At 42.2% G+C, this 144,179-nt stretch overlaps 6 protein-coding genes across 13 annotated transcripts; 2 read left to right on the plus strand and 4 right to left on the minus strand.

The window, feature by feature from the left end:
- Positions 1 to 18,514: 18,514 nt before the first annotated feature.
- On the minus strand, positions 18,515 to 27,347 carry LOC306941421 (poly(A) polymerase alpha-B-like). 2 transcript variants are annotated; one of them, XM_079526879.1, is made up of 9 exons: positions 27,019 to 27,347; positions 26,249 to 26,361; positions 25,500 to 25,612; positions 25,039 to 25,190; positions 22,948 to 23,170; positions 22,670 to 22,795; positions 21,735 to 21,788; positions 21,522 to 21,578; positions 18,515 to 20,866 (listed from the first exon to the last, which is right to left on the minus strand). In XM_079526879.1, the coding sequence occupies exons 2-9, from the start codon at positions 26,340 to 26,342 to the stop codon at positions 20,777 to 20,779; spliced, it is 909 nt and encodes a 302-aa protein (XP_079383005.1). In that variant the 5' UTR covers positions 26,343 to 26,361; positions 27,019 to 27,347; the 3' UTR covers positions 18,515 to 20,776. The 2 variants fall into 2 exon arrangements, with proteins under 2 accessions (XP_079383005.1, XP_079383006.1); XM_079526880.1 differs by having other exon boundaries at positions 26,249 to 26,354; positions 27,015 to 27,347.
- Positions 27,348 to 28,855: 1,508 nt separating this feature from the next.
- Positions 28,856 to 38,322, minus strand: LOC306941419 (poly(A) polymerase type 3-like; the record flags this gene model as incomplete). Of its 2 annotated transcripts, XM_079526876.1 has the most annotated exons (12): positions 38,048 to 38,320; positions 36,156 to 36,326; positions 34,872 to 34,938; positions 34,598 to 34,679; positions 33,925 to 34,034; positions 33,784 to 33,837; positions 33,574 to 33,685; positions 33,321 to 33,410; positions 32,235 to 32,373; positions 32,053 to 32,125; positions 31,623 to 31,743; positions 28,856 to 29,899 (listed from the first exon to the last, which is right to left on the minus strand). In XM_079526876.1, exons 1-12 carry the CDS (start codon positions 38,053 to 38,055, stop codon positions 29,700 to 29,702), a joined length of 1,227 nt encoding a protein of 408 aa, XP_079383002.1. In that variant the 5' UTR covers positions 38,056 to 38,320. The 2 variants fall into 2 exon arrangements, with proteins under 2 accessions (XP_079383002.1, XP_079383003.1); XM_079526877.1 differs by lacking the exons at positions 28,856 to 29,899; positions 31,623 to 31,743; positions 32,053 to 32,125 and having other exon boundaries at positions 32,231 to 32,373; positions 38,048 to 38,322.
- On the plus strand, positions 37,491 to 63,147 carry agbl5 (AGBL carboxypeptidase 5). Of its 4 annotated transcripts, none has more exons than XM_079526873.1 (17): positions 37,491 to 37,523; positions 42,215 to 42,479; positions 43,367 to 43,538; positions 44,312 to 44,478; positions 45,258 to 45,438; positions 45,709 to 45,887; positions 47,055 to 47,583; positions 48,142 to 48,311; positions 51,296 to 51,431; positions 51,896 to 52,113; positions 52,485 to 52,714; positions 55,010 to 55,189; positions 59,133 to 59,275; positions 61,025 to 61,077; positions 61,218 to 61,399; positions 61,817 to 61,944; positions 62,030 to 63,147. In XM_079526873.1, the coding sequence occupies exons 2-17, from the start codon at positions 42,286 to 42,288 to the stop codon at positions 62,105 to 62,107; spliced, it is 2,940 nt and encodes a 979-aa protein (XP_079382999.1). In that variant the 5' UTR covers positions 37,491 to 37,523; positions 42,215 to 42,285; the 3' UTR covers positions 62,108 to 63,147. The 4 variants fall into 4 exon arrangements, with proteins under 4 accessions (XP_079382999.1, XP_079382998.1, XP_079383000.1 ...); XM_079526872.1 differs by lacking the exon at positions 37,491 to 37,523 and adding an exon at positions 38,901 to 39,034; XM_079526874.1 differs by lacking the exon at positions 37,491 to 37,523 and adding an exon at positions 38,901 to 39,034 and having other exon boundaries at positions 45,261 to 45,438.
- Positions 63,148 to 63,690: 543 nt separating this feature from the next.
- ost4 (oligosaccharyltransferase complex subunit 4 (non-catalytic)) lies at positions 63,691 to 66,080 on the minus strand (the record flags this gene model as incomplete). 2 transcript variants are annotated; one of them, XR_013792110.1, is made up of 3 exons in its annotated part: positions 63,691 to 63,812; positions 64,992 to 65,147; positions 65,872 to 66,080. XR_013792110.1 is itself a non-coding variant. In XM_079526559.1 (2 exons), the coding sequence occupies one exon, from the start codon at positions 65,144 to 65,146 to the stop codon at positions 65,033 to 65,035; it is 114 nt and encodes a 37-aa protein (XP_079382685.1). In that variant the 3' UTR covers positions 63,691 to 63,812; positions 64,992 to 65,032. The 2 variants fall into 2 exon arrangements, 1 of the variants encoding a protein (XP_079382685.1); XM_079526559.1 differs by lacking the exon at positions 65,872 to 66,080 and having other exon boundaries at positions 64,992 to 65,146.
- Positions 66,081 to 67,323: 1,243 nt separating this feature from the next.
- On the minus strand, positions 67,324 to 69,842 carry LOC306940813 (DDB1- and CUL4-associated factor 15-like). The gene is made up of 2 exons (XM_079526025.1): positions 68,848 to 69,842; positions 67,324 to 68,506 (listed from the first exon to the last, which is right to left on the minus strand). The coding sequence occupies exons 1-2, from the start codon at positions 69,798 to 69,800 to the stop codon at positions 67,777 to 67,779; spliced, it is 1,683 nt and encodes a 560-aa protein (XP_079382151.1). The 5' UTR covers positions 69,801 to 69,842; the 3' UTR covers positions 67,324 to 67,776.
- Positions 69,843 to 70,021: 179 nt separating this feature from the next.
- Positions 70,022 to 94,159, plus strand: selenoi (selenoprotein I). 2 transcript variants are annotated; one of them, XR_013792085.1, is made up of 11 exons: positions 70,022 to 70,334; positions 72,626 to 72,694; positions 76,120 to 76,228; positions 77,690 to 77,764; positions 80,139 to 80,401; positions 85,328 to 85,436; positions 86,764 to 86,812; positions 87,072 to 87,252; positions 88,215 to 88,394; positions 90,673 to 91,814; positions 91,848 to 94,159. XR_013792085.1 is itself a non-coding variant. In XM_079526231.1 (10 exons), exons 1-10 carry the CDS (start codon positions 70,260 to 70,262, stop codon positions 90,778 to 90,780), a joined length of 1,218 nt encoding a protein of 405 aa, XP_079382357.1. In that variant the 5' UTR covers positions 70,022 to 70,259; the 3' UTR covers positions 90,781 to 94,159. The 2 variants fall into 2 exon arrangements, 1 of the variants encoding a protein (XP_079382357.1); XM_079526231.1 differs by having other exon boundaries at positions 90,673 to 94,159.
- Positions 94,160 to 144,179: the final 50,020 nt, after the last annotated feature.

Consider the following 144,179-nt stretch of genomic DNA (forward strand, 5'->3'; position numbering starts at 1 on the left):
GACCAAAATAAAAACATAATTTCAAAAAAAAAGAAAAGCTAAAAGGAGCTGATAGCCGAGTTAGTTAAGACGTACAGTATACCTCAGGCTCTGATGCCTGGTTCAATTCCCGGACCTGGCAGACCTTTGCTGAAGGTTACTCCCTGACCCCCACACTCTACACACTAAATAAAGAATAAAACGTACAAAATAAATGTTTAAAGGATTGCTGTACAAAGTCAAACTTTTCTGTGTTGTTTTGATAGTGAAAGCAGCATTAGTGAAAGTCAGTGTCTAAAAACTATTTAATTTGAAAATCCTCATGCAACAGCTTCCTTAAGTCTGGACTTACTTCTGTACGACTGAAACTATCAACTGTGATCTATTTGTATGGTAGTTTCGCTTTACATAGGCGGGACATTATAGAGACAGGAATGAGAAAGTGCAAAAGAGATGTGACACATCTAGAACTAGAACCAGTTTCAAAACCAAAATCCAAAACATTGCAGTAGTGCATTTACTGACAAAGCCTTCAGCAGGCCTGAAATATGTTCTTTCTTTCTTTATTTCTTTCTTTGTTACCATTATTGAAGGATGCTAGCATCTGGGGAAACTCTAGAGTAGAGCAGGTGTAAAGGCAAGGTGTCTCCACAGTAATTAGACTAACAGTAATGGTCCTGGAGGACTGGGTCTTGCAGCACTTCAACCCCACCACCACCAGCAGCCCGAGGGCTGTCTTACAGCTTTGATGATGTGATCGCCAGGGTTCTGCCTCACATTTTGTTTCAAAACCAAGAGTGGAGGTGTGGGGGTCTTGGGGGGGATGGGAGGGGGGTTGTGGCTGGGTGACAGGGGTTGTTGAATGATGCCATGCCACACTACTTGTGGTTTGATTGAGCGGCTGTAACGAACATGCAAGTGACGTAAGTGGTTTTAAGAAAGGCGAGAGGGGAAGTGCACGAATGAGTCAACCCTAAAAAGGAAATTAGAATAGCCTTTAGTGATGAGGACCAAGAGAGGAGAGGTGTCAAAGAGGAAAATGACTTGGAGAGAGAATGAGAGAGGGATAGAGAGAGAAGGGGGTGGATGTTGTTACTGTGTTTGATGTAGTGCTTGATGGGAGAGAGAGAGTGAGAGTTTCGAAGTCCTCGTGCAGCATATGAAGGCAGTGAGAGTGAGAGAGCAGGTTCATTTAAATGCACGCTCACTCAGGGCCCCTACCGAGTGTCTGTCTGCTGAGAATTCATCATGGCCTCACAGATAAAGCCCTGGCACTCTTAACCAGAGGGAAGAGGCAAGAACGATCGCTCTCTTGAGGAGAGATTGCCTCGTTGGTCAGACACTTGTTATGTAGAAATACACACCGATGACGGATATTGCCAAGGCTCTCCTGGGCCATGTAGAAATCCATCTATCCATCCATCCATCTTCATTCCATCAATTCCGCCATTTTCCCAAATTAAAGTACAATTCTAGAGGATATCAATTGTGGACTGCAACAGTGAAATAATCTTTGGACCAATTAGCAACTGTGATTGGAGTGATTTGCCTAATTCTTCATAGTGTAACATGGTACACACTTGAAGAGATAGTGAAACAACCATTGTAAAGACACCTAGAGATGCTGATCCACTCAAGTTACCCATGAGGGACTCAATAACTTTGTTAATCTCTCCGTAATGTCTAGGTCTTATTCACAGCATTCGGTTGAAAACATGGGAGGTCCGTTAACTTGGCCTCTCAGAGACAGTTATATTATCTGAAAGTGAGCTGACCTGGTTCTCTGGACTTGGTGTGCACTCCAGTTTGGCTCTGGCTCCCAGTATTGTGACGGACGGTGTCCCACTCACTTGACTCCCTGTCGGCCTGGACTACTCTGGTCTCTGCCACTGTATCTCAGGTGCAGGCTTGCATCAGTCTTTAACAGCTCTCCTGACAGTCCATCTCATGTCGTCATACAGGCCCATCCAACCTGCCCGAGACACCAAATCAATCAGAAGGCATTCCAATGATTATAAGTCACACTCTTTTAATCCAAAGGCATTTGCACTCATGATTATAACTTTGACAACAGGTGCATTGGTGAAACAATCACGTACTGTAAAAGATAGGAACACCTGCCACCTGTCTTAACTTGCTTTTTAGAGACTATTTTATTAGTTTATTATGAACAAATACAATAGTGTCTTTATTGAGCAGTTCTTAATTGTAGCTAGTAACTAACTCTGTATTCTGAGTTTCCAACACAGCTGTATGCGTTTAGACAGCCACAACACAACCTGTATTGCAACAACAGGTATTTTTTTTAAGTTGAGTTTAAAGTCTTGCATATTTAAGTACATATTTAGCATAAATCGTCAACCTCTCTAAAAATATTTGCTGAGCACCTGTAATTGACCCCTGAGACAGACAGACGTTGATTCTGCTCAGGGCTCGTTTAAATAAAACTCTTTCATTTCACAACATGTCATTCATCTTTGAGGAGCAATTAACACAGTACCCCAAAACACAAATACATCACACAACACAATTGGATGTGAGTGCCGATTATGTGTGTGCGTGTGTGTGTGTGTGCGTGCGTGCGTGCGTGCGTGCGTGTGCATGTGTGCGTGTGCATGTAAGCCTACTGTAAAGTTAGACACAATTTGGAACACTATATATTTTTTATAATGGGATGAATCTAGAGTTGCAATACCCTCCATTGACATTGTATTTCATTAGTAAACAATATCCTGAAATAGCATTGGATTTGGTAGTATCATTGGTATTCACATACTATACTCTTTTTATCATTATCTAGCGATTCTAGCTGACCATTTAATTGCACAAAATAATTTGACCACTTTGGAAATGAACTGTAACAGCTGTGGGTTTGACATACTACACTGATGAAGACAGCAAGTTAGCATAACGATGAAGACATTGATGAAGACTTTTCGATTTCAAGTTCTCCGGTAGGCCTATCCATTGACTGTACTTGGCATATACAGTACTGTAGGGCTCGTCTCATCACATGATATGTTAAGCATGGTAAATAATAACAACAACACCAAAACAACAATTTATGTATCTTTTAGGCTGCAAAGTTCCAGTTGATCTGTATGATTGAATTAATGTAGGCTAGTCTATATTGTTCAAATATGTTGTTTACTGTGCTATGTATTGAACTGTACACAGCTGAGATGTTCATGTTTTACCTTTCATAATACAAGGAATAAGATGTGTCCTTCTCTGACCACCTGACCTGAATGGGGTTTCAAAATATTCTGTTTTAATGTCCTGTGTAAAGTAACTGTTATACATATTATACAACTGAACTACTCACTGTTTTATCACTTCATGAGGAAAACAAAACAACACCACGCATGCAAACACACGCGCGCACACGCGCACACACACACACACTCACTCACTCACTCACACACACACACACACACACCCCCTCCGTTATTTCTAACTTCTTATGACGGAGATAAGTCATCGTTTCATCATGCTAATAATTAGCTTGCATGCTTGCAAGTTGCAAGTAGCTGCAGAGGATAATTACAAATTACAGCGTCCAGCGTCCTTCTATTTTAAACGGACACAATGTTGCCTACCTACCTACAGTAAGTAAGTGTTGTTTTGGTTCCATAATTAAATGTAAAACACTGCCTACTGCCTACCTGACGTAATAATGTAATTAACCAGAACAAACTGGGGCTCGAGGAACGCAGCTGCTTATTGATAGATGACGCATTTTGGAAGGCGGAAGTTGGAGTAGTAGGCCTTCATTCTTCTTAAATGTAAGTTGGTGTTTAATTCGAGAAGTTTGCGCTACTACAGATTTCCGTCTTAGTATGTGGTAGATTTTTCTTTTCCTTTTTTTTAACCCACCTAGGCTACAGTACAGAACACTAGCCCAAATGGCCAAAAATGACACTTTTGACTTTGACTCTGAGGACCTAATTATTAGGTAAATTAAGCCCTGCGCCCTACATGCGCACGTGCCTGTACTTTACTACTACTTACCTTAATTAGCGTTCCTTGATTGACTGGATATAGGTGTGTAATGTATACTGTAACTACACAGAGGGTAGGCCCATAGATATATATAAACACTAGATGGCTCAAGGCGGAGTTTCTGACGTCGTTCACCCGGCAGCCATCTTACTTCGGGGCTACAGTACAGTGTGTTCAATGGCAGCTCAAACAGAAACAGTCATAACTCGCTCAAATCTTGACGGATTTACAAACGGGTTGGTTTATTACAAACGTTGTCAACGTGGCTATGATTCAGGACGCTTATCTGCTTAATTTATGTTTTTTATATGAACGTCGTATAAAATCATATACGTATGCGGACGTCTCTGACGTTTATAACAAACCAAACCGTTTGAAAATCGGTTGAAAATTGAGCAAGTTATGGTCATTTAAGAGTACATGCCCCATAGACACAATGTTATGTGTCCCGAGGTAAGATGGCCGCCACGTAACGACGTCGCTCTCCATTGGCCAACAGCGCGGGTGAGCTATCTAGAGTTTATATATATCTATGGGTAGGCCTACATGAACCAGCCCAGAGCTCAGGTACCTGCCTGGCTTGGACAGACCATAGACCCCGCCCACTCCACTCACTCAGCTTCACTGCTTGTCTGAAAATCAGGCAAGTTGTGCTGTTATTGAATAGAAAGGAATATTTTTTTTGTGTGTCATTATTATTGTATTTTATTTTGTGAACACATTGACATCCAAACTGGAATTAAGTGTTATGGCCACTGTTTAAAATAAATCTTTAGTCTTCTTCTTCTTCTTCTTCTTCTTCTTTTTTCATAAATTAATGCCCTACTTCATCATATACGTCAACAAGTGTCACACAAAAGTAGCCTAGTATAAACAACAAGTCAAGTGCACAACATGCACAACAAGTGAGTTTATATATCAGGCTTTTGTGTTTGCGGTGCCTCCGATGCATTACGGAGCTATGTGTGTCCGTATGTTCGTCTCTGTCTCTGTGTCCGTAGGGTGGGTGACGTGACATGCTGTCCTTTGCTGTCCTCAGTGTCAAACGCGTATAAATAAAAAATATATTTGTCAAAAACCTTCTGAATATTGTGCAGGACATTATGCTTCATGTGAACAGACTCAAGATTAAAACATTTCATTCCTCATTTCTTCAGAATTTTCAACCAAACATAGCAAAACTCATATGGTGCGACTGTCCTGGCCCTGTTTCTCAAAGTAGGAACTTGAATAAAACTAAGGGGGAAAAAATGCTAAAATTCTTTTAAAAATTCCATAAATATAATATAGATGTCTATTTGTGAGCCTAATCTTTTCAACGTCCAAGCATAATCTTTTCAGTCATTTCTGATCAAAAAGATTTTGTCCCCCAAACCAAAATCATATTGTGTGACACCATTTTGGGAAATTTCAACAGGCAATTGTTTGGACACCCATTGGGATAGAGAGGTCCTTCTTCAGTAAGGCTGCTCAGCACTTGCATTACAATAGCATGACAGGTGTCTGTGGTGAATTATCATTTTAACATTTCCTTGAAATACGATCTTGTTGGAACGCTGACCAATGCGACTCATCCGAGTGTCTGTGGGTGTGACACCTTTTTCATTAAAAAAGCTAAAGTTATTAGATTTTTTGGTCATAATTACATGTAAATCTATGTTGCTTTGTTATAGCTAGCATGTTGTTAGCATGCTAATGTGTAGCTAGTAGCCTCAAGGTTATGTTAAGTGCAGAAAACATAATATGGTGTGACACTATATCATAATGGTGTGACTGTCTGCCTGTCACGCCATATGACTTTTTTGTCACACCATATGATGCAAACTGTATTTTCCTACAGATATAACAATAAATAACAAAGACCCATGTTTCTTTTGTCCATTTAAACATTTGTTTTAAACAGCTTCACCTAAAATCTGCAACTATCCACAATAAAATGTGTTCAATTTTGTTTTATTCAGTCATTGCATGTTATTCAATGTTAAAGCAATTTTCCTGTTGCTGTTTTTCCTGAGTAATTGTTTAATCAATCTGTAAAGTTCAGTACTCACTAATAGGTAGGTTAAAACACAGTTTGCTTTGAAAAATGAAGATATGATCATACGGTGTGACACTAAATCATTTGGTGTGACGTTCCAAATAGTGAAAAAATCATACCTTTTATTAATGATGAAACCATTAATGTTCATGGATTACATAGCAAATAGTATCAGGAAGAGTCACAAATATTTGTGTAATTTTAGAGAAAGTTTTGTCACAATAAATACAAAATATGTTTAAAGACCGACAACATGGGCCTCACATTGAGTGTTGATTACGAAAATAATATACAGATTTAATAAATGTTCACAAAACTATAGTGGATTACAGGTTAGTTATGATAAAGGACTTTGATAAAGTGAGTAACTTAAGAAAGGTGTACTCCATTTTCATTTTATAAACAATTATTGTCATGTCACACCATATGATGATTTTAGGCACGAGTACAACAAAATGCTGAATAAATTCTGATTCCAATAAAATATCTAAAAACAAAATATGTTTCCATAAAGATGAGAGTGAGTAGAACAAAAGTAAATATTTTTTATTCCTGTTATTTAAAGTTTTTTAAAAAACACTTTTTTAGGGGTGTCACGTCACTGACCCCGTCCGAGCACGGAAAGCTGCAACAGCTAAAGTGGCCAGTACAGTACAGCACAGAGTAAAATGTCACAGAGTACACTACAGTACGAGCCCTGGGCCGTTCCTGGGGCTCTGTATGTTCCGGGGACCCCCACACGGACCCCCCCATTGTAACTCTGTCATCTTTCGACCGTTTATGACGCGCGGCAGCTCGCTGGAACTGGCCCGTCACCCTGGGCGTGTTCCTGGGGGTCTGGATGTTCCGGGGACCCCCGCACAGTACACTACATACAATACAGTAGAGTACAGTAACTATAACAACAAGTAAGACGCGTAAATGCGGGAAGCGAACGAAGATGTTGTGGCAGTCTGACACACACACACACACACACACACAATTCAATTCAAAGGGCTTTATTGGCATGAGAAAACATACGTTTACACACACACACACACAGACCTGTATCATTCCAATTTCAGTTGCCCTCTGGTGGAGGGCGGGTGGTGTTACAGCGTGACACACAGACACACAGACAGACAGTTTTGGCCAGCTTCTATAGTTAGTGCTCACTTCGTTCGCAATAAATGTATAGTTGCACGGCTCAGTTCACACAGGTGTGATTTTTTAAAGAATAATAAAAACAGGAAAGGTTTTGGACATACAGTACAACCACCCGGCAGCAACGATATGCTAGTTATATTTTTCTCTCACAGTTTTCTAAGCAAAATACTGTCTGGTAGAACTTGGTACTCAGATGGTACTTCATTCTGAAGCCCCAAATAGTCTAAGAACCACTGCTTTGCTGTATGTTTATGCTCCTCTCTGTCTCTCTCTCACTTCTGTCCCGTGGTGAGATCAGTCACCAAAACACCGTCCGTACCCCATCTGCTTCCACACCAAACTCTTTAAAAGTTAGCCTAGCTGTTTTGGGATTTTGTGTTTTCATCTCTGATGTGATGAATATTGTCAACTTTTTTGGAGTGTTAGGGGTGGGGTGGGGTGACAGGGTGGGGGGGGGGGGGGGGGGGATGGAGGGCAGGGGCATCGTCGGTGTGGTGATTTTGGAATATGCCGCAATTAGTGTGCCGCTAATGAACTCCCTCTCATTACCAGGGAATCAACAGGCCTGTGCTAATTACGGTTAGCAGGACAGACTCCTCTCTCTCCCACAGCGGCAGGCTTCAAGGTCCCTTTGGAGCCTGGATACACTGGAATGATGGTCTGCCAGCAGCCACAGGTGCACACTCACTGCCAATGTTAAAGTGGAATAACGCACACACACACACACACACACACACACACACATACACACATATACAGACACGCACGCACGCACGCATGCACATGTACGCATACATATGCGACTCGCTGTGTACGGGGAATCAGTACAAAACTGGTAAATTACACACTTTGTAGGATGCTCACATTTCATTGAACACATACATTTCTGATACAGATCAGATCAGCTTCATTTGTCATTCACAGGTTTACTGGTGTAAAGAAGTGGGTGATTTTTTGTTCTCATACTTTTCTAATATTCTCACTATTTTGTGGGTGGAGTGAGAGCAGAAGGAAAAGAGATAGAAACAGGTGAATAAAACAAAGACTGTACATAATGTACAGATAACGTATGTGATACATGATGTTTAGAACATTAGCATACATTACATTATACATGCAGTATAGGCATCAGCATGCACGTGTACATACGCACTCACAGACACACGTTCTTTGTTGTATTACTGGCCTCTCTTTCACAGTCTTGTTTCACCACTGAGATCAAAATCAATACTTGTTAGTGTCTTACTAAACATCACATCTATCAGAGAGGTGTTGATGCAGTTTGATTGTTTGTCCTGCCAAACCGACCACACTGTATTCTGTCAGTTGCAGACAGTAAACAAAGAGTTGCTGTAAAGCATCCATTGCTCTTTACAGTCACGCTAATTATTCGGGCCTGTTCTGAGCTTTCAAAGAGTGAAGGTTTTTTTCTTTTCTTTCTTTCTTACGTTATATGCCAATTCCCAAATCCCCCATGTAGTCTTGTCACTGTCTCCTCCGAGAGAGGAGTCACCAGCCACTTCTTTTCACCCGATACTAAAGAGTTTTCTCGGGATGGCGTAAAACACATGCTGAGAAGAGGAACATGCTCATCCTTACCAGTTCATGCTCCCTAGCAGGCACCCCGACCAACCTCTCAGAGTCACTAGTGCCCTCCCCAATCAGCTTTCCAACCGTGAACACAGCCAACTGTGTTTGTTGGAGCGCCCGGCCAAGCTGGAGGAATCAAATCCATCTCCATGGTGGTGGGCAGCAACTTGATGCCTTATAAGCGTTTTATCTTTTCTAACTCCAGCGCATTTACCAGCAGTCCTATCGACTGCCTTAGAACTGCTTCGTGCTTCCACACATCCGTTTCATGAACAATTGTTTTTACAACAGGCACAGCAAGATATGTTAATCAAAACACCACTATATAAGCCAGCAGTGGGCATTGCTTATCAAATGCAGTAAATACTTAATGAAAAGTGTTGCTTCCAACGCCAGCGATAAAGGGGCTGGGATAAAACAAAGGGCCCTTTTTTAGTGATTCATTGAGGCAGGCGAACAAACACCAAAAAGATTCTTAGTGTTAGCCCACAAAGAAATCTCAGTGTTGGCCCACAGCAGGAGCCATAAGATGGAGACCTGGGCATGTAGCATAGAAGCCCCCCTCCTTCACTCTGCATCCATAACTTAAGCGGAGATCAGTGGCTAACTCTCTTAATCCCAAGGGGGTGCTTTCTGAGCTGTAATTTAAAAATAGCGTTTTAATAACACACCACGGCTACAGTACATTAATCTCAGAATTAATTATCTACCCCACCCCCCCAGCCCATTTGCTTGAAAGAGTCTCGTCTTTGCTGCATTTCTCTCTGTTTTAGGGTCTATTTATTCCACGAGTGAGCGGATAAAGAGATGCATATGGAGTGTCTTGTGTGGAGTACAGTAATTATGTGGTAGCTAGCTAGTAGGCTATATTACTAGCATGTGTGTGTGTGTGTGTGTGTGTGTGTGTGTGTGTGTGTGTGTGTGTGTGTGTGTGTGTGTGTGTGTGTGTGTGTGTGTGTGTGTGCGTGCATGTGCATGCGTGCGTGCGTGCGTGCGTGCGTGCGTGCGTGTGTGTGTGTGCGCGCGCGCGTGCGTGTGCACGTGTGCGTGTACAAGAAACCAGCGAAGGAATTAGAACTGCATGTTGTCATCGACACAATCGGTCAGTGAGGTGAGTTGTTCGCAAATGGGTTGCAATTCAGCTCCCATTATGCAAGTTAAACGAGTAACAATTCAATTAAGCTCTGAATTAAATAAAGAAAATGTGAGGCTAGGCCTAATCTAAACAATATTGTAGCAAACTGCTGCGGCGTTGAACAATAACTGTATGTTAGTTTGCATTTTACGCAAGAAATTTATTTTAATCAAACGTCACGACCAGCGATAGAAATTCAATTCCGGAGAGAAATGAAAGAGTATAACGCCACTGCAAGCCAGGCCTAAAGGCACCACAAATATTCAAAAACAATATTAAGCTGCGATAAATAAAATATGAACCTTCTTTGGCAATATAACATTGCTGCGTCTGGGGACGGCACGCACTTTAAATGCAAGTTAATGAAACACAAGAATCACGTTTAGAGGTGTGGGAATCACCCCGGTGTGTTGTGGGGGGATGATGATGGCTGTGTATCAGACCCTCTGGCAGCAGGACCTGTGCACTGACAAGAGATCAAGTTGAACAAGATCTACAAGCCCACAATGCCCTGCATCGCAATGCAATGTGAGCTTGTAGAGTGGCTATTTTACCTATTTTTGAGGGGCACTAGCTCCTCCTATGCCCAGCTTTGTCTGTTTGTGTGTACCCCATAGTGATGATTTGATTAGTTGAGCACCCCATACCATAGCGATGATTTGATTGGCTGAGCAGAGTACATATTGAGGTACAGAAAAGAGACAGAAAATTGAGGATGCCACAAGTGATTAGCCTTGAGGACTTGAGGATAAAAGGACTTGAGGATAAAAAGTGAGGACAGACAAGTGAGGATGCCAATTGTGATTGGCCGGATTTGATGATGCATGATGCCCCTCACTTCACAAAGTTCACATGGGTGTGATTTTGAAATTGGGATTATAGTGATTAAGAAGAAATAAATAGATTTTCCCTTGTAGTTCACTTTCTCTTCCATGCTGATCGACTGACTGACCTCCATTGTCATATAAGCGCTATGGCTGACAGTGATCTCTGTGCGTATGTACGTACATACATACATCACCCTCTACCTACTCGCTGGTGAATAGCAGCGACGCGCCTGAACTCTGCGTGAGCCAGGTGCCAAGCCTGAGGGCCCCCAGGTCTGTGTATCACAGATAACCTTTACAAAGGCAGTGTAGTTCACATCTCCTTCCACCCACCCCCCGGTGCCTACCCCCCGCTATCAGATGAAAGGATCGGGATGTGGTTCAATTCACAAGCGAGGGGGAAGACGGGCAGGGTTTGGCATGTATGATTGATGCCGAGTTTTAACATTAAGCTTCATAAGGTGTTGAGGCGGAGATAGTGTGTGGTGGCAGAATGCGTGTGAGCCTTCTTGACTATACAGACACGGTGGAATGAGGGATTTGAGTCTTCATTTCGACACCTCTCGAGCTGTAGGGGTTGCCTACTGGTCTTCTTCAGCAATTAATATCACAATGGGGGCGAGCTGTTAATTTAGGTTATGTAATGTTATGTTATGTGTCTGCCTTGTCTGCTCATCTGTCTCGTTGCTTTGTATGCCTGTCTGTCGGGCCTCTTCATCTGTACCTTGCGTTCTATTTTGACTGTTGCATGGCTCTCAGAGAACGGAAGCAATTCCTCGCAGACTCTTGTGTTTCAATTAACGTTTGATTGAGTTATGAAATATACAACTCTTGGAGCCAAACCATGACAAAATTACACACATTTCCCTTGTTTGTGACATGACTCTCCTCAGATTCCTATATCTCCTACATGACATCCTATTAATTTTGTTTATATCGAGGCAGGTGGTTGTCAGTAAAAGTATTTTCGTCAATCACATTTTCTTTCTTTATTCGGACCGACTATTTTTCAAACGCAAAATAAGTTGCTAATTTTGTCACTGCTCTTTCCAGACACTGCAGGTTTAATTGCTAATTGTTAACTGGGAATGAATACATTTGCATATTAATTAGTTGGTCCATTTGCATTTTTAATTTGCTGCCTTCAAAGGGGGTGAGATAAAAGGTCGCACAATTCTGAATAATTTAAATAATTTATGCTCCATTGGTGAAAAGAAGCCGAACAGAAGTGTTCTGCGGATATTAACCCCTGAGAGCTTTTACCGAATAAAGCACTCCAAAAATTGTTTTAACAAATCTAATTAAACGGAAAAAGGTCTGAACACACAACCACCCTGAGCTCTAGGAGCTAGAGTGTGTCCTCGGGATTGAAAAAAAAAATGGAGCGAAAGAAAGAAAGATAGAAAGAAAGAAAGAAAGAAAGAAAGAAGGAAAGAAAGAACGGACCAGGAGAGAGTGATAGAGGGAGTATGCATGTGGAGGACAACAAGTCTTCCAGCCCTCCATCCGGATATGAAGGCCTCTCTTGGTCCTTTCATCATTCAGATTGATCAAATACCCTTGCAGGAATGCTGATGGAGTCACTACTTGCTGGTAATAGTAATTCTCTCTGAAGTGAAGTTGCTCTTTGCAATGTGTCGTACTCCACGCGCAATTAAGGGGACATGTGCTCTGCGGTGGAAATCCTTGAAAGTTAATCATCATGACTACCTGAATTTCAGCCAAACATCCACTTCTTAATTCTAATGAGTGCACACACAATCACCAGAAAATAAATTAATCAGATAGAACAAACCTGATAGAAATGTGACTCAGTCATTTATAGGTAAATGATTCTTTCTTAACTTTCTTCTGCTCAACTGAAGTCCACTAAAATAAATAAAATCTTCTCTGATTTTGGTGTGGGGAACTGATATTTTGTCTCCCCCATCTTCAACCAGGCTGCATTGTGTGACTGTCTCTCCTCCTTTGTGATCTTAATTACAGGCCCTGGGACCTGAGCAGAGCGGCCCATTTAAATCAGAACCCATCCAGCTTCCATTATGGGCTTGGCATTTGGTCTTTGTGCCCATGCTCTTAAATTACATGCTGCCAATCCTAGTGGGCACAGGCAAGATGAGGCGTGTAGGATGGGTGAGAGATGAGGTGAAAGGGGGATGAGAGAGGGGGTGTGAGGGGAACGAGGGGAGGACAGTGGCGCAGGGCGGGGGGCAGTCTGCTCTCTGCTCTCGTAGACAGATATCGCCCACCCCCCAACACCACCACCACTTCTTTATCACCAGATAACTTATGTAAAGTACCAGATGAAACCCATTCCCATTCACGTCGGCCTGATTGTCAGAATAAGCTTGCATTCCTTTGAAAAAGTGATTGACCGTCTGAAAGGATACAAATTAGGGGCCTGTTCGCCTTTTCTTCTCCGGTCGCAGGGCTTATTTGCGGCAGATTCACCCAGGCCCAAAATGAAGTGAACTCAGCAAGGGATGAATGGGAGAGCTCTGATTGAATAATTGATTTCCTTTGTGCGGCCTGTGTTTAAGAGGGATAACTAGACATCCTTTGGAGTGTAATGATTGTAATTACTGCGATGACTGGTCATGTCAAATATGACACAGGAAAGCACTGTTATTAACCTTTATTATGCACGTGGAGAGGCGAGAAGAAGAAGAAGAAAAAGATCTCCTCTTGTCTCTCCCGTCTGTGTACGGGTTTCACCTCCAGAGGAGGCATGGCTGCTGTAGGTTGAATGCATGGATGAACTCACTCGCTGTCTTCTTCTCCTGCCCAGCGAAAGGTAGATGTGTAATTGACTGTGCAATCGGAGCCACTGGTGTGTCAATGACTCATGCAGCTAGCGAGCCTTGGGGTAACTCTCAAAGTGCAAATACATTACATCTCTGGAATTTAAGTGCAGCAAGTAGGAGTTATAGCCTCATCCATGATATCTGTCAGAGTCCCACATGCCTTGACCTCTGAAGCGATAGGGCCTGAATTGCACTTTAATGCACGTGGCTCATTTGAAGGTCTCTGTGAGACAGAAACCCGCCAGAGAGTGATCAGATACAGTCTGATGAAGTTGCTCAGAATTCTCTGGTGGAAGTACTCAGACAAAGAGGGCCTACCCTAAACAGTACGGCAGACCGCAGTGAATGTTCCGTTAAACTTCCAGACCCAACCCCAGAGCACTTTAGGGAGAAAAATGCAATTTTCAATGGAAGCCAGCAACATGAAGATACAAAGATACATCCAACGTTTGTAGCTGCTGCAAAAGCTACAACAGCTACAAAGCTACAGGAAAGTTGAGCTGGTTTCAACTTCAGCTACGAAGATACAAAGCTACAAATACGCTGTGTAGCTTTGTATCTTTTGCATCTGCCAGTGTGAACGCAGCAATACTGCAAAGTTTGGTGAGGTCATCATAAGAACAAAATGCCATAATTGCAGAGAAAACAAACTTTCCCTAATTTAAGTTCATTTTGGCAGTTCTTCACTTTCAATCATATTTAACTAGTCAAACAGCACTGCAGAGACACCAAACATTGGCAATATATGTGTGTGATATGTATATTGCTTTCTATTCAATAACAGTTGTGCTCGTCAAGATTTATGATTTTCTCTCACGTACCCCCTTTACCACCACCGCACTCCTAGAGGTATATATACTCCCATTTGAGAAACACTCCATTACTCAATCTCTATTCTCATTTTCCCAACCCCTAACCCCTATCCTAAACCCCAATCCACATAACCATCACCCAACACTCCTGGACCCTTTCACTCCAGCCAAACCTTCTCCACCCCCCCTGCTTCACTGCCAGCATTACAAGTCTACCTCCATAACTGCCCGACAACACCCCAGGCCTCATTGCCCTTCCGATGAACCTCTAGAGTCTGAGCTGCCAGTGTTGCCAGCTGTGAGTGCGACCGCCGACCTCATTTGCATATGAAGGCCTTAATTAGGTACCACAAGCATTTGCACGGCGGGGCTGACTGTGACCGGCGAGCGTGAGGTGGCAAGATGGGAGCACTGGGCTGGGATTGGAGCCCACTGGAGGTACCGTGGCACAACATGAAGCCGAGAGCCATGGCACGAGACAATGATACGGCATACAGGGCTGAAGAGTGGCAGCACTTCTCTGCACTACAACATAGTCAGACATGCCAGAGCCATTGCTAGCTCAAACTGTTTAAAACACCCAATTCAAAGCAGGGCTGGCATGGCTAAGAATAACGTTCTTGTTGGCAATAAGATGCCTTTAACTGATTGGCTGTATGTTGGACCAATCAATTAACACCTTCCATTTGCCTTTTTAGAGCGATGACAATAAATCCCTATGGCCAGTGAGTGACATGTTCCTTCATTCAATTTATTTACACAAAGGCCCAGCCCATAATTATGTCATCGACAAAACAATGTCTTTTCAGAACTATCTAGATTGAGACATAAATCCAAGTCCGCGGTTGGTTTTGACTCTGCCATCTTGCTATTTGTGTTCCTTAATGACTTTCTAATTCCTCATCAGCGGGTAGCGGCAGACATGCAGACTAGTAGCCCTGGCATGGTGCCATCCTGGGCACCAGCTCCTGGCACAGGTGCACATCCGTGCCATGCTTATGGTGTCTGTAGTAGACCTCAATTAAACCCTTTAGGCTGCTTTTAAATTAGGTGCTTTTCACTGGTCAAAAGTCACTTCCCTGTTTTATCCTCTCTCCCTGCTTATTCTGCTCCCAGAAGAAATAAGACTGGTCAGAGCTGTGAGAGAAAATTAAGCCAAGTGAATTCATGGCACATTTTAAATAAAAGAGACAACTAAAAACAGCTTTCCACTGCTGCCTGCCGATACAAATTTTGCGTATTAAACTTAAATCACTACCTAAATGACTTTTATTGAACTTTGACCACCGGTTTTTGGTCGGATAAATATGTATGTTTTCAATTCTCTTTTATTTTATATATATATATATATATATATATATATAGATATATAAAAATGAAGGAGTTTGAAAGGAGTTTGAAATCCCCATCATTATTCAGACAGTTCTGAAACCACTACCAGATTATAAATATAATCTATCTATCTATAAATGCACCAAGTCTGTCTGTGTGTACTGTTGTAATCCACGTAACTCAAGAACCGTTCGCCCCACCGACTTCAAATTCGACACACAGAACCGCCCCAAAAAGGCCTCTGTCCGGGCTCTGGACAGGGCCCCTGCCCAGGGTCCATATATGGCTATTCCTGGCTTGTTCTGACATCATTCTGACTGCATAGACTTCATATTTGGGCATGCCTGACAAAGAACTCCATATATGGGCATAAAAGGGACAGACATAATATCATGCATTTCCAACTTGCATCGTTCCAAGTAGGCCAGTGCCCAACGGCCACCACTCTAGTTATATAAATTATAAATAACCCAGATAACCCATAAATAACACACACACACACACACACACACACACACACACACACACACAGACACGTAACATTGTTGTTACTTGTTGACAGCCTTTGCCGGCCACTGTATAACCAAGTGGTTGCAACAAAGCACTTCCGAACACACACCCCAGCAAGCAAGTCTGTCTGTCCGTCATGATAATTAATAATAATAATAATCATAATCATATCTGGGATTTAAATAGCGCTTTTCATGAGTACTCAATGTGTAGGGGCCAGGGGAGGGAACATCTAAAAGGACAACTTTATTAGGAAACAAAGAAAAACAAAACACTTAGCCGCCCGTTACACTGGTCAGATCAATCAAAGCAACATTACAGCGCATGCCTCCCCACCTCCTCTGATCTCGCCCTGAAGAACGGAGAACCCTTTCATATCCACTCCCCCGCCATCTCACAATGTGGCATCTTCTTCCTTTGAAGGTACAGCAGCATTGTTTCAGTCCCTCAAATGTGAGCGGTCTTACTTTTATCACCTGTTTTGGGCAGGGAAGGAAGGAGAATGGGGGGGGTTTAACTTGTACCCATCGAAGAAGCACAAGGCAAAGATGTTGACAGGTGCATGAAACAGGTACTGCTGAGTTGAACCATGGAACTTCAGAGGAGGGAGGAGCAGGTGATTTAGAAGCGTCTCAGAAGAGGAGCAAAACAAAGGCAGTCCTTGCCTGCGCCTGCGTTCACCTTGGGCTCTGACAGAATTGTTATTGTTTTGATCAGAAATTACATGTTCAAGGCCACCTGACCATGTGGGGTGATTGTATATGACTAAACATCAGTTTCACACATGAACAGTTGTCTTATAATAGTTGATGCTATAGCTGTTATGGCCATATGTGGCAGTGCAAGTTACAATACTAACTTGCACTGCTACCACACACACCCCTACCAGAAGGTCTTCGGACAGAAGCCAAAAAAGATTTCCTTTTAGTCCCGGGTAGCTCGCCAGTTGTAGACTACAATCCCCAGAACGCAGCAGGACAACCAGTCCCCCCATTAGTCTTGGCATGCTGCCCACTACAACTGCGAGGCGCGTGGAAGTGAGGAGGCCCAGTTGGGACAAGACCCTCCGTCACTCATGGGGGACACATGTCATAAACTCATTGTCTTGCCATCAATCGGGGGGATCTAACCACCTCGCAGCAGATGGAGGCTCAGCAGGCGAACAGGGGGGCATGCCCTGGGCCTCCACCCCACACAGAGTGCACTCTGCTGGGGTAAGAGGAGCCACAACTCTTGGGGAGCCTCATGCCCTGGACTGGACCTCCCATGGATGCACCTCTGGATGAGGGCCTAATGTTGTCTATGATTAATGACAGAGATATTTAGTGGCACTGTCGCTGCCATTTAAAGGAGAACTTCACCCCTTGTATTCACCCCAATAATTATAATGGTCAGTATTGTCAATTGAACCAATAAAATTAACACACTAACTATATTGATGGGAACATCTGAAATATCCTTCTCACTATAATGGTGCCTATATTTACCAGTATGCATTGCACATAAGGAAGTTGAACATACAAATATGGTTAGTGACTGAGTTGCTATCTTCAGTGTGCAGGTGATAAAATAACTATTTTACGGACAGAGGTGCTTGCCAAAAGAGAAATCAACATTGTAAGGATTCCATCCCACTGCATTCGAAGACAATTCCCAAGAACACACTGCAACGTACCGTTTAATAAATGGAAATAACGTTGGAAATATTCCTTTGTCACGTCCATAAGCACTAGCATCTTGGACATAAATTGGGCTATTTACAATCCAAACGCAGAATCTGATCCTCCTTACAGTAGCTTGTCCTCTTGCTCTGGAGCTCCAGAGTCACAACTGCATTTTACAGTAAACATAGCCTATATGGGAAGCAGCGAGTCTGAGTTAGCATAGATATGAAGATAAACATCATCCTTACCATAAAGAGTGAAAATAGTGCCAAACGTGCACTGAAAGGGATAAACTAAAGGTGTCTTCCTGAATAGGGGATCTGTAATGATATTCATAAGAGGACCACCTACTGGGGGCACAGGAAAGACTGTTTCTTAGCAACAACATACACGTTCTTACAAGCTACGTCTTGGGAAATTTTGACCGGATTGGGATGCAAACAACAGAACATTTTTAACTAGGCCATGTTATCAGTCTGCTCCCTGGGATGAATATCTGGGTGTCTCGTCTGACAGAAATCCCCTAAGCTGATGATACATTATTTCAGAGATTTCATCTGGCTTTTATTTCAAATGATTTCTGAACAACTCCACTGTTTGCGTGTATGGAAATATGCAAGTTTAATATGTGGTGGAATGGCCTTGTTTGACGAATGAGGACACTCGGCACATCTCTGCAATATCGTAGACCTTTATTTGTGAAAAAGTACAATACCCCATCCTTACAAATAAGCCTAAGAAAAAACTTTAACTGAGAAGGAGCATTGTAAGAACAAGAATGCTTTGTTGAAAAAGTGATCTATACAGTTAGAATTTTTACGCACCATATCAGTGGTCTTCATCTGGTTTCATATTAACATATTCCATGTGATCTAACACCAACGATTCAGACAAAGCCAAAATGTTGAGATACATCAACAAAATAATGAGGTGAAAACTTTGTGTACACCTTTTAAGCTTTCAATACAGTCAACTACTAAGAACTTGCGCTGCTAAATCAAAGTTAACAACCAGTTTTAACATTCCTTCAGTTCCATTTCTGTAATGTAACCAAGCAATCAAACAAATGTAAAAAATATAAAAATTAAATTAAAACAAAATAAAACAAACTGGCTTTATTCACCAACGCTATGTGATATTATGTTATGTAAGACATAATTAATGCCACATTCAAAACCATCACGGCTAAAGCTCAAGTCGTATTTTCCCCACACACTTTTTTTTTGTTTTCTATTATTGTACGAGACAAGACACTGAAGGTTACTGTATAATAACAACACCATGTACATTTTAAAGTTTATAAACTGGTCGACTCTTTTATATTTCCACATCCTTCAGCCAACACTCAGCTACCTTTATGACAGAGTTAAATTTTATTATATTTATCCATTCATTTTTTTTTATAAGTAGGCCCTCCTTTTTGTTCCTGATGACCCTGTAACAGGCTGGCTGCATCAAAGGTGTGTGATGCTGGATTGATGCCATTAATCCATGCTGCCCTAGCCTTTCACTATCTTGCACGGTAGGATTAGCCCACCTGTCACAAAGCCAATGACTGGTGCAGGAACAGACTCAAAGCCATTTTAAACTGCGAAACGAAGCTTCACGATTCTTGATGTTAGCAAACTACCTCAGAACTACCCTACTATAAGGTGACCTAGCTTGCTGGAGAACCGCTCATCTTCCTAGCCGAGGATGCGGCACAATCCACTGTTTGAGCTGTGGAGGACTGTATGAAGTCAAAGTAGATGGTACATAATTGAATGCACATGGTCCATCATCTGGCGCTAGGGGTCTGTGCTATGTTTATCACCACAAATGTGAGCAGCATTTTGGTCAGTTGTGTACCCAAACCTGAGCTAGTTCCATTAATGAAAGTAAGTCTTAACATAATACGAAACTCGCTACAACTACCCTCCCTGATTCACTAAAACAAAAGGCAAAACAACAGTTGACACAGAATAATTAGTTATGTTTCATGTCATGTTTTGTATCATTATCAAAAGAGGAAACTAAAGCATTCCAGTAAAATCTCCTTTGTTCGCGCCCTCTGCAAATGAACACAATTGTTACAATGCAGGTCACTGTTGATCAATCCGACAAAGAAAGCACAACATTTATAAGTGGAACCTTGCCAAACATCCGAATGAAATGCAGCGAGAGGGTAGAAAGAAAAAGCATCATCCAAAAAAATAAGAAATTAAATAAAACTCACACAGACTTATAATGCTCATATCATGTGGCTATGTATCATCACCTATCATGAAGAGCCAGCAGTTTGTGTAACATGGGGTAATCTGAACTCGGATTTTAGTTTAAATTCTTCATAATATTCATCTGGTTTGGCCCCATCAGACTGTATTTGACAACTGAAGCAGCAATTCAAGTATGTGAAACTCAACAGTGAAAGTAGTGATGCAATTTTTATCCAATCAGCATAATGGAAAATGACTAGGAAAGTAAGGCTCGGAGGGAAAATAATAAACAAAAAACCACTGGATCCTTCAACTTGGCTCTAGCACCTGTTTGGCCTTTTCACACCAGAAGCCAGGTCTGGGTTCAGACTGGGGATGGAGTGAAGTGGTCTCTGAACAGTATATGAATTGGGTTAACTTCTACCCATTGCGCCAACTGTAGTTGAGGAAGGAACTTGAGGGGGGGAAGAGGCCAGCAGAAGAGCTTCATCGCCCCCTTGTGGCGACTGGCGTGTTCCACACTAATGTGTAATATCCACAAGGTGACACTTCCATCCAGCCCTCTGTCTGTGTTGTCAGGCTGCATTACCGAGTTCTATTCATCTAGAACTCTGGATGAATGAATACAAGGATTTCCATCGTAGATTATGGGGGGGGGGCTAGGAAATAGGAGAGGAGAGGTAGATGATGGGGTTGGGTGGGTGGGGTGGGGGCAGGCATCCATTCACCTGTTTGTCTGCTTCTACCTACTGAGTCGAAGCTTGATGGAGTTTTTGACCACGGGAATGGGGTTGCTGGGGAGCAGGGGCACGTCGGACAGGTCAGACAGTCTCTGAGGGGACAAGGAGGGACAAAGGACAGCTTTAAGAAACGGAGAATAACAGATAGTTTAGATCATTTTATTCCTTGAATCGATTTATGAGAGGTTTGGAGAAAGAGAAGAAAAAGGGCTGCACACTCATAGCCACGATGCTGGAAATCAATCAATGGACAATCTGTGTGTGGGGCATCTGGGAGGTGCAGGTGTTAAGTTCCTGCCCACAACTGTGGAGACTGGGATTCGATTCATATTTACTTGGTTCAACAGTGAAAACAATTGGGATTTCGATCTCTGTCACTGCACTAGTGACTAGTTTCCATTGCTGTTTGTACATAAAAGCACGCATTTTTTCAGCTGCATGTGTGCTTACACTCATGCGGTCTCTCTTTTCTTTTTTTTACAAAATATTGTGCATAGGAATTTGTCCTGGATGTGTCCACTGTCCACACTAGTCCAGGCTAAACCAAGGATTAAATGAGCTCAATGGGAGCCTGGGTTAAAAAGGTAAAGAGAACACCTCCATAACACTGGTTGTTCATTCCAAATGGCACCAATGGAATCACTTTCAATTTCACCATATATTTGCTTTTCATGCTGTGTAATACATTCTAAATAATTATTATCATTCATTGCTGTTGTGTTATTAGTAATAATCAAAATTCAATACCTTAATTTGTGTGCCATTCTCTACTTCACCTTCAGCTGCAGGTATTTCCTCGGTCACCTGAGGGAAAATAGGAAAAATTAGAGATTGCATATAGAAGTACACAAATAGCACAAATATATAATGTCAAACACAATCGGGGTACCACTCCAAACATTAACGATCTTAAAAAGTATTAAAATAAAAAGTATAGCAAATCAGCTCATGTTACAGTACCTCGGCCTCCATTGCAACACTCTCTTCTTCCTCTTTTAGCTCACTGACTGGATCCTAAATAGAAGAGAGGAAAACACAGAACATGGTTGAGTGAGTCCAATAGGTTCAAAGTTGAACAAGGGGATAAAGAATTTATTTGTCATTGTAACCTCATGTTTGTCATAACACCAGGGCTCCACCGGGCGCGTCAGCGTCGCGTCTCCGTCACCGTCACCGTCAGGGAATGTTCCCTTTTTAATCAATGAAGGGTGGCTCCACTGCCCGCGTTGCGTTGCGTTGACGGAGACGCGACGCGTGCATTAAAATTGAACCGGTGCGTTTTTTGACGCACGCAACGGAGACGCAACACGTCCGGTGGAGCCCTGGCGTTAGGAGACCACACTGAGACATGAGGAGAGCAATCAGAAAAAACACTTTACACCGTCATTTATAATTATTCAAAGATTTGTATTGTTTTTTGGTTAGTTAGTGCTCAGTGCTCAGATCCAGTCATTTGTACAAACACATGACGTTTCTGTATTATCTCTAAGGCGCGATTCATACTCATATTTTAGAGCCGAATAAAAGTCGGTTCGGCTCTGTAGAGCCTACAATGTGACGTCATTTGAGGTTCGGGGGGGGGGCGGGTACCGTCCTAAAGTCGGCTCTTCGGTGCTACTGAAAATTTCTGACGAGCCAAAATCATTTCGGCACTACAGCAGTAAAATAAGAGTATGAATCGGCCCTTAACCAGAACTCTAGCAGTGCAGAGTGAGTAGCCTTGTGAGCCTGTTTGTAAAAAGAAAACACTGAACGTCCAGACCATGGAATTAAACCCAATTCTCAATATAACATGTCCGGAGGTTCGTGGCCAGCCCTAGTTGAAGCCCTAGTTCTTTTTTCTTCCAAACAGCCTCGTAAAGCAACCAGCACTTGTGTGATAAAAGTAAGCCAACCTCAGCCATGGTCTCTTCTAGCTGGGGTGAGGGGGTTCTCTTCACCACAGGGGGGGACGGGGTCTCACTGGGTAGCAGACCAGTACATCCCTGACTGCCTGCAGTGCTCATCTCTGAGCCCGTCTCCTAAAATCAGAAGGAAATCAAGAGATTACACACCAACACTCTTGCAGGAATTTCAGCTGGTTTCAATTGACGTACAACTTATCTTGTAGTCTGTTACGACTACAAGGCTGAGCATGACAAATATGAAATAACAAAAGCAAATATAACTGGACCTCGTCGCCTTTGAGCTTCTTTGCTGGCACCTCTGCCTGGGGGGAGCCTGGTCTTTTGGCAGTGGGAGGGCCCATGGAAGGAGGCGGAGTCCTGCTGGGTGGCACCGTGGCCGAGAGGGATCGCTGGCGCATCAGGGTGGGCTTGGTTCCTTCCGCTTCCCCTGCGGGTTTGGACTTCGTCCCGGCCTCTGCATGGGGTACTGTGACCGATCCAGAGCTGGCCCTGTTGGTATGTAAACACAACATGATAAACACATTGAGAGATTTTTGAGGATTTTTGTCCTGGACTTATTCAATTCAGAATAACGTTAAACAAAAGGAAAAGCCGTAATGGCAGTAATATTAAAATCTCATAATTTACAACGTTTTGTTATTGTATATTGTCAAATACATTTATTCATACCCGAAACGGTCCTCTGGATTTAACCCTGCAGGGACCAGCTGCAGCTCTTTTGTGGCAGGAGTATGGCCGTAATTTATCAATTCTGCCTTGAATTCGAACATGGGTTTTGACGTCCAAACAACCAAACAACGTATGGAAAGCTAATAAGAAAATAGTTTCCTAACACCTCTCGCCTCGCTGCCTGTCATGTCCGTGCACACTGCCAGTAGGATTATTCTGTGTGGGTACAACCTTTGTCAAGTAGTAGGCTACATGAATCACACATCAGTTACATTGTCATGAATGGAATAGGTTTGTAGGATATTAATTCAACGGTGGTTTCTATCCTAAACGCATGTTATGTAACTTCAGAGGACGTACTGTATATACAGTACGTATGGAGTCGTCACCTCACTGTCCATGAAAAGATTTAAACAGCGGCACCCGCATGTCCCAGACCTGACTCGGGCAGCGGTGGCCTAAGGGTTAGAGGAGTGCCCTTGTTGCCGAAAGGTTGCCGGTTCGATTCCCCGGACGGGCAGGAAAAATCTGAGTGGGGAAGTGTCATCACTCACCAAACACCGCTGAAGTGCCCTTGAGCAAGGCACTGAACCCCCAACTGCTCCCCCTGGAGCTGCTTAGTGGCCAACAGTATAAGACTGTGGTTGTACTGGTCAGCTCCCAGGTTTTAATGTGTGTGTGTGTCTGTGTGTTTCTATGTGCAGGGCGTTGCTGAAAATGAGCACCTGTGCTCAGCTACTTCCCTGGGTAAAAAAAAGAAAAGAAAAAAAAAACTCCCGAAAATGCTCTCGCATAAGCACTCAGCCTATATAGGTCTGATCCAGATCTGTTTGATTAAGCATCTAACTTGTAACATTGTAAACATGTTATATTGTTTTTAATTGCACGATTTTAATTGCTTGTACAGTTGGGAATATCCTACGAATTTTCATGACACATCGTCGATGTACATGCCTTTACAAAATATATTGTTTGTATAGTTTTTGGAGTGATGTTTAGATGCCTGTCAACTGGTCAAACAATGCTGCTCCGCTTTATACGACAGAAAAACGGGTGCAGACAAAGCCTATGACAGCTCCCGACCAGACGTGAGATTTGGCGTGGTGTACGTCAAAGTTCAAAGTCACACTGGAATGATAAATGCCGAAAATGGCATTTCGTCATTTCGCTGTATGCCCATTTTTGGGTGTAAATCGCATTGATAAATGAGGGCCTGTGTCTCTAACATGCATGTCTTTTAGCTTGAGAACAAAACTCATGTGAAAACATGGATAACATTGTTTAGAGGCTTCCAGTGCTCGAGCACAGGGAGCAAGGACAGATTCCATCCAAGCCCTACTTACAGCGGCACCGAAGGTTAAATCAGGACTCCGTTAGGTTGAATACTTGTACTCCTGTAAACAAAGTCTGATCCATCCATGTTTGTCTGTTTCAACATCATTGCCACGTTTTGTTTTGGTTTCCATCTTATTTGTTTTGTTAGAAAAATAAATGTATTATGTTATACGTATGCATCATTGTTGTTTCCCTCTCCTGTAATGTCTGAACTAAAAAGTTGGTCACAAAAAAAAAAAACATGCAAACTCCCTGACAGGGTGTATGAACAATTCTCGAACAGCGGCATAAAATCCAGCAGTACATCTACAGTATGCGTTAAGCTAAACGACTGGGACTTAGTTGAGACTCACCCAAAAGGGTTTGGAGGCAGGCCCAGTGTGGACCCTCTGATGGGGGTAGAACAGTGAACAGTGGTAGGCGAAGGAACTGACATGCTGTTGTCGCTGTCCATCGATAGGTCGAGACTGCTGTCATTCATTTGTCGAAGACCCTCAGTGGAATGCTGAAGCACAAAGAGTCAAACAGAACAGGAGATAAGTCACCGTACCGTACACAAAACACAATTTAGTTACATTAAAAAAAGACACGGTATGTGAAATGGGATTGATGCGTTTCCCCTAGTCTCTGAAACATCCTATTTAAGGTCATATGACATGAATGAGAAGAACATTTCACTTTTAGATCATCACTCAAAATACTACATATTGTCTTCCTTATAAGAGTATTTCAAAATATGTTTGACAATTTTTGTATAATATGAAATGTGTCAAATATACTTTTTTCTGAATCTGTATGTGATGAAGTGACAGACCTTTCTGCGTTTGAGGTTTGGCAGAAACTGGTGGAGCTGTCTCCTCTTCACGTGCATGGCTGAGATCTTCATTTCCTGCTCAAACATCTTGCTGCTTATCGCCTGTCTGTACACTGAAGCCAAACAACACAACACTTACAGTAATTGGTTTATTTTATAAATTTACATTGCAGTATGTAAACATATACATCATTATTAGGGGTCACTCCTAATGTTCAAGTACAATTTAAAAAATCACACCCGTGTGAACTGAGTGGTGTAAGGTCTTATATAGACTGATCAGCTGTGGTCTGACGTAATATATGACGTAATTAAATCACACCCAGGTGAACTGGGTGACCGTAGCAACCATGCTCATTTTTTGAGCACAGACAGACAGACAGACAGACTAACAAAGCCAGTTGTAGGAGTGGTTTACACCACTCAAAAAGGTGGATGTTTGTTCACTTCTCCCAGCACACCAGTTGTCCAATTGGCTCCAAACTTGGCACAAATATTGGTCATGGGGTCTGCCCTTTGACAAGCTACTTTACATTTCCCAGAGGAGCGCTAAATGTATATACATTCCTGAGAAATTCTGTAGATTTCCCACGGGGAGGGTAAATGTAAATCTGGCATAATCTATAGACACCTGGGTAAATTTGGATCAAAACACATCACACAGCAACACATCTCCCAATGAATTTATCCAAAGTAGAAAGAACTTACTCGAAGCTAAAGTAACATCACACAACTCTCAAAGTCCTCACCAGTGTCAGTGAAAGACTGGATGTCAAAGGTCAGGTCGACGTTCAGATTCTCAGACCCTTCCATCTTCTTGAAGACGATCCCAATCACCCACATGGTGCTCTGCAGCTCCTCTCTGGAACAAATGGAAAGGATAGAAAGTCTTAGGTATTGGCCAAAGGTTGAGTATGATTTATATGGACGCAGTGTGATTTCGTCTTTTGAATAACACACCATTTAATTTCAGTCCTATTTTAGTCAGCTGAAATTGTTTAGCCTTGGTCTAGTCTCGCCTAAATATAAAAAATATTATCTTAGTCAACAAAATAAGAAATGATGAGCAGTAAGTTGAATACTTCAAGGTACTATTATACGCTGGTAATAATGAGTAAGAGTTTGTAATAAAGAATAATCACGTGGTGTAAGGTCTTATATAGCCTGTCTGACGTAATGAAATCATGTCTGACGTAATGAAATCACACCCGGGTGAACAGGGTGAACATAGCAACCATGCTCATTTTTTCTGCACAAACAAAGCCAGTTGTAGGAGTGGTTTACACCACTCAAAAAATCACACCCGGGTGAACAGGGTGAACATAGCAACCATGCTCATTTTTTCTGCACAAACAAAGCCAGTTGTAGGAGTGGTTTACACCACTCAAAAATAGCAGGAAACAACAGAACAGAAGAGATTGAAAAGCTCACTTTGGGCATTAATGTCAGATGCTCCAAAAGTATTCACAAAAGCCTAAAAGAAAATAAACTTATGCTCTCTGTTAAACAGGGTACTCACTTGTCATTGCCTTCTTTGGGGCCAGGGAAAGACTGTGGATTGACATGGGCCAGAGTAATGAACTCGTTCTTCTCCAGGTTTCCAACAAGGATTCTGATTTTCGACTCTACCAAACCCACCCTGATGGATCAGATAAAAACAAGCCTTTTACCCAGAGGAATGTCCGATAGAACAGTCGGACATAAAATATTTAAAACACATTTCTGTGCTCTACGAAACAGCATTGGCCACAAATAAGAAGCAGTCTCACCCAAAGAAATCTACATAGACGTCTTCATTCGTTCCAGTTTCACTCACACTCGGTTACTGCTGCTTTCTTATGCTCATTATTTTTTCCAGAGCTCTGGGTACTCACCATTCCAGGTGCTGCTTCTCTGTCGGCGCACTTGCTAGCAACACAATATAATGCCTTGGAACATAAGAGACAGAACAATGCCATTACACCATAAAAGTGCAGACAACCAACACGCCAGGACGGCCAGGGGACACACACCCCTAGAGCAACCCATACAATACAGGAGAATTCACACAACTTAAGTGGTTCAATGCCACAGAAGTCTTCTACACATACTCACAAACTGTTAAGTTAAGTCTTGTTGGACCATTATGGGCACATTTATATAAATAAAAAAGACAAGCTACAAAACAATTTGTAAGTTGTGGGAGTCTCGAGAGTTATGCTTTATATTCAAGTAGTTTATTTTCATTCGATCCAAGTGGGAATTTCGAGTCATATATGTTTGATACTCAACTTGTTTGTAAGCTCTAAACTTTCTAAAATATATTATTATTCCACTATGGAGGCACTGCTTTTCTGTGGTGAATATCAAGAAAATACAGCTTAAAACCACACAACTCAGTCTAACTTACTTTTGCATAATTATGATTGGCTAACAAATCACTAATATCAACATAAAGAATGATGTCAACTTAGAAATTAAAGAATGTACAATTTTCAGGCCATCTCAGGACAATAAAATGATCAGTGCTGAGCCTGGCAAACATAAAATATTTATTCAAATATCACAAAACAATTTCCAGACTAAGACTATTCCAAGCCTATTCCAGAGAAAGATATTGAAGATCGATTTGTTAAAGGCTCGGAGCTTGTAGCAAAATTCTAAAAGCAACATCAAGAGGAAAAGAAAATCAATGACCCAACTTCCAAGCTTAACGCTGGAACAGACCACTCCGTGTGTCATTTCCCCTCTGGCCAGGCTGCTTCAAGGAAGGGAGGGAGCTACAGTTGGCGCCCGCAAGCCACAGTATTTGAGAATGTTCTGCCTGGGTTTGCTTAAGGCAGTAAGATCTATGTTATCTGCACATGCCATTTAATGTCATTGTTCACTTTGGACAGGCATCAAAACTTAGGGAAAAAACATGGGTGACAAAAGGCAAGTGCAGTACAGACCTTATACTTTGGTCCATTGAACAGGGCTCATCTATAACCTTAGTTACCAGTGGTTAAATGTGTAAAAACCAGAGCCACAGGGGAGCCCCAATTAGTGGTTAAGCTGACATGGTAATGTTGTACATCCAAATTAGATTTGGTTTTTTAGAGAATGCTATTTCCTAGTTAGCCAGAGCCAGATGGTTGCCTTTTTCGGTCTCCAAGTGCAGTTTGAAGGTACAGTAGCCTATAATGAACACTGATCTTAGCCTAGTTTAACTAATTTCTTGGATGAAACACTTCATCCAAAGAAGGACAGCTGGTCTAACACTATTAAGTTAAATACATAGACATATTGTTAAACAAAATGTCTTGAGAAAGCCCAGAGGGGCGAAACGTTGTAGGTTGAAATGAAAAGGACAGGGAGTAGAATTATATCGTGTGCGGACATTCCACTTTTTCTTCATTTGATCATTTATTGGGTCCAGCACCGCATTTAAAAACTGGGATGTGCATATCGTTTTCCTCCTTTACATATAAACAAAATGTTGCAAGATGCTTCCATAGAAGATATGCTGGTTTCAGAACTTTAATCCATGAAATCATTGTTCAAAATACCTTCAAGTGCACATGCAGACATAAAAAGGCACCCATGGGTTTGTCTAACACTGGCTAAGGTAGGGAAAATACACCCCCCCACCCCTAAACAAATCCCTTTAAGTTAGGGAGAACATGTGCTCAATATGCAAAATAAAAGCAGCTGTAAGGCATTAGCTTCAGACAATAAACAACTCATGTGTACACATGAGAGCAGGTGTGCAAAATACACACCTGCTCGACTGACATGGCTCGCTGTGATATATTTATCCCATAGTTGGAAATTGCTAAATACCATTATCAAAAATAAAACTCTATAAAACCAAGACTACCAAGAAATACATTGTGCAATTTGTGATCTAAATCATTTTATTTTGAATTGAGTACAAGATAATAAAGGAACATGTTTAATATTAAATAGGAATCCTTACAAGCGAGTACCTACCTTTTCATTAAGAAAAATACAAAAAAAATAAGACACAAAAAATAGAAGTTGTGCTTACATTGAAGGGACAGTTTAAGTATTTGAGTGATAAAGGGCTTCAGGTAGTGTTTTGAGTTGTAGTAGGAGCTTTAATGATACTTTGAGAATCAAAGAAGGTGCTTAGGCAAGATTACTTTGGAGTCTTGTCAGAAAGACTTTTATTGAAAACTTTAAATTGAATAAGTGGAAACCATAAAAACTTCACATATTCTAAAAAACGTATTGTGCAATGTGCATGTGTGAGGAGTTGTGCAAATGGTAATCTTTATTGAAATATTTGAATCTCACCACGTGTGTCCAACAGGATAGGCAGTTTAATACATACTTGTATTTCTGAAAGAAGTTTGGAGCTTCAAATAGTTTGGCCCACTCTGCTTTATTCTGCAATATTTCATCTGTGATGGCAAGACCTGTAAAGGAACAAGATAAATGTTATTAAAGGTCAGTTCATGTGGGTTGTGCTTGCATAACAAGGTTCCCAATCTCCGCAAGAAATACTTGTCAAGGACATTTCATGTGACTCAACAACATTAAGTCACCATTATCAAGAATATGTTCATATTTGATAATAGTGCATTGTAAGTAAACACAGGGACAAAATCAAAATATTTAAGTCTTTCACGGCCAACAGCCCCATCTAGTGGTTTGGCGCAGAATGCCAGGCTTTTCAGCCATAAGCCCCTTATTTTGAAAAGCTCCCAGCTGATTTGGTGAACTTCCTGTAACACGGAATCATTTCCGTGGCACTCGTTAGATACTTTCATTTTCATCACAGGTGCTGAAACGGTCCCGCGAGGTCCTGATGATGATTTGCCCAAATGGGCTGACCTCATCACATTTGTGATGACGGCTATGGCCGTTTTTAGCCAAAGGAGTGTTTTTTTCATGCAAAACTAATGCTTCCAATGGATTCAGAATCATGAAAACCCCCTAGTTTGACATGTCACATGCTACTTAAAGCATAATGGCATTTTGCCTTATATAGGTTTTTAATGGTACCCCAACTTTCAGCAGCCGTCACAAAGTTTCCCAAGTAAAGGGAAACAAATTGATGTGAGATAATAGACACCTTTATGAACACATCTGTGAAAAAAAGCTAGTGGTAAGGATTGTTTCCCCAGATTTTCCACAAGCTTTGCTATACTTAACTAAATACATAGTAAAGAATATATGATATTAACTAAACGTATTAAGACATTTCAATATGCCTTCAAATCATTTGTGATTAACATTTACAAAACAATTGCACTTTGTACTAACACAATAATGCATAATAAACACTCAGAATTCATTAGGAAAATAACCATTAGTTGTAGTCAGACCTATTATGTTTAGGATGGTTTATAAAGCACTAAAAGTTGAAAGGAAGTAGCAAACTGAAGATGCATTGAGAAAAATGGCTACTTATGAATTGAAACCAGTTAGTTCTTCAGTTACCATGACAAACAAATCCGACCGTGTAGTCAGCATGGTCACACATTAAACTTTAAGGGATTTGCCATTTGTGTTCTTATAAAACACACAGCTAATGGCTAAACCCATTATAATATATAGTCAGCGGACTAAATAATACAATGATGATGGAAAGAACGGGAGGCATACATTGGTTAAAACGACCGGATTAAGGTTGGTGAGGGGTGCGTTAAAGACGACCGGATTAAGGTTGGTGAGGGGAACAATATACTTTCCAGATACACATTACATACATATAACATATTTTGGAAATTTGGCTATTTTTCCATTATTTTTCCAGGGCATTTAAGAACACTGACAATTCATTCAAGACTACAGCTCAATGAAATGAGATTTAATCACCAATGAACTATTAATTCATTATTAATAAAATACCGGTAATGAATACATCACTTCCCAAAGTAAACTTTTGGAGCAGCAATACTATTTGTATACCGTTTAATGTTAGTTTGGATGCAACACCCAACCTAGTAGGTTTGGGATGTGCGTTTTCGGGAGCCGTTTATCAGCTTCTCTCTCTCTCTCAACATTATATCCCATCACAACAAACCAGAAGTAGTGATATATATATAAAAAAATAAAAAAAAGGCAAACATTTTCATAGTAATTGTAAATTGAACTGGCTCTAATGCATCCTTGATCAGATGAATGATAACAAACCCTGTTTGAACTCGTCCACCATGACGGCTCGGGTGGAGGCAGACACGTTGTAGGTGGAGTTCTGCTGGGGGTACGCTGGGGTGATGATGGGCATCAGGTGATAACGATCACTTGGAGTAACCTGAGACAACATAGGCAATGACAAGCTTTACAAGCTTTTCTAAGATTGCAAATCTAAATTCACTTGCTACTTATGAATGGGCTTATACCACTGGTAATCAATTACAAAATCCACCCCAATGTAGTTTGAAATAATGTCAGAAGAGCAAGAGCTTCTTTGCACATTCAGCAATCGCACAGGTGGAAATCGAGCATATAAGAAGCACATTCTACAGTGCAATGAAGCCACAACACATGTCAGTGTGACCACGATCAAAATCATTTTTGAATGCCATTCTAGAGTATCAAGTACAATTCGGTTTCTTATTACCCTGGGGTCCCAAACTGGAAGGTTGAGGTTGCAGTCCTCTGGTTGCTTTAACAGAACAGGGTTTGGCCATTCCCTGCAACACAAAAAGCAGGTCAACTTTCTGAGTGTTCATCAACAGACATTTCTCTTAATTTCATCCTTACCGAAACTAAATTGACACCAATGTTATCAGAGCAACTCACCACTTTGAAAAGACCAGGAAGAATTTGTGCACCAGGGTAGAGGCTACAGCATTGGGGTAGAGCTGGCAAGTCCTGGCTACCAGCATGGCCCATGACACGCCACCCAGGAAGCCCAAGATGTTGGAGTAAATGTTATGGCCTGGACAGGAGTAAAAGGCAACACAAGATTCAATCTAATGGCACTTAGAAAAGGTATGGAATCCATTCCAAGCCTCTGCATATTATAAACAGAATTTTAGACTAACTTTTTAGAATTGTACTACTATATTTTTCACAATGTTATGCTTGAAAATAGCATAGCAATAAGCACAACAATAGAAATTGGAGATTCCCTACGGTGTGGCAATGCATGCCAAACAAAAAAACAGCCATGCCATCAACAAAACCGGCAAGGCTTTTGTTTACCTGCTGGAAAACAAATTTGACTGGGCTCTGGTTGCGAACTAGGCTATGTAGGCAAACCAAACAAAGTCACCATGGCAACATGAACCACTCTTTCCTTGGTTAAAAAAATGCAATGACATGCCAGTTTCTTTTTGCTCCAACTAATCCTGTTGTGAGTGAAGACCAACACAGGTCATCCTTCCAAAGAAAGGAAAGAATGCTCTCTATGTAACCATGTACACAAGGGGTGCCCAAAAGGTAGATTGTGATCTACCAGTAGATCACAAAGGCTGTTCAGACAGGTAGATCACATGACATGGCCCTAATAAAAAGGAAAAAAGGCCACTTGAATTAAGGTGACTTCATTGATTGGCATCAAATAGTTCAAACCCACAATGCAAGTGTGGCTGTTCACAAACATCAGTAGCATTTAAAAGTTATACAAAACAAAACCAATTCCATTTCCCCCTCTATTTCCCATTCTGAGTGCGTTTGTCTTATTATGTAACGCCAGCGCCTCTATTCCTCTATTCCAAAGCCCCTTCACGTACATTTTTAAACTATTTTCAGCAATGGGATAATATTTTTTGGGTGGGTAGATCTTGTTGAGCTGGTCAGTTTGAAAGTAGATCTCAAGTAAAAAAAGGACGGGCACCCCTGATGTACACCATTTAGTCTACTTTATGAACAGATTCAACTAACGTTTAGCCCACAGTTTGATGGTTCTCAGAGTGAGCCTGAAGTTCTCGATATTGGGCACCATGTGGAGAATCTCGTCCGTAACTCTGCAGCCTATGAAAATAAAGACACAAAACATCTTTCATTATCATGCTTAAGAGCAAACAATAGGATACTAAAAGTACAAATTGTCTTTCTCCTGCATAAAACAATATCACCAACAGCACCAAGACTTTAGATCTCAATAAAATAATTGTTATACTTTTTTTCCATTTACCATTGAGACTTCTTATACACCTGATGTCCAAGTTCTTCAGTAGTCCATCATCTCTCAGATCCAGATTCTCTGGAATAGTTTGCAATGCTAACCGGGCAAACAGTATGTCAATCTATAAAAACAAATATGTACAGAAGTCTATAAAAACAGATAGGAACAAAAGTAGAACACACACGCACGCACCTGAATTCTCTCCCCTTCAAAACATACCTCAATTCCATCAAATGATAGCTTGATGACAGGGACAAAAGCCTCTTCTACGGCCTGGGGGGAAATATAATGTCAGTCTATCACACCAAACAAGGAAAACCTTTTGGACCGGAACGCCAAAGAGTAAATTATGCTACACACCCGAAGGTCCTTGACCTCCTCTTGTTCTTTCAGCTTCTCATAAAAAGACGTGAAGAAGTCAGGTCTCTCAACATGTCGAGGTGCAACACAGAGGGCATCAATATCAGCACCTGCCAGCAAATACAAGACAGAGATGCAGTACAGTCAGTGTACACACTGTATTGTAGATATACAGAAATACACATAGCTTCTCAAAACAACACCACTGTGTTCATTCTGCAAATAGTCATGCAAGCTGCTAGGGGTGGGCATTGGGCAATATTTTCTGGTATATTACCAATGATGTTGATATTTGACAATATTTTCAGCTTCCCTAAACGTGTGACAATTACAGGGCATTTTTGGATACTGTGTGACTTAAATTTATGTACAATATGCTAAAATATATGTAATAATCTAGCAGTCACTTGCAAATATGCTCCCTTTTTCCTTGTGTTGTTCTGAGAAATAATGGAAGTCCCACACACTGTCCTAGTAGCCTAATGAACTACTGCCGTTTAGTGAAGACAGTGTACGGGACTACGCACCTGTCCCAGGTGTGCTTAAAGGACTTTTCTCTACAAAATTAACAAGAAAGTGTTTTTTTCCAGTGGAACCCAGTTTGATTCCTGCATTGTTTTAAAAACTGATTGACCATTACAAATTTAAATAAAAAAGCAATACTTGCAATTACCTTTTGTGTGTACCCCCAAGCGATAGGATCCAAATGTGAAGATCTTGCCTCCAACAGTTTCTACCATTGATGCAGGTAGGTTCTAAAGATAGAAAAGACAATTTAAGCCATATATAATGATGTAAACAACAAGATAGTGCTGCTTACCATACAATATTTACTGACCAAACTTTATACTAGACAAATATTTTCAGTTTCACTAAAAAAAAATCATATTCGATAATTAAATAGAATACCCAGCACTATAAGGCAGAAAATGAAAACAAACACCTACCTTTAGGTCGCTGACCTCTTTAATCCATTCTTTAACCAGTGTATTTAATTTGCCCAACACCAGAATTCTGTAAATAAAACATTATGTACAGGTTAAGAAACCAATTTATATCCTACATTCATTAGTCAGTTTTGCATTTTTCATCTAAAAGCAAACACAGAGGAGACTATTTTAATTCAGGGAATAGGTGTTTTTCCTGTTTGAGTTTGCCAGACGAACTGAGTACACCTGGGGTTATGGGTTTGGGAGAGTATATAAGGACCTCTCATTGAAACCCTCATTCTTTCAATTTCCTCTCCAGAGACCGGTCTTCCACCTGGCCTGAGTGGGCCTAACTTTTTTTTAGTTTTGCACCTTTTTACATACTCACACAGCACATTCCACACATTCACAATTTCACATACTATACATGTCCGACTACTGACTTATATTCACACCTCATTCCATTCCTTTTTATTGCTTTCTTGAATTTTTGTTAAATAAATATCAGTTATACCCTGAAGTCATACGCTGAAGAAGGCAACTTGTTGCCGAAACGTTGGAAAAATATATTTGTTATGGCATCGTGACTACGAGCTGTGCGGCCTCTTTCCTCACCCAGTCAAATAAATATCAGTTAAAATGTTTTAATCTGGTGTGGACTCCCTTATTTTGTCATGTAACCCCTAGTACATGACATGCATAAACTAGATTTGTTACCATTTTATACTCAAAGAGCTGCTTATTCACATCCTTTGTGTTAAAGACAAGTATGCACTTCACTTTATGTTAGACCAGATATTTGTATTCATCTATCTTTTGGGTGAAGAGAAACACAGATATCGGTGGTCATCTTTGAAAGCTTTTCTATGAAATATGATACATTTAGGCGATAAGTATGCCATACAGTTGCTCAATCTATGAGTTTAAAACTTTGCTTTTAATAATTGGCAACTTCCAGTTATATTGAAGTCTGTTTCAGTCGTGCAATCATCCCGCTTAATATTTATATTTTTCAGCATTTAAGATGCACTAGACAGCATTCATGTCTTCATAAAAGGCGGTTAGTGTCTCTTTGAATATAGCTGTATGCTTTATTTCAGCTCCGTGAAGAGAGAGACATAGAAATCAAGAGTAGCTCAAAAGGAATACCAACGAAGTCGCCCTTTTACCAACTCGCTCCGGGAGCACAGGGTCTGCACAGAAACTGCCACCAGACATAAAACATTATTTTGTATGTTGTTATGTAACCACTCTACATTTAAATTGGATTCATTGGACAGGACAAACAAACAAAAAACTCACCTGCGCTGCAGTTCAAGCTCCTCTTCAAACACCCCATATGGATTCAGGGTCTCTGTCAGTTTCCGGGTCAAGACTAGATCTGACTCCTTGGGCAGAGCCAAGCTGATGGGAGACGTGATCCCGAAGTGCTTGGGAGTCTGCTGGGCTGCAGGAGCCTGGCTGGTGATTGGACTGGAAAGGTTCAGAGTTGATTAAAAAGGAGGGGGAGACAAAAAAAAGAAGAAGCAATTAATAAATAAGCAGAGCTTTCTCTACTTGTGTGCGGAATACATTTTTATTGAATTGTGGATTGTCCTGCAACTGGGCATTCAGACTGGATGTGCGTGCACTTACTGCACTATCTTTTCATGCATTCAGTTTATTATTACACCCTCGTAGAAAAACGGGCCTGAGTTAATATAAACTGTGGTTGGACTGCTTTTGTTTCCGTCTACACATCTTTGTTGAAAGGAACTTGCTATATTTAAAAGGTGCCTCAAGTGTTTTTCCCCATCAAAACAAAACCTTTTTATTTATTTTTGTTAAAAAAGGTTAAAGCTTCACTTATTCTGATAATCATTGCTTTCAGGCTTACCCTATCCCTGCAGCACTTTAGTAAACAGAAAATACATTTTCAGGTGGGACGCCAATTTTTATCCAATCAGGCCATTTTCAGATTACATTCAAATTTTTAATAGTGTTTCAGTTACAATTTTGACTACTCATTTGTTTGTTCAAGGATTTCAAATGCCACTATTTTATCCTGCATGAGTTCTCATCATTATTATATTAATGGGAATATAAATATAGCTATTTTACACCACACACACACCGCCCAATGGTATTCAAATGTGACGTCACAAATGTATTTATTCGTTTATGAGCGATTTTATTGCCATTGTTCTGCAATGTTTAACACAGCGCTGGTGATTTTGTCTTGATGCCAACAGCAGTCTGAGCCTGAGGGGTGGCTTCAGGACATGATCCCATACAATATTATGTTAAGGTCTAGCCGTGAAAGATGACTGACTGACTGACTGTCATGTGAACCATGGCTAGTTAATGTCACAATGTCACACACGCAGTGTGTTAGCCTAAGCCTATATATAATATACGCCAGGTTGTGTTTCAAAATGATGCACAACACACTGTCTGAGCACAGTTGCAATGCAAGGCCTGCGTGTAGTGTTATGTTTACCAGCAAGCAATGCATAGCTAGCTGTCATCCAAGGACAGCACTGGCTATGGTTACAACTGAACTGACATTATCTTCAGGCGCACCAAAACGTCAACATTTATATTTTATTATTAGCGTGCTGAGCCAATGTGCTTTTCAGCTGGGCTAGCGAACACCTGACTGGGTGTCAGTGGGGACAAGGCACGCAGCAGGTTCGTTCTCTCTGCTTTGTTTTGGTTTCAGTACTCTGTCTCTGTTAGCAAGGTGGCTAAAAGCAAATCATGGCATGCTAAGAGAAGATATTATTAGACGCGACACGCTCGAGCAAAATGGCGTTTTCGTGAGACAAAAACGTAAAAAATAAATACAAATAAATAAATAAATCTTCAACACTTCAAACTCAAAAAAGTGTTAAGACGACCCAGTTTTCTTTCATTTTTCTCGAGCGACAACGCTATCAATTAGCCATTTTAAGGCCTGGTTGGTTGGTACTTTGTTGGGTTGGTATACTTCGTCGTACGACGGGCGCAGCTAGCTAGCGTGCCGAGAATAGCGGATGTAAAAGCTCACAACACGTCGAGGAAGCGACGTGTTGTGATCTTTTAGATCTGCTATTTTCGGGACGGCCCCGGTGCAACCCCCCACCCCCCCTTTCCACCGCCTCGGGCCCCGCGCGCGCCGTTGAATCATGCTCCACACAAAAATCTGAAAAAGCAGCACAAAAAAGGTTACTCACAAGGGCATGGCGGCAGATATCAACCGCTCCAATAGTTTCTTAACATTCTCGTCTGCCTCGATCCTCTCCCAACCCACATGAGTTCTGTTTGTTTTTTATTTATTTTATTCTTTAAACGCCGCCCGGGACTCTCTAGTCTGTCAGTAGACGGCTGCTGGAGCGGGATTCGAACCTTTTGTTTCCCACACTGAACATGGCGCGCGTAACACGCTCGAGCTCGGCCTGTCTCCGACGTCCTCCGTTCCGAGATCACGTGAACAGCACGTCGTGATGTTGTGCCGAGATGCGTGACCTCTCGAATATCGTGACCGACGGTTCCAGCAGTTGGTGTTGTGAAGGTGGCTCTGGTTAATTGCTAGTAAAAACGGAACCAAAATTAGTGAACCAATCTTCTAGTTGTAAAACTGTTTTAGTTAACATGCGGTCATGTTATGTTGTGATCTGATTTTTATTTATTTTTTATGCTAACTTGAGGCTCCGTAGATCTGAATTTTCAATAATTACTGTCTCATTTGGTAGACTGCTTGGAAAATGTCTCAAAGGCCTACAAACAAAAAGCTCGAAATAATTTATAAATATAATTTTATTACAATCTTTGAAAGAGAAGCCAAGAAAACACCAAATTTGGGGTCACATCATACTAATCATGTCATAACCAATACCGGCATACATAGACATAACAGAATTAGATGCCCCTCAGAAAAATACATCTATAAGTTATATTTGTTTTATTTTGTTTTTTCTCTTTTCTGTAGTCTTCAGCCTCTATTGTGATGTCTGCAGTCACAGAAATCGATAGCTCATCAATGTTGGTGTAACGCGTGTTGAGAGCCAATGAGCAGTAGGGGAATGAGTAGGATGTCACTCCGCTGCTAAGTGGGTTTGTTTGGGTTTTTAAAGAGCCTGCTGGTCTGTTTTGGTGGTCGTGAAGAAGGACGGGGGAAAATAATAATAATAGGAAAGATGGACATCGATCCAATCTAAACAGTAAGGCCGACCAGATTTACGTGTTTCCAAAGCATGCACACATGATTATAGAAGAGACCGCAGCCAAATATCCATATTTCCGTCGTGCTGTTTTGATAGCTGAGCTAAAAACGGTTGCAACAATGTAACATTCTGACTGCTGATTTTGCTATGCGAGTGCATCAACATGGATACATTAACACCGCGGATTCTATACATGCCATGGGCTTATTGTTATGACATTGAGCAGTTCCGTCTTCTCTTCTGTGACATGACAACCATCTTGTGTGACCCTTTAGAATCGGTTGATCCATTCTAATTTGTGTTGCCAGGGTAACGTTAGCCATAGATAGCTAAGGTAGATATCACCAATGCTTTTTGTTTGATCAGTCACGATCACGAAAGTCGAGCCAGTGCGAGGCGCTTCTAGACGTCCACCAGATCAGAGCGTGTGTGTGTGTGCAGTGTGCACAACTGCATATAATGTCTTGCAAGGACAAGGTCTGCAGCAGGTACAAGCAGTATTAAGATGATTGTTTTATATGTGTATATTTGTTTTTATTTATTTATATGTTGTATAGTGTTCTGATGAATTGAAAATGGTGGACCCTGTTGTAAACAAGTCGAAGTGTAAGCTTAATCATGCTGTCGTCTGATTTATTGATTGATTGATTGAAGTATTTATTAACAGTTTGCAGAATTACAGTACATTTCAAGCACAACTCAATACAAAAACTGTTAACTGTGAGTGGACGACCCAATAAAGCATTACACTTGTTTACAAGAGGGTCCACCTTGTTCAATTCATCATAACATTTAGAGACATACAAATATACACACGTCCACAGTAACAGTTTTTGTATTGACTTGTGCTTTCGTTTGAAATGTAGCCTACCCATTCTACATACTGTGAAATAAATCAATCAATCAAAAGATCATGTTTGGATGCTTGTATGTGAGTCGAGTGTGATGTGTTTATATGTGTCGTGTGTATCAATGTGCAATGTGCATGCAATATCTATGTAATACACCGCTTCAGGATTTGTGTGTTGACACTCAGTATTGTTTGTTTATTTAAAAAGAAACAATGTTTATTGAAAATTTCAAATTAAAAGAGAATATATTAGCCTACCGAGGACAGACAACAATCCCACCCCTGCAAGAAAACAAAAACACAAATACACATAATACCATGAGAACGCTATAACTGATATTCAATTATGTATTTAATAATAATAATAAACAAAATGAAAATACTTTGTACATTTAACAGAATTTCACATATTACATACCAGTAAGACGCCCTGAGAGCGAGAAGCGACCTCGTCCTTCATATAAGGAGTGTGTCAGGGTTTGATAAGGTCAGATCAACATATGGAATTAATTCTGTATTGGCCATATATGGAGCGTGTCACACAAGGCGTTTGCATAGTAAACTGCAACCTACGGCACAATTACTCGTTGTGACCCCCTTGTGACCCTGGCATTATGGCACAAAGAAGAACGTAACCCATTTCCATTATGTAGAAAAGGCTTTCTCATCATACAGGTTTGTTGGGATAGGTCGCCATAGTTACACAATACTAGGTCAGACGACCACATCACTGAACAGCGCTTGGTACTCAATATATGGAGCTAAGTGACATACCTAAGTCTGCTTGGACTCCTTTTTTGGGCATATGGAGTCCCGAATCGTTATACTCAATATATGGACTGACCCATAGCGACCTCACCGGGATGACACAAGCACTGTAGGCAACGATATGAAAGGCAAGGGAATCTCAGACCCCAGAGAGTATACCACTGCTGGTATCTGGCCTTATAAAACTAAGATACTCGGACGACTACGAGGCCTTCCCACTGATTCTCTGCTAGTTAGTCTAGTACCACGTCACCTTGTGAACCACTTGGGTTGAACAACTCGGTTTAACCTGGTTTAAGTTCCGCTTGGTCACTATTGCAGCAGGTCTTGACCCAGGTTTAGATATCCCAGTTGAGCTTTGGTCTTAGTTCAGTGACGTTCTCCAGGAATTACATTTTTGGGCAGTAGTTCCCAAACTTTTTCATGTCAAGGACCCCCAAATTGACAGTAATTAGCCCGCGGGACCCCCCATTTGAAAACATGCCAGGAAGCAGGGATCCCCAGAAGAGAAGATGTTTATGGCTCTAGTAGTAATTCTCAACCCGTTTAATTTCAAGGACCCCCCCAGTTTGACATGCATTAGTCTACGGACCCCCATTTAAAGGCATTTCTATCTCTATGACCCCCAATTTATATTGTAAAATCACTGTTAATTTAACTCTGAGAGTGTAAATGGAACCAAATGGACCCTGTTAGGGTCCATTTGGTTCCATTTGTACACTCGGAGTTACAGACCCATAAGGGTCCATTTGGTTCCAAACTATGTCATGTCACCGTGGACCCCCCCCCCCCCCTCCTTGCGAGGAGTTGCACTTGAAATTATCTATAACTGAATCGTAGTTCAGACCTTCAGTTAAATCTCTCAAACGCTAGGAGACTATTTTAGGTGAGAGGTAACAGACGTTGTCAGTCTACTATCTGGTTTAACATGATGTGTAAATCAAATCATTGTCACAATTGACTCTTGTTTGCTTTACAATTGCAATTTACAATTTAGGCAATTTTTTAGCAGATGCTGTTAATCCAGATCGACTTTTAGTAAGCAAGAATAACACAAGGCTTTCCCAGGGAAGTAGCCTAGAACGTTACGATCAGAAACACTGGTTTTCAAAGAGATTGTACCTGCCAGGCAAGTAGGCTACAGGTGATGGCCCAAACTCCCACACCTGGCACCCTAGCTCTGGTCCATAGCCTTAAGGAAGGCCTTAAGGCTATGGACCAGAGCTACTGGCACTACAAAGGCAGAAATTTGCATTCCTATGAGCGAGGGTCACACTACGGAATGGACAAGACCCTGCATGAATGGGCGAGGAGCCAATCCGCTGCCCACTATTGTTCTCTGTGTTGGTGTTTTTATTTTGTGAAACCTGACTCATGAAAACTAGTTTTTCTCTCTCTGTTGTCAGTCAGTGTTTTTCAAGGGGGGATGAGGTTCATTTGTGCTACCTCTACAGTAGAACCGCGCCTGCACAGTATTTTCGCAGACCTCACCACACTTGCATTTTGCTGCTTGTACCTATGAGTCTTGACAAATCTAATTGGTTCTTGATTCTTGACAGGCAGTCTGTGTCCGACTCCAGGCTGGCATTGTACTTATAAGGACCTGGCGGGGACGAAGAGACCTGGAAGCATGGAGGCACGCTTCGGCAATGTGGTGTTCAGCTCCAACTTTGATTCAGGGAACCTGGCCCGTGTTGAGAAGGTGGAGCGGGGCAACTGCTCCCCGTCTGCAGACACACCCTCTGTCGGAAACACCCCCGACTACGATTTCAACGTGTGGACAAGGCCGGATTGTGCTGGGACGGAATACGAGAATGGAAACAGGTGATGAAATGAACCCTGAGGTTCATTATACAAAAGCCTTTGACCTGTATTAATGATTTACGTCTGTGTCTGGTCGCTCCAACATGACCCATCACTAATGGGATTATTCAGCCACATTTTAAAGAAAGCATTTATTTCTTCTGCCATCACACTGACACAACAAATACGAATTGATACAAATGACTAATAATGAAATGAACAATAAAAAAAGACAAAACGTGAAGTTGAATATTGCAAATATGTGGTTATCAAATTGCCATTGAGATATATCACCATATAGGGCTCTTGAGACATACCTACATACTTTGTCAAAGAGTGTTTTTCGTAAATTGTCATAGAACAAAGAAGTGGATTTAATTCTCTATTTCACCAAGCTCACTGTCTTTGAGCTTCCTCAGTTCTAGTGTACCAATGTGTCAATGTATGTAGCAGCAATACCTTGGAACGGAACTGTTCACAGAGAGATTGCTAGCTCTTGGATAGATCATACACAAGTATGAGTCAGAGTGACTGATACTTTTTGTATTTCTTGTCTATTGTACTGCTTAAATTTGACTGACAATCAATCAATAGAGTGGAATCAAATCTAATCCAATCTAAGGCCACTTTTATACGAGAGCGGTCGCCAGAGAAAACGGCAAAGTCACAAGTTTGGAAACGACTTTATTTTGTTGTTTTCTATAAACACTGTTTTCGTCTAAAAGTGGCCTAATATTATGAGATGCAATGCTTTGCCGATTCATTTCTCTGCCAGATCTAATGTCATTCATTTTGGGCCCAAAACAGTGCAGATCAAGAGACATGTTTTTGTACTGTATGTTCACTGCACATAGCCTGTTGTTGGAGCTCAGTTATGATGATTTGTATGATGTGTCTTTGCATGGCAGGTCATGGTTTTACTTCAGCGTGCGCGGTGCCATGCCAGGGAAGGTGCTAAAGATCAATGTGATGAACATGAACAAGCAGAGCAAACTGTACAGCCAGGGCATGACGCCGCTGGTACGCACGGTACCTGGAAAAACGCGCTGGGAAAGGGTCCGCGACAGACCAACTTTTGAGGTACAAACTCACACCCACATCCACCCATGAATGACAAATTAACTGTTGATGTAAACAAAAAAGGGGGTCCAACTGGTCCATGCCTCACTGCCACAATCACATTTAGTCATTTACCTCTTTTATTGCAAACTCACACCTAAAGGGCCACATAAACTAACACAATTTGAGATATTTACTGACATTCTTTTTATTACCGATCTTGACCCGGACTCGAACCCAGAACCTTGCAAATATGTTTTAAGTGCACACACCACCATGGTGCTGCAATTGAGTGCCGAAGTCTTGACGTCACTCGCTCATTCCCTGGTTCCAAGGGGTTCGTGGAAGTTTTTCTCTATGGAGAATAACATGGGGTCATCTTAAAATCGTCTCAAGAATTGTGGTCCAAAAATAAACAAACTCTCTGCGATATTGTCGGGGATGTGTCTCTGTATCGTTTACGACAGTCAGTCAGTCATATTTGATACAGTCTGTTTCTAGCGAAAATTTAACTAATTGGGCAGCAGTAACATTAGAGTTTTCAGAGTTCTCAGTTGATTTTTCATATCCATATGAGTGAAACCGCCGGGATGATTTGTTTATTTTTCAAACACAGTTCTTATATGAGATGATCTAAGATCCCCCTATGGGGTTTATAATAGAAATAAAAAGTACACAAACCCGTGGACTTAGTGACCGTGATATTGACGTCAGACTTCCGTGCTCTATACTGAATATGTCGACGGTGTTTTTTTCTTTTCTTTTTGACTATAATCTCTTCTTATGTCAAACAGATGGTGGACAACCAGTTCATCCTGTCGTTCACCCACCGGGTGTCGGAGGTGCGCGGGGCGACCACCTACTTCTCCTTCTGCTATCCGTTCTCCTACGGCGAGAACCAGGAGCTGCTGGGCCGTCTGGACCAGAGCTACTCCAGTGGGGCCCAGCTCAGCCCTAACAGGTAGAACATAGGACTCGCATTAACGCACAGTGTTCAGTGCCTCATTAAACCGTTGCTTTGGACGGCCGTCTCTGTTGCTCTCATTCATCTCTTTCTTTATTTTATTCTCGTTTATCCTTTCACATTCTTTCTTTCATATCCCATTAAGACCTTGAATGCATTTGTGTCACCACTTTTTTTTGTTTGTCAAGTCACAGGTTCATAGAAAAATTAAAACATCAGATTTTAGTGTCAGTGACTCAGAGGTAACAAACGTATAAATCACAGAGATCATGGGCAGACATAATGAAAAGACTATGTTGTTGTACAAAACATGCCCCTTCAAGACAAAAGAAAAACATTTTCTCCCCTTCAAGTCCCAATTTAGTAAAGCCAATTCCCAATTCCCCAGCCTCTCTACAAGTACTCCATCTCTGCTAACCCCCACAATCAGTCATTGGGAGGGTGAAGAAAGCCTCGGGTCTCCTCCGATCACCGTAGGCGCTTTTAACCATTCTTTTAAACTTTAGCTATTGAAAAGTAGTAGATACAAGCACCAAGTGCAGCACTACAAGCATGTAGATCTGCTATTTTTGAAAAATATGTGCAAATCTTTGAATATATATTCTTTCACTGTTCACAGCAAACGTTTTTAACTAAAATCTTGGCTTCTGGGGGTCCCTGGAACAAAATATTTTGAGATGGTGGTCGGCGGTCAAACACTGTTTAGAAGACATTTGTAGAATCGACCTCAGGTCTAAATGGGTTAATATTGGTCCCTGGCTCTCCCTCCCTCCCAGCAGTGCACCAGAGAGCGTATATTACCACAGGGAGGTGCTGTGCCACTCTCTGGATGGTAACCGGGTGGACCTGCTGACCGTGACCAACTGCAGCGGGATGCGGGAAGAGAGGGAGCCCCGACTGCCCAATCTATTTCCCGACAGCAGCACCCTGCGGCCGCACCGCTTCCCTGGAAAACGGGTAAGAAAAACAAAAACATTATTCCACCCTGTCTGAGGGTATGCACGCCTAAAATACTTTGTTGCATGGAAAGTACAGCGGATATAAGTTAGACTGATGGGTATGCTGTGTGTCTGTGTGTGTGTGTGTGCGTGTGCCTGTGCCTGTGCCTGTGTGCGTGCGTGTGTGCGTGTGTGTGTGTGTGTGTGTGTGTGTGTGTGTGTGTGTGTGTCTGTGTGTGTGTGTGTGTGTGTGTGTGTGTGTGTGTGTGTGTGTGTGTGTGTTACGTAGGTGTTTTTCCTTAGCAGTCGTGTGCACCCTGGGGAGACTCCATCCTCGTTCGTCTTCAATGGTTTTCTCACCTTCATCCTGAGGAGGGATGACCCGCGGGCTCATGCACTCCGTAACATGTTTGTCTTCAAGCTCATTCCCATGCTCAACCCAGACGGGGTGGTCCGTGGCCACTACAGGTATGACGCACATGCATGCAGCAGGCAACATGCTTGCACACACACTGCACTCACAACAATGAGTTGGTGTTGGCTAGACCTCACTCTCGCAGCAACTTATTAATATTCTCTTACCACGTGTCTCTTTTGGGATGACATTGTTCAGATGTCACATCACGTTTGATGTGATGAGTGTGTTCTTGTTAGTTTCTGTGTAATGTTTTGTCTGTCTGTGGGGTCAACTACAATTGTTTCCAGTAGTTCTACATTTTACAGGGTAGGTTGTTTGTTTCTTTCAGTTTCAAGTTCAAAGTCAAACATGCATTATGTGCGTTAATATGCATCAATGCAGGGCTTTATAACCTGTGACCAGTGGCCCTAAAAAGGCTTTGAAGCCGTGCTCCCTGAAGCCATACCAATAATGCAGAAGTATGCAGTGGTGCTTCTGCTGTTATCCCTCCCTAAAAGTGCAGCAGACACACTGGTTCCGTGAACTGATGCCAAGTAGACGTATCCAACTCATGTTCTACAGAGAGCAGGAGAACCGGCCGTGCCTGTATTGTGTTTACAAAACTAACTAAGACAAACTTAAATGATAGACAAAATTATTTTCGTTTTCAGTAACTGAATATATATATTTAAATGGTATCTTTTGAGTTTTTATTACACAATACGTACTTGACCTTTTTAAATCCTGCACCTGACAAATAACTAAGTAATAATAATTAAGTAGAGTTTAAAAAATAAATAAATGAACTAAAACTAAGCATTGTCAACAAAAAACGAATTAAAACAAAAAACAATATGTCGATGTGCTAAAACTATATTATAATGAAAAATCCCAAACTATTATAACCTTACTGCACTAACTATGTCACGACTCACATTCTTCCGGAAACAAATTTTAGTGACCCCAGGAAGAGTAGCTGCTGTAACAGTAGGCTATAGTAAGCTAATGGGGATCAAATAAATACTGTATACTGTAAGTACTGTTTAGCTAGTGTACTTTTGGGATGTGGCCACCATGTTGAAAATGGCAGAACGAAAACCAAGCACTGCCCAAATTGCAGAACATAACTAGATACAGCATATAGTAATCATTTAGTGGACCAGTGGATCCAGTGTGTCACCATAAGGGTTTGACACCATAGTGACGCCGCTCTATGTTCTCTCAACTTCTCTGTGCAGGACTGATTCCAGGGGTGTGAACCTGAACAGACAGTATCTGAACCCCAGCCCTGAACTGCACCCTTCCATTTATGCAGCGAAAGCACTGCTGCTCTACCACCACACTCACAACCGCCGGCACAACATGCACTCTAACGCACACCCCAAGAGCCCCACACTGACACCCACCATCCCCCTCGGCGCCAAGCCCACCAACCAGCCGCAAGCTCCTCCCCTGACTGCTCTGGAAATCACCCTGAACCAACGGAACACGGAGAAGGACACAAACCCCGCCCACCTGGAAGTCCCCATGGTAATGGCGGAGAATGCCTGGGTCGCTACAGAGACGGGAAAGGGGGACGGGAACCATTCGGCGGTCTCGTCGGAGACGGTGGCCCCGGTTAGCGTAGAGCTGTTGGCCCCACAGGAAGAGCAGCTGCCTATCCCGCCCCATGAGGGAGGAGTGGCCTATTATGTGGACTTACACGGTCACGCCTCAAAGCGGGGCTGCTTCATGTATGGAAACAACCTTCCTGATGAAAGCCAACAGGTGAAAAGCAGTTGATATTACAGTATTATTATAAAATGTCTGTCTGTCTGTCTGTCTGTCTGTCTGTCTGTCTGTCTGTCTGTCTGTCTGTCTGTCTGTCTGTCTGTGTACTGTAAGTGTCACCAAGTATTTTCATATCAGGGGCAGGGGTGGGCAGAGCCCACCCAAACGTGCGTCCTGCCCACCCAATCAAAGGGGGAACATTTCTTTTTAGCCAATTGGGTTACTGTTGGTCAAAGAAGATAGATGGATACAGATAAACTGATATGATGATGGCATAGTTTTCTATGCATTTCGGGGGGTTACGGGATTTGACCCCCCCAAAGAAATTCGCCTGTGCCGCTCTGCAGCGTGTGCAGGGAAGACCCCCCCCCCATATATTTGTGCTGCCCAACCTATTGGGTCGCTGCTGGAATCAGTTATTCTTTCCTGTTAATAATAATGATAATGTTGCCAGCCTTTGCTGGTTCAAGTTGAAGATCCATGGTCACACGTATTTCTCCTACGCAGTAGGGGTGGTGGGACATTGTACTGTCCTGAACTCTTCATTATTTGCAGGTAGAGAACATGCTCTACCCGAGGCTGATCGCCGTGAACGCTGCACACTTTGACTTCCAAGGCTGTAACTTCTCGGAGAAGAACATGTACGCCCGGGACAAGAGGGACGGCCAGTCGAAAGAGGGCAGCGGACGAGTGGCCATGCACAAGGCCATAGGGCTGTTGCACAGGTCAGAGATCACATGACGCACACATGTATTCCACTGTCTGACTGTCTGTTTTTCCGTTTTGTGTTTCTTGTGAGGACTGCGGATGAAAATGAGCAACTGTGCTATATCCGGTGTATTTACGTCCATGTGACGTCCATTAATATGCATTGTCCTGTCCAAATAAACAAATAAAGTAAAAGAGCAGGCCCGGGACCACGGGGTGCCACAGGGGGAAAATTCAATTAAAGTGTATTCTTCAAGACTTTGAAGAGTCTGTAATCTGAACAATATATAGGCTTGTGCCAATGACATTAATTTGCAAAGCTCTTATCAGGTTTCAGCAGAATACCCACACCATTCAGTTTTTGGATTGCAGTTTAAGGCTTAGACTAAAGCTGTAAGGATCTATCTCACACCGACATGTACAGTATTTACCAAACAGACAGGGGAACCTCTATCTTTGGATAACAAAACTTAAATACTGCTTGCCGTGCATTTCTAAGACAGAGATTGACTACTTTTCCGGTGTCTCTTGCTGTCACTTTACTGTGACAATTTTACAATTTAGGCATTTAGCAGACGCTCTTAATCCAGAGCGACTTACATTAAGCAATAACAAAAGCATGGCATACATCACATAAAAAGTAGTTATCATGAATCATGCGTAAACTAAGAACGTAACAGTGGAGTATCTATGTAAACTATACATACTATACTATATAATATATTATACATGTGTACTATAAAGTGCTATGACTACATAAAGTGCAATTCTAGAGCTGTCTACGTAACAAGCTATAAGTCTGTTTAAAATACTATCTAAGTCTACATAATGTGCTATCTAAGGGGATAGGCTAGGGCAAGTGCTACGGGCCATGGTGGAGTCTGAAGAGGTGGGTTTTCAGACTACGTCGGAAGATTGGGAGTGAGGCTGCAGTTCTGACTGTGATGGGAAGTGCATTCCATAGTTTTGGAGCCAGAAGGTAGAAGAGTTTGGGACGTGTGGAGTGTTGTCCCGGCGTTTTTAGTGAAGGTACCTCCAGCTTCCCTGCGTTGGCTGATCTGAGTGACCTCAGACTCACTTACAAAAACAGGAAGAGAAAGTGGGCCTGACTGGCTTTTCAGGTTCAGGTAATTAGGCCAATTAGAAACGGGTACATTCCACACAAACCTGCTGACGTAAATTGAGTGGGGACAAGGGAAGTCCACAATTCTTGATCATGTCAATCATGTAGACATGAGTCAGTTCCTGGAAGACCTCTGGTGGGCCATTTGAATGTATTATCGCGAGAGACAGAACTGCCATTTTTGGTCGTTAGTAATCAAGAAATGCATCACTTTATAATTTGTATTATAGCGTGTATCTAGTTAAATCAATATGTCTTAAAAAGAAAGGTAACTTTTAAAATGTGCTAATATTTGAGTGTGAACAATTTATGTTACCTGCCTTGTTGACATTTTAAGCCTGTTAACTTGCAAAGGAATCCGTCATAACCTGTGTTCATGGTTACTTCTCCATTGGAATTAAGACCTATATACAGTTGGAGGCCATCGATATTGTCCTTTTCTTTTTGCTGAGGTTTGCGTGATCTGCGCAAAAGGACAGTTAATCCATTTTGGGCGGGAACCCCTTTTGGTGTTTTAAACATTGTTATAATTTAGCTATTGAAAAATAGCAGATCTACAAGCTCATAGCGCGCCACCGAGTGGCACGCTACGAGCTTGTAGGTCTGCTATTTTTGAAAAATCGTGAAAATATTTATTTCAGAAAACTGGAGGATTTAGAAGGATTTTTTAAAATTTTGAGGTCAGGCCTAAATGGGTCAAATGATAAGGGACAATATCGGTGGCACCCAACTGTACGTCTGGTATCCTGAACCCATGTGACACTAGTCTCGAGTTGCCAGACTGTTGCCTCTCGCAATTTTCAAGTGGAGCCCCCTTGCCACTTCCGTTTCGTCTTTACAGTCGCGCAAATGTATCCTATTATAAATAGAAATCACCTAAGCATGTATAGCTTGTTGCTTAGCAGAAATGGAAATAATAAATAAATGATAAAGATATTTTAAAATATATTTTCATGAACGGAAATGGCAGCTTCCTTACTCGGATTTTGGGAGGTGTAGTTCCAGACTCTATATAGCATTTGGGGATTGTGGAATTGTGACACAGATACATGAAATCAAAGTTGGGATGTCTTGGTTTCATCCTAACCCTTTGGTTCCATTTTCTAAATTAGAAACAGATCGACCTTTTTGACAGCAGTCAATATGGCTAAGGTTTCATTTTGTTCCATTCAGGCCAGTGTCAGGGTGCAGCTATTGTGCATGTTTTCTCACTGGAAAGGCTCCGCTACACTAACGGAATAGAGCCATAATTAGTAGCCATAATTGTCAACCCCTGTAAGAAAGTAATAATTATATACATGGGATGAATTCATGTTCATTTGAATTAATTTAAAAAGATGAAAATGGCTCTACTCTGACCGTTGAATCAGAATGCTCAAATCCAGAGTGCTCTAAAATTTGCCTGGCTAATAAGCCAGACTAATATCACACAACACTGTCGCGGTATATTAGTCTGGGCTGGCTCCACTTGGATTTCATTTCCCGGGGGGCGGGTTCAAACATTTTCTCTTCGACGCAATTGGTCAGAGCTACTGTCAGTCAAAGGTCTCAAGCATTGAACGTCACTGTACCAAAGCCCGCCCATATTGCATACCGTGTCCCGATTGGCCCGACCTGTTCTCGGTTGTAGGAAAGAGGCGTGCTACTGAGCCTCGCCAGACCCTAATCCGCTGGCAGGCAAATTTGTTTTTGCCAACGGCTGATTCGGTCTGGTTTATTAACCAGGCTACTCTAAAATGGGAGTGTATTTTAAAAGAAATCCCTTGTCTCTCTCTCTCTCTCTCTCTCTCTCTCTCTCTCTCTCTCTCTCTCTCTCTCTCTCTCTCTCTCTCTCTCTCTCTCTCGCTCTCTCTCTCTCATTTTGCTTCCTCCTTGCAGTTACACATTGGAGTGTAACTACAACACAGGAAGAACAATGAACACCATCCCGCCTGCCTGCCATGACAATGGACGGGCAACGCCCCCACCTCCTCCCTCATTCCCCCCCAAATACACCCCCGAAATATTTGAACAGGTGGGTGTGTTTGGAATCGCTCGCACGCACGCACGCACGCACGCACGCACGCACGCACGCACGCACGCACGCACGCACACACACACACACACACACACACACACACACACACACACATAAGCAGAGCAGTTATTTAAACCTGTTCTTTAAACCTTGATAGCTCAGTGTTTCAATCACATTATGAAACACAATAGAAAACTTGAGGTCATGTGTTATAGCGAATAACATCGCAGCTTTGACGATGTATGTATGTAATTCGTCATAACACTCTCCGTCCTATGTTCCCTGCTTTTCTGTCCTCATTTAACAATTTTCCTCTGCAATTTCAGTTCGTCCTGAGTCTTTGGTAATATTGGTAACATTCTGTGGGAATTCACTTATGATCCTTCTAGCCAAAGAGCACCAAAATTGCATGCAAGAATACATGTATACATGTGTGTTGCGTGTACGTGTGTATGTTCCAGGTGGGTCGCGCCGTGGCCATCTCAGCCCTGGACATGGTGGAATGCAACCCCTGGCCTCGGCTCGTGCTGTCGGAGCACAGTTCCCTGACCAATCTCCGAGCCTGGATCCTGAAACACGTCCGCAACACCAAGGGCCTCAGCACACACGTACACGCCCCTCCCCCTCCCAGGATACACCATGGCGGCAGCAAGGCGTCGCCGCCAAAGACCTTCAACAAGTGGGTTCGCACAATGTTCGTGCACGTTTAATGCACGCGCTGACATGTTTCAATGTTGTTTTGGGATTTGTTTTCACAGTGTGCCCAGGGTTTGTCTGCTGAGAGATATTACACATAGGGAGTAGATGGTAGTACAGTAGTCTATGTTAATACCATTATTGGGAAGGCTGTCCTGGACTTTTTATTACTTTCTATTTGTTTATTGTGTATTTCTTTGCAGGTTTCAGCACCAAGTTTAAGTTACTGTGTTACGGAGTAGAGTTCATTTATTGACTATTATGTTAGTTGAATGCTCTTTTGAAAAACAATTTTAGCTTCATAATGCAATTGCTAATTCGAGTACTTTTTGAATTGTGTGCGTGTGTGTGTAGCTCTCTGTCTGGCTCTGCATCGGAGAACACCCTGAGTCGTGTTCGCTGCAACAGCCACAGCAGCAGCAGCCAGACACCCTCCCCGAAGATCCACTCCTCTCCCAGCTTCACCTTCGGCTGTCCCCCGCCACGCACGCACGTGCACCCGCACACACTGCACCATCACAGCAGCAACAGTACCGCGCACGCCGGCGTCCGCGGGGCCAACAAGACACTTGGACCAGTCAGAGGTAAGACACTCTCCTCTGTCACGTCTCTTTCCCTTCACTCTCCCTCCGCTTGTCATGAAGGTTTATGGAGGCTGATGGCTGCTTGTGTTGGCCTTCGCTGGTGAAGCGCTGCATGCAAGCTCAACGCTAGATTGATATGTTAACGATGATGTGTGTATCTGTGTGCTGATTGGCTACATGTGTTGCTGTGGCGGTGATGTATAATGGCAGTCTAGCGCCTTTTCAGCTGATTCTTAGGACAGGCTAACACGCGGGCGAATGACCTCACCTTCACTAAAGGCTGATTTATTATACGTGGTTGCACACCGTGTTGAGCACCGAAAACGGTCGATGTACAAGTTCACAGCACATGATTGGCTTGTAGATGGGAAGTATAAATCAGCTAATCAGGCATAACATCCTCTAACCTCAGCATCCCCCCTGCATTAGTGCAGCAAATTTTGATTTAGTTGTAGTCATAGTCTTTTGAATAAAATTCCATTTCGTTTTATAGTCATCTGAAATGTTTTAGTGTTAGTCTATTTTTAGTCGACTTAATATCATAAGATTTTAGTCGACTAAATCTACAGTTGATTTTTGCAACTTTGGCGTGCCTTCATGGCATCGTAATGCCTGATTTTACACTTGGTTGTACTCTGAAAATAGCAGATCTACAAGCTTGTAGATTGGCTATTTTCAGAGTGCAACCAAGCATAAGATGACTTGTCTTTTAGTTCTACCTGGATGTCTTGTAAATTGGTCCCTCTCTAGCATTTTAGTCTAGTTCTTACATGTTCTATCATTGAGGTGAGACCTGTTGCGATGCCAGATTCAGGTGAAACAGATTAAGCTTCACAGCTTTAAACTGCTGTTGTGTCAGAAATACATCCACCAAGAACGCAAATATAATGAGGCAAAAGTTTAAAGTAATTACTTTTAGAAATTAGGTCAGTTTGTAGGTCAACTGTATGAATGAGGCATCACCAAATTCATAGTTTGATGTCAAATATTTGTGGCGCATTTTCACATTGTGAATTTGCCACGCTGACGGAGTGTAAGGGCATTATTTGATCTGAGTGATCAGAAACTGGCAAGATTAATCTAAATTAAAACACACCAGCCTGCATGGTGGCACGGGGCTAAAAGTATGCATACGTTAATGCCGAAATTGCTTTGAACATTGTGTTCGATTTTGTGATAGCTAACAAGTTGCTTGCGAAGGCAAAACAAAGCGAGATATTATATTAATATAATAATTCTGCTATATTCTGCTTATTATATTATAATAATAAGCAGAATTGTCCTGAATGAGCCATTTTATGTATTTAACCTGCTAAAAACACATTCCATAGGACTCAGTGATACCCGCCACCTCGTTGGCAAATTCTATAATTTCTTTCCCCTTTTTTTAAATAATAATTAATAATACTACATTTTTCCATTTTTTTAAAAAACCATTACATTTGTGCCAGCTGTCCTGGTTTGTGTGTGTGTGTGTGTGTGTGTGTGTGTGTGTGTGTGTGCAGGGCCGGTCCTGAGCAATCTGGCGCCCCAAGCAGGATTTTTCGCGGCGCCCCCCCCCCCCCCCCCCCCCCCTCAAAAAATAAAAAAATAAAAAAAGTTTTTTTTTTTTACTCTGTCCCAAAAAATGGGGAGACACTGTGGAGGCACTGGGGGGACAGTGGGGACACTGTGGAGGCACTGGGGGTCCATTGGGGAGGCACTGTGGGGACACTGGGGAGGCTCTGTGGAGGCACTGGCGGGACACTGGCACTGGGGAGACACTGGGGAGGCACTGGGGAGGCACTGGGGGGGCACTGGGGAGGCACTGGGGGGGCACTGGGGGGACACGGTGCAGACAGAGTTGGGACAGAGTAAAAAAAAAAAAAAAAAAAAAAGGTTTTTTGCGCCCCTCCCCCATGGCGCTCGAAGCCGTTGCTTCGTCGGCCTGTAGGAAGAACCGGGCCTGTGTGTGTGTGTGTGTGTGTGTGTGTGTGTGTGTGTGTGTGTGTGTGTGTGTGTGTGTGTGTGTGTGTGTGTGTGTGTGTGTGTGTGTGTGTGTGTGTGTGTGTGTGTGTGTGTGTGTGTGTGTGTGTGTGTGTGTGAAAATGAGCTTTATTGGCATGAGAAACAAATGTTTACATTGTCTCTGATTGGCCTACCAAACAACCCTAAGTTCTGTGACACACGCGCTATGCTTCCTAGGAAAGCTCAAGGAACCCCACGAAAGCTTGCCTCCTCTCGAGATACACACGCCCCAGAGCCGAAGGAGGCGTCTACCTTTTTATGTCTGTGTGTGCCTCTCTCTCTGTGTAGATGCTAAGAGTCAAGAGAAGAGACGTCCCGCCCACCACCGGTCCATCCTCCGGTCTCCTAGCAACAGCCACACCCCCACCCGCCCCCCACTCTCACCCCCCTCCTCCTCTTCCTCCTCCTCCTCCTCGTCGGTGTGCGCAGCGGGCGGCTGCCCCCTCCCGGCCTCTGTCAGTATGGCAGGTCTGTACTCCCTCCAGCCCCCGAGCCTGTCTGCCCTGCTCCCCTCACTGCAGGCTCTGGCCCGCCCTAGGCAGCTCCTCCAGGGCAGGGCTGCCAGCTCTCCAACTGGGCCCACCCAGGACTGAATATTTGTGCGTGTGCGTGTGCGTGTGCGTGTGCGTGTGCGTGTGTGAGTGTGTGTGAGTGCGTGTGCGCGTGTCCGCACGAACAAACGTGGTGCTAGCCTAACTGTTGTACATTCCTCTGATTTCCTTTTTTCTGTAAATAACAGTTCAAGCAGAGGAGGCCAGTGTGTTAGCCTAGCTAAAATAGAGACTGCACTTTGAACCGGGCTATGAAGCACCGCACAGCCCAATACTAGAAACTGATGCCAATGCATTCACAAGCACAAATCAAAGCTTGTAGCCAAATCATATAAGCTAAGATGCTAAGTTACAGCATACCGTAAGTCTTTCTTTAGGGAAAAAAAGAAAGTATTTGAGCCCTCCCACACTACTATTTTTTTTACTTGTCCTGTTACTTGAAGCACATTTGTTTTTTACTTAATCTGGAGGCTTCACACCAGAAAATTGCGTTGTTGTTCACACTACAAGGCATATTGGTTAACGTCACTAAATTGGACTGGATATGCTCTAGTCTAGAATATTTTTCACCTTCCAGAAAATTTAGACCACGTTTTTTTTGTAGTGTAAATGTATGATTTGCCGTTATGGATTAATTAGTTATAGTCATAGTTCTGGAGACTGTGTTATGTCAAGTCAGCCCTTGTCCAGGTTGTGAAGTTATTGAAGGTGTCATGGTGGCCTCATAGTACTGTCATACAAACATCATGGTGAAGTAGAGCTGGGCAATACTGTAAATGAATATTATATGGATATCGTTTGTCAAAAGGATACAGGTCTAGTGCGCACCTAAACCTTGTGGGAACCTCAATGTCAAATTGGCTGTTTCTTTCCAAAAAGTAAATATAAATAAGTAATAAATGGTCAGAAGTAATGGAAACTATACATGATTACATGGTCAAGTGTACATGATTTTAACATGCATGGTACATGTACTATCGTGTACCCTTCAACCTCTTGTTTATCCCCAAATAACTACCACAGGTTTTGTAGCATTTGTTGAAATATTGGGCCTAAATGTGCAAAATATTTGGCCCCTCATTTGTAAAGTAAAAGTAGAGCGATCATATATAAAATATAAAATAAATACATATTTTAAAGAATGGAGCCCAATGTTCTCAGGGGCCCACCGCACATAACAAATCTACAAGCTTACATACGTGTGGTGAACATCTATGACATCTATGTGAAGCATTAGTCTACTGTATATGTGCATGGTTGTAATTATGTGTGACACCAGAGAGAGATCCTATGGAGCAGTTATTATGGCCATGGCGTTTGATAAATAATATAGATATAATTTAGATATAATAATTAGGTTGGGTCTAGTCAGTGTACCTACGTTTTTTTTTACTAAGCTGGTGAGTGTTTATAATTTAAATCTACTATCTATATATATATATATTACTAATTTAACATTTTATTTTAATTATTATGCCAATGAGAAGTATAAGATGTTTAATTCCTACTTTATTTATTCTTTTTTATTTTATTTTTTATTCTTTTTACTATGTATGACGTGTTTCCTGGTATGTTTACGCTTGTAACCATTGAATTGAGATTGCTGGCGGTATCTGTGGACCATGAGGACGTAGTTCAGGATTGTATGCTGTGGTTGTTTAACTCTATTTATACTTTGTTGACTGGTGTCCCACAGAGGTCTACACCTTTTTTTTCTCTCAACACGAACTCTCCTTGGAAAAAGCTGTTCAATGAATGTCCCCCCCCAGGATAGAGACGCAGGGATTCATGAGGTTAAAGGCAAGCTAGTACATCTTGTGGTTGGTGGTATTTGAAGAGACCCCACCAGATTTATACTAATGAGATAATTATAGTTTTGTTTCTAATTCGGCTCATCTGTCACTCATCTCAGATCTTGATGAGATGTAAAGGGCAGATTGGCTGTGTAGCAGAGATGGATTACAGTCACAGTCGTAATATGTATTTAACCCCCAGAATATCATCTGACCAGCAAATGCACCAGGCCAGGTAGCGAGTGGAGCATCGTTCAGATGAACTGTACAATCTGGAGTGTTCACACATAGCTTTACTGTGTACCACCATACCAGTCCCATTGGTCCGTTTCATGATGACATTTCTTCTGTTATGTAGTTGTTGTCTGGCCCTGTGAAGTGATTTGTATTGTAGCAATGGTGTGCTGTCTCTGTCTGCATTGGTTTGCTGTTATGAACAGTGGGCGTTTTGAGTGACCAGCCCTCATCTTGGCCAGGAACTCTGAGTTTTGAGGCAGTCTGATGCTTTCTTCCTGTATGCATGGCATACAGGCATGGTCACACCGAAGTTTAATTCTACCTATGAGGATGGATTCTGCCAATGCTTCTCGATGGGGATGGGGTTTCTTCCGTTTTGCGGTGACGTCTGGCTTTGACTGAATATCTATGTACACTTACAAGTGATGATAATGTCAACACAAGCTTCTAATATTTCAATCATGAATTAGGATTAATCTTCTGACTGATATTCATCATGTACTATAGCCCATTACCCACTGCATACCTCATAGTAGCGTGAGCTTTCAGTTCATGACCAACATCTCAGTAACTACTGGCACTCATAGACTTATGTACAATGACACTGTGAACGTTTCTCTCTTTCTTGGTTGTTAGAGCCTATTTGCTCAATTCAGAATAACGGGAATATTGGGTGGAAAGTTGAAACATGTGCATAGTCACATTCTTACTCTTGTGCTCTTCAATTCACTCCTTAATCCTAATTACAGTGTCTGATTTTCAATCAGTTCTTTTGGGAAATGTGTTATTTTTGGCGAGTGACACTGTTGTGAAATGAAGTACACATTAGGCTTTATTCCTTGTCAAGAATCTTGGCATTTCCTTTGACCTGGTGCTAACCTGCTTCTATACCCGACTATGATTGTGTTTGTCTGTATGGATATATCCTCCAACCAGTGTACTGATGTCTGTTTACCCTGCTTTCTCTCTCTCTATTTAATCTCCAATTAAAACTATCCCTCTGTGGAGAAACTTAAATTCAAATGTGTGTGGGGACCTTTCGTCTCTACTGACTCCACATCTGTTTGTGGTGTGTGTGTGTGTGTGTGTGTGTGTGTGTGTGTGTGTGTGTGTGTGTGTGTGTGTGTGTGTGTGTGTGTGTGTGTGTGTGTGTGTGTGTGTGTGTGTGTGTGTGTGTGTGTGTGTGTGTGTGTGTGTGTGTGTGTGTGTGTGTGTGTGTGTGTGTGTGTGTGTGTGTGTGTGTGTGTGTGTGTGTGTGCGCGCGCGCGCGTGTGCGTGCACATGTGCGTATGTGTTCAGTTGTTTTCCCGTCTATCCCACAAGTAACGTACACAAAACTATAAACAAAATGACTTGTGATTCATCCCTTGCATCTTTCATCTCTAGCAAATGTAATGGCCGCTGCCTGTTATGCCTAATTATGCTATGTATACTCCGAGGCACGATGGTGTCAATTGCCGGAAGGAACAAATCTGTCAATCAATCATGCATCGGAATATAAATTGAGCTTCATGTTCTATTATGTTTTCTGCTACTCAGGCAGAGTGCAATATTGCAACCTCTTCCCCTCAGGCAGGACATTGTACAGTGACATCCATAGGCACATGTACACACGTGGCTAGACAAAACATCTATGGTTTGGACAATGCATAGTGACCTCTGCCAATGAATTGCTTAATTCACTTGCACTAATACTTCCAATTTCCATATTTTTATAAAACACTATGCATGTGTCATGGATTGATATGTGTGCTTCATCTTTCTTCTCTCTTTCCCTCCCTCCCTCCCTCCCTGGTTGTGTACTGTGCTCCTCTCTGGTCGGCATGCCAGGCCTCAGCTGTCCAGATGTCCAGAGTGGAGGCTCCAGTCCGGTGGGTGGGCCCAGGAGGGTGTTCCCCATGCGCTCTGGGAAAGGGGGGAGATTAGGGCGGAGTCTTACATTCACACATCAACCTCCAGAGCCACGTGCAAAGGTCAGATTGTCTGGGCAACTCACACACGCTCGAGGAAACAGCCATGAAGCACCTTTAATATCATTAACTTAAATGAACCCATTAAAGGAGATTTAGCCGTTTTCTTACCGTAATATGATGATTATGCACCAATGTATTGGCCACATAATCGGTATCGGCCGATATTGCTGTTATCGGTCAATTTCGGTATCGGCAAATTAATCTAACCGATGGCAGTAGCCGATGTTTATCTGTTGTTGATAAGCATACATTTTGCATTGGCTATGTTGGTGTGTTGGTTATCTGCAGTCTACCAAGCTGTAGATTCTGAACATTTACTTCTTGTATTGAATATGTATTTGTTTCTCTGGCACAAAAGGGGGAAATAAAAACAACAAAAACTAAATAAATATATATCGGTATCAGTATCCGCTAAATTGTTATTTTAAACATCTGTATCGGCCAAGAATTTCCATATCTGTGCATCCCAAATACATACATACTGTATATATATATAAACCACTGGTAGAGGCAAAACAATCTAAAGGTCCTCTAGCACGTTGTAGCTCTGAGCAGGGAGAAGGGGTCTATCGACGTTTACCAGCCTTAGACGGAAGCCCATTTGGGACACAATTCTTTCCGACATTATGGACGACAGATGCAAACAAAAAGAAGAGGGTTTTTTTCTGCCTCTACCAGTGGTTAATGGATATTATTGTGACATTACGGTAAGAAAACGGCTACCCAGGAATTCTCCTTTAAGATCTCAGGCCGATTGTGCAAATTATCTCCTAATATGACCAAAACTGTTACTTTTCAGGATTCAAATAAAAACGGCAAAAGTACCAGATCGATGAGCTCAAAACGCATCGCGGTGCAATTCGAGCTTGTCGATCGGCTACTTTTGATGCTCTCGTGTGATTCTGTTAATTTCTGTAGCATTATTAAGTAGAACATGGACATGGGTTTCTGCCCCATAGCAACAACATGCCTTCTAAATCCTATGGATTTTCTGAAAAACATATGTTTCTACATAGCTCAAAGTTTTAATGGGTTAAAAAATCCTCCCTGCAGCTCACCCTCATATAAATTGACACACCGGTATTTATACTGTATATGCACTGTAAAATCCTGATTTTATATGAATGTATAACTGTGTGCGTTTGTATAAAAATCACACCCGTGTGAAGTGACTGGTGCAATTCCGTGTGGGGGTCCCCGGAAGTTCCAGACCCACAGGAACGTGGCCAGGGTGCCGGCCCGGTTCCGGCGAGCCGCCCCGCGTACGACCTGAGAAATTACCTGAGAAGTTACCGTGTGTGGGTCCCCAGGGGATCCCTCTACTATACTGTAAAGCCAAACCACACCAAAGGGTCGGGTTGGGACAAAACCTTTTTTAAGGTAGACCACAGCAATGCAACTAATTGCAACTCAATGAGTTGCAATGTTGTGGTTTACCTTAAAACGGTTTTGTTCCAAACCGACCCTTTTGGCCTTTACACCCCAAATCATCATATATACAGTTAATGTGTGTTAGGCTGTGCAACAGTGACACTTGGTTGTGAAAACCAACCAAACGCTATTTCGTGCTCGGACAGACCCAGCCAGGGACACAGGGAGTCAGGGACAGACCCAGCCAGGGACCCAGGGACACACATAGCTGTCTATAGGAGTGGTTTCTAATGTTGTAAACACCACGTCACCATAAGCAGTATGTGTTTTTGCTCAGTTGCATGTTTAACCTTTCTTTTACTCTTGTCTCTGATGCAGACTCCAAAAACTCCAGGACCAGATCACATCCTTGCCTCCATTGAGTTCAGCAAGTTAGTAAAATATGTAATAAGTCTATATGGGAAAATACATCTGCAGTCTCCCCCAAGTGACTGAAAATTGTTAATTACAAATGCTAATAATTAATTATGGGTGGAAATCTAATTATTATACCTGTCCGTCGTCTGACCAGGTGTGAGCTGCAGCCTCGGGCGAGTCGCATCCCCATCAGGAGAGCGGGGTCAACTGAAACCACTCCCACACATGACACAAACACTTCCCCTTCTAGCAATAATCCTACATATGAGGATTCAGCTACCATGAAGGTCTGGAGACTCATCAAACCTGACCTTCGCAGACACTTGTCATTGTCAGGCATGTACACACACACACACACACACACACACACACACACACACACACCCCAAAGTGTCTAAAATGTCAATGCTTAACCCATTTTGACCTTAGATCAGATTCTAAAAATGTCTTCTACATCCTGAGTTTTCTGAAAAAGCTATGTTTCTATGTCAGTGGTTCTTCGATTTTTCAAAAATAGCAGACCTACAAGCTCGTAGCGCGCCACTCGGTGGCGCGCTATGAGCTTGTAGATCTGCTATTTTTCAATAGCTAAAGCATAACATAATGCTAACACCAAAAGGGGTTCCCGCCCAAAATGGGTTAAAACATATGGAGAACTGATTTTGAGTCTTGCCTCCTAGTGCACTTCCTTCCTTATCCTAAACATAAAATACAACTATACAGTGACTCTTATTGTCTCCTTTCACTGTGCAGGTGTATCTGGAAATGAGGGTCCTATACAATTAACTTCTAAAGCTCTGAACTGTACAGACAGGAGTTTCCTCTGTCAAGGAGATTCTATCATAGAGGCCGCACCAGAGACCGAGCAACAACGGCAACAGGTGAAAATTGGCAAACTCACCAGATAAAGTTCAACTCAAATAAAAGTACAACTTGACCAGGCTCACTATTGTTCCTCTCTTTTAGGTTGAAGGGACTCCACTCATCTCACTGTCTGAGCCTGTGAATGTGTGTGAAACGTCGCCTCTGTGTGGAGAGGCATAAGAACTGCAATTCACCGCTCTCCTAAATCAGCACCCTCTTGCGGCTTAAGCCCAGTCCACACCTGCTACTAGTTGAAAGTTGCAACCATTATCACCAAATTGCACCGGTTTGCAACTGGTCATTCCAATTCCAGACCACTGCAATTTCTTGCAAGTTGCGACTAGGTGCATTGGAGTCATGGAGTGGACTGGCCTTTAAATGCGAAATGTGAAATATGTATCTGATATCCAAGAAAGTTCTGAGAGCAGGGAGAAGATTGGTCATGATGAGAGAGGTCGTCTTGGTCCACATTACATAACCATTACTTTTCCAGAAAGGGCTGTCATACATGCTCTTAAAGCAATGCCTCACTTCACATTCATGTGCATATTCCCCCCTGGGACCAGAACATGGGAATATCCAGTGCTGAACAGCTCGATGTGGGTGGGGGGTTCAGTGCCTTTGCTCAAGGGTACCACAAGAGCAGTTGTTGAGGGAGGAGCCATCAATTCATTTACCCCAACCAGATTTTCCCAGCTGGTCTGAGAGACTCAAACTGTATGGCTTCTGATTGAAAGCCTCCAACGTTTTGGCTTCCACTGCCGAAGTTCTATCCCCGTTTGTTCCTTTATTGCAATTCCTGCCTTTTCTTTTCTACCAGTTCATGCACTGACCAGTTTCACCGTTTTGCACTGCTATCTACCCATTAATCCAGCACATGAATACAGAGACCTGACATGTACTGATAAGCACCCTAGCACCTTTTTAATTGTAAAAACTAAATATGTTTTAATGTAATTTGTATTTTAGAAGAACGTGTGCAAGTGATCATGTTTCCTTTGTGCTACAAGTCTGTAAAACTTTGTATTGTACATCTGTTACCCGTCACACATTCCTGGAGCTTTATATTCACAACACACTGATACTGTATAACAGCAGGTCTGATAAAGTACTGTAATAGGATTGTAGTATAACTATTGTGTGTGTTGTGTTGCTGTCAATTATAAACAAGCATATCATGGACTGACATTTTCTCAACATGAATAAAACAAGTCACGATATCACGGTCAACTCATTTCAGCCATCCTTACCCTCTTATGGCCTTTTCAGGTGGGGAGTGACTGACGCGCCTAGTCATTTATTTTCAATGAGAGGCCTGTGTTTATTTAGGACGTGCGGAGAAGTTGAGGGGCAAGCGTATTTTCACAGGCGCTGACCCATGAAATTGTCTCAGATCGGTGAACCAATATTATCCAGTGCTTGAGCAATGCGCTACCCGCCCCTCTAGACCAGAAAGCACGCTGGCTGGGCCAGTTGCGATTTTGAGGGGGCAGAAAACAGCCCAGTGGTTCATGTACTCGCACGAGCCCATAGACTTCAATGCATTCCGTAACCTTCCAGTTGTCCCCATTTGAAGCCTTCAAATAGTGACAAACAAATAGAAGTTGGACATTGGACTGGCCCCACGAGTTTGTGTAACTCTGTCTTACTCTATGGCTCTGGACCAGGCTACCCACTCCCTGTCTGAAAGGACCTTTAGGTGGATATATGTAGATTGAATGAATACATGAAATAAAATCAACTAAAGCAGAAGGCAAATGATATCAACTTAGACATATTTTATTAGAAAAAGACAAGTACAAGTACAAACTTAATGACATGGAAAATCCTCTGTGGGGAGGCGGGGAATGTTTCCAGGGTGATGCCACAGATTCTCATCTCTCACCTGCAAGAGAGCCATGGACATTAAGAGTAAGGTTTCACAATAAGCCTTACAAACAACTGAATATGACTGCCGATTGTAATGCTCTATAATATGCCCAAAAAAAGAAGCATTTTGTGCATGTCGATATGAGCGTGACATGTATTTACAAGAGAGTATAAAGATTAGAAATGGTATTTCCATTATTTCAATTAAATGTGTGCATTAGAGATAAGAGGAACAGAAATACACTGCCCTTTAGAAGTAGAACAACAGCAGGATGAGATTGACTGAATGTCAATTATTGATTATTGATTATTTATTTATCGTGACAGTGATAAGAGCACATGAGCACTTCCATAACAAGAAAAAACACACATTATCACTGAGGATAAAAACAAAGCCCTAAGGCTTATTTGATAACTTATTTCCATTGTGGTCCTCTAAAACAGCGGTTCTTAACCTTTTCAGGCCGTGACCCCCCAAAAGTCATATTTTAACAAGCACACAAAATTATTCAAAGATCTCGATTCCGCAGAACGGACCTCATGCTTCCTTCTATGCATGAGGAGTCCTTCTTTTCACCTGACAGGGGAGTTTCACTGGCCGGATGTAGCGCGTGGAAGGAACACATTATTCCGACCAGTTCCTTTCCCCTCCATCAGGCGCCCCAGCTGGCAAGGGGGAGGTAGAGACCAGGATTACTGCATGTTTTTTGTGAGGGTACCGGGACACGGGGAGAACATTCAAACTCCAGACAGAAAGGCCCTTTCGCCAACCCCGCCTCGGGTAAGGGCACTGATGACGCGGAGGAGAGAACACACCCACAGCGTCCCCAGCGGGAATCGAACCCAGGACCTTCTAGCTGTGAGGCGACAGCACTACAGACTGTGCCACCGTGCCCCGCATAGGATAGTTTTTACTTTTGATGCAGTAATGAGTAATGGTCTGTCTTTTTGTTTTTAGGTATGAAATATTTCTCAAGAGTCCTTAAATTGTCACTTCACTGTCATGTGGGGACCCCCATGAGGGCCCCGACCCACAGGTTGAGAACCACTGCTCTAAAAACATTGTGTTTTAATAACGTTTCAACTTAATACTACTACAAAACTGCTAGGCCAGAAAAGTAGCCTAGTGTTGAACAGCGTATTATTCGGAATACCCAAAGGTAAACGTTTCTGGTTTAGCCAAATGGACACTCACCTCCCCAAAACCTCCAGAGGGGCCTTGGCATAGTTGGAAAACTACTCCTGCTTCTTGGGGTTGTTAACGGCTACATAGTGGTACAAGACAACCAGCAGGAACAATGACACGCCAAGCATGTTGGCGAATATGGCCAGCTGTACATCTGTCACCATTCTGTAAGGGAGCAAAAGTACTTTAATTAGCTAGACACAATCACAGATTAACTCTGGAATAACCACATGGATATTTATTATATTATAATAATACCACTAAAGGTGTACACTTTCTTTCTCTTCTAATCTTCTGTACAAACACCTGTGGTATATTATATATTTTGGATGCATGTGCCTTTGTAACCCTTTTCCTTAAAGCGCTACAAGGGAGGTTTTTATTTAGTTTTAGTTTTTTTTTTTACATAGTCTGGCAGTTTGACTTTGGAATCTGCCAGACTGCATATTTGATTTGCCTTTCCATCAACCTTTTAAAATGAACAGTGAATTAGGAATGTCCTCAACCTCAATTATTCTGGTCCCAAAATGTTATCTAGCCTGACTTCAGAGGAAAACGAAATTTCAGGTTCAATGACATCTGCAATTCTGCATGCATTTAATAGATTATCATCTTGAGATCACCACAGTGATCATTTTCAGTGACCCCTTTCACGAGACAATGTTTAGCATAACATCACTTACAAAATAAAATCTGATCACCGTTCATGAATAATTAATAAAGGAATTAGCCATTTGATAAAATAGCTGCAATCAGTTATGTGCCATTATGTGCTACTAGCTAGCTAGCTACAAATCTGTGATGAACTGAGTCCATACATAACCTAACCAACAGTCCAACATAGTTGGACTGTTGAAATCATGATGGAAGCAACATTATAAACACTCACGTTATTCGTTTAGTTGGTCGTTTTTACAGGATGCTTGAGAGAGATGTTGCAGTCAGTCAGCCGCTGTCTGAGGTCTGAGACTCAGGTTTGTTTTACTTCCTCCTGTAAGCGGAAGGCAGCTGGTCAAAACGACTAGATCTACAAGCTCACAGCGCGTCGCAATCGGTCGCAATGCAACGCAATGTTAGCTTGTAGATCTGGACGTTTTGACAGGCCGATAATGCAGAGCCACGTCACGTAATGTTGAACAGGAGATTCTGCACTCGTCAGCCCTCTGCCTGCGCCTGTGCAACATCGCCCCTGTGTGGAGAGCACTAGGAACTGCTATCCAGATTTAACTAGCTGGTCTGACTCAAACTGAATAGCTCCCTCTGATTAAAAAGCCTCGAACCTTTTGGTTAAAGTTGTTTGAATAATTCCCCACGTGTAAACAATAAATAAATAAAATACTTAAATGAGAGAACTGCACACCAATGAACCGTTTTCCTATAATCTGGAAAATTTGACTTTTTTAATATATTGAATATACAGTTTGTACATTTTTACACCAACGTTGGTGATGCATTTCACACATCAGACTCCCTGGATGATGACGTTTTTTGCAATTACTTGGTCAAGTAAAGGTGGCGGTGCAATTATATTAACTGCATATTTAGGAAGTGATAATTTTATTTCTTAGCTCTATTAGAACACAGAGTGACGTGACCAGTGTAGACTCAGTACCGAGTTTGTTCCGTTATAGAAACTGTAAATACCATGTACATTAAAGAAGGATGTCCCAGTATATCCATGTCCAATAAGTACAGGACTGAACCAGTCCAGAGATGACCAAATGACAGAACAACTGAACTGGTCCATGACCATGACCAGCTGAATCTCTCAGGCACCAGGACCAGGCACATGCACACATATACCGGTACATGAAAGGGGGCTAGAGCCCCTGCCCTTTTGCCCATCTATAAAAAGTGCCCTCTCCATTGTGAAGTTCAGCCAGAGCTCTTAATTGATCCCTGTTAACTTCATGGCCCCTCTCTTCCTCCCTCGTCACTGTATTTGAATTTTAATTTTGATCAATCACTACATTTGACTGACACTTCTAGATAGTAGATAATCAAGCAAATGCTTAAGCAACTGCCAATTGTGGGCTCGAGTAGCGAGCCCACTATTGTCATCGTACACGGAAATCTTTATTCCTGGGCCCGTTTTCCTGCTGGGCTGTGACACACTGATGGGGTCATGTGGGTAAAATCAATAGAAATAAGACAGGGACGTCATTGGGTCAATACATCCTCAAGTAGGGTCCGGGAGCTACTCAAGCAAGCCCACTCAGTCCTGGTCCAGAACTGCATTTTCTTCACATAATTAAAACCACATACACCCTGACAGACACGTCACATGTCTGACACACATGAATAACCAGATGTAGAACAGTCAAATACACCAAAGACATGCTCAGACAGGCATAACTGCACAACTTTATTATTATATATACACGGCACCTCTTGGTTGACATCTGCAGTAATGTAATAAAGAAACGTGGAAACAAATGTAGCTGTAGTTCGCTCAACTGGACAGATTCACATTGACTGGTGAAATAACAGATACAACTTAGAAAAGGCAACTAAATCTTCATTCTATAGTTTTACCAAGTTCTTATAGGTGAAATATCTATCAAAGGCAGAAAATATTAGCAGTTTTGCTCAAGATGAGGTTTATGTTCTACACTTCAAGATAAGGCTGTGTGTGTGTGTGGGGGGTTCTTTACTCTTTTTTTTGGCTTACTTTTGTGGCCTTTGCGTTTGCACATTGTCTTATATTTGACTGACTTATACTTGGCTGTGCACAGGTGTCGCACACCAAAAAGAGAAGGTTTGAAGCTCACAATGTGTCAGGCATCACTCTCCTTCACAGTAAAACCCAGGTGCATCGGTCACTGTCTGCCAACACTCCTTCAGGCAGAGCTTCATTAGTCATGTGGTTGATCTCATAGGAAGGGCTAATCTCAGGAACTAGACACTCCATCACCGTGTTCATTGCAGACTTCCTAAAAGAACTCCACACGCCCTCTGCATTGGGGTCAGTAACCTTAAATCTCAAACAACCTTCGCCTTCGTCTGTGACGTCACTGACCCCGATGGTAGAACACAGCCCTGTGTTGAGGTCCCAGCTGACCTGCACGTTGGATTGCAGGATTTTTTCGTTGGGCCTGTAGTTATTCTCCGTATGGGTCAAAAAGATCAGGCCAATGTCGAGAATCACTTTGTTGGTCTCTGGACAGATCTCCATGATGACAACGTCATAGTCTTCAGCACTAAGATATTCTTCCCCAAGGACAGCCTGATACATTAGCAACTCACCGAGAAGATCGCTAAAGTTCAGCGTAAACTGCTCCACACATACACTCGGTTCATTATGCAAACCAGGGAACACTAGCAGGCCTTTACCCTCCAGATCTGTGACATCGAACAACACATCTCCAGGATCATCCCACGCCGCTCCTGGCCGTGGGAGGCGATAGTGCAGGCGTGTGTAGTCGACGTAGTGGGCCTCCTGGTCCTCGCCAAGATTTGACTCTTGAGACACGGATGAGTGCGAGGGTGAGGAGGCTGAAGATGAGGCTGGGGAGGTGGGAGTCCTGTAGGTAGGGTCATGCAATTTTAGTAAACTATGACTTGTCATAGAAAAAAACCATATTGAACATACTGAATTAAAAATAAAAATGTTGGTGACAAAAAGGGCAGGAAAAATAACATGCATAAATATACAATGAAAAGACTGACACACAAAGAAGAAATACTGGAAATAAGCTCACTCACCGATCTGCCAATTCCGTTATTTTCTGAGAACGTTTGATAAAGTATGACCATTTTTCCACAACATGAAAACGATTATGCAGTTTATGCCAAAAAATAACTGCCATTATCTCAAATAATTGCAACCAGGCGATTATGTAATAATTGTCTAGTAGTAGCCTACCTGTAGGATGTATTTGTGCCCTCTGTGGATTCCTGAGGTAGCGTGGAAGAGGTAGGAGTGGACGCCGGGGCTGCTGAGGTGGGACCCGCAGAGGGTTGCCCTGATGAAGCTGCTCTCTTGTTGTAGAGTACCTGCGGGCTCCCCTCGCCTGCTGGGCAGAAGGAGATGGCACAGGCCACCAGCTCGTCGCTGTGCCGCATCAGAAAGACCTCGTCCTTTTTCAGCTGCAAGGCCGGCTGGAAGGGGGACGGAGAATCCCCCAGGTATCTACATTTGAACGTGTAGCCATGCTCCAGACACCGACCACCACCACTCCCCGCTGTGCGCATGGTCGTAGCTGAGGCGGGGTCGGGAGTCTCGGGACAGCAGCGGGAGCAGTGTTTAGATGGAGGGTTAGAAACGACCGTGATGGGGAAGTCACCGTAGAAGCCGTCCTCGCACTTGAACAGGTTAACCATGAGCTGAGCCGTGCTGCTGCGTGCATTGAAGGCACAGACGACAATTTTGGAGTCGTCGTTGGGCCACTCGCACACGGTGATGTGGTCACATTCGGTTAGCTCGCACCCGAAGACGTCCACGTGTTGGACCTGTTGGAGTGGGCTGCGCAGGTTAAACTCCCACCAGTAGAGATTGAAGTTGTACATGTACGTTTGACCCCCTTCATCGTCGCTGCTTCCAATCCGCTCTCTGGTGTAGGACAGAATGTGTCTGCCACTTCTGGTAAAGCCTAGGAAGATGTGCCCTGCCCCGAGAACCTCCTCGCTGACAATGTCCTTCAAGGGGATCCTCACGAGAGGCGGCAGTTTCCTGAACAGGCTTTGAGAGAACCGGCCCGACATCTTTCCACGCGTGACCAACTTCACCACGTTGTTATTATCATCTTGGCGTTTCTTTCTTGGCATTTTCTGTTTGTTGTGCTCCATCTCTGACTCCGAGCCGGTGGACGCCGCCATCTTGGAATGATCCTCCCCTCCTGCAGGGGGCGATCATGGGTTGCGCTTGTAATATTATGCCCCACCGTGCTCCCGCGAGACTACGCTCGAGACAAACGTACGCCTCGTCGCGTGACGGTGTCGCGCGTGCGGAAAGATCGCAGACCTACACGCCCACACGGCGTCACATCGGCGACGCGCTGTGGGCTTGTACGTCGGCGATTTCCCGCACGCGCGACACCGCCGTGCGACGAAGCACAATGGGGCCTTTCTGTCAGTCCGTCCGTAGGAGTGGTCCCACTCCAGAGTGTTTCGACATTCGCCTCATCGGCCGAGCCGGCATGAGCGATAGCAGCAGGCTAAAGGCTAATAGATGGTGCTCCCTCGACACTGCGGATAATAACATCTGAGGGGATTGTTGAACGTTTATTAAAAAAAGAGGGAGTTCAAAATATTCAAGGTGCCACTGACTGGGCCGAGATGCCGGAGCTTGCCACCATGGCTCTCTACGAATATGTCACCCAGGAGCAACTGGCGGGCTTCGACAAATACAAGGTAATTTAATTGAAGAGATATCGGTTGTGGTTGTCCTCGCAGTATGACTGTGTGTGACATGACAGCCAGGCGGTGAGGCGGATGGTCGCTTGCTTTCCTGGCTAGCTGGCTGGCTAGCTGTTGATCTCATATGGTTGATGGGGTCGACACTAGGCAGCGTGTGGATTGGAAGCAGCAGCTAGCTGTCATGGATCTCTCTCACACACACACACACACACACACACACACACACACACACACACACACACACACTGTGACACACACTATACTTTTTATTCGCACTGCCGATGTCGATTGCTTCCCTTCTAGTTCAGTGTTATTAGTTACCTCATAATAAATCACACTACTAGCCTTATCAGTCCAGGCAGGGATCAAGGTAACTGCTGTTAAGGTTACTAGGGTGATGGGGTTGAACTGAAGGGGGCATTGAACTCCACACGACACCACACCACAGTGTCTAATCTGTGATGGCATGATAATGATGATGATGATGATGGCGTTACTGTCTCAGGTTGGAGAATGACAGTGAAATCATTGCCATCATTAGCTACACGGTTTCCTCTAGTTTACTGTATATATTATTGTTTTTAATCTATGCAAGGCTGAGCATCAGGTCAAATTCCTTGTGAGGCGTATGTGAACATACTAAACAGATTCTGGCAATGGGGCTTTAAATTGTCACTAGAAAACAGAGTTGTCTTTCAAATACCCACATTGTGAACCATAGTTTTTATTCTGAAAGATGTGTGTCATTGACAATCAGGAGGGTGGACAAAGTCTTCTCTCTTGTCTCTGGCAATGAGAGACCCTTGAAAGCAGGACTAGTGGGACCATGTTAAATGATTCCCTTTTGAAGCTAATCTCTGGGCCATGGTTCATGGTTTTCAACAAAGTGAGTGTATATATTTTTTTAAATCGTTGTCGAATACAGACATGTGATTGTGACATGACATGACGAGAGTTCATTCATTCATATGAGAATTTACGATACAGTTTTAATGGGCTAAACTGACCGTAAAACACTATATGGCACTAATGACAGCATATGAAATCCAGTTGTATTCAATTGTATACACAGCAATGTGCGCTCATGAGAACTGATTCGTGCCTGATGCTGTTGACTGAGCAGATTGTAACATCATAGCCCGTTCATCTAATGCCTAAGTAATAAATAGTAAATTATGTTCTGAGTGACACTAATGCAAAAGGTTATTTTCTCTGTTGTTTATTATTGATAGTGACTACATTGTGTTCAATTAACAAATTGATTGATTCATTGAATACTTTATTAGGCAGAAATGTAAACAGTACAGAGTACAGTCAAACACTTAGTCTAAAAGGATATCACAGAAAAAAGTCCTTTGCGAACTTGTTTCCATTCAGGTCCTATTCAAATCATAATCATGTAATAAAAAATAACAACACAATTCAAATCATGGAGGGGGGGAAGGGCATTATAAAAAGGTGGGGTAGTAGTCACTTGACTAAGGGAGGAGCAATCATGCATTTCATCTCCCTTTGGCCTGCTGAAAGGTGGGTTTTCAGGCCTGTTTTACCAGAGGGGTCTGTCCTGTACAGGAGCAGGAGAGGTGACATTCTTTCATGCTTGCAAAGTTCTGTCTTTATTATGCCTGTTTCACCCAAAAGGGTTTAGTCAAAATGTTGTCAAGTTGCTTTAGCCAGCACCCTCTCCCTAGTCGACACACACACACACACACACACACACACACACACACACACACACACACACACACACACACACACACACACACACACACACACACACACACACACACACACACACACACACACAGGAGGACAGAATGGAAGGGAAGTTCTGTGTGAGATGGTGTGTGTGTGTGTGTGTGTGCGCACAAACTGGAACATGCACGCATATTAAGCTACACACAAGTGCATGCTCACACAAGAGCGCTCAGTTGGAAAGCACATGAGAGGTCAGGCCATGAAACATTGTCCCACAGTCTCCCCGATTATCTCACTTTCTCCTTTTTCTTTCGAAATGTTCTTTCATTCGCTTGTCATTGCCCCACACACACACACACACACACACACACACACACACACACACACACACACACACACACACACACACACACACACACACACACACACACACACACACACACACACATCTTTGTGTGTACATCTTTTTAAGAAAGCAGCAGCCTATAAAACTCAGATGCCCTTAGGTGAACCCATGCAGTGCTATATCGGCTAGCTAGGCTGTGAGTGTCTGATTGATTCAATTGTGTTTATCTGTCTGTTTTCAGTACAGCGCCGTGGATTCCAACCCCTTGTCCGTCTACGTCATGCATCCATTCTGGAACTCTGTGGTCAAGGTGAGGAAAGCCCTGTTTGATGGCCTCTGTTCATCGCTTTTCGGTGTGTGTGTGTGTGTGTGTGTGTGTGTGTGTGTGTGTGTGTGTGTGTGTGTGTGTGTGTGTGTGTGTGTGTGTGTGTGTGTGTGTGTGTGTGTGTGTGTGTGTGTGTGTGTGTGTGTGTGTGTGTGTCCACTGTACACCAGGGTGAACTGCATCATTAATGAGGTTTCCAGCTGTCTGCTGAGATACTGTAACAACACAGACATACACACCTCTCCATATGCCCCTAAACACATCCCTACATAGTACATCACTCTCTATGCCCTTATCACATCCTACATCACTCTCTATCTGTCTGTAATGTATGCCCTTATCACATCCTACATCACTCTCTATCTGTCTGTAATGTATGCCCCTAGCAGTGCACATCCCTACACCACTCTCTATCTGTCTCTATGCCCCTAACACATCCCTACATCACTCTCTATCTGTCTCTATGCCCCTAACACATCCCTACATCACTCTCTATCTGTCTCTATGCCCCTAACACATCCCTACATCACTCTCTATCTGTCTCTATGCCCCTAACACATCCCTACATCACTCTCTATCTGTCTCTATGCCGCTAACACATCCCTACATCACTCTCTATCTGTCTCTATGCCCCTAACACATCCCTACATCACTCTCTATCTGTCTCTATGCCGCTAACACATCCCTACATCACTCTCTATCTGTCTCTATGCCCCTAACACATCCCTACATCACTCTCTATCTGTCTCTATGCCCCTAACACATCCCTACATCACTCTCTATCTGTCTCTATGCCGCTAACACATCCCTACATCACTATCTATCTTCTCTATGCCCTTCATAACACATCCCTGCATCACTCTATCTGTCTCTGTGCCCCTAACACATCCCTACATCACTCTCTATCTGTCTCTATGCCCCTAACACATCCCTACATCACTATCTATCTTCTCTATGCCCTTCATAACACATCCCTACATCACTCTCTATCTGTCTCTATGCCCCTAACACATCCCTACATCACTCTCTATCTGTCTCTATGCCCCTAACACATCCCTACATCACTCTCTATCTGTCTCTATGCCCCTAACACATCCCTACATCACTCTCTATCTGTCACTGTGCCCTTCATAACACATCCCTGCATCACTCTCTTATCTGTCTCATACTCTCATATAAGGAAATGCATTCATGGTATCCGTGGAGCCAGATTGCTATCTGCTGCCGATGCTAATTAGTTAGACTTAGGCCCTCATTTATCAATGGAGTGCCAATGAGAATTAAGAAAAGAGTTTCCAAACACCTCTCGCCTCGCTGCCTGTCATGTCCCCCCCCCCCCCCCCCCCACACACACACACACACAGGCGCACGCACGGCATGCACACGCAACTTGCAAGCCCAACTGTGTGTTGTATATTAAATATATAAAGAGATATTAGTGAACGAACACCTGAACCATGAATTAAATAATAAATAGCTGTAGGCCTACACGTTGTCCGTTTGCCTTAAGTTCTACCTACGTTGTTGAAAAATATTATAACACTATCACAATCCATCGTCATGATTGGACGTGCACAGGCCCTGGCACAGCCTCATACGCACGCTGCTGTTTTTGCACGCTGCAAAAATAAAATAAAGGAGTGTATCTTCTCCTCTGTCACTGTGTCCTCTATTACTGTGGTCTGTGACATCACAGATAGATAGCCAGTGGTGGCTGTCCATTATATGAACGTGTATGGAGTGATGAGTAAACTGGTGTGTGGTCGGCTGGTTGAGTTACCGTTACCTATATGTTACCTATATCTACCAATGCGGTCTCCCGATCGGCACAGTTGACAATCGAGCGTCGCATCGGGTTTATCCTTAAACGAGGAGGTTGCACAGTGACAGGCCTACTGTACTGTTACTGTAGGCTACAGTACGGGCGGCTGCGGCATTAAGGGAGACTTCACTCTCCACCTCCAGCAGTCTCCAATGTCTCTCTGTCGTGAAAATATTCCAGCACAGGCAGCGCCGCTCCCAATTGAATCCTCGCATGTATATGCGCTCATGCAAAGCACTGTTTAAATGGCTTAAGCAAGTTAATTAAGCATCTAACCAACTAATATGACATGCCTTTACAAAATATATCTTTTTCATATTATTTATTAGTTTTATTATAGCTAGCTTTACATATGTTTAGAGGCCTGTGACAGCCTGTCAGCTGGTCACACCATGTTGCTCCGCTTGTCTATAGGACAGAAAACGGGCGTACGACAGCTCAAGACTAGACGTGAGTTTTGGCGTGGCGTACGGTACATCAAAGTTCAAAGTCACTCTGGAATGATAAATGCCAAAAATGTTGGTGATTTCAGCATACGCCCAAAAATGGGCTACGCCGTGTTGGTAAATGATGGCCTCCAACTTACCCAACCAAGCATGTGACACATTGTGATATGAGACTACAACCTATCTGGGATTTTGCATATTGTAATATCGTGATCGTGCAAAACTGTTGTCCTTTACTGACTTTAATCACTTTAACCTTATTTTATACTTCTTGTAGGCTAGCACATTTTGCTATTTTTGACAATCTTTAAAATATTTTTTATTTTGTCACAATACGGCATTATCATCACAAATCACAACATGATATTATCGTCACAATATCGATATCGAGGTAACTTAACTCAGAGTGTACAAATGTAACCAAATGGACACTTATCGGCCCAGCACTGATGGCTTTACTGTGTGGTTAGGTACACCCTGTCCTGTACAGCTGTTTCTGATCATGTACAGATTGTGCTAAAAGAGCTTGTATCTCTCCTCAGTATACCGGTATATCTGGTTACTGGTGAACAGTACACTTTAAATGACGGTGTGCATCTGTTCTAAAGTTAAATCTTTAGGGACATAATTTCCATACCCCTCCATCACTTATAGACTGTTTCAGCATGTTGCTGCTAGTAGATGTGTGCAGATGTGTGCACTGCCAGTGCTAACCCATGTCAACGACCTCTGACCCAGTTTATTACAAGGGCAACAATTACAAACAGTATGTTTAGAAGAGTTGGACAGGGCCCGGGCTAGCCTAGCGGTCCGGGCACCTGCTGATCCAGTCGATCCAGTGTTGCCGGTTCGACTCCCAATTCCGACTACCTTTGCTGCGTGTTGAGTTAAGTTGTTGGACAGGTGTTTACAGAATGAAACCGACTCACATCTCAATCAAATAGCCATTGATTTGTCTAAATAGCATTATAGAAATTACAGATCATCAATAACTCGGATAAGTTCATTTATGGAATATTTAATAATTGTAGGGTTAGTTAGTTAGATTATTTAAGAAGGATATTTCCAGCTATGAACCTGGCAGTTCATTATAATGGTTGTACTTGTAACTTGTTAATGGTTATCTTTCAAATCTTTTCCAGATTCTTCCAACTTGGCTGGCTCCAAACCTCATCACTTTCATCGGCTTCATGTTCCTGGTCCTTAACTTCCTCATGTTGTCATTCTACGACTTTGACTTCTATGCATCTGGTGGGTCCACACTTTGCCTGTTTCTTTATTTGAGCGGTGCCTCCACTCCATTATGCAGCTATGTGTGTCCCTGTGTAACTAACTAAGCCATCGCCACTTTCAGGAAGTGGAAAAATAACCTGTGTTGTTGGATCCAATGTAGTTCTTTTTAGTCAAAATCTCAAAACAAAACACAGACTTTCATTATCACCTACAAAAGTTCAAGATCACAGTGTGTCTTGATGCGAGGCGCTCTGAGCTTGTAGATTGGCTAATTGCTATGTACAATTAAGTAGGCAGGGCATTCATTTACTTATTAAATATTTTAGAAAACATGAAATATGGAGATACAAGGTTCATGCCCAACAGCGACGATGTACTAATATAATATTGCCGATCTGAGTGACAGAGTTGTGTGATCCCCTTACTTGCCAACTATATAATGGTTTATATACAACAATTAGCTGTAAAACTAATAAAAATCAAAGCAGCAGCACTAAGAAGAATCGCATTATTGTTGTTTGACTTTGCATAACATAGGACTATATTCAGACAATAGGTAAAACTAGACCCCCGACATGAGGCGGTGCTTAATTGTCTGTAGCAGGTGGTAAACAATATGATGAATGAAATGTAGGTGAGAGAAACAAGTACCCATGTGCAGGAGTTTAATGTATCATTAATACTGTGGATTGCACTAGACCAGGCTACTATGTAAATGTTGTTCCAAGTCGTTGGAGGAAAAGGATTTAGAGCTTGCAGCTGTCCAAATTATGATGAGGTCATAACATGTGAGTTTGTTCATGAACGGCAAAGTCCGCTGCTCAGTGAAACATGTTAGCTGGTGATGACTCAAGTTTTACAACCAGCTCATTATATCTTCCTAAACACACCCTTTTTTATTACTATACTTGTATGGATGTCAAATGCAATTTAGTTTACTTTACTTTACTTAACTGGCAAACCAGTAAAACCAGTTAATTGAAGGATTCAGGAATGTTAAAGAAATGGGCAGGCAGCGAATTGTTGAAGTAAAAGGAAATAGTGTTTACCTGAACTGATTTGTCAGCGAGTGTTAACGAGTTAACTTGGCTCATGTTTAGCAGTTTATTAGCACCATGTGTTTTTACTAATAGTAACTCTATGAATATTTCATAGATGACGCTTTCCCTCTCGGGAACCAGAATAATGTCCCTATAAGATCAAATTTGGACTGGTGTTGTTACTATTACTTTCCTTATGGGGATTGTTTGGTCACCACAAGGATAGTAATCCATAAACCACAAGCACACCCTCTGTGGTTCATCTAGGAAGTCAGTTGCTCAATGATACATTTAACAATAGACTTGTCCAAACACTGCTTGGTTAGGCTGTTGCTTAATGTGTGTCCCCCCCCCACCCTGTGTGCATGTGTGTGGGGTACTCTGTGTATGTGTTTTACTGTTTTGACATGGTGTTCTCTGTATGTGGTTTGTATTTCAGCTGTAGGACATGACCACGTGCCGAGTGGGGTTTGGGTCGCTGCTGGTATCTTCAACTTCTTAGCCTACACACTTGGTGAGTCCCACCCCCCTGCTGACTCACTGGAATGCACTTGTGACGCAAGGCCCCTCACAAATCTGACCGTTTGATGAAAAATCACATCCGTGTGAAGTGAGGGGCGCTCTTATCATCGTACATCATCCATTCATTGTCAATGGGAATACAATTTTTGTGTAGGACAAATAGCCGATTTGCTCGTCTTCATATGACGTAAATTCTCCATTCATTGTCAATGGTATTTAATGTTGTGTTAGGACGAAAATCGACACTATAGCTGAATATAGGAGGGGCTAGCGTCCCTCAAAACCAGTGTTGCTAAAACGAGCCAGATGCGTGTTCTCCGTGCATAGGTGTCTGTCAGTGTGCATGTGTTTAATGTAGCGAGCCAGATGTGTGGTGTGTGTCTTTGTGTTCAGTGATTTTGGAAAGGTGCAGGAGATCCTAGTGGAGGGGCTTTGCATGGTGATGGGGCGGCTCTTAAAGATTACCTTCACAGTCAGACATTACGCTGAACGCATTCTATAACCAGTTGCAGGAAACCTATATGAATCCACGGATGGGTGCCCTGGGCGTGCCATAGCTGAGGTGTACCATTAAGCCTAATGGTACACCTCAGCTATGGCCGCCCCTTGATTGCCTACACCTGGCCTAAATGGTAAATGGTGCATTTATATAGCACTTTTATCTAAAGCGCTTTACATAGATTGTGCATTACATTCACCCATTCATACACGGATGGCGGAGGAAACCATGCAAGGCACCAACCTGCTCACAGGAGCAATGTGGGGTTCAGAGTCTTGCTCAAGGACACTTTGACACTAACTCTGGGGGCGGATCGAACTGGGAACCTCATGGTGTCCTGCCCATTTCAGCACGGCTGGAGAGCCATTTCAACCAATTGCTTGGTCAGAAGAACGACCTGTAGTAATATAAATATTTCATTCCACTTTTGTCTTTTTTCTCCTTTATTTAGTTCGCGGAGAACCCCCTAAGGGCTGCGACCCAATTACTTGGTTAAAGTTGCTGGGATCAAATATGTGGTGGCTAGGGTAAACATGTGGTTGCTAGGGTCTAAGAAGTGGTTGTTAAGGTATAATATTTGGTTGCTAGGATATTCCAGTGGTTTCTACGTAAAGCCAGTCGTTACACATTGTGTGACCTTTCATTCTTTCCAAAATAGCGACGTGGGGGTGGGGTGCCCATCCTAAGATGTGTACAGACATCTTGGGCACACCATTGGATAATTCCTAGGACGTCTGGAGACGTCTCTTGGGCACAAATTGGGTTAAGGTGGAATTTGTGGTTGTTTACGGTAAAACAGGATTTCCTATTGTAAAACATTGATGAGAAATACCTTTTTGAGTGTACTGTAGCTTAAATAAATGTACTTTGTTAAGTAAGCAGAGCGTAGAGCAGGGGTTCTCAACGTTTTTGGCCGGGGACCCCCGGAAATGCTTTGGCAATGTCTCGGGACCCCCGCCCCGCCCCCTCCCGACCCCCAATATAAATTGACTGCTACAATAACCTTAAACCATTTTGGGCGGGAACCCCTTTTGGTGTTTTATTGAAAAATAGCAGATCTACAAGCTCATAGCGCGCCACCGAGTGGCGCGCTACGAGCTTGTAGGTCTGCTATTTTTGAAAAATCGTGAAAATAAAAATTTAAAAAAAATCTTTTTTTTTTGAAAATAATTTGGGGACCCCCTAAAATAATTTGGCGACCCCCCGAGGGGTCGCGACCCACGGGTTGGGAACCCCTGGCGTAGAGGAACATGAGTTTGTTCAAATGGTCCTAAACCACTGGTTTAGACCAGTGGTTCCCAAAATGCATGAAGTTCTTTTGAAAAAACTCCTCCTCAACCTCATCCCAGATGTAGGGAGTGGTGTTTCTCCCTGCTGACCCTCAGCTGGAATCTGAACCCTGCCGTTTTCCCCCACCCACCAGTCCCACCAGTCCCCAGGCAGGCTCTCACTGAGCCCAGACAGAGACACAAGCAGCAGAAATACCAGTGGAATGACACTAGACTCAACACTCACACTATAAACAGACAAGTTTTCAGAATCTCACAGCTTGCTTTTACGAAGACTGTGTGTGTATATTAAGTGTATGGTGTGTAATAAATAATCAACTTAAAGCACATTACATAGCATATTTTTATAAAAAAAAATATTTGAAAGTAAAGTAAATTGTACTTTATTTCTGGTTGCATAATTGCACAAACTGTAAGAATTTGAAGTAATGTGTTTTGTCTCTGACTCTCTGCGGTACCATGTAATGAAGCACGAATGCTTTTAAATATTGTGTGTGCGTGTGCGTGCGCGTGTGTTCTCTTCATATCCCATATGAATGTATTCAACTTCCCTTTACTTTTCATTCCCACTCGCACAGATGGCGTAGATGGCAAACAGGCCCGCCGCACTAACTCGTCCACGCCACTGGGGGAGCTGTTTGACCACGGCCTGGACAGCTGGGCCTGCGTGTACTTCGTGGCCACTGTCTATTCCATATTCGGGCGCGGGACATCTGGCGTGGGCGTGGTCACGCTGTACTACATCCTGTGGGTGGTGCTGTTCTCGTTCATCCTGTCCCACTGGGAGAAATACAACACCGGGGTGCTGTTCCTCCCCTGGGGTTACGATATCAGCCAAGTGGTAAGGACACGTGAATCCTCCCACCATATTCACACAGCAGCCATTTAGCTCTTAATAATGTACTTCACACACCTGGGGTGGGGTGGGAGCGAAGGCATGCCCCTGCCATGCCCTCGGGTATACAGATATACATACATATACATAAGAGCAAAATGGTCGCCATGTGTACATGGTCAATTCTACCTAGGAGGCTTGACCATTAGTCTGGCATGGCTCCCACAATTTTCAAATGCTTCATTGTGGAACATACGTACACTACATACATACATACAGTACATACTTACATTCATTTCGGGTGGCGGTGGCTCAGGGGTAGAGTGCCTGGATGGCAACCGTAAGGTTGCCAGTTCGAACCCGGGCTCCCCCAGAGTTACTGTCGAAGTGTCCTTGAGCAAGACACTGAACCCCTAATTGCTCCCGATGCGCTAGTTGGTGCCTTGCATAGTTTCCGCTGCCATCGGTGTATGAATGTGTGTGTGAATGGGTGAATGTAATGCACAATCTCTGTAAAGCGCCTTGGATAAAGGCGCTATATAAATGCACCATTTACCATTTACTCAAGTTTTATTTATTCTCGAAATTACACTGAGTAATTAAACTAATTTTCAGTGTCGTCGAGTAATACAATATATAAAAAACATCACAATACATCAGAAGATCAGGAAAAGGAAAACAAAAGGTATACATATGAATTACATAGGTTACAAATAGAAGCTAAGACAAATTTCAAAACGATCTAAAAACAGTTACATATTGTGGGGATCTGTATGCTCACCAAGGTTTTAAAACAACCCAGGGGTACCAATGTGGTCAATTTTAATGTATTTTGCAGGTCATTCCATGTATTGGCCACAGAAGCCAAAAGCAAATCCACCAAGTTCAGAGTTAACTTTTACACATACATACATACATTTGAGAAACACCTGAACATCACCCACAAATCAATCTTTATTTATAGAGCACATTTAAACAATCAAAGTTGAAAGTGCTGTACATAAAAACATAAACATGAAAACATGTTGCAGTTACAAAATGTATACCGTGGGTGGTCCGGCTGGTCCGCGATCCTCCCACGACAGGATTGCTTATCCGTGAGCTAACTTCTGGTTAAGGCCCGGGGTCATTTTTGCGCCTTGAATAAGGCACCTCACTGAACATACCTTCTGCACTGGAATGGACACAGACTGTCAGTGTTTCCACACCTAAGCACAAAACGGCCGACAGCCGCGCACGTCTTACGCTGTCCGCAGCTTATTTTCCGAGTTTTTAGACAGCTGGTGGATGGAAATTAAGCTCCACCTCCGCAGACGACTTGCGCGGAGGAGAGCGTTTCCGGGAATCTGGCCGTCGCGCAAGTCGTCGGCGGAGGTGGAGCTTAGTTAATTTCCATCCACCAGCTGTCTAAAAACCCGGAAAAAGAAGCTGCGCACAGCCGAGAACATGCGCGGCTCTTTAGTAAGTCTGGCAGCACCTTCAAACAATGCTGGCCTCGCAGTCAATGTGCATAATGACACATTTTCGAGTTTTTCAGGTTTTTGTACCTAAAAGTATGGTAAGTGTTTGAGCCTCGGGCCGTCCTAGTAGGGTGTAGTCATTTTCAGGTCTGTTGAGAACTCTAAGGGTGCACAAGTTCAGTGAGATATAAAGGTCCAGACCATGTCGATATTTAAACACAGTTGCAAGGTCAAACATACACACACATACAGTATAAGCATTATAAACATACACAAGAGACATATAAACAGAGAGCAATGTGTGGGGCTGCTTCGTAGACATATCTCTTTGTAAATCAGTATCACTATGAGCTGTAGATTTAATCTCTTTAAAGATGGAGTGCCACGATTTGTTTCCACCCTAAAACATGATCAACAGGTATTATTATAATATAAGCCTGGTGGGTGGTGATGGGTGGTGATCCACCTGAACTGAAGCCTCACCCACAGCTGTAGTTGTATGATAAAGGGGGAGGGGTTAGGGTCGCCACAGTTATTGCGACTGTAGGTCGCAGATTACTATGAAAACCTGCAAAACCTGTCAGTCAGTCGATCAGTCAGGCCACGCCTCCATATATGGTTGTCAGTCTGTCACGCCTCGTCAGTCCATCACAAAAAAAAGGTCCATATATGGACATTCGCAGACCTGTTGTTTCAGCGCGACGGCTTCTCGCCCTCAGGGCATCTTACTGGTACGTTATGATGTATAATGTCCTGGGGGTCAAGGGGTTATGGGGCTTATTTTACAGCTTAACCTTGAGTCATACTTAACGGCGTGTGCCAGGTGTCAACACAGCAAATGTAGCCAATCTACAAGCTTAAGGCCAGTCCACACACCAATGCAACTCCTTGCAACAAAACCGTTTTAAGGCCATTCCACTGAGATGGTAAATTGAGTGGGTCCCCCAAAATGTGTTCTGTTTGTGGTTATTGTTATATACAGTAATTATGTATACTAGGGCGATTCTCGTGCCCATTATCATAGTGTTTGGAGGCCAGTCTATGAAGTCAATACTACGATGTTCTATTGATGACATTTAGGTATCTCCATATAGACGAAGCCATTGAGCCCTGTAGGCCAGGTGTAGGCAAGCAATGCTGAGGTGTCACGCTGTAATTAGTTACTTGACTGTTGCCTCTCGCAATTTCCAAACGCTTCCATCATCAGTCTGGAGCAGCGGAAGTTCTATCATGATTAAAATATAAAGCGGAAGTGGAGCCTCCTCCCCACTTCCGTTTCGTCTTTACAGAAATTAAAAAATTAAATTACAAGATATTTTAAAATATATTTTCATTAACGGAAATGGCAGCTTCCTTACTCGGATTCCGGGAGGTGTAGCTCCAGACTATTATACAGTATATAGCATTCTGAGATTGTGGAGTAGTTGTCTGGCTACGTGAGACTACGCTGTACTTAGTGTAACACCAGGGCACCCTCCTTGGATTTGTCTACATGGGACACAGACAGACGGATACAGAGAATTGTGGAATTATGGTTCTGTGCAGCTGCTGATCAAATTACTTGTGTGAGTGTGAAGTATATGTGTGATTGATAAACGACTTGCTATTTTTATAGCAGTGTAGCAGGATGTCCTTGATGAATCATGGTATTTATTTATTTAAACAGCTCATGGGAGCTGAGTAACAACAAAAGACATACGCCTCTCTATATACACAGTATCTCACACTGCTCTCTTCCAAAGTCCAGTGAGATAATGACTGCAGAGACTTGAGTGCCTCTTTGTTGTACACTCTCATCATCTTATTTATTATTTAATGGATTGGGACGTGCGTGCGTGCGTGCGTGCGTGCGTGCGTGCGTGCGTGCGTGCGTGCGTGCGTGTGTGCGTGCGCGCGCGTGCGTGCGTGTCTGTGCGCGCGCGCCTGTGAACAGCTAATCTCTGGACCGATCGGTGTGAATCCTTTTCACACACTCCCAGTAGGCCAAGGAGGAACCTCCCGCACACATTATTCTAATCGGGCTCATGGTGGTGTTTTAACAGGCCACTGCTGCCACAGATGAAAAACAGTCTAAAGGTGGTTGCACACCGGCCGCGTTTTTCCGAATTCGCATCCGATTCGCGCCCGGTGTGTGGAGACCTTTAGTCCACACTATTGATCCATAATGTATAAATGATAGATAAGGGTTCAGGACAACGAGGCCTTTCGTGGAGGGGTCAGAATGAAATTTGGACTTAGACTGTTTTTCGTCTGTGGTACTCAATTCTTGAACTGTTGGGCCGCCACTGGCCTAGTGGTCCAGGCGCATGCCCCATATAGGCTCTGGCCTGACAGCGCGTTGCGTGTTCGAGTCCCGTTCATGACGACCTTTTGTCTCTCCCCTTCTCTCCCTCCCTCCTTCCTGTCTGTCTTCACTATTAATTATCAATGAAGGCAAAAAGCCATAAACAAATCTTAAAAAAAAGAAAAGGAAAATCTTGAACTGTATGTCGTACAGACAGTTTTTCTCTGGATTACTTGGATCATGACACAACTCCCCATATACTGTAGGCCCGACCATTTTAAGCCTGATAAGCTTTTCTGTCATTAGTATTGTCTTTAAAATACCTTTTTAGCTACTACTCCTGCAAATTATTTGCGGAAGGGCCCGTTTAGAAATCCTGAATGCAGCATCCAATCTTAATCCAAATTTTAATCACACATCGAGGGGCCTATAAACAATGTAGATTGATTTTATATTTATTTGTTAAAAAAAACAGCAGAACAGTAAAACACTTGGGCTAAAAGCATAACACAAAAAGGATCTGGGCAATTGTTTCCATTGTGTTCCTATGTATTACATTCATAAACGGAGCATAAAATATTCACACATCAATTCATGTAATAAAAAATCACACCCGTGTGAACTGAGTGGTGTAAGGTTTTATATAGCATGATCAGCTGTGGTCTGACGTAATGTCTGACGTAATGAAATCACACAAAATATGTTAAGTAAAAAAAGCTATCATTTTTGATAAATGTATGTATCACACCTGGATGTGATTTCACAACTGGCTTTTTTTGCGCAGAGAAAATGACCACGGTTGCTACGGTCATCCAGTTCACCCGGGTGTGATTTAATTACGTCAGAAATTATTTTGAACATAGCAACCACGGTCATTTTTTTATGCACACAAAAGCCAGTTGTAGGAGTGGTTTACACCACTCAAAAAAAGAAAGGAAAAAAGTTATATTTACAGAGGAAAAACAGGGCGGCAGTGTTGTCCCCTCATTTCAGGTGGACTATCTCTCTCTCTCACACACACACACACACACACACACACACACACACACACACACACACACACACACATTTGCCCTACAGTATGGATGGATGTGTTATGGTCGTCATTCAACAAATCGTTGAGTTCTTCAACACATAAGTGACATAAGTGTTTCTTGCTGACATGTTTCCCTGTGCCTCTCTTACCAGACCATCTCTGTCGTGTACATCGTGACTGCCGTGGTCGGCGTGGAAACGTGGTACAAGCCACTCGTGGCGAGTTTCCACTACAGAGACCTCTTCACCGTCATGATTCTCGGTGAGCTATGATTGGTTGATCTGATATCACTCTGATGTGTTTTTGTCAGGTGTAACCTGACTAGTGTTTACCCCTATAAGTTAGACGACCAGATCGACACCCAATGGGACGACAGGCAACGGCAATGCTGCCTCTAGGCAATGGGAACAAATGGGAAGGGGAGGGGAAAATATCCATGGCACTGATGGCAGCAAAGCAGGTTGCAGAGCAGCAGACAGACCGTGCACTGAGTGCAGAGCAACACGCATACTACAGTTATTTGACACGTTTGCAATGTTCGCATGTCACTCGATAACTAACCGTGCAGCACAGCCAATGCAAAGCCACAACAAAACACTGTCATTGAACCACGTACAGAATCAATTTATATAATGTATCGTGATTCGTGTCGAGTCTCCGTGTACCACCGCTGCACTGCGGGGCAGGGCCATCGTTACTAGCAGCCTGTACAGCCAGCAGCAGCAAGAGACAACGGTGTGTGCCTGTAGAATACGCTCCAAATCAATTCATATGCCTAGTTCGGTCTCCAAACCCTGACAATACGCATCCAAATGGACTCGCCCAAGTTGAAATAATAGTTTTCAATTTCTAATATTGTTGTATAATTAATTGCCACAGGGGGACAACGGAGACAGCGCCTCTTACACCTGACACATTATTACTATGTAATCATGCCTCGTTTCTTCTTGACATCTCTTTGATGAGTAGACAGATGGTGTGTCTTTTGCGTGCACATTAATACCGCAAAGACAAATAATCAGGTTGTTGCCGTTAATTTGCCGTTAAGTGCTGACATGCATAGCATTAGTGCAAAAACTCTGGATTACAGGATTTGCTCAAAAGTGTTTTTTCTCCGTTAACGGACCGGTAAATGCTTCCTGGGGTTAACTGACTATATACTACAGTGTCAACCACATAATCGTATCATCCTGTTCAATTCTGTCTGGCACCCAACAGAAATCTGACAAAGCGTTAAACTAATCTGTAAACCAAATAAATTGAAAGATTGAACAAAAGGATTAACAGAAAAGGCTCGCAAGCTGACCAAAAATATTTTTAGGCTTTCTGTTGATCCTGGGCTGTTATGCTGACATCTCGTACCTGGCTTCATCTTTGTGAAGCCTTTAGACCAGAGCACACCCCTTTCTATTTTATTATGGTTGGTAGAGAGAGAGGAAAAAAACAGCTTAATGTCAATTAGGTTTAGCTAATGCCTACTTTACTAGAGTATTGCCTGAATCAGGGTTACCATTGTTTGTGTACACAATACACATAAGCATATTATTGACTCATGATGTTGACATTCTCCTCTCCTATCTGACACTAGCCTGTTCTTTCTGTGTGACCCTGCCCATGAGCCTCTTCAATGTTTTCAGGTAAGTGTCCCAAATTATCTCAACAACCATTTTGTAATACACTTAGTGTCAGTGTTCGTGTTTGTCTTTATGTTAGCGTTGGGTTTTCTTTTAGTTTAGTAAATCAGAACAGTAACTTAAAATGCAACACAATGCACTAATGAAATGGTAGATAAAGATCAAACAATAAAACGGAATAATGAACTACTGTTGTATTTTAACAATGGTTTGTGTTATTGTATGTATTAGCGATTGTAACACGCTGTTCTGATCTCTTCAGGGCGTACCGCAGTAGAACCATGAAACATGGCAGTGCATACGAGGCCTTCCTGCCCTTCCTCTCTCCCATCCTCCTCTTCCTCCTCGCTACGATCTGGGCTGTGTTCTCTCCATCCGCCATCCTCCATCAGCAGCCCAGGATATACTACCTCATGGTTGGCACAGCCTTCGCCAATGTCACCGTGAGTCAATGCCTATCTGTGTGTGGGACCGGTTAGGGTTAAGGGTCTCTCTCTCCCTTTCCTATCTCGCTAGAAACTATTATAGTTAATACAGCATATAATAATTTACCGGTAAAAAAGGTACTATTCACAGCCTGTTCAACACCACATACTGCACAAGCCCAAATACAGTAATCGTCTGCTCTGGAGCCATTCAGGACCAAGCTAAGCATACCATGTGTTATCTCTTTCAAACTCCTAGGTGGAACAAGTGGAATTGTGATTGACAAGATCTGATTTGTCATTCTCAATCCCTTGGCTTTATATAAGGTTTGATCAGATATGTCCATAGAATATGGACTAATACATATCCATTTTCAAGTTGGCAGAAAATAGTAACTAAGTAAAATTCCAAAATGGCATTTACCCAGGTTGACTTTAAGTGTACTTTATGGAAAGTTGTTTTGTATTGGTGAGAAATGACACGCATAAACTAAAGCAAGTTTCAAGTCTCTTGGTGAAATAGAGTGGCAAATTGGTACCAGGCTTTTTGGACACCTACGGATAAGCGGTTGAATATGGATGGATGAAGTTATTAACCCCCTCCTTTTATTTTTTCTTCTTAACACATTTTGGGCGGGAACCCCTTTTGGTGTTTTAAACATTATGTTATACCGGTATAGCTAGTTATAGCTATTGAAAAATAGCAGACCTACAAGCTCGTAGTGCGCCACTCGGTGGCGCGCTATGAGCTTGTAGATCTGCTATTTTTGAAAAATCGTGAAAATATTTATTTCAGAAAACTATTTTTTAGAATATTTTTTTAAAATTTTGAGGTCAGGCCTAAATGGGTTAAAATTGCTAAATACAGTACTTAGTATTTATGCAATCGATTATTTGCATTGCAAAACGAATCGATACAGATTCGATTCGATACAGTGTGTATGTGTGTGTGTCGTGCTAAATGTGTGTTTCTCTTGCAGTGTAAGCTGATCGTGTGTCAGATGAGTAACACTCGTTGCCAGGCGCTGAGCTGGCTGCTGTTGCCCATGGCGGTGGTGGTGTTGTTGGCCATCACCGAGCTGGTTGGCAACGAGCCACTACTGCTGTACCTGTGGACGACCGCCGTAATACTAGCACACACACACTACGGAGTGTCAGTGGTGAGGACGGACACACACACACACACACACACACACACACACACACACACACACGCGCAAACGCACACACACACACACACACACACGCAAACACACACACAAAAATATCCCCTTGAACAAGTGCAATATCCCCTAACCTTTTCCCCCTATATGCTGCTATAAGGACTCCTGTTGTGCAATATCTGTCTCTCAATGAACTAATGGTGCTTTTTAATGTATTTGTTTTTAAAGAGGATTTTAGATTTTAATAGTATTTTAGCTCTCTTTTAACTAGCATACTAAAAGCCAGTGAAACGACATTTCGTTCTCTTATGCATTTTATGTATCTGCTGAATGACAATAAAGCTATCTAACTATCTATCTAAACAAACATTTGAAATGTTTATTTATGTCCTCATAATCAGAAGTACAGGAATACCTTGTACAAAGAACATAAACACTGCCAGTGCAATCAGACAACAGGAGAACAGCCAGTTACAAAGTGCATAGAAGGCAAAAAACATACAGTATAGATTACATACTGTACTTGTCAGACACGGCAGACATAAATCATGAGTAAAGGAAATAACGCCTCCAAAGTGAGCGGCTTACTAGAGCGTCGCAGTCCCGCCCCCTACCATGGACCAGGAAATTAATCCCAATGCATTTTTCCCATAGACATTTCAAAAAGTATTTATTTAAAGACGGTTACGCCGCGGACAAAGCCAACTCGAGTCGTGAAAACTCACTCATATTTTGGACCAAACAAATAATTACAAAGAAGAAAAACAAAAAAACAAAAAAGTGTTTTTTTCTTCTTTCTAATTATTTGTTCGGCCCAAAAAATTGTGTTTGTTGTCATGATTTGTCACGACTCGAGTTGGCTTTGTCCGCGGCGTAACCGTCTTTAAATAAATACTTTTTGAAATGTCTATGGGAAAAATGCATTGGGATTCATTTCCTGGTCCATGGTAGGGGGCGGGACTGCGACGCTCTATAATGGCTGATACTGAACAGTACCTTGTCAGCTGCTTGGCCCTCCTTTTGGAGAGGCCGGCCATTTGTAGGCCCCTCACACAGTCATCTTACACATTACTACATTAATGACGGCAGTTACGATGGATGTGGTGTTTCAAATGCTTAAAATACTGTGCTCATGCCGTGAACAACTGTCGCACCGCTGCCATCCAGGCGCAGGCGCTCACACACACACACACACACACACACACACACACACACACACACACTGCTTATGGTAGTCCATCGTGTCCGATGATGACTTCTGCTACTTATTTGTGGGTCCGTCGATGACTGTTTGCCACAGACAGTGCAAGGGAAAACCTGACCCGATGGGGCAGGTGCAGACTTGGCAGCCTTCCTTCTCTGACTTTTTGCCAGGCGATGGTTCCTTCTTTCCTCCTCTGCCAATTGAACTCCTTGATGACAGAGTATGGATGGATGTTTTTATGGTCGTCATTCAACAAATCGTTGAATGACGACCATCAAGTGAACTTTTCAGGAATGGAGAGAAGCATGTAAACGTTCACAGCAGGTGATCTATGCTCAGCTGTGTGCTTTAACCAGCCCTATTTATTACGTTCGTGAGTGAGCATTTTTGAATACGTGTCCAAAATAGGGACGCCAGGTTAAAAGTTATTTTGCCAATAACGGGATATTGTACAAATAGTTTTTGGATGTGATGTATACCCAATCTCCTCAACTGTTCTCCAAACACGTGGAAGAGACTCTTTTTTTCCCTTTCTTTTATTTATTCATGACATTACTTTGAAATAATCATTGAATTGGATTTTAATTCATTATTATTATTAATATATATTTTTTTAAAATAATAATTAAAAACAAAATGTGGGAAACAAAAAATAAAGGGACTCCTAAAAATGTGTCTGTGAACCACAAATGAACGGAACCAGTGTTGTAGATTATACAGACCTGTTTGAAAATGATGAACTCTCTCTCTCTCTCTCTCTCTCTGTGTCTCTCTCTCTCTGTGTCTCTCTCTCTCTCTCTCTCTGTCTCTCTCTGTTACTATTATTAATATTATTATTAATAATATTATTATCATCATGTATTTTCATTAATGTTTTAATTTTATTATAACTAGTTTAAGCTCCCTTGGCAGCTTTAAGGAAGGCCACTCGATACTCGATTTTTTTTTATACAAATGTATTTCATCCCATTTGAAATTTCCTTTGTTTTTCTTTTAATGTACATCACGTGCAAATAAAACTAAACTAAACTCTCTCTCTCTCTGTGTCTCTCTCTCTCTCTGTGTCTCTAGGTGCACCAGCTCAGCAGCCACTTCAACATATGCGCCTTCTCTCTGAAGAAGGCCAACAGTGACTGACAAGAGGAGGAACGAATCGGCCTGACGGCAGTGGAGGTTTAAACTCTTCCTATGTCCAAGGCCAGGCGACACTTCACACTCGTCACCACGGAAACCGCATCCCCTGCTGCCCGTCCGCCAACGAGGACACTTCGAGTGGATTATAGCCCCTCCAGCCCGCCACCCTCAACACAAACACACACATGCACGCACACACACACACACACACACACACCATGACCTCCCAAAATAAGAACGGTTCTAACCAATCAACTCCGGTTTCCTTGGCAACAGGGTGGGTTCAGGGGTTTTGGCTTCTGTCATTGGTGATTGGCTAACTCAGTTGAGCCAATGAGGCGCGCTTGTTTCCTACGGAAATGTGCTTCAGTCGCGAGGACAGGAGCCCAGACCGGCCACACACATATACACACACACACACACACATGCACACACACACACACAAACACGTGTACATATATTATTCTGCTTTCATGCAGATACTATAGAGGCACATATTTCAAATATAGACATACATGTGGCCACATCCACAAACAGAAAATGAACACAAACATTCACATAGTTGCACTCGCTTAGTATTAATGAATGTACAGTATATTATTGCCTTGGGGAAACGCCATTTCAATTTAATTTTGCTTAATAGAGACGGTGTATCGCTATTTTAACCCTGAACAAGAATCAAAGTCCTGGCCTATTGAAGGGCTCAGGCCTTGGCTCTCACGTCTGGCTGGTACCATGTCCAGACTCTGCAGGATGACTTTCTCCAATCACCTTTCATGATGGGCTGATTTGGGGACGATGTCAGTGGGAGAATGCCATGATATATGTAACTAGTATTTAACTCTATTATATCAACATGGGATGGGTTTTGGGGGCATTTGTATTGAGTCTTGAAACAAATTAATCATTGAATATGTAGGGAAATGGATAAAAAAAATAATAAGTTGATTTCTCCCATTAAAAAAACACTTGTATATTTCCCACACTTCTTCTAACTATCACTATTCACACACCCTGTTCTGCGTGACCATGAATCAACCCTTGTCAGTCAGGAGCTGACTATTGAATCAACCCCGTCAGTCAGGATCTGACTATTGAATCAACCCCGTCAGTCAGGATCTGACTATTGAATCAACCCCGTCAGTCAGGAGCTGACTATTCCGGGCCAGAACTGACCAGAGTGTGACGTTCATAAGCTCCAGTGACCTTCAACTATGACCTCCGCCTGAGCACTGTACCTCCAGCCTCCTCCTCCTACCCTCTGAGGTGTAGTGTCAACATGCCGATTCGTTCCACTTTTATTTGCTTCTTTTTTTTTTTTTTTTTTTTTAATTCTTGTTGCCAGACTTTGAGTGGGTACAGTTTCGTTCCGTCGTGCTTGAATGAAGAGTGCGCCCAAAAGCCGCCCGCGGAACGGACGCACTCTGAGGGAACAAGCCGACGCACACGACACAGAAGATGCCACCCACACTGCCTGGCATCGTCATTCTCTTAACTGTTGTACTGTCACGCATCACCTTTGATGTTGTCTGTCAAACTTCTGTGCTCGACCTTGTGCTCATATGATTCATTTTCTTTAGGTTTTAGGTTTTATTTTTTCTGTTTGTTTCATTGTTTTTACTGTTTTGTTATACACTGGTCTGTTCCTTCTTATTTTATGATTGTTCAAGAGACCTGGTTTTCACATTGGGGTCAGATAAGGACACCCAGGAATCGATGTTGGTCTGTCACTCATTTAACCTCGGCAAGATTATGAGTTATCTTTTCTTTTTTCTTTTTTTTTGTTCCTTGTTGCCAACGTGGACGCTTTCTCAGTCTTTTCTGGCTTACCTCTCTCACTGCTAAGTTTGCTATGACTGGATTTAAAACGGACAGATAATGTCTGATTCAGAAACAGAGCGATGAAAATGGCATGCAAACGAAAAATATATATATATAATTATTTTGAAAACATGTTTTATCTTTTTCACCAAAGCATAAATCAGGCTTTAGTCTCTGCATCCACTAAGACTAGAGATGCATGATATAATCGGTAGTGTAGCGAAATCGGCCATAAAATGCCATATCGGTATTGTCTCAAAAATAATCCTGCTTATTTTCACCGATATTGATGACGCAATAATAACGTGACCGTCAAACGGAGTCAATGGCTTTGTACTCGCAGAGCAGGCGGTCTGCCTGTCTCGGTCTCTTTAAGAGCGTCAGCTGTTAGTGAGGGTCTTACCATCTACTTTCACCAGCAAAACAACAATGAAAAATGCAGCGATGAGTTCAATATAATTATGTAATATATCCGTATCGGCCGATATGACCCTCCAAAAAATCGGAGATCGGATATCAGTCATAATTTCAATATCGTGCATCTCTAACTCAGACCATTAAAAAAGAAAGAAAAACGGTACTTGATGTTCCATGTTTGACTCTGGCATTAACATTTGAACTTCAGCCAACCAATGTGACACCTGAATAACATAATGTCCAAGCGAAAGTGTTGTAGAGTTTTCCTATCCCACACCCGAGTAAAGCTGATTGCATATCATTAAAGGACAACTTTAGTTTTTTTCAACCAAGGTTCATGTTTTAGGTTGTTATTAGAGAAAGGTGAGTGTTAATTGTTTTACATTTGCTGCTTTCTTTCGTTTTAGCGATTTTAGCTATTTTTGACAGGGGGCTGGAGCATTCGAACATGGTCCTAAATATGTATTTTTTTACAAAAAAAATATGGTGATTTAGTTTTGTATTATTTACTATAGTCCTACTAGACACCAAGAAATTATATCTGGCCACAAAAGATCACGGGATCTATTGAATGTGACAAACTGACATACGACACACAGTATGGCATCCTAGTTACCTCCACCTTCACATTCAGTAGATCCTGTGATTTTTGTTTTGTAGCCAGATGTCATTTCCTGGGGACTATAGTACATATTAATAAAGAAATCGATGTAAGATTTTGTAAAAAAGGACGTATTTAGCCCCAACACGAAAGAAAGCAGCAAATGAAAAAAAAAATCACACCCTCAGTGTGAACTGAGTGGTGTAAGGTCTTATATAGACTGATCAACTGTGGTCTGACGTAATGAAATCACACCTGTGTGGTAGCAACCATGCTCATTTTTTGGTACGAACAGACACGTAAACTAACAAATCACACCCGTGTGGTAGCAACCATGCTAATTTTTTGGTACAGACACAGACAGACACGTAAACTAACAAAGCCAGTTGTAGGAGTGGTTTACACCACTCAAAAATAACACTCACCTTTTACTTTGTCTAACAACCTAAAACTTGAACCGTGGTTGAAAAAACTTTGAACCGGAGCTTGACCTATTGCACACTGGTGCACATCAGTTAAGTGCATACAGTACTCTGTACTACATTTCTACCTGTCTTTAAAGAAACCACTGCCCCCCCCCCCCCCCCCCCCATCCAACAACCAGATAAAGGGCAAGGTCAAATCGTGTTGCTTTGAAGGAAAATGTCAACCTAAACTGAAATTAGAAATGTCTTTTTCTTGTATTGCTATCGCTGATGTTTTTGACGTTCGTCTGGCTGAGTGTGAACTACTATGTCTAAGTATTAACAGTGGTTACTGGTTAAGGTGAGATGGGGACAAATATGAATTAGGAAAGAGAGAAGCACAGGGGCTTTATATAGAAGGAAAAAAAAGAAAAACAACTTTAAAATTTAAAATGTGCATTTGCATCGTGTTGAAATTGAAAAGCTCTTGAACATTGTTTAGCGCAGTCTTATGTACCGGTCATCTTCAAACCAACCTCAGTGTGAATGCTAAATGGTTTCGACTTGAGTGTCATTTGTGTCATGTCCTATAGTTGGAGGCTCTGAAATAGCTGGGGAGAAAAGAAACGCACAAAATAGTTCAGGCTAGTTTTTAGTTTGGTCGCAGTATACTCCTTTCTCAAAATGTGCAATACCTCTGCTCTGCAATTTGGGAAAGCCTATGTCAAATACGTACTGTAGCCGGCTATAGAGCTGGGAACCTTTTCCATACCAAGGTCTACCACTGGGGCTGAGCAATATATACGGTGTGTATATATATATATATATATATAATGTGCCGATATCGTGGTATGCGACTAGGTATCGTATGGGGTTTCAGAGTTGTATTTCCCTGGTTTGAATCACTTAAGCCTTATTTTATACTTTAAAAATTGTCAAAAAATTAAAAAAAAATAAAACAGCAAAAATAGCTGATCTTCAAGCTCAACGTGATGCACTATAAGCTTGTACATAGGTTATTTTAGCTGTTTAAAAAAAGAAAATGTATATCTTCATACTATGATATCGTCACAATATCAATATCGAGGTATTTTGTTTAAAATACTTCTATATATATAGTCTATATAGCCCAGCCCTATCTACCACTAATCACTTTGAAGTCAGTTTTCTATATGACCGCATTGTTGCGAACCAATCTATTCCGAGATCCATTTATAAACTATGCCCCACTATACTAGTTTTCTAACGATGGGACAACAAACGTGGAACTGTGAGAGATTTTTGTTTTGTTTTTTGCCACCAGAAAACAGTCTGCTCAAGTGAACTGGAGGTTTTTCGGTGGTGGGTGTATGCACTGTATGTGTACGTGCAGATCCATGTATGCATGTCCCTTTGTATGTGTGTATAATCGGTGTGGATGTCTGTGTAAATACATATATACGATTTCTTTGTTTTGTTTTGTGTGTTTGTTTTTCTAACACGAGTGAGATTGTAATCATATACTATAGAGTAGACTGTCCTATCTTGATTCATTGATATGGGGACGGTTTCGGTGGGTGGACTGGTGAACTCAGCCTCATACCTTGATGATAAACATATATACCTGTACAAGAAAATATTTATGTAAAAACCTTTGCAACCGTCATAGCTTGAAGAAGAAATGAAAGTATACAATGGTGCTTTGCACGATATGAACATTTCTCTCTAATGCTACTCAGTGCCCACTGCAGGGGTGATTGGCATGGACCCCCAGATCTCCTCCTCTTCTTTGGGTTGACCAGTCTGTGGTGTGAAGATCGCCACCACAGGCTCATGGTACACTACACAAAATGTGCCTTGGCAGCACGGGATGTGATAACTGTATCAAGGTGCATGGGAAACCTGACAAACTGGAGCAAATTTTAGTTCGTTTAGTTGTTTTCCATAATAGATTTTACAAAACAACTGAAAAGATATATTGAAATTTAGATCGATTGTTTAAAGCAGTCCTTGAGGGAGTTCCAGGGGGTCCCCAGCTAAATGATAGTTTGGAACCAAATGGACCCTTTTGGGTCTGTATCTCTGAGAGTGTACAAATGGACCCTAACGGGTCCATTTGGTTCCATTTGTACTCTCAGAGTTAAATTAACATTGATTTTACAATATAAATGGGGGGTCCCAGAGATAGAAATGCCATTAAATGGGGGTCCGAGACTAATGCATGTCAAACTGGGGGTCCTTGAAATTAAACAATAAACAGGTTGAGAATCACTGCTATAGCCATAAAAATCTTCTCGTTAGTGGCATATGTTTTTAAATGGGGGTTTGCGGGCTAATTAGTGTCAATTTGGGGTCAATCCTTGACATGAAAAAGTTTAGGAACCACTGGTTTAAAGAATATAATCTATCAAGATCATCCCCAAATGGAGATTTGGTGTGGTCAGAGGAATCTGGATTGCAAGTTCAAATCTCTCACCCATTTGGCAAATTCCTTCCTTTGTCTTAAGTCTTAATAACTTTAATCTTTTGCCAAGACAGAAGTTGTCTGCAGTCCTTGTCTTAGCTCACCACACCATACAAAACTAGTTGACAATGTTCCCTGAACCAAACTGTTGGATTGGTGACACTATATTGTTCGATACTGTCTTGGAACACACTCCAGGGATTGGATTCAGCTAATATGATGATAATGTATTAAACTGAAAGAACAGACTGTCCAAACACAAATAAAATGCAGTTTTCCTTAAAGACGTGTCCATTAGACAGAATGTTACATTTGTGTTGAAAAAACATGTATTCCCCACCCAGTGGAACCCAAAGGTGATTGACAAGATTTGGAATGTATTAACAAAAGATATTTTAAAATAGCAAATTTCTATTTGCTGGATTAAATCGAACAAACATAATTATACTAAGGTACCTTGACCACTTTTTAGATTTTTCGATTAGCCGTTTTCACAATTTTTCAATTCTGAACAAAAAAGAAAAAGTTATCAAATTTCTGTTTGCTGGATTCAAATTAAACAAACAAAAATCACAAACATGTTTTTTTATATGTTGGATTCAGATTGAAATAAGCCAATTATTTCCCCTGACCCTACTAGTCCTACATACTTACACATAGAAACCCCATTCAAACTTATAGGACATGTTTGCCTGAAAATGAATCTTTGAAATGTTTCATAGTTTTAGAAATATGGTGCTTTCAAATTTGAGATTTTTTTCCGAAACCATGAACTGTAGTATGTCGTTTTTTCATGATTTTCTTTTTCTATATATTTTTTTTTTTGCAACCCATTTTTTCACCCAGTGTCAATTATCTAATCCTGGGCGCTACACTTCCTCTGCCAACCTGGAGGGGGGGGGGGGGGGGGGGGTTCCCGGATGTAGCGCGGAAGGAACATGTTATTCCGACCAGTTCCTTTCCCCTCCATCAGGCGCCCCCAGCTGACCAGGGGGAGGTAGTTTAGAGACCAGGATTACTGCATGTTTTTTGTGAGGGTACACGGGGAGAACATGCAAACTCCACACAGAAAGGCCCTGTCGCCAACCCCGCCTCGGGTATGGGCACTGATCACGCGGAACCAAAAGAAACGACATACTATAGTTCATGGTTTCGGACGGCAAACTATAGCATGCCGTTTTTCATCATTTTTGAGCATTTGAAAAAATTATGAAAATCACGAAAAAAACAACATACTATATAGTTCATGGTTTTGGACGACATACTATATTATGTTGTTTCTCATGATTTTTGAGCATTTGAAAAAATTATGAAAATCACGATAAAATGACATAGCCTACTATAGTTCATGGTTTCGGACGGCATACTATAGTATGTCGTTTCTCATGATTTTTGAGCATTTGAAAAAAGAAAACGGCTCTAAGGGCTGGAGATTTGCCTCCAGGATGGAACCTAGGTAGGTAATTTCCTCTTTTCGTGTGATAATATTGTCACCCACTCTAACCAAGACGCCATCTGCCTTGCTGAGATTACTATTTGATCCAAAAAGAATGGATTCAGTTTTTCCCAGGTGTAAAGATAGTTTGTTATCAGCGAGCCAGGTGCAGATTCTACCAAGTTCAGAGCTGAGGGCCTTTTCAACCTGCAGTTTGTTGACCATGGGCTATATAGTCCATGGTCTTGGAGTGATTTTCATCTTTTTTTCAATTCCTCGTTTTTCATCATTTTTGACCATGGTCTGCACACTATAGCACGCCGTTTTTCATCATTTTTGAGGATTTGAAAAAAAGATGAAAATAACTCAAACTACAAAATATTTCAAATTAAAAAGTTCCAGCATTGTGTCTCCACATGAAGCTGAATTATAAAAACTGTGAATGGAGTTTCTAGGTGAAAGTGTTTTTTTGATGTTCTCAAAACATTCTGAAAAAAAGCACTATATTTCTAAAACTATGAAACATTTCCACCGCAAGATGAACCTAAATAGGTTTGAATGTGGTTTCTAGGTGTAAGTATGTAGGACTAGTAGCATGCCAAAGTTTGTGCTATTGCCATTGAGAATGCATTGGGCGTTTAAGTTAAATAACTCAGAAACTACAAAACATTTCAAAGTAAAAAGTTCCAGCATGTGTGTTTTTTGACTTCAAGGTCCTTTTCTTTACCAACTGCACCATCACTACCTTAGCCTGACTGAGTGAGATTTCTTTTATCTTCTTCTTTCTTCAAAGTAAACTTTCAGAGTAAAGACCAAAGTGGGATTTGAACCCACAACGTCTGGAACATGTAGACAACCACTTAACACATTGAGCTACCAGGCTGTGTGTGTTCTGTCATGGTTTCTACCCCATACTATTCTCATTAACATCCATGATAACACTTGAAAGCACTAAAGACACCTTTGATGCACAGCAACACCATTCAAATGGTCTGTACATGATCGCAAGCCAAGGCCCCTTAAAATCACAGAGAGCTCAGGGGCACTCTTGTTAAGACGACATCCATGTGTGCCAGAGGTTGTGAGTTCAAATCCAGCTGAGTTCCTCCTACTTTCACTCTGCAGCATGTTTTGGAGAATAACATCCAGAAGACTTAGAACACTGGAAAGAGTTAGAAAGCTGAGGAGATTCTCTGAGAGCATGGTGGCACTCTGTGATAAGCTGCTGTCTATGTGAGCCACAGGTCGTGGGTTCAAGTTCAGCTCATAGCCCATGGTATCGGATGGCAAACTATAGCATGCAGTTTTTCATCATTTTTAAAGATTTGAAAAAAAGACGAAAATCACTCCGACACCATGGGCTATATATAGCCCATGGTCTCGGACGGCATACTATAGCATGCCGCTTTTCATCATTTTTGAGGATTTGAAAAAAGACGAAAATCACTCCGACATCGTGGGCTATAGCACATGGTCTCGGACGGCATACATAGCATAACATTTTTCATCATTCACTAGTTGGAGAAAACATTGGGGAGGTTTATGGATTTATTGACAGTAAGGAAATGGAGGGATGAATGAAGGAGTTCGGGTGTCTAAGTTCCAGGGAGGGTCGCCGACCCTGGAGTCTTTGGGGAGGAGGTCGTATGGCGTTCGTCGTATGGCGTTCGTCGTAAGGCGTTCGTCTTACGGTGCGCATGGACGATCACCCCCCAGCAGGAACCTGAGGAGGAGGGAGAGTTTTGTTTTAATCGTTTGTTCCACTTTGGCGAAGTGAGTAAGCTGAATTATAAAACGTGTGAATGGACTCAATGGAGTTTCTAGGTGAAAGTGATTTTTTGACGTGCCAATATCTGCCATTGAGCCCCATTCTGAATTTCTCAAATTTGAAAATTTGAAAATTTGAAAATTCTAAAACTATGAAACATTTCAAAGATTCATTTTCAGGCAAACATGTCCACCGTAAGATGAACCTAAATAGGTTTGAATGGGGTTTCTAGGTGACGAGAAAGTGTGACGAAAAAGTGTGATGAGAAAGTGTGACGAAAAAGTGTGACGAGAAGGTGTGACGGAGTGATTTTTGTCTTTTTTCCAAATCCTCGTTTTTCATCATGGTCTCGAACAGGCATACTATAGCATGCCGTTTTTCATCATTTTTGAGGATTTGAAAAAAAGCCGAAAATCACTCCGAGACGATGGGCTATAGCCCATGGTCTCGAACGGCATACTATAGCATGCCGTTTTGCATCATTTTTGAGGATTTGAAAAAAAGACCCCATCGTCTCGGAGTGATTTTCGTCTTTTTTTCAAATCCTAAAAAATGATGAAAAATTGCATGCTATAGTATGCCGTCTGAGGCCATGGGCTGAACTTGAACCCACGACCTGTGGCTCACATAGACAGCAGCTTATCACAGAGTGCCACCATGCTCTCTGAGAATCTCCTCAGCTTTCCATCTCTTTCCAGTTCTCTTCTGGATGTTATTCTCCAAAGCAGAGTGAAAGTAGGAGGAACTCAGCTGGATTTGAACTTGCAACCTCTGGCTCACATGGACATCATCTTAACAAGGGTGCCACTGAGCTCTCAGTGATTTTTAGGTTGTAAGTTGTTCTTCTTGGTGTCACTTTTCAAATGGGGGATCATGTACAGGGCATTTGAATGGTGCTGTGCATCAAAGGTGTCTTTAGTGCTTTTAAGTGTTATCGTGGATGTTAATCAGATAATACAGAGGAGAAACCATGACAGGACACAGACAGCCTCCCCATTGGTGGATGTGATCCTGGCAGCCAGCCCAGGTGTGTTCTGGTCCTTTTGATTGAGCTGAGAAGGACCTATAAACCTTCAAGGTTTATAGGTCCTGCTCTGCTCAATCAACAGGACCAGAACACACACTCGTTACTTTTCTTCCAGTTTATTATACTCGTCGTCACGCTACTAGTCCTACATACTTACACCTAGAAACCCCATTCAAACCTACTTAGGTTCATCTTACGGTGGACATGTTTGCCTGAAAAGGAATCTTTCAAATGTTTCATAGTTTTAGAAATATAGTGCTTTCAAATTTGAGAAATCTACAATGGGGCTCAATGGCAGATATTGGCACTTCAAAAAAGCACTTTCACCTAGAAACTGCATTCACACTGTTTCAAATTCAGCTTACTGTGGAGATACATGCTGGAACTTTTTACTTTGAAATGTTTTGTAGTTTCTGAGTTATTTAACTTAAACGCCCAATGCATTCTCAATGGCAATAGCACAAACTTTGGCATGCTACTAGTCCTACATACTTACACCTAGAAACCCCATTCAAACCCATTTAGGTTCATCTTACGGTGGACAAGTTTGCCTGAAAAGGAATCTTTGAAATGTTTCATAGTTTTAGCATGCCGTTTTTCATCATTTTTGAGGATTTGAAAAAAAGACGAAAATCACTCTGAGACGATGGGCTATAGCCCATGGTCTCGAACGGCATACTATAGCATGCCGTTTTCCATCATTTTTTAGGATTTGAAAAAAAGACGAAAATCACTCCCCATGGTCTCGGAGTCATTTTCGTCTTTTTTTCAAATCCTCGTTTTTCATCATTTATGACCATGGCGATGGGCTATAGCCCATGGTCTCGAACGGCATACTATAGCATGCCGTTTTGCATCATTTTTGAGGATTTGAAAAAAAGATGAAACGAGGATTTGAAAAAAAAAAAAAAATGACTCAGAGACGATGGGCTATAGCCCATGGTCTCGAACGGCATACTATAGCATGCCGTTTTCCATCATTTTTGAGGATTTGAAAAAAAGATGAAAATCACTCCAAGACCATGGGCATACTATAGCATGCCGTTTTCCATCATTTTTGAGGATTTGAAAAAAAGACGAAAATCACTCCGAGACCATGGCCTATAGCCCATCGTCTTGGAGTCATTTTCGTCTTTTTTTCAAATCCTCGTTTTTCATCATTTATGACCATGGCGATGGGATATAGCCCATGGTCTCGAACGGCATACTATAGCATGCCGTTTTCCATAATTTTTGAGGATTTGAAAAAAAGACGAAAATCACTCCGAGACCATGGGCTATAGCCCATCGTCTTGGAGTCATTTTCGTCTTTTTTTCAAATCCTTGTTTTTCATCATTTATGACCATGGCAATGGGCTATAGCCCATGGTCTCGAACGGCATACTATAGCATGCCGTTTTCCATCATTTTTGAGGATTTGAACAAAAGACGAAAATCACTCCGAGACCATGGGCTTTAGCCCATCGTCTCGAAGTCATTTTCGTCTTTTTTTCAAATCCTTGTTTTTCATCATTTATGACCATGGCGATGGGATATAGCCCATGGTCTCGAACGGCATACTATAGCATGCAGTTTTCCATAATTTTTGAGGATTTGAAAAAAAGACCAAAATCACCCCCCCGAGACCATGGGCTATAGCCCATCGTCTTGGAGTCATTTTCGTCTTTTTTTCAAATCCTTGTTTTTCATCATTTATGACCATGGCGATGGGCTATAGCCCATGATCTCGAACGGCATACTATAGCATGCCGTTTTGCATCATTTTTGAGGATTTGAAAAAAAGCAGAAACGAGGATTTGAAAAAAAAAAAAAAAATGACTCAGAGACGATGGGCTATAGCCCATGGTCTCGAACGGCATACTATAGCATGCCGTTTTCCATCATTTTTGAGGATTTGAAAAAAAGATGAAAATCACTCCAAGACCATGGGCATACTATAGCATGCCGTTTTCCATCATTTTTGAGGATTTGAAAAAAAGACGAAAATCACTCCGAGACCATGGGCTATAGCCCATCGTCTTGGAGTCATTTTCGTCTTTTTTTCAAATCCTCGTTTTTCATCATTTATGACCATGGCGATGGGATATAGCCCATGGTCTCGAACGGCATACTATAGCATGCCGTTTTCCATAATTTTTGAGGATTTGAAAAAAAGACGAAAATCACTCCGAGACCATGGGCTATAGCCCATCGTCTTGGAGTCATTTTCGTCTTTTTTTCAAATCCTCGTTTTTCATCATTTATGACCATGGCGATGGGATATAGCCCATGGTCTCGAACGGCATACTATAGCATGCCGTTTTCCATAATTTTTGAGGATTTGAAAAAAAGACGAAAATCACTCCGAGACCATGGGCTATAGCCCATCGTCTTGGAGTCATTTTCGTCTTTTTTTCAAATCCTTGTTTTTCATCATTTATGACCATGGCAATGGGCTATAGCCCATGGTCTCGAACGGCATACTATAGCATGCCGTTTTCCATCATTTTTGAGGATTTGAACAAAAGACGAAAATAACTCCGAGACCATGGGCTTTAGCCCATCGTCTCGGAGTCATTTTCGTCTTTTTTTCAAATCCTTGTTTTTCATCATTTATGACCATGGCGATGGGATATAGCCCATGGTCTCGAACGGCATACTATAGCATGCAGTTTTCCATAATTTTTGAGGATTTGAAAAAAAGACGAAAATCACCCCCCCGAGACCATGGGCTATAGCCCATCGTCTTGGAGTCATTTTCGTCTTTTTTTCAAATCCTTGTTTTTCATCATTTATGACCATGGCGATGGGCTATAGCCCATGATCTCGAACGGCATACTATAGCATGCCGTTTTGCATCATTTTTGAGGATTTGAAAAAAAGACGAAACGAGGATTTGAAAAAAAAACAAAAATGACTCAGAGACGATGGGCTATAGCCCATGGTCTCGAACGGCATACTATAGCATGCCGTTTTCCATCATTTTTGAGGATTTGAAAAAAAGATGAAAATCACTCCAAGACCATGGGCATACTATAGCATGCCGTTTTCCATCATTTTTGAGGATTTGAAAAAAAGACGAAAATCACTCCGAGACCATGGGCTATAGCCCATCGTCTTGGAGTCATTTTTGTCTTTTTTTCAAATCCTCGTTTTTCATCATTTATGACCATGGCGATGGGATATAGCCCATGGTCTCGAACGGCATACTATAGCATGCCGTTTTCCATAATTTTTGAGGATTTGAAAAAAAGACGAAAATCACTCCGAGACCATGGGCTATAGCCCATCGTCTTGGAGTCATTTTCGTCTTTTTTTCAAATCCTTGTTTTTCATCATTTATGACCATGGCAATGGGCTATAGCCCATGGTCTCGAACGGCATACTATAGCATGCCGTTTTCCATCATTTTTGAGGATTTGAACAAAAGACGAAAATCACTCCGAGACCATGGGCTTTAGCCCATCGTCTCGGAGTCATTTTCGTCTTTTTTTCAAATCCTTGTTTTTCATCATTTATGACCATGGCGATGGGATATAGCCCATGGTCTCGAACGGCATACTATAGCATGCAGTTTTCCATAATTTTTGAGGATTTGAAAAAAAGACGAAAATCACCCCCCCGAGACCATGGGCTATAGCCCATCGTCTTGGAGTCATTTTCGTCTTTTTTTCAAATCCTTGTTTTTCATCATTTATGACCATGGCGATGGGCTATAGCCCATGATCTCGAACGGCATACTATAGCATGCCGTTTTGCATCATTTTTGAGGATTTGAAAAAAAGACGAAACGAGGATTTGAAAAAATAACTAAAATGACTCCGAGACGATGGGCTATAGCCCATGGTCTCGAACGGCATACTATAGCATGCCGTTTTCCATCATTTTTGAGGATTTGAAAAAAAGACGAAAATCACTCCGAGACCATGGGCTATAGCCCATCGTCTTGGAGTCATTTTCGTCTTTTTTTCAAATCCTTGTTTTTCATCATTTATGACCATGGCAATGGGCTATAGCCCATGGTCTCGAACGGCATACTATAGCATGCCGTTTTCCATCATTTTTGAGGATTTGAAAAAAAGACGAAAATCACTCCGAGACCATGGGCTATAGCCCATCGTCTCGGAGTCATTTTCGTCTATTTTTCAAATCCTCGTTTTTCATCATTTATGACCATGGCGATGAGCTATAGCCCATGGTCTCGAACGGCATACTATAGCATGCCGTTTTCCATCATTTTTGAGGATTTGAAAAAAAGACGAAAATCACTCCGAGACCATGGGCTATAGCCCATCGTCTCGGAGTAATTTTCGTCTATTTTTCAAATCCTCGTTTTTCATCATTTATGACCATGGCGATGAGCTATAGCCCATGGTCTCGAACGGCATACTATAGCATGCCGTTTTCCATCATTTTTGAGGATTTGAAAAAAAGACGAAAATCACTCCAAGACCATGGGCTAAAGCCCATCGTCTCGGAGTCATTTTCGTCTTTTTTTTAAATCCTCATTTTTCATCATTTATGACCATGGCGATGGGCTATAGCCCATGGTCTCGAACGGCATACTATAGCATGCCGTTTTCCATCATTTTTGAGGATTTGAAAAAAAGACGAAAATCACTCCAAGACCATGGGCAATAGCCCATCGTCTCGGAGTCATTTTCGTCTTTTTTTCAAATCCTCGTTTTTCATCATTCATGACCATGGCGATGGGCTATAGCCCATGGTCTCGAACGGCATACTATAGCATGCCGTTTTCCATCATTTTTGACGATTTGAAAAAAAGACGAAAATCACTCCAAGACCATGGGCAATAGCCCATCGTCTCGGAGTCATTTTCGTCTTTTTTTCAAATCCTCGTTTTTCATCATTCATGACCATGGCGATGGGCTATAGCCCATGGTCTCGAACGGCATACTATAGCATGCCGTTTTCCATCATTTTTGACGATTTGAAAAAAAGACGAAAATCACTCCGAGACCATGGGCTATAGCCCATCGTCTTGGAGTCATTTTCGTCTTTTTTTCAAATCCTTGTTTTTCATCATTTATGACCATGGCAATGGGCTATAGCCCATGGTCTCGAACGGCATACTATAGCATGCCGTTTTCCATCATTTTTGAGGATTTGAAAAAAAGACGAAAATCACTCCGAGACCATGGGCTATAGCCCATCGTCTCGGAGTCATTTTCGTCTATTTTTCAAATCCTCGTTTTTCATCATTTATGACCATGGCGATGAGCTATAGCCCATGGTCTCGAACGGCATACTATAGCATGCCGTTTTCCATCATTTTTGAGGATTTGAAAAAAAGACGAAAATCACTCCGAGACCATGGGCTATAGCCCATCGTCTCGGAGTCATTTTCGTCTTTTTTTCAAATCCTCGTTTTTCATCATTTATGACCATGGCGATGGGATATAGCCCATGGTCTCGAACGGCATACTATAGCATGCCGTTTTCCATAATTTTTGAGGATTTGAAAAAAAGACGAAAATCACTCCGAGACCATGGGCTATAGCCCATCGTCTTGGAGTCATTTTCGTCTTTTTTTCAAATCCTTGTTTTTCATCATTTATGACCATGGCAATGGGCTATAGCCCATGGTCTCGAACGGCATACTATAGCATGCCGTTTTCCATCATTTTTGAGGATTTGAAAAAAAGACGAAAATCACTCCGAGACCATGGGCTATAGCCCATCGTCTCGGAGTCATTTTCGTCTATTTTTCAAATCCTCGTTTTTCATCATTTATGACCATGGCGATGAGCTATAGCCCATGGTCTCGAACGGCATACTATAGCATGCCGTTTTCCATCATTTTTGAGGATTTGAAAAAAAGACGAAAATCACTCCAAGACCATGGGCTAAAGCCCATCGTCTCGGAGTCATTTTCGTCTTTTTTTTTAAATCCTCGTTTTTCATCATTTATGACCATGGCGATGGGCTATAGCCCATGGTCTCGAACGGCATACTATAGCAAGCCGTTTTCCATCATTTTTGAGGATTTGAAAAAAAGACGAAAATCACTCCAAGACCATGGGCAATAGCCCATCGTCTCGGAGTCATTTTCGTCTTTTTTTCAAATCCTCGTTTTTCATCATTCATGACCATGGCGATGGGCTATATCCCATGGTCTCGAACGGCATACTATAGCATGCCGTTTTCCATCATTTTTGAGGATTTGAAAAAAAGACGAAAATCACTCCGAGACCATGGGCTATAGCCCATCGTCTCGGAGTCATTTTCGTCTTTTTTTCAAATCCTCGTTTTTCATCATTTATGACCATGGCGATGGGATATAGCCCATGGTCTCGAACGGCATACTATAGCATGCCGTTTTCCATAATTTTTGAGGATTTGAAAAAAAGACGAAAATCACTCCGAGACCATGGGCTATAGCCCATCGTCTTGGAGTCATTTTCGTCTTTTTTTCAAATCCTTGTTTTTCATCATTTATGACCATAGCAATGGGCTATAGCCCATGGTCTCGGAGTGATTTTCGTCTTTTTTTCAAATCCTAAAAAATTATGGAAAACGGCATGCTATAGTATGCCGTTCGAGACCATGGGCTATAGCCCATCGCCATGGTCATAAATGATGAAAAACCAGGATTTGGAAAAAAAGACGAAAATGACTCAAGAGACGATGGGCTATAGCCCATGGTCTCGGAGTGATTTTTGTCTTTTTTCAAATCCTAAAAAATTATGAAAAATTGCATGCTATAGTATGCCGTCTGAGGCCATGGGCTGAACTTGAACCCACGACCTGTGGCTCACATAGACAGCAGCTTATCACAGAGTGCCACCATGCTCTCTGAGAATCTCCTCAGCTTTCCATCTCTTTCCAGTTCTCTTCTGGATGTTATTCTCCAAAACATGCTGCAGAGTGAAAGTAGGAGGAACTCAGCTGGATTTGAACTCGCAACCTCTGGCTCACATGGACATCATCTTAACAAGGGTGCCACTGAGCTCTCAGTGATTTTTAGGTTGTAAGTTGTTCTTCTTGGTGTCACTTTTCAAATGGGGCCTTGGGATCATGTACAGAGCATTTGAATGGTGCTGTGCATCAAAGGTGTCTTTAGTGCTTTTAAGTGTTATCGTGGATGTTAATCAGATAATACAGAGGAGAAACCATGACAGGACACAGACAGCCTCCCCATTGGTGGATGTGATCCTGGCAGCCAGCCCAGGTGTGTTCTGGTCCTGTTGATTGAGCTGAGAAGGACCTATAAACCTTCAAGGTTTATATGTCCTGCTCTGCTCAATCAACAGGACCAGAACACACACTCTTACTTTTCTTCCAGTTTATTATACTCGTCGTCACGCTACTAGTCCTACATACTTACACCTAGAAACCCCATTCAAACCTACTTAGGTTCATCTTACGGTGGACATGTTTGCCTGAAAAGGAATCTTTGAAATGTTTCATAGTTTTAGAAATATAGTGCTTTCAAATTTGAGAAATCTACAATGGGGCTCAATGGCAGATATTGGCACGTCAAAAAAGCACTTTCACCTAGAAACTGCATTCACACTGTTTCAAATTCAGCTTACTGTGGAGATACATGCTGGAACTTTTTACTTTGAAATGTTTTGTAGTTTCTGAGTTATTTAACTTAAACGCCCAATGCATTCTCAATGGCAATAGCACAAACTTTGGCATGCTACTAGTCCTACATACTTACACCTAGAAACCCCATTCAAACCCATTTAGGTTCATCTTACGGTGGACATGTTTGCCTGAAAAGGAATCTTTGAAATGTTTCATAGTTTTAGCATGCCGTTTTTCATCATTTTTGAGGATTTGAAAAAAAGACGAAAAGCACTCCGAGACGATGGGCTATAGCCCATGGTGTCGAACGGCATACTATAGCATGCCGTTTTCCATCATTTTTGAGGATTTGAAAAAAAGATGAAAATCACTCCGAGACCATGGGCTATAGCCGATCGTCTCGGAGTCATTTTCGTCTTTTTTTCAAATCCTCGTTTTTCATCATTTATGACCATGGCGATGGGCTATAGCCCATGGTCTCGAACGGCATACTATAGCATGCCGTTTTCCATCATTTTTGAGGATTTGAAAAAAAGATGAAAATCACTCCAAGACCATGGGCTATAGCCCATCGTCTCGGAGTCATTTTCGTCTTTTTTTCAAATCCTCGTTTTTCATCATTTATGTCCATGGCGATGGGCTATAGCCCATGGTCTCGAACGGTGTACTATAGCATGCCGTTTTCCATCATTTTTGAGGATTTGAAAAAAAGACGAAAATCACTCCGAGACCATGGGCTATAGCCCATCGTCTCGGAGTCATTTTCGTCTTTTTTTCAAATCCTTGTTTTTCATCATTTATGACCATGGCGATGGGCTATAGCCCATGGTCTCGAACGGCATACTATAGCATGCCGTTTTCCATCATTTTTGAGGATTTGAAAAAAAGACGAAAATCACCCCGAGACCATGGGCTATAGCCCATCGTCTCGGAGTCATTTTCGTCTTTTTTTCAAATCCTCGTTTTTCATCATTTATGACCATGGCGATGGGCTATAGCCCATGGTCTCGAACGGCATACTATAGCATGCCGTTTTGCATCATTTTTGAGGATTTGAAAAAAAGACGAAAATCACTCCGAGACCATGGGCTATAGCCCATCGTCTTGGAGTCATTTTCGTCTTTTTTTCAAATCCTTGTTTTTCATCATTTATGACCATGGCAATGGGCTATAGCCCATGGTCTCGAACGGCATACTATAGCATGCCGTTTTCCATCATTTTTGAGGATTTGAAAAAAAGACGAAAATCACTTCGAGACCATGGGCTATAGCCCATCGTCTCGGAGTCATTTTCGTCTATTTTTCAAATCCTCGTTTTTCATCATTTATGACCATGGCGATGAGCTATAGCCCATGGTCTCGAACGGCATACTATAGCATGCCGTTTTCCATCATTTTTGAGGATTTGAAAAAAAGACGAAAATCACTCCAAGACCATGGGCTAAAGCCCATCGTCTCGGAGTCATTTTCGTCTTTTTTTCAAATCCTCGTTTTTCATCATTTATGACCATGGCGATGGGCTATAGCCCATGGTCTCGAACGGCATACTATAGCATGCCGTTTTCCATCATTTTTGAGGATTTGAAAAAAAGACGAAAATCACTCCGAGACCATGGGCTATAGCCCATCGTCTCGGAGTCATTTTCGTCTTTTTTTCAAATCCTCGTTTTTCATCATTTATGACCATGGCGATGGGATATAGCCCATGGTCTCGAACGGCATAGTATAGCATGCCGTTTTCCATAATTTTTGAGGATTTGAAAAAAAGACGAAAATCACTCCGAGACCATGGGCTATAGCCCATCGTCTTGGAGTCATTTTCGTCTTTTTTTCAAATCCTTGTTTTTCATCATTTATGACCATGGCAATGGGCTATAGCCCACGGTCTCGGAGTGATTTTCGTCTTTTTTTCAAATCCTAAAAAATTATGGAAAACGGCATGCTATAGTATGCCGTTCGAGACCATGGGCTATAGCCCATCGCCATGGTCATAAATGATGAAAAACCAGGATTTGGAAAAAAAGACGAAAATGACTCCGAGACGATGGGCTATAGCCCATGGTCTCGGAGTGATTTTTGTCTTTTTTCAAATCCTAAAAAATGATGAAAGATTGCATGCTATAGTATGCCGTCTGAGGCCATGGGCTGAACTTGAACCCACGACCTGTGGCTCACATAGACAGCAGCTTATCACAGAGTGCCACCATGCTCTCTGAGAATCTCCTCAGCTTTCCATCTCTTTCCAGTTCTCTTCTGGATGTTATTCTCCAAAACATGCTGCAGAGTGAAAGTAGGAGGAACTCAGCTGGATTTGAACTCGCAACCTCTGGCTCACATGGGGCCTTGGGATCATGTACAGAGCATTTGAATGGTGCTGTGCATCAAAGGTGTCTTTAGTGCTTTTAAGTGTTATCGTGGATGTTAATCAGATAATACAGAGGAGAAACCATGATTGAGCTGAGAAGGACCTATAAACCTTCAAGGTTTATATGTCCTGCTCTGCTCAATCAACAGGACCAGAACACACACTCTTACTTTTCTTCCAGTTTATTATACTCGTCGTCACGCTACTAGTCCTACATACTTACACCTAGAAACCCCATTCAAACCTACTTAGGTTCATCTTACGGTGGACATGTTTGCCTGAAAAGGAATCTTTGAAATGTTTCATAGTTTTAGAAATATAGTGCTTTCAAATTTGAGAAATCTACAATGGGGCTCAATGGCAGATATTGGCACGTCAAAAAAGCACTTTCACCTAGAAACTGCATTCACACTGTTTCAAATTCAGCTTACTGTGGAGATACATGCTGGAACTTTTTACTTTGAAATGTTTTGTAGTTTCTGAGTTATTTAACTTAAACGCCCAATGCATTCTCAATGGCAATAGCACAAACTTTGGCATGCTACTAGTCCTACATACTTACACCTAGAAACCCCATTCAAACCCATTTAGGTTCATCTTACGGTGGACATGTTTGCCTGAAAAGGAATCTTTGAAATGTTTCATAGTTTTAGCATGCCGTTTTTCATCATTTTTGAGGATTTGAAAAAAAGACGAAAAGCACTCCGAGACGATGGGCTATAGCCCATGGTGTCGAACGGCATACTATAGCATGCCGTTTTCCATCATTTTTGAGGATTTGAAAAAAAGATGAAAATCACTCCGAGACCATGGGCTATAGCCCATCGTCTCGGAGTCATTTTCGTCTTTTTTTCCAAATCCTCGTTTTTCATCATTTATGACCATGGCGATGGGCTATAGCCCATGGTCTCGAACGGTGTACTATAGCATGCCGTTTTCCATCATTTTTGAGGATTTGAAAAAAAGATGAAAATCACTCCAAGACCATGGGCTATAGCCCATCGTCTCGGAGTCATTTTCGTCTTTTTTTCAAATCCTCGTTTTTCATCATTCATGACCATGGCGATGGGCTATAGCCCATGGTCTCGAACGGCATACTATAGCATGCCGTTTTCCATCATTTTTGAGGATTTGAAAAAAAGACGAAAATCACTCCGAGACCATGGGCTATAGCCCATGGTCTCGGAGTGATTTTTGTCTTTTTTCAAATCCTAAAAAATGATGAAAAATTGCATGCTATAGTATGCCGTCTGAGGCCATGGGCTGAACTTGAACCCACGACCTGTGGCTCACATAGACAGCAGCTTATCACAGAGTGCCACCATGCTCTCTGAGAATCTCTTCAGCTTTCCATCTCTTTCCAGTTCTCTTCTGGATGTTATTCTCCAAAACATGCTGCAGAGTGAAAGTAGGAGGAACTCAGCTGGATTTGAACTCGCAACCTCAGGCTCACATGGACATCATCTTAACAAGGGTGCCACTGAGCACTCAGTGATTTTTAGGTTGTAAGTTGTTCTTCTTGGTGTCACTTTTCAAATGGGGCTTTGGGATCATGTACAGAGCATTTGAATGGTGCTGTGCATCAAAGGTGTCTTTAGTGCTTTTAAGTGTTATCGTGGATGTTAATCAGATAATACAGAGGAGAAACCATGACAGGACACAGACAGCCTCCCCATTGGTGGATGTGATCCTGGCAGCCAGCCCAGGTGTGTTCTGGTCCTGTTGATTGAGCTGAGAAGGACCTATAAACCTTCAAGGTTTATAGGTCCTGCTCTGCTCAATCAACAGGACCAGAACACACACTCTTACTTTTCTTCCAGTTTATTATACTCGTCGTCACGCTACTAGTCCTACATACTTACACCTAGAAACCCCATTCAAACCTACTTAGGTTCATCTTACGGTGGACATGTTTGCCTGAAAAGGAATCTTTGAAATGTTTCATAGTTTTAGAAATATAGTGCTTTCAAATTTGAGAAATCTACAATGGGGCTCAATGGCAGATATTGGCACGTCAAAAAAGCACTTTCACCTAGAAACTGCATTCACACTGTTTCAAATTCAGCTTACTGTGGAGATACATGCTGGAACTTTTTACTTTGAAATGTTTTGTAGTTTCTGAGTTATTTAACTTAAACGCCCAATGCATTCTCAATGGCAATAGTACAAACTTTGGCATGCTACTAGTCCTACATACTTACACCTAGAAACCCCATTCAAACCCATTTAGGTTCATCTTACGGTGGACATGTTTGCCTGAAAAGGAATCTTTGAAATGTTTCATAGTTTTAGCATGCCGTTTTTCATCATTTTTGAGGATTTGAAAAAAAGACGAAAATCACTCCGAGACGATGGGCTATAGCCCATGGTGTCGAACGGCATACTATAGCATGCCGTTTTCCATCATTTTTGAGGATTTGAAAAAAATATGAAAATCACTCCGAGACCATGGGCTATAGCCCATCGTCTCGGAGTCATTTTCGTCTTTTTTTCCAAATCCTCGTTTTTCATCATTTATGACCATGGCGATGGGCTATAGCCCATGGTCTCGAACGGCATACTATAGCATGCCGTTTTCCATAATTTTTTAGGATTTGAAAAAGAGACGAAAATCACTCCGAGACCATGGGCTATAGCCCATGGTCTCGGAGTCATTTTCGTCTTTTTTTCAAATCCTCGTTTTTCATCATGTATGACCATGGCGATGGGCTATAGCCCATGGTCTCGAACGGCATACTATAGCATGCCGTTTTCCATCATTTTTGAGGGATTGACATCTGGCATCTGACATCTGACATCTGACATCTGACATCTGACATCTGGCTACTTTCCCTCTACTTTCAAGACTGCCAGAGTCACCCCCCTCCTGAAGAAACCGACACTTGACCCCTCTGAGATCAAGAACTACAGACCGGTTTCCCTTCTATCCTTCCTATCTAAAACTCTCGAACGTGCTGTCTTTAAACAACTGTCCTCCTATCTCCACCAGAACAACCTCCTGGACTCCAACCAGTCTGGTTTCAAAGTGGGTCACTCGACAGAGACTGCCCTGCTGGCAGTGACGGAGTCGCTCCATGCCGCTAGAGCGAACTCTCTCTCCTCCGTCCTGATACTCCTGGACCTGTCTGCAGCGTTCGACACGGTGAACCATCAGATCCTCCTCTCCACCCTCGAGGGGATGGGTGTCTCAGGCTCTGCACTCTCCCTGTTTGCATCCTACCTGACGGGTCGCTCCTACCAGGTGATGCTGAGAGGGTCTGTGTCAGAACCACACAGGCTCACAACTGGGGTTCCCCAAGGCTCGGTTCTGGGTCCTCTTCTTTTCTCTCTCTACACTACATCTCTGGGTGCTGTCATCCACTCCCATGGCTTTTCCTACCACTGCTATGCCGATGACACCCAGCTGATCCTCTCATTCCCCCCCTCTGATACCCAAGTGGAGGCACGCATTGCTGCTTGTCTGGCTGACATCTCGGCGTGGATGTCGACAAACCACCTGAAGCTCAACCTGGACAAGACCGAGCTGATGTTCCTCCCGGGGAAGGGCTGTCCGCACCGAGACATGGCCATCACCATTGATAATGCTGTGGTGACCTCAACTCGGACTGCGACAAATCTGGGTGTGACCCTGGACGATCAACTGACGTTCTCGGCAAACATCGCATCAGTGACAAGGTCCTGCAGATTCCTCCTCTACAACATCAGGAGGATTCGCCCCTTCCTCACGGAGAAGGCAGCCCAGGTGCTCATCCAGGCTCTCGTCATCTCCCGCCTGGACTACTGCAACTCCCTCCTTGCTGGTGCTCCGGCATCTGCCATCAGACCTCTGGAGCTTGTTCAGAAAGCTGCGGCTCGTCTGGTGTTCAACCGCCCCAAGTTCTCCCACACAACCATCCTTCTCCGTTCTCTACACTGGCTCCCCGTAGCGGCCCGCATCCAGTTCAAAACCCTGGTGTTAGCCTATAGGGCAGTGAAAGGAACAGCTCCTTCCTATCTCCGGGCTATGGTCGATGCCTACACCCCTGCCCGACCACTTCGGTCTGCCACCTCGGGGCGACTGATTGCCTCGTCACTCAAGGGTCCTTCTGGCCGATCCACACGGTCACGACTCTTTTCTGTTCTGGCCCCACAGTGGTGGAATGAACTCCCCACTGATGTTAGGACAGCAGAGTCACTGCCCATATTTCGCCGCAGGTTGAAAACCCACCTCTTCAGGAAACACTACCCTTCCTCTCTGCCTGACCTACTTGTTGTTAACTAGTTGTACGAACGCTTGTTTTCTATTGTTGTATTGTTTATTGGATCTTGTTTAGTCGATACACTTAATTGTTTTAGCTCATGCTCATTTGATTTAGCTATTTTGTCTCATCTGGTTAAGGAAATAGGTAGCTGATATATTGCACTTTTACCTTAGCGCTAGGTATACTCTTGGTTGCTTGTTTTTGCAGAAAATGCACTAAAAACTTCTGGTGATTAGTAGTTTTTGTTCCCTACCTATGTTGAATACACTTATTGTAAGTCGCTTTGGATAAAAGCGTCTGCTAAATGACTGTAATGTAATGTAATGTAATGTAATGATTGAAAAAAAGATGAAAATCACTCCAAGACCATGGGCTATAGCCCATCGTCTCGGAGTCATTTTCGTCTTTTTTTCAAATCCTCGTTTTTCATCATCTATGACCATGGCGATGGGCTATAGCCCATGGTCTCGAACGGTGTACTATAGCATGCCGTTTTCCATCATTTTTGAGGATTTGAAAAAAAGACGACAATCACTCCGAGACCATGGGCTATAGCCCATCGTCTCGGAGTCATTTTCGTCTTTTTTTCAAATCCTCGTTTTTCATCATTTATGACCATGGCGATGGGCTATAGCCCATGGTCTCGAACGGCATACTATAGCATGCCGTTTTCCATAATTTTTTAGGATTTGAAAAAGAGACGAAAATCACTCCGAGACCATGGGCTATAGCCCATGGTCTCGGAGTCATTTTCGTCTTTTTTTCAAATCCTCGTTTTTCATCATGTATGACCATGGCGATGGGCTATAGCCCATGGTCTCGAACGGCATACTATAGCATGCCGTTTTCCATCATTTTTGAGGGATTGAAAAAAAGATGAAAATCACTCCAAGACCATGGGCTATAGCCCATCGTCTCGGAGTCATTTTCGTCTTTTTTTCAAATCCTCGTTTTTCATCATCTATGACCATGGCGATGGGCTATAGCCCATGGTCTCGAACGGTGTACTATAGCATGCCGTTTTCCATCATTTTTGAGGATTTGAAAAAAAGACGACAATCACTCCGAGACCATGGGCTATAGCCCATCGTCTCGGAGTCATTTTCGTCTTTTTTTCAAATCCTCGTTTTTCATCATTTATGACCATGGCGATGGGCTATAGCCCATGGTCTCGAACGCCATACTATAGCATGCCGTTTTCCATCATTTTTGAGGATTTAAAAAAAAGACGAAAATCACTCCGAGACCATGGGCTATAGCCCATCGTCTCGGGGTCATTTTCGTCTTTTTTTCAAATCCTTGTTTTTCATCATTTATGACCATGGCGATGGGCTATAGCCCATGGTCTCGAACGGCATACTATAGCATGCCGTTTTCCATCATTTTTGAGGATTTGAAAAAAAGACGAAAATCCTCAAAAATGATGGGCTATAGCCCATCGTCTCGGAGTCATTTTCGTCTTTTTTTCAAATCCTCGTTTTTCATCATTTATGACCATGGCGATGGGCTATAGCCCATGGTCTCGAACGGCATACTATAGCATGCCGTTTTCCATCATTTTTGAGGATTTGAAAAAAATACGAAAATCCTCAAAAATGATGGGCTATAGCCCATCGTCTCGGAGTCATTTTCGTCTTTTTTTCAAATCCTAGTTTTTCATCATTTATGACCATGGCGATGAGCTATAGCCCATGGTCTCGAACGGTATACTATAGCATGCCGTTTTCCATCATTTTTGAGGATTTGAAAAAAAGACGAAAATCCTCAAAAATGATGGGCTATAGCCCATCGTCTCGGAGTCATTTTCGTCTTTTTTTCAAATCCTCGTTTTTCATCATTTATGACCATGGCGATGGGCTATAGCCCATGGTCTCGAACGCCATACTATAGCATGCCGTTTTCCATCATTTATGAGGATTTGAAAAAAAGACGAAAATCACTCTGAGACCATGGGCTATAGCCCATCGTCTCGGAGTCATTTTCGTCTTTTTTTCAAATCCTTGTTTTTCATCATTTATGACCATGGCGATGGGCTATAGCCCATGGTCTCGAACGGCATACTATAGCATGCCGTTTTCCATCATTTTTGAGGATTTGAAAAAAAGACGAAAATCCTCAAAAATGATGGGCTATAGCCCATCGTCTCGGAGTCATTTTCATCTTTTTTTCAAATCCTCGTTTTTCATCATTTATGACCATGGCGATGAGCTATAGCCCATGGTCTCGAACGGTATACTATAGCATGCCGTTTTCCATCATTTTTGAGGATTTGAAAAAAAGACGAAAATCCTCAAAAATGATGGGCTATAGCCCATCGTCTCGAAGTCATTTTCGTCTTTTTTTCAAATCCTCGTTTTTCATCATTTATGACCATGGCGATGGGCTATAGCCCATGGTCTCGAACGGCATACTATAGCATGCCGTTTTCCATCATTTTTGAGGATTTGAAAAAAAGACGAAAATCACTCCAAGACCATGGGCTATAGCCCATCGTCTCGGAGTCATTTTCGTCTTTTTTTCAAATCCTCGTTTTTCATCATTAATGACCATGGCGATGGGCTATAGCCCATGGTCTCGAACTGCATACTATAGCATGCCGTTTTCCATCATTTTTGAGGATTTGAAAAAAAGACGAAAATCACTCTGAGACCATGGGCTATAGCCCATCGTCTCGGAGTCATTTTCGTCTTTTTTTCAAATCCTTGTTTTTCATCATTTATGACCATGGCGATGGGCTATAGCCCATGGTCTCGAACGGCATACTATAGCATGCCGTTTTCCATCATTTTTGAGTATTTGAAAAAAATACGAAAATCCTCAAAAATGATGGGCTATAGCCCATCGTCTCGGAGTCATTTTCGTCTTTTTTTCAAATCCTAGTTTTTCATCATTTATGACCATGGCGATGAGCTATAGCCCATGGTCTCGAACGGTATACTATAGCATGCCGTTTTCCATCATTTTTGAGGATTTGAAAAAAAGACGAAAATCCTCAAAAATGATGGGCTATAGCCCATCGTCTCGGAGTCATTTTCGTCTTTTTTTCAAATCCTCGTTTTTCATCATTTATGACCATGGCGATGGGCTATAGCCCATGGTCTCGAACGCCATACTATAGCATGCCGTTTTCCATCATTTTTGAGGATTTGAAAAAAAGACGAAAATCACTCTGAGACCATGGGCTATAGCCCATCGTCTCGGAGTCATTTTCGTCTTTTTTTCAAATCCTTGTTTTTCATCATTTATGACCATGGCGATGGGCTATAGCCCATGGTCTCGAACGGCATACTATAGCATGCCGTTTTCCATCATTTTTGAGGATTTAAAAAAAAGACGAAAATCCTCAAAAATGATGGGCTATAGCCCATCGTCTCGGAGTCATTTTCATCTTTTTTTCAAATCCTCGTTTTTCATCATTTATGACCATGGCGATGAGCTATAGCCCATGGTCTCGAACGGTATACTATAGCATGCCGTTTTCCATCATTTTTGAGGATTTGAAAAAAAGATGAAAATCACTCTGAGACCATGGGCTATAGCCCATCGTCTCGGAGTCATTTTCGTCTTTTTTTCAAATCCTTGTTTTTCATCATTTATGACCATGGCGATGGGCTATAGCCCATCGTCTCGAACGGCATACTATAGCATGCCGTTTTCCATCATTTTTGAGGATTTGAAAAAAAGACGAAAATCCTCAAAAATGATGGGCTATAGCCCATCGTCTCGGAGTCATTTTCATCTTTTTTTCAAATCCTCGTTTTTCATCATTTATGACCAGCGATGAGCTATAGCCCATGGTCTCGAACGGCATACTATAGCATGCCGTTTTCCATCATTTTTGAGGATTTGAAAAAAAGACGAAAATCACTCCAAGACCATGGGCAATAGCCCATCGTCTCGGAGTCATTTTCGTCTTTTTTTCAAATCCTCGTTTTTCATCATTCATGACCATGGCGATGGGCTATAGCCCATGGTCTCGAACGGCATACTATAGCATGCCGTTTTCCATCATTTTTGACGATTTGAAAAAAAGACGAAAATCACTCCAAGACCATGGGCAATAGCCCATCGTCTCGGAGTCATTTTCGTCTTTTTTTCAAATCCTCGTTTTTCATCATTCATGACCATGGCGATGGGCTATAGCCCATGGTCTCGAACGGCATACTATAGCATGCCGTTTTCCATCATTTTTGACGATTTGAAAAAAAGACGAAAATCACTCCGAGACCATGGGCTATAGCCCATCGTCTTGGAGTCATTTTCGTCTTTTTTTCAAATCCTTGTTTTTCATCATTTATGACCATGGCAATGGGCTATAGCCCATGGTCTCGAACGGCATACTATAGCATGCCGTTTTCCATCATTTTTGAGGATTTGAAAAAAAGACGAAAATCACTCCGAGACCATGGGCTATAGCCCATCGTCTCGGAGTCATTTTCGTCTATTTTTCAAATCCTCGTTTTTCATCATTTATGACCATGGCGATGAGCTATAGCCCATGGTCTCGAACGGCATACTATAGCATGCCGTTTTCCATCATTTTTGAGGATTTGAAAAAAAGACGAAAATCACTCCGAGACCATGGGCTATAGCCCATCGTCTCGGAGTCATTTTCGTCTTTTTTTCAAATCCTCGTTTTTCATCATTTATGACCATGGCGATGGGATATAGCCCATGGTCTCGAACGGCATACTATAGCATGCCGTTTTCCATAATTTTTGAGGATTTGAAAAAAAGACGAAAATCACTCCGAGACCATGGGCTATAGCCCATCGTCTTGGAGTCATTTTCGTCTTTTTTTCAAATCCTTGTTTTTCATCATTTATGACCATGGCAATGGGCTATAGCCCATGGTCTCGAACGGCATACTATAGCATGCCGTTTTCCATCATTTTTGAGGATTTGAAAAAAAGACGAAAATCACTCCGAGACCATGGGCTATAGCCCATCGTCTCGGAGTCATTTTCGTCTATTTTTCAAATCCTCGTTTTTCATCATTTATGACCATGGCGATGAGCTATAGCCCATGGTCTCGAACGGCATACTATAGCATGCCGTTTTCCATCATTTTTGAGGATTTGAAAAAAAGACGAAAATCACTCCAAGACCATGGGCTAAAGCCCATCGTCTCGGAGTCATTTTCGTCTTTTTTTTTAAATCCTCGTTTTTCATCATTTATGACCATGGCGATGGGCTATAGCCCATGGTCTCGAACGGCATACTATAGCAAGCCGTTTTCCATCATTTTTGAGGATTTGAAAAAAAGACGAAAATCACTCCAAGACCATGGGCAATAGCCCATCGTCTCGGAGTCATTTTCGTCTTTTTTTCAAATCCTCGTTTTTCATCATTCATGACCATGGCGATGGGCTATATCCCATGGTCTCGAACGGCATACTATAGCATGCCGTTTTCCATCATTTTTGAGGATTTGAAAAAAAGACGAAAATCACTCCGAGACCATGGGCTATAGCCCATCGTCTCGGAGTCATTTTCGTCTTTTTTTCAAATCCTCGTTTTTCATCATTTATGACCATGGCGATGGGATATAGCCCATGGTCTCGAACGGCATACTATAGCATGCCGTTTTCCATAATTTTTGAGGATTTGAAAAAAAGACGAAAATCACTCCGAGACCATGGGCTATAGCCCATCGTCTTGGAGTCATTTTCGTCTTTTTTTCAAATCCTTGTTTTTCATCATTTATGACCATAGCAATGGGCTATAGCCCATGGTCTCGGAGTGATTTTCGTCTTTTTTTCAAATCCTAAAAAATTATGGAAAACGGCATGCTATAGTATGCCGTTCGAGACCATGGGCTATAGCCCATCGCCATGGTCATAAATGATGAAAAACCAGGATTTGGAAAAAAAGACGAAAATGACTCAAGAGACGATGGGCTATAGCCCATGGTCTCGGAGTGATTTTTGTCTTTTTTCAAATCCTAAAAAATTATGAAAAATTGCATGCTATAGTATGCCGTCTGAGGCCATGGGCTGAACTTGAACCCACGACCTGTGGCTCACATAGACAGCAGCTTATCACAGAGTGCCACCATGCTCTCTGAGAATCTCCTCAGCTTTCCATCTCTTTCCAGTTCTCTTCTGGATGTTATTCTCCAAAACATGCTGCAGAGTGAAAGTAGGAGGAACTCAGCTGGATTTGAACTCGCAACCTCTGGCTCACATGGACATCATCTTAACAAGGGTGCCACTGAGCTCTCAGTGATTTTTAGGTTGTAAGTTGTTCTTCTTGGTGTCACTTTTCAAATGGGGCCTTGGGATCATGTACAGAGCATTTGAATGGTGCTGTGCATCAAAGGTGTCTTTAGTGCTTTTAAGTGTTATCGTGGATGTTAATCAGATAATACAGAGGAGAAACCATGACAGGACACAGACAGCCTCCCCATTGGTGGATGTGATCCTGGCAGCCAGCCCAGGTGTGTTCTGGTCCTGTTGATTGAGCTGAGAAGGACCTATAAACCTTCAAGGTTTATATGTCCTGCTCTGCTCAATCAACAGGACCAGAACACACACTCTTACTTTTCTTCCAGTTTATTATACTCGTCGTCACGCTACTAGTCCTACATACTTACACCTAGAAACCCCATTCAAACCTACTTAGGTTCATCTTACGGTGGACATGTTTGCCTGAAAAGGAATCTTTGAAATGTTTCATAGTTTTAGAAATATAGTGCTTTCAAATTTGAGAAATCTACAATGGGGCTCAATGGCAGATATTGGCACGTCAAAAAAGCACTTTCACCTAGAAACTGCATTCACACTGTTTCAAATTCAGCTTACTGTGGAGATACATGCTGGAACTTTTTACTTTGAAATGTTTTGTAGTTTCTGAGTTATTTAACTTAAACGCCCAATGCATTCTCAATGGCAATAGCACAAACTTTGGCATGCTACTAGTCCTACATACTTACACCTAGAAACCCCATTCAAACCCATTTAGGTTCATCTTACGGTGGACATGTTTGCCTGAAAAGGAATCTTTGAAATGTTTCATAGTTTTAGCATGCCGTTTTTCATCATTTTTGAGGATTTGAAAAAAAGACGAAAAGCACTCCGAGACGATGGGCTATAGCCCATGGTGTCGAACGGCATACTATAGCATGCCGTTTTCCATCATTTTTGAGGATTTGAAAAAAAGATGAAAATCACTCCGAGACCATGGGCTATAGCCGATCGTCTCGGAGTCATTTTCGTCTTTTTTTCAAATCCTCGTTTTTCATCATTTATGACCATGGCGATGGGCTATAGCCCATGGTCTCGAACGGCATACTATAGCATGCCGTTTTCCATCATTTTTGAGGATTTGAAAAAAAGATGAAAATCACTCCAAGACCATGGGCTATAGCCCATCGTCTCGGAGTCATTTTCGTCTTTTTTTCAAATCCTCGTTTTTCATCATTTATGTCCATGGCGATGGGCTATAGCCCATGGTCTCGAACGGTGTACTATAGCATGCCGTTTTCCATCATTTTTGAGGATTTGAAAAAAAGACGAAAATCACTCCGAGACCATGGGCTATAGCCCATCGTCTCGGAGTCATTTTCGTCTTTTTTTCAAATCCTTGTTTTTCATCATTTATGACCATGGCGATGGGCTATAGCCCATGGTCTCGAACGGCATACTATAGCATGCCGTTTTCCATCATTTTTGAGGATTTGAAAAAAAGACGAAAATCACCCCGAGACCATGGGCTATAGCCCATCGTCTCGGAGTCATTTTCGTCTTTTTTTCAAATCCTCGTTTTTCATCATTTATGACCATGGCGATGGGCTATAGCCCATGGTCTCGAACGGCATACTATAGCATGCCGTTTTGCATCATTTTTGAGGATTTGAAAAAAAGACGAAAATCACTCCGAGACCATGGGCTATAGCCCATCGTCTTGGAGTCATTTTCGTCTTTTTTTCAAATCCTTGTTTTTCATCATTTATGACCATGGCAATGGGCTATAGCCCATGGTCTCGAACGGCATACTATAGCATGCCGTTTTCCATCATTTTTGAGGATTTGAAAAAAAGACGAAAATCACTTCGAGACCATGGGCTATAGCCCATCGTCTCGGAGTCATTTTCGTCTATTTTTCAAATCCTCGTTTTTCATCATTTATGACCATGGCGATGAGCTATAGCCCATGGTCTCGAACGGCATACTATAGCATGCCGTTTTCCATCATTTTTGAGGATTTGAAAAAAAGACGAAAATCACTCCAAGACCATGGGCTAAAGCCCATCGTCTCGGAGTCATTTTCGTCTTTTTTTCAAATCCTCGTTTTTCATCATTTATGACCATGGCGATGGGCTATAGCCCATGGTCTCGAACGGCATACTATAGCATGCCGTTTTCCATCATTTTTGAGGATTTGAAAAAAAGACGAAAATCACTCCGAGACCATGGGCTATAGCCCATCGTCTCGGAGTCATTTTCGTCTTTTTTTCAAATCCTCGTTTTTCATCATTTATGACCATGGCGATGGGATATAGCCCATGGTCTCGAACGGCATAGTATAGCATGCCGTTTTCCATAATTTTTGAGGATTTGAAAAAAAGACGAAAATCACTCCGAGACCATGGGCTATAGCCCATCGTCTTGGAGTCATTTTCGTCTTTTTTTCAAATCCTTGTTTTTCATCATTTATGACCATGGCAATGGGCTATAGCCCACGGTCTCGGAGTGATTTTCGTCTTTTTTTCAAATCCTAAAAAATTATGGAAAACGGCATGCTATAGTATGCCGTTCGAGACCATGGGCTATAGCCCATCGCCATGGTCATAAATGATGAAAAACCAGGATTTGGAAAAAAAGACGAAAATGACTCCGAGACGATGGGCTATAGCCCATGGTCTCGGAGTGATTTTTGTCTTTTTTCAAATCCTAAAAAATGATGAAAGATTGCATGCTATAGTATGCCGTCTGAGGCCATGGGCTGAACTTGAACCCACGACCTGTGGCTCACATAGACAGCAGCTTATCACAGAGTGCCACCATGCTCTCTGAGAATCTCCTCAGCTTTCCATCTCTTTCCAGTTCTCTTCTGGATGTTATTCTCCAAAACATGCTGCAGAGTGAAAGTAGGAGGAACTCAGCTGGATTTGAACTCGCAACCTCTGGCTCACATGGGGCCTTGGGATCATGTACAGAGCATTTGAATGGTGCTGTGCATCAAAGGTGTCTTTAGTGCTTTTAAGTGTTATCGTGGATGTTAATCAGATAATACAGAGGAGAAACCATGATTGAGCTGAGAAGGACCTATAAACCTTCAAGGTTTATATGTCCTGCTCTGCTCAATCAACAGGACCAGAACACACACTCTTACTTTTCTTCCAGTTTATTATACTCGTCGTCACGCTACTAGTCCTACATACTTACACCTAGAAACCCCATTCAAACCTACTTAGGTTCATCTTACGGTGGACATGTTTGCCTGAAAAGGAATCTTTGAAATGTTTCATAGTTTTAGAAATATAGTGCTTTCAAATTTGAGAAATCTACAATGGGGCTCAATGGCAGATATTGGCACGTCAAAAAAGCACTTTCACCTAGAAACTGCATTCACACTGTTTCAAATTCAGCTTACTGTGGAGATACATGCTGGAACTTTTTACTTTGAAATGTTTTGTAGTTTCTGAGTTATTTAACTTAAACGCCCAATGCATTCTCAATGGCAATAGCACAAACTTTGGCATGCTACTAGTCCTACATACTTACACCTAGAAACCCCATTCAAACCCATTTAGGTTCATCTTACGGTGGACATGTTTGCCTGAAAAGGAATCTTTGAAATGTTTCATAGTTTTAGCATGCCGTTTTTCATCATTTTTGAGGATTTGAAAAAAAGACGAAAAGCACTCCGAGACGATGGGCTATAGCCCATGGTGTCGAACGGCATACTATAGCATGCCGTTTTCCATCATTTTTGAGGATTTGAAAAAAAGATGAAAATCACTCCGAGACCATGGGCTATAGCCCATCGTCTCGGAGTCATTTTCGTCTTTTTTTCCAAATCCTCGTTTTTCATCATTTATGACCATGGCGATGGGCTATAGCCCATGGTCTCGAACGGTGTACTATAGCATGCCGTTTTCCATCATTTTTGAGGATTTGAAAAAAAGATGAAAATCACTCCAAGACCATGGGCTATAGCCCATCGTCTCGGAGTCATTTTCGTCTTTTTTTCAAATCCTCGTTTTTCATCATTCATGACCATGGCGATGGGCTATAGCCCATGGTCTCGAACGGCATACTATAGCATGCCGTTTTCCATCATTTTTGAGGATTTGAAAAAAAGACGAAAATCACTCCGAGACCATGGGCTATAGCCCATGGTCTCGGAGTGATTTTTGTCTTTTTTCAAATCCTAAAAAATGATGAAAAATTGCATGCTATAGTATGCCGTCTGAGGCCATGGGCTGAACTTGAACCCACGACCTGTGGCTCACATAGACAGCAGCTTATCACAGAGTGCCACCATGCTCTCTGAGAATCTCTTCAGCTTTCCATCTCTTTCCAGTTCTCTTCTGGATGTTATTCTCCAAAACATGCTGCAGAGTGAAAGTAGGAGGAACTCAGCTGGATTTGAACTCGCAACCTCAGGCTCACATGGACATCATCTTAACAAGGGTGCCACTGAGCACTCAGTGATTTTTAGGTTGTAAGTTGTTCTTCTTGGTGTCACTTTTCAAATGGGGCTTTGGGATCATGTACAGAGCATTTGAATGGTGCTGTGCATCAAAGGTGTCTTTAGTGCTTTTAAGTGTTATCGTGGATGTTAATCAGATAATACAGAGGAGAAACCATGACAGGACACAGACAGCCTCCCCATTGGTGGATGTGATCCTGGCAGCCAGCCCAGGTGTGTTCTGGTCCTGTTGATTGAGCTGAGAAGGACCTATAAACCTTCAAGGTTTATAGGTCCTGCTCTGCTCAATCAACAGGACCAGAACACACACTCTTACTTTTCTTCCAGTTTATTATACTCGTCGTCACGCTACTAGTCCTACATACTTACACCTAGAAACCCCATTCAAACCTACTTAGGTTCATCTTACGGTGGACATGTTTGCCTGAAAAGGAATCTTTGAAATGTTTCATAGTTTTAGAAATATAGTGCTTTCAAATTTGAGAAATCTACAATGGGGCTCAATGGCAGATATTGGCACGTCAAAAAAGCACTTTCACCTAGAAACTGCATTCACACTGTTTCAAATTCAGCTTACTGTGGAGATACATGCTGGAACTTTTTACTTTGAAATGTTTTGTAGTTTCTGAGTTATTTAACTTAAACGCCCAATGCATTCTCAATGGCAATAGTACAAACTTTGGCATGCTACTAGTCCTACATACTTACACCTAGAAACCCCATTCAAACCCATTTAGGTTCATCTTACGGTGGACATGTTTGCCTGAAAAGGAATCTTTGAAATGTTTCATAGTTTTAGCATGCCGTTTTTCATCATTTTTGAGGATTTGAAAAAAAGACGAAAATCACTCCGAGACGATGGGCTATAGCCCATGGTGTCGAACGGCATACTATAGCATGCCGTTTTCCATCATTTTTGAGGATTTGAAAAAAATATGAAAATCACTCCGAGACCATGGGCTATAGCCCATCGTCTCGGAGTCATTTTCGTCTTTTTTTCCAAATCCTCGTTTTTCATCATTTATGACCATGGCGATGGGCTATAGCCCATGGTCTCGAACGGCATACTATAGCATGCCGTTTTCCATAATTTTTTAGGATTTGAAAAAGAGACGAAAATCACTCCGAGACCATGGGCTATAGCCCATGGTCTCGGAGTCATTTTCGTCTTTTTTTCAAATCCTCGTTTTTCATCATGTATGACCATGGCGATGGGCTATAGCCCATGGTCTCGAACGGCATACTATAGCATGCCGTTTTCCATCATTTTTGAGGGATTGACATCTGGCATCTGACATCTGACATCTGACATCTGACATCTGACATCTGGCTACTTTCCCTCTACTTTCAAGACTGCCAGAGTCACCCCCCTCCTGAAGAAACCGACACTTGACCCCTCTGAGATCAAGAACTACAGACCGGTTTCCCTTCTATCCTTCCTATCTAAAACTCTCGAACGTGCTGTCTTTAAACAACTGTCCTCCTATCTCCACCAGAACAACCTCCTGGACTCCAACCAGTCTGGTTTCAAAGTGGGTCACTCGACAGAGACTGCCCTGCTGGCAGTGACGGAGTCGCTCCATGCCGCTAGAGCGAACTCTCTCTCCTCCGTCCTGATACTCCTGGACCTGTCTGCAGCGTTCGACACGGTGAACCATCAGATCCTCCTCTCCACCCTCGAGGGGATGGGTGTCTCAGGCTCTGCACTCTCCCTGTTTGCATCCTACCTGACGGGTCGCTCCTACCAGGTGATGCTGAGAGGGTCTGTGTCAGAACCACACAGGCTCACAACTGGGGTTCCCCAAGGCTCGGTTCTGGGTCCTCTTCTTTTCTCTCTCTACACTACATCTCTGGGTGCTGTCATCCACTCCCATGGCTTTTCCTACCACTGCTATGCCGATGACACCCAGCTGATCCTCTCATTCCCCCCCTCTGATACCCAAGTGGAGGCACGCATTGCTGCTTGTCTGGCTGACATCTCGGCGTGGATGTCGACAAACCACCTGAAGCTCAACCTGGACAAGACCGAGCTGATGTTCCTCCCGGGGAAGGGCTGTCCGCACCGAGACATGGCCATCACCATTGATAATGCTGTGGTGACCTCAACTCGGACTGCGACAAATCTGGGTGTGACCCTGGACGATCAACTGACGTTCTCGGCAAACATCGCATCAGTGACAAGGTCCTGCAGATTCCTCCTCTACAACATCAGGAGGATTCGCCCCTTCCTCACGGAGAAGGCAGCCCAGGTGCTCATCCAGGCTCTCGTCATCTCCCGCCTGGACTACTGCAACTCCCTCCTTGCTGGTGCTCCGGCATCTGCCATCAGACCTCTGGAGCTTGTTCAGAAAGCTGCGGCTCGTCTGGTGTTCAACCGCCCCAAGTTCTCCCACACAACCATCCTTCTCCGTTCTCTACACTGGCTCCCCGTAGCGGCCCGCATCCAGTTCAAAACCCTGGTGTTAGCCTATAGGGCAGTGAAAGGAACAGCTCCTTCCTATCTCCGGGCTATGGTCGATGCCTACACCCCTGCCCGACCACTTCGGTCTGCCACCTCGGGGCGACTGATTGCCTCGTCACTCAAGGGTCCTTCTGGCCGATCCACACGGTCACGACTCTTTTCTGTTCTGGCCCCACAGTGGTGGAATGAACTCCCCACTGATGTTAGGACAGCAGAGTCACTGCCCATATTTCGCCGCAGGTTGAAAACCCACCTCTTCAGGAAACACTACCCTTCCTCTCTGCCTGACCTACTTGTTGTTAACTAGTTGTACGAACGCTTGTTTTCTATTGTTGTATTGTTTATTGGATCTTGTTTAGTCGATACACTTAATTGTTTTAGCTCATGCTCATTTGATTTAGCTATTTTGTCTCATCTGGTTAAGGAAATAGGTAGCTGATATATTGCACTTTTACCTTAGCGCTAGGTATACTCTTGGTTGCTTGTTTTTGCAGAAAATGCACTAAAAACTTCTGGTGATTAGTAGTTTTTGTTCCCTACCTATGTTGAATACACTTATTGTAAGTCGCTTTGGATAAAAGCGTCTGCTAAATGACTGTAATGTAATGTAATGTAATGTAATGATTGAAAAAAAGATGAAAATCACTCCAAGACCATGGGCTATAGCCCATCGTCTCGGAGTCATTTTCGTCTTTTTTTCAAATCCTCGTTTTTCATCATCTATGACCATGGCGATGGGCTATAGCCCATGGTCTCGAACGGTGTACTATAGCATGCCGTTTTCCATCATTTTTGAGGATTTGAAAAAAAGACGACAATCACTCCGAGACCATGGGCTATAGCCCATCGTCTCGGAGTCATTTTCGTCTTTTTTTCAAATCCTCGTTTTTCATCATTTATGACCATGGCGATGGGCTATAGCCCATGGTCTCGAACGGCATACTATAGCATGCCGTTTTCCATAATTTTTTAGGATTTGAAAAAGAGACGAAAATCACTCCGAGACCATGGGCTATAGCCCATGGTCTCGGAGTCATTTTCGTCTTTTTTTCAAATCCTCGTTTTTCATCATGTATGACCATGGCGATGGGCTATAGCCCATGGTCTCGAACGGCATACTATAGCATGCCGTTTTCCATCATTTTTGAGGGATTGAAAAAAAGATGAAAATCACTCCAAGACCATGGGCTATAGCCCATCGTCTCGGAGTCATTTTCGTCTTTTTTTCAAATCCTCGTTTTTCATCATCTATGACCATGGCGATGGGCTATAGCCCATGGTCTCGAACGGTGTACTATAGCATGCCGTTTTCCATCATTTTTGAGGATTTGAAAAAAAGACGACAATCACTCCGAGACCATGGGCTATAGCCCATCGTCTCGGAGTCATTTTCGTCTTTTTTTCAAATCCTCGTTTTTCATCATTTATGACCATGGCGATGGGCTATAGCCCATGGTCTCGAACGCCATACTATAGCATGCCGTTTTCCATCATTTTTGAGGATTTAAAAAAAAGACGAAAATCACTCCGAGACCATGGGCTATAGCCCATCGTCTCGGGGTCATTTTCGTCTTTTTTTCAAATCCTTGTTTTTCATCATTTATGACCATGGCGATGGGCTATAGCCCATGGTCTCGAACGGCATACTATAGCATGCCGTTTTCCATCATTTTTGAGGATTTGAAAAAAAGACGAAAATCCTCAAAAATGATGGGCTATAGCCCATCGTCTCGGAGTCATTTTCGTCTTTTTTTCAAATCCTCGTTTTTCATCATTTATGACCATGGCGATGGGCTATAGCCCATGGTCTCGAACGGCATACTATAGCATGCCGTTTTCCATCATTTTTGAGGATTTGAAAAAAATACGAAAATCCTCAAAAATGATGGGCTATAGCCCATCGTCTCGGAGTCATTTTCGTCTTTTTTTCAAATCCTAGTTTTTCATCATTTATGACCATGGCGATGAGCTATAGCCCATGGTCTCGAACGGTATACTATAGCATGCCGTTTTCCATCATTTTTGAGGATTTGAAAAAAAGACGAAAATCCTCAAAAATGATGGGCTATAGCCCATCGTCTCGGAGTCATTTTCGTCTTTTTTTCAAATCCTCGTTTTTCATCATTTATGACCATGGCGATGGGCTATAGCCCATGGTCTCGAACGCCATACTATAGCATGCCGTTTTCCATCATTTTTGAGGATTTGAAAAAAAGACGAAAATCACTCTGAGACCATGGGCTATAGCCCATCGTCTCGGAGTCATTTTCGTCTTTTTTTCAAATCCTTGTTTTTCATCATTTATGACCATGGCGATGGGCTATAGCCCATGGTCTCGAACGGCATACTATAGCATGCCGTTTTCCATCATTTTTGAGGATTTGAAAAAAAGACGAAAATCCTCAAAAATGATGGGCTATAGCCCATCGTCTCGGAGTCATTTTCATCTTTTTTTCAAATCCTCGTTTTTCATCATTTATGACCATGGCGATGAGCTATAGCCCATGGTCTCGAACGGTATACTATAGCATGCCGTTTTCCATCATTTTTGAGGATTTGAAAAAAAGACGAAAATCCTCAAAAATGATGGGCTATAGCCCATCGTCTCGAAGTCATTTTCGTCTTTTTTTCAAATCCTCGTTTTTCATCATTTATGACCATGGCGATGGGCTATAGCCCATGGTCTCGAACGGCATACTATAGCATGCCGTTTTCCATCATTTTTGAGGATTTGAAAAAAAGACGAAAATCACTCCAAGACCATGGGCTATAGCCCATCGTCTCGGAGTCATTTTCGTCTTTTTTTCAAATCCTCGTTTTTCATCATTAATGACCATGGCGATGGGCTATAGCCCATGGTCTCGAACTGCATACTATAGCATGCCGTTTTCCATCATTTTTGAGGATTTGAAAAAAAGACGAAAATCACTCTGAGACCATGGGCTATAGCCCATCGTCTCGGAGTCATTTTCGTCTTTTTTTCAAATCCTTGTTTTTCATCATTTATGACCATGGCGATGGGCTATAGCCCATGGTCTCGAACGGCATACTATAGCATGCCGTTTTCCATCATTTTTGAGTATTTGAAAAAAATACGAAAATCCTCAAAAATGATGGGCTATAGCCCATCGTCTCGGAGTCATTTTCGTCTTTTTTTCAAATCCTAGTTTTTCATCATTTATGACCATGGCGATGAGCTATAGCCCATGGTCTCGAACGGTATACTATAGCATGCCGTTTTCCATCATTTTTGAGGATTTGAAAAAAAGACGAAAATCCTCAAAAATGATGGGCTATAGCCCATCGTCTCGGAGTCATTTTCGTCTTTTTTTCAAATCCTCGTTTTTCATCATTTATGACCATGGCGATGGGCTATAGCCCATGGTCTCGAACGCCATACTATAGCATGCCGTTTTCCATCATTTTTGAGGATTTGAAAAAAAGACGAAAATCACTCTGAGACCATGGGCTATAGCCCATCGTCTCGGAGTCATTTTCGTCTTTTTTTCAAATCCTTGTTTTTCATCATTTATGACCATGGCGATGGGCTATAGCCCATGGTCTCGAACGGCATACTATAGCATGCCGTTTTCCATCATTTTTGAGGATTTAAAAAAAAGACGAAAATCCTCAAAAATGATGGGCTATAGCCCATCGTCTCGGAGTCATTTTCATCTTTTTTTCAAATCCTCGTTTTTCATCATTTATGACCATGGCGATGAGCTATAGCCCATGGTCTCGAACGGTATACTATAGCATGCCGTTTTCCATCATTTTTGAGGATTTGAAAAAAAGATGAAAATCACTCTGAGACCATGGGCTATAGCCCATCGTCTCGGAGTCATTTTCGTCTTTTTTTCAAATCCTTGTTTTTCATCATTTATGACCATGGCGATGGGCTATAGCCCATCGTCTCGAACGGCATACTATAGCATGCCGTTTTCCATCATTTTTGAGGATTTGAAAAAAAGACGAAAATCCTCAAAAATGATGGGCTATAGCCCATCGTCTCGGAGTCATTTTCATCTTTTTTTCAAATCCTCGTTTTTCATCATTTATGACCAGCGATGAGCTATAGCCCATGGTCTCGAACGGCATACTATAGCATGCCGTTTTCCATCATTTTTGAGGATTTGAAAAAAAGACGAAAATCACTCCAAGACCATGGGCTATAGCCCATCGTCTCGGAGTCATTTTCGTCTTTTTTTCAAATCCTCGTTTTTCATCATTAATGACCATGGCGATGGGCTATAGCCCATGGTCTCGAACTGCATACTATAGCATGCCGTTTTCCATCATTTTTGAGGATTTGAAAAAATGACGAAAATCACTCCGAGACCATGGGCTATAGCCCATCGTCTCGGAGTCATTTTCGTCTTTTTTTCAAATCCTCGTTTTTCATCATTTATGACCATGGCAGCCCGAGACCATGGGCTATAGCCCATGGTGTCGAACGGCATACTATAGCATGACGTTTTCCATCATTTTTGAGGATTTGAAAAAAAGATGAAAATCACTCCAAGACCATGGGCTATAGCCCATCGTCTCGGAGTCATTTTCGTCTTTTTTTCAAATCCTCGTTTTTCATCATTTATGACCATGGCGATGGGCTATAGCCCATGGTCTCGAACGGTGTACTATAGCATGCCGTTTTCCATCATTTTTGAGGATTTGAAAAAAAGACGAAAATCACTCCGAGACCATGGGCTATAGCCCATGGTCTCGGAGTCATTTTCGTCTTTTTTTCAAATCCTCGTTTTTCATCATGTATGACCATGGCGATGGGCTATAGCCCATGGTCTCGAACGGTGTACTATAGCATGCCGTTTTCCATCATTTTTGAGGATTTGAAAAAAAGACGACAATCACTCCGAGACCATGGGCTATAGCCCATCGTCTCGGGGTCATTTTCGTCTTTTTTTCAAATCCTTGTTTTTCATCATTTATGACCATGGCGATGGGCTATAGCCCATGGTCTCGAACGGCATACTATAGCATGCCGTTTTCCATCATTTTTGAGGATTTGAAAAAAAGACGAAAATCCTCAAAAATGATGGGCTATAGCCCATCGTCTCGGAGTCATTTTCGTCTTTTTTTCAAATCCTCTTTTTTCATCATTTATGACCATGGCGATGAGCTATAGCCCATGGTCTCGAACGGCATACTATAGCATGCCGTTTTCCATCATTTTTGAGGATTTGAAAAAAATACGAAAATCACTCCGAGACCATGGGCTATAGCCCATCGTCTCGGAGTCATTTTCGTCTTTTTTTAAAATCCTTGTTTTTCATCATTTATGACCATGGCGATGGGCTATAGCCCATGGTCTCGAACGGCATACTATAGCATGCCGTTTTCCATCATTTTTGAGGATTTGAAAAAAAGACGAAAATCCTCAAAAATGATGGGCTATAGCCCATCGTCTCGGAGTCATTTTCGTCTTTTTTTCAAATCCTCGTTTTTCATCATTTATGACCATGGCGATGGGCTATAGCCCATGGTCTCGAACGCCATACTATAGCATGCCGTTTTCCATCATTTTTGAGGATTTGAAAAAAAGACGAAAATCACTCTGAGACCATGGGCTATAGCCCATCGTCTCGGAGTCATTTTCGTCTTTTTTTCAAATCCTTGTTTTTCATCATTTTATGACCATGGCGATGGGCTATAGCCCATGGTCTCGAACGGCATACTATAGCATGCCGTTTTCCATAATTTTTGAGGATTTGAAAAAAAGACGAAAATCCTCAAAAATGATGGGCTATAGCCCATCGTCTCGGAGTCATTTTCGTCTTTTTTTCAAATCCTAGTTTTTCATCATTTATGACCATGGCGATGAGCTATAGCCCATGGTCTCGAACGGTATACTATAGCATGCCGTTTTCCATCATTTTTGAGGATTTGAAAAAAAGACGAAAATCCTCAAAAATGATGGGCTATAGCCCATCGTCTCGGAGTCATTTTCGTCTTTTTTTCAAATCCTCGTTTTTCATCATTTATGACCATGGCGATGGGCTATAGCCCATGGTCTCGAACGCCATACTATAGCATGCCGTTTTCCATCATTTTTGAGGATTTGAAAAAAAGACGAAAATAACTCTGAGACCATGGGCTATAGCCCATCGTCTCGGAGTCATTTTCGTCTTTTTTTCAAATCCTTGTTTTTCATCATTTATGACCATGGCGATGGGCTATAGCCCATGGTCTCGAACGGCATACTATAGCATGCCGTTTTCCATCATTTTTGAGGATTTGAAAAAAAGACGAAAATCCTCAAAAATGATGGGCTATAGCCCATCGTCTCGGAGTCATTTTCGTCTTTTTTTCAAATCCTAGTTTTTCATCATTTATGACCATGGCGATGAGCTATAGCCCATGGTCTCGAACGGTATACTATAGCATGCCGTTTTCCATCATTTTTGAGGATTTGAAAAAAAGACGAAAATCCTCAAAAATGATGGGCTATAGCCCATCGTCTCGGAGTCATTTTCGTCTTTTTTTCAAATCCTAGTTTTTCATCATTTATGACCATGGCGATGGGCTATAGCCCATGGTCTCGAACGGCATACTATAGCATGCCGTTTTCCATCATTTTTGAGGATTTGAAAAAAAGACGAAAATCCTCAAAAATGATGGGCTATAGCCCATCGTCTCGGAGTCATTTTCATCTTTTTTTCAAATCCTCGTTTTTCATCATTTATGACCATGGCGATGAGCTATAGCCCATGGTCTCGAACGGTATACTATAGCATGCCGTTTTCCATCATTTTTGAGGATTTGAAAAAAAGACGAAAATCCTCAAAAATGATGGGCTATAGCCCATCGTCTCGAAGTCATTTTCGTATTTTTTTCAAATCCTCGTTTTTCATCATTTATGACCATGGCGATGGGCTATAGCCCATGGTCTCGAACGGCATACTATAGCATGCCGTTTTCCATCATTTTTGAGGATTTGAAAAAAAGACGAAAATCACTCCAAGACCATGGGCTATAGCCCATCGTCTCGGAGTCATTTTCGTCTTTTTTTCAAATCCTCGTTTTTCATCATTAATGACCATGGCGATGGGCTATAGCCCATGGTCTCGAACTGCATACTATAGCATGCCGTTTTCCATCATTTTTGAGGATTTGAAAAAATGACGAAAATCACTCCGAGACCATGGGCTATAGCCCATCGTCTCGGAGTCATTTTCGTCTTTTTTTCAAATCCTCGTTTTTCATAATTTATGACCATGGCAGCCCGAGACCATGGGCTATAGCCCATGGTGTCGAACGGCATACTATAGCATGACGTTTTCCATCATTTTTGAGGATTTGAAAAAAAGATGAAAATCACTCCGAGACCATGGGCTATAGCCCATCGTCTCAGAGTCATTTTCGTCTTTTTTTCAAATCCTCGTTTTTCATCATTTATGACCATGGCGATGGGCTATAGCCCATGGTCTCGAACGGTGTACTATAGCATGCCGTTTTCCATCATTTTTGAGGATTTGAAAAAAAGACGAAAATCACTCCGAGACCATGGGCTATAGCCCATCGTCTCAGAGTCATTTTCGTCTTTTTTTCAAATCCTCGTTTTTCATCATTTATGACCATGGCGATGGGCTATAGCCCATGGTCTCGAACGGCATACTATAGCATGCCGTTTTCCATCATTTTTGAGGATTTAAAAAAAAGACGAAAATCACTCTGAGACCATGGGCTATAGCCCATCGTCTCGGGGTCATTTTCGTCTTTTTTTCAAATCCTTGTTTTTCATCATTTATGACCATGGCGATGGGCTATAGCCCATGGTCTCGAACGCCATACTATAGCATGCCGTTTTCCATCATTTTTGAGGATTTGAAAAAAAGACGAAAATCACTCTGAGACCATGGGCTATAGCCCATCGTCTCGGAGTCATTTTCGTCTTTTTTTCAAATCCTTGTTTTTCATCATTTATGACCATGGCGATGGGCTATAGCCCATGGTCTCGAACGGCATACTATAGCATGCCGTTTTCCATCATTTTTGAGGATTTGAAAAAAAGACGAAAATCCTCAAAAATGATGGGCTATAGCCCATCGTCTCGAAGTCATTTTCGTCTTTTTTTCAAATCCTCGTTTTTCATCATTTATGACCATGGCGATGGGCTATAGCCCATGGTCTCGAACGGCATACTATAGCATGCCGTTTTCCATCATTTTTGAGGATTTGAAAAAAAGACGAAAATCCTCAAAAATGATGGGCTATAGCCCATCGTCTCGGAGTCATTTTCATCTTTTTTTCAAATCCTCGTTTTTCATCATTTATGACCATGGCGATGAGCTATAGCCCATGGTCTCGAACGGTATACTATAGCATGCCGTTTTCCATCATTTTTGAGGATTTGAAAAAAAGACGAAAATCCTCAAAAATGATGGGCTATAGCCCATCGTCTCGAAGTCATTTTCGTATTTTTTTCAAATCCTCGTTTTTCATCATTTATGACCATGGCGATGGGCTATAGCCCATGGTCTCGAACGGCATACTATAGCATGCCGTTTTCCATCATTTTTGAGGATTTGAAAAAAAGACGAAAATCACTCCAAGACCATGGGCTATAGCCCATCGTCTCGGAGTCATTTTCGTCTTTTTTTCAAATCCTCGTTTTTCATCATTAATGACCATGGCGATGGGCTATAGCCCATGGTCTCGAACTGCATACTATAGCATGCCGTTTTCCATCATTTTTTAGGATTTGAAAAAATGACGAAAATCACTCCGAGACCATGGGCTATAGCCCATCGTCTCGGAGTCATTTTCGTCTTTTTTTCAAATCCTCGTTTTTCATAATTTATGACCATGGCAGCCCGAGACCATGGGCTATAGCCCATGGTGTCGAACGGCATACTATAGCATGACGTTTTCCATCATTTTTGAGGATTTGAAAAAAAGACGAAAATCACTCCAAGACCATGGGCTATAGCCCATCGTCTCGGAGTCATTTTCGTCTTTTTTTCAAATCCTCGTTTTTCATCATTAATGACCATGGCGATGGGCTATAGCCCATGGTCTCGAACTGCATACTATAGCATGCCGTTTTCCATCATTTTTGAGGATTTGAAAAAATGACGAAAATCACTCCGAGACCATGGGCTATAGCCCATCGTCTCGGAGTCATTTTCGTCTTTTTTTCAAATCCTCGTTTTTCATCATTTATGACCATGGCAGCCCGAGACCATGGGCTATAGCCCATGGTGTCGAACGGCATACTATAGCATGACGTTTTCCATCATTTTTGAGGATTTGAAAAAAAGATGAAAATCACTCCAAGACCATGGGCTATAGCCCATCGTCTCGGAGTCATTTTCGTCTTTTTTTCAAATCCTCGTTTTTCATCATTTATGACCATGGCGATGGGCTATAGCCCATGGTCTCGAACGGTGTACTATAGCATGCCGTTTTCCATCATTTTTGAGGATTTGAAAAAAAGACGAAAATCACTCCGAGACCATGGGCTATAGCCCATGGTCTCGGAGTCATTTTCGTCTTTTTTTCAAATCCTCGTTTTTCATCATGTATGACCATGGCGATGGGCTATAGCCCATGGTCTCGAACGGTGTACTATAGCATGCCGTTTTCCATCATTTTTGAGGATTTGAAAAAAAGACGACAATCACTCCGAGACCATGGGCTATAGCCCATCGTCTCGGGGTCATTTTCGTCTTTTTTTCAAATCCTTGTTTTTCATCATTTATGACCATGGCGATGGGCTATAGCCCATGGTCTCGAACGGCATACTATAGCATGCCGTTTTCCATCATTTTTGAGGATTTGAAAAAAAGACGAAAATCCTCAAAAATGATGGGCTATAGCCCATCGTCTCGGAGTCATTTTCGTCTTTTTTTCAAATCCTCTTTTTTCATCATTTATGACCATGGCGATGAGCTATAGCCCATGGTCTCGAACGGCATACTATAGCATGCCGTTTTCCATCATTTTTGAGGATTTGAAAAAAATACGAAAATCACTCCGAGACCATGGGCTATAGCCCATCGTCTCGGAGTCATTTTCGTCTTTTTTTAAAATCCTTGTTTTTCATCATTTATGACCATGGCGATGGGCTATAGCCCATGGTCTCGAACGGCATACTATAGCATGCCGTTTTCCATCATTTTTGAGGATTTGAAAAAAAGACGAAAATCCTCAAAAATGATGGGCTATAGCCCATCGTCTCGGAGTCATTTTCGTCTTTTTTTCAAATCCTCGTTTTTCATCATTTATGACCATGGCGATGGGCTATAGCCCATGGTCTCGAACGCCATACTATAGCATGCCGTTTTCCATCATTTTTGAGGATTTGAAAAAAAGACGAAAATCACTCTGAGACCATGGGCTATAGCCCATCGTCTCGGAGTCATTTTCGTCTTTTTTTCAAATCCTTGTTTTTCATCATTTTATGACCATGGCGATGGGCTATAGCCCATGGTCTCGAACGGCATACTATAGCATGCCGTTTTCCATAATTTTTGAGGATTTGAAAAAAAGACGAAAATCCTCAAAAATGATGGGCTATAGCCCATCGTCTCGGAGTCATTTTCGTCTTTTTTTCAAATCCTAGTTTTTCATCATTTATGACCATGGCGATGAGCTATAGCCCATGGTCTCGAACGGTATACTATAGCATGCCGTTTTCCATCATTTTTGAGGATTTGAAAAAAAGACGAAAATCCTCAAAAATGATGGGCTATAGCCCATCGTCTCGGAGTCATTTTCGTCTTTTTTTCAAATCCTCGTTTTTCATCATTTATGACCATGGCGATGGGCTATAGCCCATGGTCTCGAACGCCATACTATAGCATGCCGTTTTCCATCATTTTTGAGGATTTGAAAAAAAGACGAAAATAACTCTGAGACCATGGGCTATAGCCCATCGTCTCGGAGTCATTTTCGTCTTTTTTTCAAATCCTTGTTTTTCATCATTTATGACCATGGCGATGGGCTATAGCCCATGGTCTCGAACGGCATACTATAGCATGCCGTTTTCCATCATTTTTGAGGATTTGAAAAAAAGACGAAAATCCTCAAAAATGATGGGCTATAGCCCATCGTCTCGGAGTCATTTTCGTCTTTTTTTCAAATCCTAGTTTTTCATCATTTATGACCATGGCGATGAGCTATAGCCCATGGTCTCGAACGGTATACTATAGCATGCCGTTTTCCATCATTTTTGAGGATTTGAAAAAAAGACGAAAATCCTCAAAAATGATGGGCTATAGCCCATCGTCTCGGAGTCATTTTCGTCTTTTTTTCAAATCCTCGTTTTTCATCATTTATGACCATGGCGATGGGCTATAGCCCATGGTCTCGAACGGCATACTATAGCATGCCGTTTTCCATCATTTTTGAGGATTTGAAAAAAAGACGAAAATCCTCAAAAATGATGGGCTATAGCCCATCGTCTCGGAGTCATTTTCATCTTTTTTTCAAATCCTCGTTTTTCATCATTTATGACCATGGCGATGAGCTATAGCCCATGGTCTCGAACGGTATACTATAGCATGCCGTTTTCCATCATTTTTGAGGATTTGAAAAAAAGACGAAAATCCTCAAAAATGATGGGCTATAGCCCATCGTCTCGAAGTCATTTTCGTATTTTTTTCAAATCCTCGTTTTTCATCATTTATGACCATGGCGATGGGCTATAGCCCATGGTCTCGAACGGCATACTATAGCATGCCGTTTTCCATCATTTTTGAGGATTTGAAAAAAAGACGAAAATCACTCCAAGACCATGGGCTATAGCCCATCGTCTCGGAGTCATTTTCGTCTTTTTTTCAAATCCTCGTTTTTCATCATTAATGACCATGGCGATGGGCTATAGCCCATGGTCTCGAACTGCATACTATAGCATGCCGTTTTCCATCATTTTTGAGGATTTGAAAAAATGACGAAAATCACTCCGAGACCATGGGCTATAGCCCATCGTCTCGGAGTCATTTTCGTCTTTTTTTCAAATCCTCGTTTTTCATAATTTATGACCATGGCAGCCCGAGACCATGGGCTATAGCCCATGGTGTCGAACGGCATACTATAGCATGACGTTTTCCATCATTTTTGAGGATTTGAAAAAAAGATGAAAATCACTCCAAGACCATGGGCTATAGCCCATCGTCTCGGAGTCATTTTCGTCTTTTTTTCAAATCCTCGTTTTTCATCATTTATGACCATGGCGATGGGCTATAGCCCATGGTCTCGAACGGTGTACTATAGCATGCCGTTTTCCATCATTTTTGAGGATTTGAAAAAAAGACGAAAATCACTCCGAGACCATGGGCTATAGCCCATCGTCTCAGAGTCATTTTCGTCTTTTTTTCAAATCCTCGTTTTTCATCATTTATGACCATGGCGATGGGCTATAGCCCATGGTCTCGAACGGCATACTATAGCATGCCGTTTTCCATCATTTTTGAGGATTTAAAAAAAAGACGAAAATCACTCTGAGACCATGGGCTATAGCCCATCGTCTCGGGGTCATTTTCGTCTTTTTTTCAAATCCTTGTTTTTCATCATTTATGACCATGGCGATGGGCTATAGCCCATGGTCTCGAACGCCATACTATAGCATGCCGTTTTCCATCATTTTTGAGGATTTGAAAAAAAGACGAAAATCACTCTGAGACCATGGGCTATAGCCCATCGTCTCGGAGTCATTTTCGTCTTTTTTTCAAATCCTTGTTTTTCATCATTTATGACCATGGCGATGGGCTATAGCCCATGGTCTCGAACGGCATACTATAGCATGCCGTTTTCCATCATTTTTGAGGATTTGAAAAAAAGACGAAAATCCTCAAAAATGATGGGCTATAGCCCATCGTCTCGAAGTCATTTTCGTCTTTTTTTCAAATCCTCGTTTTTCATCATTTATGACCATGGCGATGGGCTATAGCCCATGGTCTCGAACGGCATACTATAGCATGCCGTTTTCCATCATTTTTGAGGATTTGAAAAAAAGACGAAAATCCTCAAAAATGATGGGCTATAGCCCATCGTCTCGGAGTCATTTTCATCTTTTTTTCAAATCCTCGTTTTTCATCATTTATGACCATGGCGATGAGCTATAGCCCATGGTCTCGAACGGTATACTATAGCATGCCGTTTTCCATCATTTTTGAGGATTTGAAAAAAAGACGAAAATCCTCAAAAATGATGGGCTATAGCCCATCGTCTCGAAGTCATTTTCGTATTTTTTTCAAATCCTCGTTTTTCATCATTTATGACCATGGCGATGGGCTATAGCCCATGGTCTCGAACGGCATACTATAGCATGCCGTTTTCCATCATTTTTGAGGATTTGAAAAAAAGACGAAAATCACTCCAAGACCATGGGCTATAGCCCATCGTCTCGGAGTCATTTTCGTCTTTTTTTCAAATCCTCGTTTTTCATCATTAATGACCATGGCGATGGGCTATAGCCCATGGTCTCGAACTGCATACTATAGCATGCCGTTTTCCATCATTTTTTAGGATTTGAAAAAATGACGAAAATCACTCCGAGACCATGGGCTATAGCCCATCGTCTCGGAGTCATTTTCGTCTTTTTTTCAAATCCTCGTTTTTCATAATTTATGACCATGGCAGCCCGAGACCATGGGCTATAGCCCATGGTGTCGAACGGCATACTATAGCATGACGTTTTCCATCATTTTTGAGGATTTGAAAAAAAGATGAAAATCACTCCAAGACCATGGGCTATAGCCCATCGTCTCGGAGTCATTTTCGTCTTTTTTTCAAATCCTCGTTTTTCATCATTTATGACCATGGCGATGGGCTATAGCCCATGGTCTCGAACGGTGTACTATAGCATGCCGTTTTCCATCATTTTTGAGGATTTGAAAAAAAGACGAAAATCACTCCGAGACCATGGGCTATAGCCCATCGTCTCAGAGTCATTTTCGTCTTTTTTTCAAATCCTCGTTTTTCATCATTTATGACCATGGCGATGGGCTATAGCCCATGGTCTCGAACGGCATACTATAGCATGCCGTTTTCCATCATTTTTGAGGATTTAAAAAAAAGACGAAAATCACTCTGAGACCATGGGCTATAGCCCATCGTCTCGGGGTCATTTTCGTCTTTTTTTCAAATCCTTGTTTTTCATCATTTATGACCATGGCGATGGGCTATAGCCCATGGTCTCGAACGGCATACTATAGCATGCCGTTTTCCATCATTTTTGAGGATTTGAAAAAAATACGAAAATCACTCTGAGACCATGGGCTATAGCCCATCGTCTCGGAGTCATTTTCGTCTTTTTTTAAAATCCTTGTTTTTCATCATTTATGACCATGGCGATGGGCTATAGCCCATGGTCTCGAACGGCATACTATAGCATGCCGTTTTCCATCATTTTTGAGGATTTGAAAAAAAGACGAAAATCCTCAAAAATGATGGGCTATAGCCCATCGTCTCGGAGTCATTTTCGTCTTTTTTTCAAATCCTCGTTTTTCATCATTTATGACCATGGCGATGGGCTATAGCCCATGGTCTCGAACGCCATACTATAGCATGCCGTTTTCCATCATTTTTGAGGATTTGAAAAAAAGACGAAAATCACTCTGAGACCATGGGCTATAGCCCATCGTCTCGGAGTCATTTTCGTCTTTTTTTCAAATCCTTGTTTTTCATCATTTATGACCATGGCGATGGGCTATAGCCCATGGTCTCGAACGGCATACTATAGCATGCCGTTTTCCATCATTTTTGAGGATTTGAAAAAAAGACGAAAATCCTCAAAAATGATGGGCTATAGCCCATCGTCTCGAAGTCATTTTCGTCTTTTTTTCAAATCCTCGTTTTTCATCATTTATGACCATGGCGATGGGCTATAGCCCATGGTCTCGAACGGCATACTATAGCATGCCGTTTTCCATCATTTTTGAGGATTTGAAAAAAAGACGAAAATCACTCCAAGACCATGGGCTATAGCCCATCGTCTCGGAGTCATTTTCGTCTTTTTTTCAAATCCTCGTTTTTCATCATTTATGACCATGGCAGCCCGAGACCATGGGCTATAGCCCATGGTGTCGAACGGCATACTATAGCATGACGTTTTCCATCATTTTTGAGGATTTGAAAAAAAAGATGAAAATCACTCCAAGACCATGGGCTATAGCCCATCGTCTCGGAGTCATTTTCGTCTTTTTTTCAAATCCTCGTTTTTCATCATTTATGACCATGGCGATGGGCTATAGCCCATGGTCTCGAACGCCATACTATAGCATGCCGTTTTCCATCATTTTTGAGGATTTGAAAAAAAGACGAAAATCACTCTGAGACCATGGGCTATAGCCCATGGTCTCGGAGTCATTTTCGTCTTTTTTTCAAATCCTTGTTTTTCATCATTTATGACCATGGCGATGGGCTATAGCCCATCGTCTCGAACGGCATACTATAGCATGCCGTTTTCCATCATTTTTGAGGATTTGAAAAAAAGACGAAAATCCTCAAAAATGATGGGCTATAGCCCATCGTCTCGGAGTCATTTTCATCTTTTTTTCAAATCCTCGTTTTTCATCATTTATGACCAGCGATGAGCTATAGCCCATGGTCTCGAACGGCATACTATAGCATGCCGTTTTCCATCATTTTTGAGGATTTGAAAAAAAGACGAAAATCACTCCAAGACCATGGGCTATAGCCCATCGTCTCGGAGTCATTTTCGTCTTTTTTTCAAATCCTCGTTTTTCATCATTAATGACCATGGCGATGGGCTATAGCCCATGGTCTCGAACTGCATACTATAGCATGCCGTTTTCCATCATTTTTGAGGATTTGAAAAAATGACGAAAATCACTCCGAGACCATGGGCTATAGCCCATCGTCTCGGAGTCATTTTCGTCTTTTTTTCAAATCCTCGTTTTTCATCATTTATGACCATGGCAGCCCGAGACCATGGGCTATAGCCCATGGTGTCGAACGGCATACTATAGCATGACGTTTTCCATCATTTTTGAGGATTTGAAAAAAAGATGAAAATCACTCCAAGACCATGGGCTATAGCCCATCGTCTCGGAGTCATTTTCGTCTTTTTTTCAAATCCTCGTTTTTCATCATTTATGACCATGGCGATGGGCTATAGCCCATGGTCTCGAACGGTGTACTATAGCATGCCGTTTTCCATCATTTTTGAGGATTTGAAAAAAAGACGAAAATCACTCCGAGACCATGGGCTATAGCCCATGGTCTCGGAGTCATTTTCGTCTTTTTTTCAAATCCTCGTTTTTCATCATGTATGACCATGGCGAT

The sequence above is a fragment of the Electrona antarctica genome (assembly GCF_951216825.1).
Source record: "Electrona antarctica genome assembly, chromosome: 17".
NCBI classification, from domain to species: domain Eukaryota; kingdom Metazoa; phylum Chordata; class Actinopteri; order Myctophiformes; family Myctophidae; genus Electrona; species Electrona antarctica.

Coding starts and splice junctions, on each gene's coding strand:
- LOC306941421 (XM_079526879.1), bottom strand. CDS start 26,342: ATGTGGGTGATTGGGATCGTCTTCAAGAAGATGGAAGGGTCTGAGAAT. Junction 25,191..25,499: donor CAAACCTCAAACGCAGAAAG/GTCTGTCACTTC, acceptor TTTGTGCTTCAG/CATTCCACTGAGGGTCTTCG. Junction 23,171..25,038: donor CTGCCTCCAAACCCTTTTGG/GTGAGTCTCAAC, acceptor ACATACCAACAG/GGCCAGCTCTGGATCGGTCA.
- agbl5 (XM_079526873.1), top strand. CDS start 42,286: ATGGAGGCACGCTTCGGCAATGTGGTGTTCAGCTCCAACTTTGATTCA. Junction 44,479..45,257: donor GCCCAGCTCAGCCCTAACAG/GTAGAACATAGG, acceptor CCTCCCTCCCAG/CAGTGCACCAGAGAGCGTAT. Junction 45,888..47,054: donor GTGGTCCGTGGCCACTACAG/GTATGACGCACA, acceptor TTCTCTGTGCAG/GACTGATTCCAGGGGTGTGA.
- LOC306940813 (XM_079526025.1), bottom strand. CDS start 69,800: ATGGCGGCGTCCACCGGCTCGGAGTCAGAGATGGAGCACAACAAACAG. Junction 68,507..68,847: donor GGCACAAATACATCCTACAG/GTAGGCTACTAC, acceptor CCCTACCTACAG/GACTCCCACCTCCCCAGCCT.